We start from the raw sequence: 141,743 nt of genomic DNA on the forward strand, positions 1-141,743 counted from the left end.
CAGGAGGCTGATGATGCACAGAGAACAACGCTCCAATTATGATGTCTCCAGGGATGTGGGCTACAACTCGCCGTTCGCTTGACTGTGCCGAGTCCGTTTGCTCAAGAGCCGCCCAAACAAAGATGAGGAGTAGCCACACAATCATCTTGCTCTGTTTATTTATCCCAAAGTGAAATTCAAAAGTTGTTGTCACAGGTTACCAGTTGTCCTGCAAACAGTTTTCCTGGCCATAACAACTCATTCTTTTCTTCTGTCTTCAGATTTCAACGTGGGGCAGTCACCATAACAGAGAAAGGATCTGCAGTGCGACTTGAGAAATTTAGCAGAGAGTCTTGACTGCCTTTTAATAAATGGTCAAAGTCCAGAGGGAGAGCCAGCGTCCAAAGTAGGTTGCAGCAGACAGACATGTTCACATGAACCTGGAAGACAGAGGGGGGGGGTCAATCTTACACACTGCAGCTGCTACAGGACACCCACGAACACATGAAATCAATGCATAATATACATCTTTCGCTTAATGAGGCTCTGTGGCAAATTATGTTAGGGGCGTCAAAACTAATTGATTAGTTGAAAACAAAACGATTATCACATTAATGGCCTCGTATTTTAATAATCGAGTAATCATTTAGAGACACTTTATTTTCTGAAGATCCAAATCTTCTCTACTCCTTCGTGAAAGCAAATTGTTTTATCTTTTGTGTTTAATCGAAATAAGGCACTTGCAAACGCATGCTTTTACTTTGGAAAACAATGACCAACAATCTCGTGAAAAATTGCTTAACTATTGCTTAGTTGTTCTTTAATCACTAAATAATTTTAAATATGGGCGGCTCGGTGGCGCACTGGGTAGCACGTCCGCCTCACAGTTAGGAGGGAGTGGGTTCAATTCCACCTCCGGCCCTCCCTGTGTGGAGTTTACATGTTCTCCCTGTGTCCGTGTGGGTTTTCTCTGGGCACTCCGGCTTCCTCCCATATCCCAAAAACATGCTCGGTAGGCCGACTGAAGACTCTAAATTGTCCCTTGGGGACAAAGCGGTTCAGAAAAGGATAATTTCAAATAAAGAAAACGAATTGCTTAATAAACAATAATGAGGGGAAAATAACACTTGTTTCCAATTAATTGATGGAAAACATTGATTCTAAAAATGTTCGATAGTGACTCCCTAATTTGTGTTATTATTGTGCATCAAGGTGGGCACGTTTTATTTTGAAAGTTGATCAAATGGAAAGCCAAACAAAGAATGTTTGCCGATATTGTATACTGCCATTAAACAGTCAGAGAGACTAGCGAGACTTTTGTTTTCTCAAGTAAAGCTAATAAACAATCATGAGGCTGTTCTCTACCAGATGATCTGACAAATGATTTACTGCACAGCATCCGCTCCTCAAGGCAAGTTGGGTGAAGGTCATGGCACAGGTGTTTGGGCTTTGCTGACTACAGGGAGGTGACAGAGAGTAGAGGAGTGGAATTAAATTATCAACATTTTAATATAATAAAGGGGAGAATAGCAGGTAAAAATTTGTATTCAGAAACTAAGTATGAGTGAGCTGCAACCTATCCCAAAGAGTACAGCGAGGACCCCAGATTCAAACCCCCAACCTCAGAATTGTAAAGTGGACGTGCTAACCAGTTACTCGACATGCTGCCACTGTGCCACAGAACTGCATTTATGAAAAAGTGAAGCACATGACAAAGAGAAAAAAAAAAAAGCAGCAAGGGACACTCTGGCTAATTGTAATTAAATTCACAGTGTCAGGAAGTCAGCCTGACTAACCACTGCTCTAGTAATGAACATGTCAAAGAGAACATATTTTCTTTCACACACTTCCACACAAACCCACTCACTCACGGAAAACAAACTAGTAGTGTTTCATTCCAAGACTTTCACACACTCAGTTATACATGCTCGGGTCTCTCAATCACATGCCCCCCCCCCCCCTTGTGCATCTGTCTCGTTGTGGAGGCCTCGCCTCTGTTGAACGCAAAAGAAAATCCAATCCACAATCCCTCCTCAGAAGAATTTCCCACACCATAATGCATTTATAAATATATTGAAACTCAGCACAAAGATATCACAGAAGCTTCTAAATGCAATTTGGAAATATAAACATACATCAATAAAAACTTTTACTTTCCTTGTCCCCATTCATTGATGCATGTTTCACCATTGCAATCAATTATTTTGCAGTTCAACTGAAAATACAAGATAATCTTTGTGTCTTGACACACAGCCTGAGTGACTGAGTCACTGAGTGAATGCTGCTTGTGCTACTTCAAAACATGCAGCTGTGCGAGGGGACCGTGTTTATGCAATGCACGACTCCTTGGGGGGGCAGGAGGGACCTTCGGGTTACGAGGTTAAATCCTAATACAACAATTGCTCACAATAAACACAATCAAGTTGCTCTAATTTGATCACTTTAACAGTTAGCCTATTAAAGTAGGGGGAGCTAGGAATTGTTGGGATGCACATCGACATATGTAACATGTTCTATTGTTATCACATTTTGATATTCTATACATGTAAATGAATGTCATGTATCATTAACAGTACAAGTAAAATGTGTACGACAACAAACATATGAAGAACATTTATCCATCCATCCATCCATTTTCTGAACCGCTTTGTCCCCACGGGGGTCGCGGGCGTGCTGGACCCCATCCCTGCCGTCATCGGGCAGTAGGCGGGGGACACCCTGAACCAGTTGCCAGCCAGTCGCAGGGCACACAGAGACAAACAACCATCCGTGCTCGCACTCATACCTAGGGACAATTTAGAGTCTTCAGTCAGCCTACCGAGCACGTTTTTGGGAGGAAACCGGAGTGCCCGGAGAAAACCCAGGCAGACACGGGGAGAACATGCAAACTCCACACAGGAAGGGCCAGAGGTGGAATCGAACCCGCACCCTCTTAACTGTGAGGTGGACGTGCTACCCGGTGCGCCACCAAGCCGCCTGGTGAACATTTAGCAAAATGTAATACTTTTAATAGTCTGAGGGAAATATGGGCACTGACAATTTTTATGTAATAATATTTTGCACATAAACACTATCAGCGACACCACAGCTAGGTGTAATAAATAATCTACATTTTTTTCTAATTATTCAACAAGTTGCTGAAGGTGTGGAATAATAGCATCCATCCATCTACAGTAGAAACAGCTCAATATCCAAATCCAGATTTTTTCTTCTGTTCACAATAATTTTTGGTCACTGAATTGATTCGTCATTGTATCTTGATAGAAAAACATTACGTCACAATCCAAACAATGAAACCCACCTAAATGTCACCAATACTTACCCATTCTCAAATTGTATGGAGTCATAAATTGCCCTACTCTGCTACATCTTTGAACTCCAACTTGAGTCTAAAAGAGGTTTTGCAAAATATGATAATGAATGGCCTGTTCAAAGAGAAAAGGGCACCATCCGTTTCTCTGCACACCATACAGAGCCCAAGTCAATAACCAAGAATTATGTCACTATAAAAGATACAGCAGGGTACTACAAACACACTGGCAAGTGCCCCCATGGGAAGATAAGGAAGACAAGGTGCGGGCATTGTCTCCAATCAAGTCCCAAAGCCGAGTGGACTTGAACTGCTGACACTGCAGTAGCAAGATCAGACAAGGTGGGTACGAGTACACCTGACTACATCGGATCCAGAAACCACTTCATTTAGAAATGTTTGACAGCCAAGCAAAACACGTATTTGCACCCGCGTAGCCACGAAGTATTTGAGTCGTACGTTTAACGGCGATGAATAACTCATCACGATGCGTCTTCTGCGTGCATGAGACAATAATGATGAAGACGCCTGGTGCAGCGCTGCGCCCGCCAGCCGCATTGGCAGAGGAGCTCTTTGGAATCCCGCATACACACTTCGGTGAGACTTCGGTCCGCAACATGAAAGAGTGAAAGCTGCACACGAATGCAAACATTGCCCATGTTTCGACTGAGTCTCCAGTTGCACTATAGGATTTCCTTCACACCACATGCAAGCAACCGCCTGAAATGCACTCCAATGCGTTTGTGTCTCCATTCAGATTTTGCAAAGATGACGACAAACTACGCTAAATTTAGTCAGGGCAAAAGGGAGAAAAGCAAGACTCCACGTGAATATGAAACGGATTCCAATTCACGTTGCTATTTCTGCCAGAGCTGAAGTCTTACCTTTCTCATAATAATTAGGTCGCGATTTGGCGATCTCAAGGGGAAAAGATCGCAGCGATGGCGCTCAATTCAATGTCAAAGCCACCAGCAGCTTTGCCTCATTTGCCACCGCTTCCTCCGTTTTCCAGTCACGCACACCTGAGCCTCTCTCCAAAACACCTCTCCTTCAAACACACGCACACACCTTGCCACACTTGTCAACAAATGCCACGACGCTGGCTGCTTATATTCCCAATTCCAATACAAAACACTCACGGTAAAGTTCGAAGGCAAAAGTGCCTTCTCCTGTCTGATTTGCTGTTTGGAAAGTTGCCGCTCCATAACCACCTTAACAGGTGCGCCAGGTTTGCGGAAATAAAGCTCCATATAGGTCATATATTGATTCATACTATCGTGATACATATCAATAGTGTCCCATGAAACTCACGCAGTCATCATGAAAATGTAGCAAAATCATAAAACTCCAAGCTCTTATTATAAGATTTGCAATAAGTCTCTTAAAATGTGTTTTTTTTATTTCATGCCATTTTTTTTCAATGGGCGTTAGTGGTTTTGCATAAACAGCCCCGTGAATTCCAATCTGTTTAAAAAAAAAGAAATTTTCACACGTCATTTCAGTCATGCATGATCTATTTTCATAATCATCTCAAATAGTTTGCCTGTGACCCTGAATTTGTCCTCCCTGCTGGGGTCAAGCACGTCATAAATAAAATTAAACAATCTTGCTGAGCCTCTACATATAATGTATGCACATGTGAGCCACTTTGCATTCAGTGTCAGTGAACTGTTGTAAGACAGTCACAATCACGTTTGAAAAATTTTCCCATCTTTGTATTTTGACTTTATTGTCTTATCAATTAAATTCATAATCATCATGAAGCTTATAGTTAATATTTAACCAGATATATCATCTATGTGTTTCCCAACGTTTATTAATCCAGGCACCCATTTTTTACATTTACAAATCTCACTCAAACTAACTATCAATACTGACGTAACGATGACCTCATCTCAATTTTCTCACACAGTAATGTTTTATAACTAGCATGTTGCAGGATTGGCAACGGGTTTATTGTGCTCTTTGCCATCTAATGAAATAGCCTTTAGCTGCATCACTTGCATAGCTCCTCTTGATGAGCAATTTGCAATGAATAAATAATTACTTTCTGAGAAATGAAGTAGGATCGGATACTTTCTCGCAGCATCACTGATGATCTTCTCAGCACTGATCGGAAATCACTGCACTAAACTGTGACCATTTTATCTGTATCAAAGTCATGTTTTAACAACTTTATTATTCTGGATGTATTCTTTTTATTCTGAAGACCCTTATTTTCTTGGAATATGTATAGAGGAAAAAAAATCATTTTGTTCTTAGAATAGGATTATATCAAAATGCCTTTTTTATGGAGGAATGAGACATTTGTGTGATAGGCCAATAATATCACAGTTTTTAATTGGCCCAAAGCCAGAGGATTAGGTGATTTATGATTTATTGTATTTGTTTAATTGGCAACCGGTCCCCAGTTATGCAACTTTTTAGATTACACATAGTATTAATTTATTGGAAATAATTTCAAAATTTCTAAATTAATACAATTGAAAAACCTATACACTACAACTTGTTTAGAGAAACAATAGGGCTGCTGATAGAACCTCCCATGTTCATTTTAAAACAGATTGTAAACCGATTAATTTCGAATAGATTGATATGGTGCACTCTGTGCATGTTTATGCTTGCATGTGCACTTTTAAGCGACGAATAAAAGCGGACGTTGCATGCCTGTCCTCCGTCCTCTTTACGAGAGGGGACACTATAAGGTCCTAGAGATGGATCAAGTGTCAGCGCAATGGCCATCAACCAACACATGCAAAGCAATGTGATCCAAATGCACCCATAGATGTGCTTCTAACTTCAATGTGTGCTTGTTTTGCTTACTTTTCAGCATGCATGACTACATTCATTATATGCGTGTTGGAACACATGCTAACACATACGTGAATGGGGGGGGGGGGTGACCAAAATAAAAATATGTGGTCATAATAATGAGTTCAGGTTTTGGTCCAAATACATTTCCAGACAGTCTAATAAATAGATCTTCAATAAATGGGACGCATACCTCTACTTGCAGGACAGGTGTGCCGACTTGGAGAAGAGCAACATCCCTCACGCGTCCATCATGGCATTGCTGCTCGCTTTGGTTAATCTACTTTTTCACTATGGCAACAAATGAAGCCCCCTCCTCGCTCTCTCTCTTGCTCGCTCTCTCTATTTCTCAATGCTCCAATGAGGAGGCTTCTCTCAAATCACAGGCCACCCAACCTCTCTCCCGCTCCTACCGTCTCTCTCTCTCTCTCTCCCTCTCTCTCTCTCTCTCTCTCTCTCTCTCTCTCTCTCTCTCTCTCGCTCTCTCTCACACCTACCTCCACTATACCATCTGGAGATGGATACTGATAAAGAGTGAGAGGGAACCATGCGGGAGAGACAGGGATGGGGTAATATGGGATTGAAGGGATTTGAGAGCTTGGCTATGACAAGGCTTGGATTAATTTGCCAGCCAAATGCATTTGAGATTAGTGGACCATTAAAAGAGCATTGACATCTACATGAAGGCACACACACGAGCAGGCTGGCATGCTGTGATGAAGTGATAGCCTTACTAATTCTGACCTCTATCTCTCTCGTTCCCTCCCCTTTTAGTCGCTTTTGTCTCCCAGCTCTTTCTTTTAATCTTGTTTTGACACGAGCAAATAGGCTGTGATGAAAACCATATGAGTGCAATCACATAAACACAATGAAATATTTTAATTGTTAATCCCAGTACATACTGTTAGAGATGTTCCGACTCTAACTTACTGTGCAAGAACAACACAGGAGACAGTATGCCCTTTGAACACTTGCACGTGGAGAATTTGTTCGTCATTGTAGATACAACAATGTCCGAACAAATTCTGCAAGTGGAGAATTTGTTCGTTGCTGTTGACACAGCACTGTCCGAACAAAGTCTGCCGCTGCACCCATGCAAGAGAGTATTTATTGAGAAAAGAAGGGTGGGGGTGACAATTTACATGTGTGGTGGCCAAGGTGGGGGTGAAACACCTGGCCTCTGATCACATCATAGCGGGGGATGTTTTACGATGTTGAGTAGACAAAACAACTTTGATTGCGTCTTCTACAATTGGTCAATCGGTGCAAAGGATCTTAGCACTTTGTTCTACTCCTTTGTTAAGACAGGACAAGCTTAGGTCAATCACCACTGATTACATTCCAACATAATATGATCAACCTAATCTAGGTCAATCACCACTGATTACATTCCAACATAATATGATCAACCTAATCTATTCAACCCTAACACATACAGTCCTCTTTCTTTCTTTTTTGTTGACACTGATGTGTTGGTTTGTTGACATGCCCTCATAAATGCCAAAGCCTTCTTCAAGTTTTGTCACATACAACTCAAATGTATCTTCATCAGTCCTGCACTCTCAACCCACTTAATCATAGTTACAGTTAATCATCATGCCCTCAAAAATGCCAAAGCCTTCTTCAGGTTTTGTCACATACAACTCAAATGTATCTTCATCAGTCCTGCACTTTCAACTCACTTAATCCTAGTTAGTTAATCATCAGTACTTTGGTTACTTGCCAGATTTTGATGGAAAGAACGCCAATGACAAATGCCCCTCATCCGTCTTCGATACTGCATCCTGGTGGAAGTGCGGTTTGTTGTCACATCACATCTAATCTTCCAACTTGATCTGTTCAGAAACCAGAATGATTCCCGTTTCCGTAGCAACCTTTTACTATTGTAGTAAATAAAATCAGTTAACAGGCAATCAATCAGATCCACTTGTGCCGTTTCCGCTTACTTTTGTACACACACAGTGATGACACTCACTTAAAGAGACGCTTGAATCGTGGTTGATGTAAAACAGGGTCAATAAATGGTTTGCTGTTGAGATGAATGAAGACTAATGCGTGCTGGGAGAGAGCTCATGCTCATCCTCGGGGAACTGGATTAAGATACGTGATAGATGAACATTACCCAGTTACAATAGTGTGTCCATAATTTATGTTTATCCAATATATTAAATGCACTGAAGCTTCTCGGATTTAATCTCGGCTATTGAAGCAATATTTTAATATGGAAAAAATGAGGTTGACTTCAAGGCGGCTCGGTGGCCCACTGGTCAGCCTCACAGTTAGGAGGGTGCGGGTTCGATTCCACCTCCCACCCCCCCTGTGTGGAGTTTGCATGTCCTCCCCTAGCCCGCGTGGGTTTTCTCCGGGCATTCCGGTTTCCTCCCATATCCCGAAAACATGTTTGGTAGGCCGATTGAGCACTCCAAATTGCCCCTAGGTGCGAGTGCGGATGGTTGTTTGTCTCTGTGTGCCCTGCGATTGGCTGGCAACCAGTTCAGGGTGTCCCCCGCCTGCTGCCCGATGACGGCTGGGATAGGCTCCAAGCACGCCCGCGACCCCCGTGGGGACAAAGCAATTCAGAAAATGGATGGATGGATGGATGGATGGATGGATGGATGGATGGATGGATGGATGGATGGATGGATGGATGGATGGATGGATGGATGGATGGATGGATGGATGGATGGATGGATGGATGGATGGATGGATGGATGGATGGATGGATGGAGGTTGACTTCAAAATATTATTTTTCTAAGAATATAAATAGAGTGCAATACAGGCAGCACAGTGTACTAGTGGTTACAACACCTGCCTCACAGTTTCACATTTTTCATTTTTCTCTCAGTGTTTCCATGGATTTTCTTCTCCTCTCGCAAATGGATGAAATTGGACTCAATTCAAGGTTACCTTCATTTTGACTTCAAGGAAACAGTCAGCCCAGGCTGATTTAACAATAGCAATTCATTCATTTTCTATCGTATTTCATTGTGTTCGTCAATTTATTCGTGTGTGAGCTGGAGCCTGTCCCAGCTGCCCTGTGGGCGAAGGCGGAGTATACCAGCAGGGTACGCATAAACCACCATTCATAATCACCTCTGGACAATTTAGCCTTCAATGAACCTGTAGAAAATCCACGCTGCAAACTTTGCTTTAGGAATGCTGCATCTGAGATTCAAAGTGCAAATCACGCACACCCACAACAGCCAGTGTCACAGGTGACACATCAATTTGACAAGGTTGTTTCAAAATAATAGCAGTTACCATGGACACACTGCTGATTTACACCAACCAAGGATGTCTGGGAATACAATTTACCCTGAATGACAAGGAAATTCGTCAAGTATGTTTTGCGAGTGAAATGATTTCAGCAAGAATGTGTGACTGAAGGGTGGGCAGTCTGAGGTTTACCACACTCCTTGCCTCAAGTCAGCTGAAGCTTCACCGTCAAGACAAGCAGTAGAAAATAGATGATTTCAATAAGCCCTTGCAACAAAGATTCAATACATACTGCTTTCCTTTTCATTCTACGTTCGAGAGAGAGAGAGAAAGGGAGAGAGAGAAACCTGCAGAGTGACAGAGAGAGAGAGAGAGAGAGAGAGAGAGAGAGAGAGAGAGAGAGAGAATGAGAGAGTTTTTGCAAAAGAATGAAAGTTGACGTATTGGATGTAGCCAATTAGGCCAAGTCTTTGAACAAGCTGCAAAGAAATGCAAATCCAAAGCTGTTTAAAACAAGATTGTGTCTGAGCGTGCAACGTGCCGAGAGTAGGAGAAGAAAAGTTCACGACCTGTGTCATAACTTAACCCCATTGATTCTGAAACTGTATTTTCGTCGTATTTTCTTGGTGCTGGCCACTCAGTTTCAATATTGTTTGTCATCATGTGGTCATTGATGACCTGGAGCTAATGTGCCTGACAATGTTGCCCGTGTGGAGACATTTAAAAAATATTGATGGAACCTGTGTGAGCTTTGGGTCTTTCTGAATCCTTCATGTGTCCCCTCCAACACATTATAGGGATCACGCTGCCCTCTTGTGTTAGTTTGGAGGCAAAGAGAATCATAGGAAGTATTTATGTAACGTTTGATATTTGGGCGTGCGTCATGAGATCAAATTTTCCCGGGGTTGAAGTTGTTACTTTACAGAAGAATTCTTGGAAAAATTGAAAGCTCTGTCCTTGTCTCCACGCACACCCATGCGGAGCCTCGCGGTCAGATCTACCCTGTGATGCTCATTCCTGTGCGCTCTAGTGAGTTGCTGCCGCAGATAAGCCGCATCCCGTGCCTGGTATGCGGCAGCATGTGACCACTTGAAGGTCTCGAGTTCTGCGCAAACTTCTAGTTTGTGCCGGATTATAGTGGCCCACATGAGCCCAGAGGGAGGAGGGAGTATCAAGTGCAAAAGTGGAGAAAGCAGGTCTATTGCCGTATTGTGCAAGTGAGCGTCACGCTGAATCACGTGGTACAGATAATGAAGACACTCACGGAGACTTTTTTTGTACAGGACATTCATTTGTTGTATAAATTTATTTAATGGTGCCAGGACGGATTTAGCAATCAAAGTTTGCTGGCTAATAAAGAGTCCATAAAATTCTTCCACTCAGCTGTTGCCACCGAAAAAAATTGAAATTTATGAATGACCAAAAATCTTCTTTACAATAATATGTTGTATGTGCCCCCACTAATCTAAACGTGGCATTTTTATTAATATTGCATTTGACGAATATCAGTTAAGCAGCAAAATTCACCCATTTTTGTCCATTTCAGGGGGTGGCTATTTTCTTACTTGTTGTTGACTGAAAAAAAAACATAGTTGCCAGGTCTCAGATCACAACCAAAAGACTGGTGAGACCTATCAGTATCGGGGCCATTCCGTCCTTATTTGAGATTATTGAGCACTGAGGAGGCTGCCGATACCAGCCACCAATACTCAAGGCAAATTCCCAACATAGAGTAAGTCAACATAATGCTCATACATTTGACAGGCACAAACATGCTGATCACCCCACCTTCCTCCTGATTCAGATTAAGGACAATTTTATCAATACAAAAAATTTCCTAACCTCAATTGCAAAAAGTTGCCTTTTTCCACCATTTTAGCCACACATTGCCATTGTGAGTAAATGAACTCATGAGAAATGGTGGTACGCACGGCCAGTCACACACTTGTGCCTGAGGTATGGTGGAGGAGAGGTCAGCTGGTCTCAAGACAGAATGAAAGAATCTGAAATATTATCCTAAGCATGTGATGTTGAGTGAGGGCACACATAAAGTTGCGTGTGCGCAAGTGAGCGTGCGTGAGATCACACATTCTGTCTGAGGACGCCCCCCCAAATGAGCTAAATGAGAGCGGAGAGAACAGTAGACTGCTGGCAGGGTGAAGAAAGTGAGGGTGGAAGGAGGTTGGACGCTCAGAGGGGAACATTGGCGGGGCAACTCCTCAAACAGCGAAATAAGGTAGTTTAAATTGACGGATTTCTTTCTTCTTATTGCTGCAGGTGAAAATTAGTTTGCATTCTTTTCAACAGGTGTTCCAGTGACCACGACTGACTGCCAATATTTGACCATGAGGAGCTTTTTTCCAGCCGTGCTTGTTTTGCATCTTATCGGGAGCTGCTTTTGCCAATTCCCTCGCCCCTGCGCCAACGCAGAGGGCCTACGGACCAAAGAGTGCTGCCCAGTGTGGGAGGGAGACGGCTCGGCGTGCGGTGCCCTGTCAGGCCGCGGTTTCTGCACAGAGGTGGTGGTGTCAGACGAACCCCACGGCCCGCAGTACCCTCACAGCGGGATTGACGACAGGGAGCGCTGGCCTTTGGCCTTCTACAACCGAACGTGTCGCTGTGCGGGAAACTACGGTGGGTTTGACTGTGGGGAGTGCAGGTTTGGCTACTGGGGAGCAAATTGTGCAGAGTACAGGGAATCAGTGCGGCGAAACATCCTCACACTGTCTGCTGCTGACCAGCAAAAATTCATCTCCTACCTCAACCTGGCTAAGAACACCATCAGCCCTGACTATGTCATTGCCACGGCAACCAGAGCAGAGATGGGCGAAAATGGCGAGAATCCTATGTTTGCTGACATCAACTCCTACGATCTGTTCGTCTGGATGCACTACTACGTGTCACGGGACGCCTTCCTGGGGGGGCCAGGGAACGTATGGACGGACATCGACTTCGCCCATGAATCTGCAGCCTTTCTGCCGTGGCATCGAGTCTACCTGCTTCACTGGGAGAACGAGATTAGGAAGTTAACAGGAGATTTTAATTTTACTATCCCATACTGGGACTGGAGGGACGTCCAAACCTGTGAAGTGTGCACAGATAGTTTGATGGGAGGCCGCAGCCCCTTCAATCCCAACCTCATCAGCCCTGCGTCGGTCTTCTCATCATGGAAGGCAAGAATATTTTCATTAACTTCTCCTTAAAGTGAAAATCCCAAACTCTGGCTCAAAATAGAGCAAGTTCTTTTTCTTTGAGCCAGAAAATGCAAATTTTCCAATTATCTAACGATTTAAAATATCAGAAGCGATCCTTGTTTTGCACAATTTGCCCAAATATTTGAATTCAAAATGCTATTTTGAGGTCCTCAAATGAGTAAAATACATCATGTATTGATGTAAATTTGAGTTCAACATACAGTATACATTACATGTATACAACTACATGATACGCAGGTTTTTGTTCGATTTGGTCTTTATGAAACAATCTAAATACCACAAGATAATAGTTCTACTTTTTTATTGGACACCAATCTGGCACCATCTAGTGGCACCATCTTGGAACTGAGACCAGCGTTGTATGTTGGGGTGGGCCTTTACTTGTAGGAGAATAGAAGTAGTCATTAGAAGCAATTTGTCGCTGTATTTGCTTTTATCTCCACGTTTCAATCTACGTGCAGTTTTAACTAAAGTCCTCTCTATCAATGGTTGTCAAACTTTTTACACAAAGTACCCCCTAAAAATAAACACTTTTCTCGCAAAGCACCACCAAAATTAAAATATGGTGATTCCTTTGAGTACCACAAAAGGAAGCCAGTGTACCACTAGTGGTACTAACACCAGATTTAAAGACTTAGTGCTGAACAATAATAAATATACATTGTTATGATTGCATCAACAATGCTGAACAATTAAATGTTCACCTTCCTCGAGACTTCGGTCCTTCATCCTTGGTTAAGGTGAACAAAAACTCGTGTTTATATCATTTTCACTTTTGTGTATCGGTCTGCTTACATGTAGGTGATTTGCACTCAGCCTGAGGAATATAACAGACGTGAGGCATTGTGCAACGCTACAGGGGAAGGTCCGCTTCTGCGTAACCCTGGCAACCACGATACCAACCGAGTGCAGCGACTCCCAACATCGGCTGATGTCGACTTCACCGTGGGCCTCCGTGAGTACGAGACCGGATCCATGGACCGGTTCACCAACATGAGCTTCAGGAACGTTCTTGAGGGTAAGAACATTAGACACACACCCAAATGCATGCTATAGACACACCCCCAAATGCATGCTAATACGTTTGTATTACTTACTATACTCACATGCCTAACGAATGAATGGGAAGATAATCCTTGGGCTAATCTCTTTAATCTAGAGGTGGATTGTTGTCCCGTTTGCAAACTCACACGGGGATAGATTTTCATCATTGGGATAGTGTCCATATCCAGCAGTTTCCTACGGCAATTATATTGAGTGGGGTCACGAAAGGCAGTTAATCAGAAGTCATCCATCCATCCATCCATCCATCCATCCATCCATCTATCGACTAAATCATTTGCTCTGACAGCCACTCACGCAACAAGGATAAAGGGCAGGCAGTGATACCACACATTATATTATAGTATGCTTCCTTTCATTTTCCTTTAAAGTAATGTTCCAAACACAGTACTGAAATAGTTACTAATTATGGGGTACCATTGCTGTAGTTTCTGATTACTAGCTATCGGAAATAAATGTACAGGCCTGCAGTTAATATTAATGTCAATGGAAGGCACTGTTCAGTTTATGGTCCTCCATTTTTCATTTTCCAACATTGACTCCATCGAACTGTTCAAATTTTACCTACGAACCCACCTGTTTAGGCAGACATTTGTCTAATTTTATTACTCTGCTGCAGATGTTTTTTGCTTTTAGACTTCTTATCTTTTAATTGTGTCCATTTTATATGTGTGTTCGGCGACCTTGAGTGCCATGAAAGGCGACATACAAATAAAATGTATTATTGTTATTATTATTATTATTATTATTATTTCATAACAGCAAAATTTTCATCTATAATTAACCAAATTTGACGTAACATGACTGATATTAGAGAACGACTAAGTGTAGGAAATAAAAGGTATGAATTACTGAGAAAAATCCACATTTAAAAATAGCCACTCATGCATTTACAGTAATAAGACAGCGTCAGATGCAAATGTTTTACTTGCAGCCCAATGTTCACCAAGAATAGGGCCACCAGTTGAGGATCAATAATGTATCAATTTCACTGCCTATTGTGATGGAAAAACATCTCAATACTGATACATGATATAAAAAAGTGTACTCACTCTCACTTGCTCCCTCAGGTTTCGCTAGTCCAGCCACAGGCATGGCGGTTCAAGGTCAAAGCACCATGCACAATGCCTTGCATGTCTTCATGAATGGCTCCATGTCCTCTGTGCAAGGTTCCGCCAATGACCCCATATTCCTCCTGCACCATGCTTTCATAGACAGGTAGAGTAAATCACAAACACATTATTACGGTGCGCTCTCTTCACAATGACCCAATGCAATGATATTCTTTCGAGCAGCATATTTGAGCGCTGGCTCCGAACCCACCAGCCTGCACGGACCTTCTATCCATTTGCCAATGCTCCCATTGGTCATAATGATGGCTACTACATGGTTCCATTCCTGCCGCTTTATAGAAATGGAGACCATTTTCTCTCCACCAAGTCAATGGGATATGAATACGCCTATCTGCTGGATCCAGGTCAGTGCAGAACTTCATGAGTTTGAAACTTTCAACTTCACAGCCTTGCATATCTGAGCTAGTGTCATTTTGTCTGCCTCCACTTCAGGCCAGCGGTTTGTTCAAGAAATCTTGACACCTTACCTGCAGCAGGCCCAGGAGATCTGGCAATGGCTGCTGGGAGCCGGTATCATTGGCGCGTTGATTGCGGCAATTATTGCGGTTGCGGTTGTCCTAGCGAGAAGGAAGTGGAGAAGAAACCAGAGGAGGAAGAGGGCATCTATTTTTGGAGAGCGACAGCCGCTTCTTCAGAGCAGCTCAGAGGATGGTTCTGCTTCCTACCAGACTACTCTGTAACATACGTCGCACGGTACATGCTGGCCGCACACACATACCAGTTTAGGTAAAAAAAAAACATGACAGGTTCCCCGAATTCTTTAGTTGCAAGATCATATTTGATGACGAGGCAGTGCATCCAAATCACACATTGCTTCTCATAAAAAAAGTCTCAATTTTTACTATTTTGTGCACACCAAACCAAAGATTTAGTCCATGAAGTGAAATGTCCGTTAATGTCCTGTATGTAGGATACACTGCCTGCGTACACACACACACAAAAAAAATCTTACTCATAATCTTAGATGCTGTAACTTGGTGATTTGGGTGCACCAGCCATTCTGAAAATGTTAAACAGCAAGCTGAAATTCATACAGGAAGATGTCGACCATCTTTCAAACATTTAGCAGGATGAACTGAGGATAAATAATAGTAATACCCACACCTGCTACCCCCGTGGGGAAAAGCACTACAGATAATGGATGGATGGATGGATAATAATAATAATAATAATAATAATAATAATAATAATAATAATAATAAAAAGATTGACACGCTTAAGTTCAGTGAAATAGTTCACATTCAAAGGTTTTTGCTGATACTCATATTCAAGCTTTAATCACATATTCAGGCTTTAATCAAGATTAAATGTATCATTGTAATGTATCATTATGAATGATATTATGAAGAACCAATACAAAGTGAAAGTCATATTTTTTTAAAAAGTGCAATAATATGCTCTATACTCCTCCACTCATCTCAGCAGAGTATTCAAATAAAAATTGGATTGGTGGAACAAAAATGAAGCAGATAAATCCACGTGACCAAACCGAGAAAACAGACGGACACTGACATCAATTTTAGCTGACAGCAGGGGGCGGTGCTGCATAAAATCAGACTCCTTGGATAACTGAAACTGTGTGGATTTGTCTGCTTAATTCTTATTGTACCCACCCAATTAGAATCAACAGCAATGTTTGGAATAGTGGGGGCCCTACACACACATAATAAAAATATTTGTATTATTTGTACGAAAGGTATTTTTAAAGGCCTAATTGTACACAAGTGAATACACTGACCGAAGCACTGGTGCTAAAGGATCGTAATGCACGTGATCTTTCACAAGCTCATAAAATGTATGTGAGTTGCTGCATTAAAATCAGATCTGATCCAAATATTCTCTGTTGTCCTTCTATTTGAAAATAATTCCAACTCCACACACAGCAATTTAGATTCTTCAATTGACTTTGTATATTTTTAGAATGTCAGAGGAATTCAAAAAACGCCCGGATGGAGAGAACATCCAAACACCTGAGCTGAGATTCGCCCCTCAAAACTAAGATACGATAAAACAAAATAAATAATGTCAATGAAAACAAGAAGTAATTAGAACGACTGGTTTGTGATGTGCATAATTTTTTCGTACAATTTCTAAAACTCCTTCTTTCATTGTCATAAGAAATATTTTCCCCACTTGTGGATCTACAGTGGTGCCTTGAAATATGAATTTGAGGGACACCGCTTGTAATTGAAAACACTCGTATGTCACATCATCTTTAGCCCAATGGAATGAATGGTAATGCCGTTAATCCAGTCCAGTTTCCGATGATTTAATGCTTCAATTCAAATTCATACTGCTGATCCTTCTGACATTAGAGTCATACAAACAAAGAACTTGGCTCATAGTCACATTGTCACTTTTCTAAGCGATGCAACGATATTCGGTTTCCATCACTTAAAGATTTCAAAAACTGCACCTCTCTATTAATTAAATTAAACTGAGGTCTTTCTTTGGACAGTTTTTGGTTGTTTTAAATACACGTGTATTTATCTCTATATTTAGTTAATAGTAAACTCTTTTTTGAAGAATTCTTCACTGTTTGAGAAAGAGCTACTTATTGTAAAGTGAGTTGAATTGAGTTCACTGTCACCATAAAATGTATCTGTAACATGCGGCAACTTTGTGCTCGCAGGTCATCGCAAAGAAATTAGACAAACGGCGGCTTGGCTCTTAAAAAAACTCATAAAGTTAGATTACTCTTATCTCAAGGGACCAATGTGTAAAAGAGAAAATAAAAAATAAAAAATTTGTTGCCAGTCGATCCTTCCATAATCCAAATAAAGCGCTAAATCCATTAGCAACTTCCAAAATGAAACACATTCGGTTGTGAGAGGTGATGTTCACAATTCCCGATGAATTTTAGAGGCTGATCCCGTTCTGGGCTCCTCTGTAGAGCATCAGTTTTGGCTGAGACCATCTCACCAGGGATAAAAAGTAAAGGGCCAAGGTTCAAGCCCCTTTTCTGGCAGTCTCTTTTAGAGTGGCTATATTACATGTAGCCTATAACATTCCCAATGCTGAGTGACTGAATCCACTGTAGCTATTGCTTGCCTTGCTGAAGCCCAATCAGCTGAAGGACTCCTTGTTAAATTCAAAAATAGTTCCAGGAAATTGAGCCGAGTTACACAGTCTGTGAAGAGTCCTGGAGATGCCTTTGGGTCCACAACAGAACACCCCCACTCGCTTACTGTAAAGTCACACACAAAAAAAAAATGGACAAATGTTTTAACCTAGCTGAAAATAATCACTCACTGCTTATTGGTTCGTCCAATGTCATGTAACAGTAACTTCCACTTGGGTCGGCCCACCAGCAGCCGTGATGCAAGCGGACGGTATTTCTCCTCACTTAGGCACTTGAGAGGCAAAAACATTATGAATAGAATAAGTGAGTTTACCCTTCATATGAGCAAAGCACACACTGCATACATAATATTGTCCTCATACCGCCATAGGAACGAAACCCGAGAATCCCAGTCCCTACATGCCAGAAAGATAGCGTGGCTGTGTTTTGTGTTTACCTGCGGATCACATACCTGCAAGTTGTCGGACTGACTGACGTACAGTTTCAAGTTAAAGTAGTCAGGTCTGTTTTCGTGCCATAACTAGATGACAAAAAAAGAAAGTCAATGTTCATGTTAATCTGGCAAATGGCTTTAATTCTTTTACTATGTTAACTACCAACCACATGGTGACAGCACGACCATTTCTTTCAATACAGTACATGCTCACGTGAGGTATACTCAAATGGTAATTAGCGCCTTATGCATTGATGAAGAAGGTAGCGAGCCTTTAAAACCTGGGAAACTTTCAGTGACATTTTCGACAGATTTGGACAAGTGGCTAATCTCTCACTATTGGAACAGGCTGTCTTGAAGTCATTTGAAATAACATACAATCATTTTAATGCAAATAGTGGACCAAACATGTTTATAAAAAAGTGAGTGTGATCCAACCTTGTAGTGTAGGGCACACAGTAGCTCAGCGAACCAGTAAAAGGACTGGAGCTCCCTGCAGACCCACACAAAGTATAACCTCTTCAACCTGAGCCCCGTCCAGTTGTCACTGGAGCCACAATGAGGAGGAGAGACAGGCAGAACCGTTCTAATGACAGGTGAAACAGTCATGTGACGTACAGTGGGAAGCACTCACAGCAGAGCGTGCAGGACGCAGGCGAACGGCGTGACCCCTATTCCGCCCGCGACACAAAGGCTGACGTCATAGTTGAACACTTCCTCTGAAGGACTTCCAAACGGACCATCCACATAAAGCCTGAACATACACACGGACACAACATAGATGCACAGCACAAATTAAAGCACACACAGACACAATTAATTGGACTTCCTATTTAGGGTTAAATACACATACTCAGATAAACATCCTGCATTTGAAATCCCCTGTGTGTTTGTCTGTGTGTAAGCGGGTGCGTGTGTGTGTGGCGATGGATTTAGAAGAATGAATAAAATTGTCGTCAAAAAACACCAATGGCTACTGTATCAGAACTGTTCAACTGTACTGTCACAAGACAAGTCCCTTTCTATGTGCGCCTCTCACACACTCAGAATAGGAAGAGCACAGTGTCAGAGGGTCAGGACCTCTCACCCCACTGTGGTTTTAAACTTGCATGAGAATTCATCAGCCCAATCGGGGGGGGGTCTCGCCATCTCAATCTCTCTCCATGTCTTTCACATGCACACATACTTGGGGTATGTCCTTTGATGCACCACAGGGAGGATGTCCATGTCTCTCCTTATGTCAGGAAATAACAGCTGTGTGAAGCGTTCTGAAATTGAAAGGAATAGTTATTTTGGCCCCCAAATAAACAGCAAGATCTGATTGAAAACAAAGCTGTAATATTTGATTGAAGAAGCATAATGGGTTTTTTTGCACGTATCTTTACATTTCTAGTGTTATCATGCGTTACTGTCACGCGTCATCGTTGCCGATTCAATAGCCAAGGCAAACAAACTGACTTCCTCTCGTATTCTCAAAGCGAGTGTGTGTGGAAAAAAACAAGTTTGCATTTGTCACAGTCTCCCAAAGAAAACAGCCTCCTTCTGCTTGGATCTTGCCTCTTATGTACCGGATGTAAAAAGAACACATTTATCTACTTCAGACAATTAGCAGCCATAATACACACACATTCACACAAATATCTTTTTTTTTTTAATGGAGATATTGTAGATTCTTCACATAAACAAAAAAAAGCCATCTTCTCAAAAATGTTTACGTGTGTGAGCATATATTCACCAGTCCAGTCTCCCACGACCCGGAGATGAACAGCAAACGTTTCCTTGTTCTCTGTGGGACACTGCAAAAGTTACACAGCAGTGAATCACAAAGCAAAAAAACACACACACACACACACACACACACACACACACACACACACACACACACACACACACACACACACACACACACACACACACACACACACACACACACACACAGTGCAGACTGAGACAACTCCGTTGCTGGAGAGTACTCCATCCATCCATCCATTTTCCGAACCGCTTTGTCCCCACGGGGGTCGCGGGTGTGCTGGAGCCTATCCCAGCCGTCATCGGGCAGTAGGCGGGGGACACCCTGAACCGGTTGCCAGCCAATCGCAGGGCACACAAAGACGAACAACCATCTGCACTCACACTCATACCTAGGGACAATTTAGAGTCTTCAATCAGCCTACCAAGCATGTTTTTGGGATGTGGGAGGAAACCGGAGTGCCCGGAGAAAACCCACACGGACGCGGAGAGAACATTCAAACTCCACACAGGGAGGGCCGGAGGTGGAATCGAACCCACACCCTCCTAACTGTGAGGCGGACGTGCTACCCAGTGCTCCACCGAGCCGCCTGCTGGAGAGTACTATAAAAAACTAATAAAAAACATGTGCGATACCTTTCCACAGCAACATGTTTTTCCATTAATTCTGCTGAATTTTACACACACACACACACACACACACACACACACACACACACACACACACACACACACACACACACACACACAGAAACACACACACTAACACACACAAACACGTACACAATCCTCCTGCTGGCAGATGCTTGCCTCAGGGGTCAGTCTGCTCTCTGTCAGAGTGATTCTACACAGGTCATGCGCAGTGTGTGTGTGTGTGTGCGGGGGGGGGGGGGGGGGGTGCATGCGTGTGTGTTCCCAGGAAAAGGATGTGTGGCTAAATCACAAATCGCTGCTGTCAATCAAGTGAGTTCAAGTAGCAGAGAGGGCAAAGAGATACATGTTTTTCAAAATAAGACATGAATGATGACATAACTGAGAACATGGGTATGCACTTGTGTGTTTTGAATGTTAAATGTCTGGATTGTGTTAGACAAAACTGTAGTTGCATGCGCTCTCACCACCGTTAGCGTGAAGGGATGGTTTTCAAATGACGAGACGTTGGGACAGTTGAGAATGATATACTGTAAGGGAATGGAAGCAGGTTAAATTGAGGGACAAAAAAAAAGTTGCCATTAGATGAATACAAGATAATTAATCTGGGATGTAACCAAACATACAACTTACCTGCCCTGGACGAGCTTTAAAGTTCTTCTTAAGCATTCGTAACTCAATGACATCACAGGGATGCCTGATGACTGTCACTATGGTAACCGGATCACTACTTCGGATATAGCGGTACAGGCGCTCCGCACAGTAGAGACACAGAGGACCTGACACCCACAGCCATGTCTATTTGCACACACACGCACACACACATATGTTAATTAACCATAAAGCGTTTCATCATCTCATCTGTAACTGAAAATGGATGGACTTGTGTTACTGAGGGTCAATCTACTAGATAATATGTATCTTTGTATTTTATTAGAAAAACACTTCAAAAGGCAAAAAGGCTATGCAACTTTTTTTATTTTACATTCCGCCATTCACACAAGCATTCCTACACCAATGAGAGGCTGCTGTCATGGCACTACCAGGTCCCGTGGAGCAATTCAGAGTTTAGTGTCTCGCTCAAGGACACTTTGACATGGTCCCCAGGGTTGAGGATTGAATCAACAACCTTAGAGTTGAGAGACAACCACTCACTCTACCACAGACCCGCCACACCCATTACCATGTAACTTTAAAAAGCCCTATCACTCTTGAGATGTGAAGATACAGTATTGTGTGACCAAACACATTATGATTTTCTGAGTTGTGTTGGTTGGAATTAGAATTGCAGATTGTTGTGACCAATCCAGACACTGTCTATATACACCCAGTCCCAATGGCAACATGGATGGATGACATAGTATGTTTAAACAATGTGTGTGCTGTTACCTACGTATTCTCTTTTGGCGTGTACCTGTTGCAGCTTAATTGCTCACAGCTCAAAAGCCTGAGGAAGGTTTCAGGGGGGGTTTATGGTGCTGCCTTGTAGCTTAACGACCATGTGCAAACACAATAATCACACACAAGAGGAAGTACATTCACAAGCACAGAGCTTGATGTGAAAGAAAGGATGACTGCACCTCTCTAAAAGCACCACACCTCTAATAAAAAGGACCCACTCCCTCAACACTTACTGGACAAAATTCAATTCACACGCTCACTGTGACATACGTAAATGCCCATGCGCACCACATGGTAGCATCACACACACACACACGCACACACACAGACACACACATACACACTTAAACACACACCTGTGGGCAGTGTGACTGGAAGTGAGCCTCTGCCTTGCATCGCATTTCCTCTTCCTCACGTTTATCCAGATCCTCCCCTTGTTGCTCGGCGCTGCTGTGGTTGGCTCGTAAGCACCCGGGGGGATGGGCCTCGATGTTAGTCTGATATTTTAGTGCTCCTCTTTTGAAGATGGAAATAATTGATGATCAATTCATGTCGGTTTCTGCACTTTGAGTGTGAAAACAAAGATATGCAGGTCCTGGTTTCCAAGTCAGGAGCGCATGCACAAGTCAGCAGCACACGCTGATGACTTGCATGTATGAAAAGCTAAGAACGGCAAACTTGGTAAAGATTGTAAGATTTATCTGATATAATGTTCATTAACAGTCATAACTTTCTTTGAGTAAGAAACTGAACAGAGCCCAACCAATACGTACCCGACCATGTGCACCATGAGAATGATATAGAATATGATGAAGAGGTTGTGTGTATACCAGAAGATCTCATAGTTGTATATTCTGGGAAAAAAAAAGGTCAACATATTAGTCGTGTATTTACAAGTAAATCTTTGAAATATGAGGGGTGTATTGAAAGATAGCTGTTTTTTCTGCGGGGAACAAAAGGGAGAATGAGGGATAAAGAAGCAAAAAGAGCAAAGACAACAAAAGAAGAAAGCGAGATGAGTTTGTTTCCCGAGTAGACTCCCAGCTCAGAGCCTGACTAAGCAAGACATCAGAGGACAATATTAGAGGGGTCATTACACACAACGACCCCCACGGACCCCCATAAACACCACACACAATGGACATTGCCAACTCTCCAGTCAACACTTTGAAATTGACTTCTTTAGAAGAGTGGACCCCTGGTTGTTTATTAAAATGGGCTACAACAAACACCCGTTGTGTCTCACTCTAGGTCAGCATTTCAAAAGTATTTCTTTTTTTACTGGATTGAGCATTTTAAATTTGTAATCATATTTCTATCAAGTACGAAAAATAAAATACACGAAAGACAAATGGTGTCTATATGCAGTATACAAAAGGGTTGTGTGGCATCATCCCACAAATCGGTTCACCTCTCAAAACTCTTATCTCTATCCTTGAGGCGTCTGGGAATTCCTCTTAAGCTCTCTTCATTTTCTAAAGGCATAAAAGAGCAGACAAGCAGAGCAAGTGACCCACTGTGACCTGAGTAATGACAGCACTATGAGTGAAACACTTAGTAGTGATTTGCTCTGTAACAGAACTCTGTTCTGTTTTGAACACGCAGCCGCAGCATGAGTCATCAGAGACAGCGCAACAGAGACAGAGTAGAGACAGACCAGCAAGCACAGACACACTGTTAAGATTGGATTTGGAAAGTTTTACGTACAAAAATGGCTGTAATGATCACCTACCGTACGCAGTGGGAGGAGGACGTGAACATCAAGAAAAGGATGACGACCAACAGAACACCAGTGATTCCCGGAACTGAAAGTTAATCGGACAGCCAATCAGTGCCAACGATCCCCGTTAATACACAATTAATGCGTATGAATAAAATATTGTGTTGTCTTACCTGTGGTCAGAATGATTAGCGTTGGATCCTAGGCAGACAGCAACAGTCAAAATATGAACTTGTCATTAAATTCTGCCTCATTTGCCGACAGTTCTTGACAACAAATATGTTCTTTGAGAAATTATTGAATTCTACAATCACCAAAACAATACCACACTTAGAGTAAAACACAACGGTGGGAGCGACTGGTTCAGTTGAACAAGTGCAACATCTGAAATTTATTTAGGGTTAATCTGAGCCATTTTAAATGGTGGCAGGTGTGTGCTGATGAGCGTTTGAATGTGACTCCTTTATTCTGAACACAGCTAGCTCCCAGATACAGATAACAGGCTGTGCATGCTTGCTCAACCAAATTATTTTACTTGTTCATTTTTCATTTTGCGCGTGTAAAAATATTGGAATAATAATAATCATTATTATTATTGTTATTACTATTATTATAATTATTATATTATATAATAATAATAATTATTATTATTATTATTATTATTATTATTATTATCCATTCATCCATTGTCCCCACAGGTGTCGCGGGCGTGCTGGAGCCTATCCCAGCAGTCATCGGGCAGTAGGCGGCGGACACCCTGGACCGGTTGCCAGCCAATCGCAGGGCACACAGAGACGAACAACCATTCGCACTCATAGGGGCAATTTGGAGTGCTCAATCAGCCTGCCAAGCATGTTTTTGGGGAGGAAACCCGAGTGCCCGGAGAAAACCCACACAGGCACGGGGAGAACATGCAAACTCCCCACAGGGAGGACTGGAGGTGGAATCGAACTTGCACCCTCCTAACATGCTAACCAGTGCGCCTTGTTATTATTATTATTTATTTATTTATTTGTTTATTTATTTATTTATTCCCCTCTGTGAGTCGTCACCTTATCGTGGTGGAGGGGTTTGCGTGCCCCTATGATCCTAGGAGCCATGTTGTCTGAGGCTTAATGCCCCTGGTAGGGTCACCCATGGTAAAAGGGTTAGGTGAGGGGCCAGACAAAGCACGGCTCAGAACACCTGTTATGATGAATGAAATATATGGACCTAGTTTTCCCTCGCCTGGACGGGGGTCACCGGGGCCCCCCTCTGGAGCCAGGCCTGGAGGTGGGGCTCGAAGGCGAGCCCAAAAATAAAACATGGGTCCCCTTCCCATGGGCTCACCACCTGTCAGAGGGGCCTAAGGGGTCGGGTGCAAAGCGAGCTGGGCGGTGGCCAAAGGTGGGGACCTTGGCGGTCCAATCCCCAGCTGCAGAAGCTGGCTCTTGGGGCATGGGGTGTCACCTCTCTGGCTGGAAAGGAGTCCGAGCTGGTGTGTAAGGCAGAAAAGTTCTGACTAGACATAGTCGGACTTGCCTCCACACATAGTTTGGGCTCTGGTACAAGCCCTCTCGAGAGGGGCTGGACTCTCCTCCACTCTGGAGTTGCCCACGGTGACATGCGTCGAGCAGGTGTGGGCATACTTATTGCCCCCCGGCTGGGCGCCTGCACATTGGGGTTCGGGTGGGGGGACGGATGCTGACTGTTGTTTGTGCCTATGCACCGAACAGCAGCTCAGAGTACCCACCCTTTTTGGGGTCCATAGAAGAAGTGCTGGAGAGCACTCCTTCTGGGGACTCTATTGTTCTGCTGGGTGACTTCAATGCTCATGTGGGCAATGACAGTGAGACCTGGATGGGCGTGATTGGGAGAAACGGCCCCTCGATCTGAACCCGAGTAGTGTCCTATTGTTGGACTTCTATGCTCGACACAGATTGTCAATATTGAACACCATGTTCAAACATAAGGGTGTCCATGTGTGCACTTGGCACCAGGACACCCTAGGCCGCAGTTTGATGATTGACTTCGTAGTCGTGTCATCGGATTTGTGGCTGCATGTTTTGGACACTTGGGTGAAGAGAGGGGCGGAGCTGTCAACTGATCACCACCGGGTGGTGGGTTGGCTCCGATGGTGGGGGAAGATGTCAGTCCGACCTGGCAGACCCAAACGCACTGTGAGCGTCTGCTGGGAACGTCTGACAGAATCCCCTGTCAGGAAGAGCTTCAACTCCCACCTCCGGCAGAGCTTTTCCCACGTCCCAGAGGAGGCGAAGGGACATTGAGTCTGAGTGGACCATGTTTCGTGCCTCCATTGTTGAGGCAGCTGACCGGAGCTGTGGCCGTAAGGGATGCCGTCAAGGTGAAAAGGGAGTCTTATTGGGCCGTTTGGGGCTGTAAGGACTCCGGAGGCAGCCAACAGATACCGGATGGCCAAGCGGAACGTGCCTTCAGCAGTTGCTGAAGCAAAAACCCGGGCGTGGGAGGAGTTTGGCGAGGCCATGGAGAATGACTTCCGGACGGCTTAGAGGAAATTCTGGTCCACCATCCGGCGTCTCAGGAGGGGGAAGCACCGTCAACACTATTTACAGTGGAGATGGCGTGCTCTTGACCGAACTCAGGACGTTGTGAGTCGGTGGGGAGAATACTTCGAAGACCTCCTCAATTCCACCGACACGCCTTCCATTGTGGTAGCAGGGCCTGGAAATTCTGAGGTGGACTCTCCAATCTCTGGGATCAAAGTCACTGAGGCAGTTAAAAAAACTCTTCGGGGGCAAGGCCCCAGGGGTGGATGAGATCCGCCCGGAGTTCTTAAAGGCTCTGGATGTTGTGGGGCTGTCCTGGCTGACATGCCTCTGCAACATTGCGTGGACATCGGGGACGGTTCCTCTGGATTGGGAGACTGGGGTGGTCGTTCCCCTCTTTAAGAAGCGGGACCGGAGGGTGTTCCAACTACAGAGGAATCACACTCCTCAGCCTCCCTGGTAAGGTCTATTCAAGGGTGCTGGAGAGGAGGGTCTGTCGGGAGATTGAACCTTGGATTAAGGAGGAGCAGTGTGGGTTTCGTCCTGGCCGTAGAACAGTGGACCAGCTCTACACCCTCGGCACAATCCTCGAGGGGGCATGAGAGTTTGCTCAACCAGTCCACATGTGTTTTGTGGACTTGGAGAAGGCATTCGACCGTGTTCCTCGGGAAGTTCTGTGGAGGGTGCTTCGGGAGTACAGGATGGCGAGCCAACTGATAAGGGCAGTTCGGTCCCTGTATCACCGATGCCAGAGTTTGGTCCACATTTCCGGCAGTAAGTCGGATCCGTTCCCAGTGAGGGTTGGACTCCACCAAGGGTGCCCTTTGTCACCGATTCTGTTCATAACTTTTATGGACAGAATTTCTAGGCGCAGCCGAGGCGTTGAGGGTGTCCGGTTTGGGGACCTCAGCATTGCGTCTCTTCTTTGTGCAGGCGACGTGTTGCTGTTGGTTTCTTCAAGCCGTGATCTCCAGCTCTCACTGGAGTGGTTCGCAGCCGAGTGTGAAGCGGTCGGGATGAGGGTCAGCACCTCCAAATCCGAGTCCATGGTCCTCGGTCGGAAAAGGGTGGAATGCCCTCTCCGGATCGGGGATGAAATCCTGCCCCAAGTGGAGGAGATCAAGTACTTCACGAGTGAGGGCAGGATGGAGGGCGAGATCGACAGGCGAATCGGTGCAGTGTCGGGAGTAATGCGGAGTCTGTACCAGTCCGTCGTGGTGAAGAGAGAGCTGAGTCAAAAGGCAAAGGTCTCAATTTACCAGTCGATTTACGCTCCTACCCTCACCTATGGTCACGAGCTATGGGTCGTGACCGAAAGAATGAGATCCCGGATACAAGCGGCCAAAATGAGTTTCCTCCGCAGGGTGTCCGGGCTCTCCCTTAGAGATAGGGTGAGAAGCTTGGTCATCCGAGAGGAGCCTCCTGGACGTCTCCCTGGGGAGGTGTTCTAGACATGCCCCACCCGTAGGACACCCCGTGGACGACCCAGGACACGCCGGAGAGACTATGTCTCTCAGCTGGCCTGGGAACGCCTTGGGATCCCCCGGGAAGAGCTGGATGAAGTGGCTGGGGAGAGGGAAGTCTGGGAGTCCCTCCTAAAACTGCTGCCCCCGCGACCCGACCCCGGATAAGTGGAAGAAGATGGATGGATGGATGGATGGATGGATGGATGGATGGATGTTTATTTATTTATTTATTTATTTATTTATTTATTTATTTATTTATTTATATTATTATTTTGTTCAATTTGCAGGTCAGGTTGATTGTGGGAAAATAATTTAAATGATTCATGTTGGTCTGTAGGGCGGCTCGGTGGCGCACTGGGTAGCACGTCCGCCTCACAGTTAGGAGGGTGTGGGTTCAATTGCACCTCCGGCCCTCCCTGTGTGGAGTTTGCATGTTCTCCCTGTGTCCGCGTGGGTTTTCTCAGGGCACTCCGATTTCCTCCCACATCCCAAAAACATGCTTGGTAGGCTGATTGAAGACTCTGAATTGTCCCTCGGTGCGAGTGCGAATGGTTGTTCGTCTCTGTGTGCCCTGCGATTGGCTGGCAACCGGTTCAGGGTGTCCCCCGCCTACTGCCCGATGACGGCTGGGATAGGCTCCAGCACGCCCCCGACCCTCGTGGGGACAGAGCGCTTCGGAAAAGGGATGGATGGATGGATGGATGGATGGATGGATGTTGGTCTGTCTATTTTTATATCACAAAATGTTCATTCTCACCTCTCCTTTGTAGCGGGCAAAATTAAGAGCTGGAAAGTCTTCTGAGTAGCTGCGACTGAAGTTGACAACGTTCACGAGGTGAGCAGAGACGTGAACAACTAGAACAAGAAAATTATGCAATCATGTTTGAGAAAGTATAAGCCAAAAACATATACACACATCTGAAGGTCCGAGTGAAGTGAAAACACACACACATTTCTTTGTCCATTCAGCAGAAAGTCAGCAGAATGTCTTCCTGACTCAATCCCAAACAGACACACACATTCCTTGACATCATAGGCTAGCCACGCAGGCATTTAACAGCTGATGGTGTTAGAGGGCGTAATCATGAGACACAAGGGTCCTTTTTCTCAAACACATCCTCTCCCACTCCCACGCCCCCCCCCCCCCAACACTGTTTTCTTTCCTCAATGTGCGGCTCCTCACTCAGATTTTAACACCCCCCTACCTCTCTCATTGTCTTTTGTCTCACAACTCTGGAATTCCTCTATTAGAACGCAAGAACTTTGCCTTGGGGAGATTGTGTGTGTGTGTTAATAGGCGTGCACGTGTGTGTGTCATGAATGAAGTGTAAAGAAAGGTGACAGAAAGAGATGATGTCATGCTGAATCGCAGATGTCTGCCCTTGCAGCTTCTTCTTTTGTGTCTATTGTTTCAAAATGATAGTCTTCCAAGACACAAATTATGGCTCCTTCACCTTGAGGAAAAACCTTGTTCACAATGTCATGAGCATCCAACAGTTCCCGGCTGAAAAGGACATTTGCATGCTGGAACAACCTCTCTACTCATCCGACTTGGCTTGTACTACAGTTGCGTCCCTGGTTTTGCCAGTGAAAAGACTGAAAAGTGATTAAAAAAAAAAAGAGTAATGAAAACTAGTCAATGGTGTTTAGGTGAAAGCAACCAATAAAACTACGAGGAGCTCTGGTGATGTCATGGAAGAAGACTCCCAAGAACACACAGACTGAAAAGTGAGAACACACGCCCCACCAGCTGGAGGGACAGACAGCTGGTACTGCAGGAATGCTGATCCGGCATGGATCCACTTATGTACTCACACATACAGAATAAGAGTTTTAATAGCTTTGCTTTTGTATTTTACCAGAGAAGATGCAGATGGCAACTCCGCAGGCCACATGGAAGGTTTTGCTCTTGTCCAGTAGTCGTCGGGTCTTTCTGCTTGATACCTTGAAGAAAGCAAAATATTCCCAAATTTTGAAAGCGGACTCTTATGAAAGTGCGTGACATACAGTAAGACACTTCCTACCATGTGTGTTCCTCGGACAAAGGTAAGAAGTGTGCGACACATGGGCAACAACACCAAGCTGCAGTTTAGGTTCAGCACGGAAGCAGAGGCCCTGCTGATGCAAAGTCCGAGCTGAAGGAAAACACACACACATATTTTTTTATACTGTATGCTTGTGGATCCATTGAGAAGTTTGTTACTCTTGCTTAGCCGTCTTCAAGATCACAGCTGAGCTGAAACTTATCGCATCGCACTTTGGCAAGAGAGGTGTACCCTGGATAGGTTGCCCTAAATTTTAGGGTACGTTTTAGGGCCTAAAACGTTGTACTTATTTGTGGAACGGTGGATTAAAAAGTTCTTAGAGAAAACACAAGCAGCGGGAGAACATGCAAAGGGTTCACACAAAAACATCAAGGCCTAGTTTTGAACCCAGAATCTTTGATAGTGAGATAAATATTCTTGAGGGAAAAGAAATACAAAACCCCACTGTATAGCTGTCAGTTTTGTAGAGTGGCAACATGCCTAATACATGAAATTGAAGTTTTAAACTCAGTAAGCGTGACCCTCTGCTAAGACCTAACTTTTTGTGATTTACAATGTCAAAATAATTACCGTGTGACAGATGAATACAACAGCAAAGCTAGTGCTGCCTAAAGAATGTTTCACATTTGTGATTTGTGACTGATTTTTATTGCCGTCTTTGTATTTATTGCAACGATACATCCGATGCTGGTTGGCTGTGCTACGGCCTCATGGTGAGTTGTCAGACATGGCCATTACATAAGAAAGGCCTAGAAAATAGTTGATGGTGTTTTCTTTCAAAGGGAAGTCACAATGGCCCTGAAAGATTGGTTGTCTGTCTCAAACTCTAGCACAACCGTGAATATTTGCTGGATCAAATAGAAAGTTTAGCACCAATCAGTGTCCGCACCACATGGATTGTGTGAAGCGGAGCAGGGTGAAAGCTGTGCTGTTTGCCTCAAGTGGCACGTGAGGGTTGTCATCTGTGTAATCTCATCCAGCCCCTGATCGGTAATTAGGGCTGTTTGATGTGCTTTGGCATCCGTTTTGAGTCAGCCTGCACGTTTAATGCTATTCTCAGAGCACTGCTGGTGCCGTCTTTTCTAATTAGAGCCGTCAGATGACAAAACGATTGAAGTGGATCGTGCAGGTAGGCAGATCTGAAAAATAAAGAAAAGTTCATTTTGCAATGAACAGCTTGGAAAAAGAGTGAAGATAACCCTGAGTTTATACTGCTGAGTTATCGTGCTTTTTTTTCATGCTTTTTAGACCTCTTGCAAAGGGAGAAAAACAGCTGATGAAAAAACCAAAGGAGACATGGTAAGGACTCACACACACACACACACACACACACACACACACACACACACTCACACGCGCACACACATTAACACACACGTACAAACACACAGCATGCCGGTAAATCAGAAAAGTGATTATGAAGTTATAACTCAACTTCTTTCTATGTTGTTAGCGCATTGAATCTCTGGTTTGTGCGCACACACACACACATACACACACACACACACACACACACACACACACACACACACACACACACACACACACACAGAAGCTTAAGCCCTCTGTCAAGGCATTCAGGCAAAGCCAGCAGCATGCCCACACTTGCCCCTCACTCCCCCATGCTTCCCACCGGTCAGGCTGCACATGAATAGTTCACACATGCTGCTTGCTTCCATATCTTACTTTTCCACCGTAAAAAAAAAAAATCCCGTATGGATTTCCATTTGAATTTCAATTGTTGTTTTTCTTTTCCCTCTTTCCACTGACCTGACCTGATCTGACATTGTCACTGGTAATTTGGCGTATGCAACAAAAACAGATAGACACACTGTCAGGAACTTGTGACAACAATTACAAAAATTGTTTCACATGGCCCTTGCAAGCATCAAATTTCTACCTCAGTTTGTATGTGTGTGTCCACTGTGCAAGGTAACTGCCACTTTGGTTCATACTCACACACAAACGCTCATGGATTCATTCGAGCTGCAAGCGTGACACGCAACAAACCACCACAAATGATCCCCCAAAATGTGAATGTAAAATTATAATTAAATGTTAACAGTGTGTGGGCAGTGTTACTTCTTAATATGAATATTCTAAGTTATCTTAGAAACATGGAAAATTGATGACCGAGGTAGATGAGGTCAAGGGTGCGTGCGGGCTGCTTACCCCAAGCATCTTGTACAGGTAGTGATACTGCTGTCCACTGGAGTACATCAGGAAGGTTTTGACAAAGAGCCAACTGTTAGCTCCCAACCACATCATCTACACGCACACAAATGCAATCCAATGTTTAACGATAGTCACTACATTGAAAAAGTTGACAAAGCCGCCCCTACCAGGACCAAGTGTTTTCCTCCCTCGTTGGCGAGCCAGCTCCGCGCTGACACAACCATGATGTCTCCGACCTTCTCGTCAAAGTGCCCGTAACAGTGTGTATGTATGTGTGTGCGTGCGTGCGTGCGTGCGTGTGTGTGGCTAAGAGCGCTCCAGCCAGCCATCCAGCCAGCGAGCTCTTTCTCTCGACCTAAGTTGACGAGTATCTATGTACTACTTGAGAGTGAGAGAGGGAGAGACAGGAAAACGCCGACCATCATTAGTGTCACTCCTTGATGGCCACAAGAGGGCGCCGCCCACCCGCTCAAGTCAATATTCTACAAGGACTAGTGCAGTGGATCTCAAATAGGGGTCAAATTGGGTACTTGTGTTCCTGGGGGTATTTGATGAAACCTCGGGTGGTACTTGGGGTTTTAAACATATATTTAAGAAATGCTTGAATCAATGCTTAATCACAGTAGTTGGCTCCAACAATGACCAACATCCTCAGTGAAGCACAAGACATTCAATAAGTGAGGGTACAATATTTACATACAAATCAGGTGACCTGTGTACGAATGACTTTATATATATATATATATATATCAAAAGATATTCAGGATTATCAGTAAACAATTACCTAACAGTATCAATAAATTGAAAATGAAATACAGTATCATCGTGGTGACAGGTTGAAAGAGAGGGGTCACTCAATAGTTATGCAGTATATAAACAACACATTGAGGAATGAGAGTTACTGCCCCGCATTCCTGCAAGCACACAGAGCCCCCTCTCCCTTTCACGGTCCAGTCCATGACATAAAAGACCACCTCACAGCTGGGGTGGCTCAAGCGTGTTATTCGGGTCTGGAAGAAACACAACTTCAATAATAGTATACATTACAGAGAAGTTGTGATTCACGTCTACTACTGTTGAATGGGCACCTTTTGTCAATTTAGATTCAAAGTTAACAGAGCTGTTTGGAATTATTGTGACTGCATACATTTGCAATTACTTTGGTGAGATGTTACACGAACGTCCCACCAGCTGATGAACCAACGGCCCTGCAACTGGCTGTTGAGCAAAAAAAGTTGATGTCAAGCCTTGGTTGTGCGTAGAACACCTTCTTCACCTTCATCTTCTTCCGCTTATCCGGGGTCGGGTCGCGGGGGCAGCAGCTTTAGGAGGGACTCCCAGACCTCCCTCTCCCCAGCCACTTCCTCCAGCTCATCCCGGGGGATCCCAAGGCGTTCCCAAGCCAGCCGAGAGACGTAGTCTCTCCAGCGTGTCCTGGGTCGTCCCCGGGGTCTCCTACCGGTGGGACATGCCCGGAACACCTCCCCGGGGAGGCGTCCAGGAGGCATCCTGATGAGATGCCCGAGCCACCTCATCTGGCTCCTCTCAACGTGGAGGAGCAGCGGCTCTACTCCGAGTCTCTCCCGGATGACCGAGCTTCTCACCCTATCTCTAAGGGAGAGCCCGGACATCCTGCGGAGGAAACTCATTTCAGCCGCTTGTATCCTGGACCTCGTTCTTTCGGTCACGACCCATAGCTCGTGACCATAGGTGAGGGTAGGAGCGTAGATCGACCGGTAAATCGAGAGCTTTGCCATTTGGCTCAGCTCTCTCTTCACCACGACGGACCGGTACAGAGTCCGCATTACTGCCGACGCTGCACCGATCCACCTGTCGATCTCACGCTACATCCTGCCTTCACTCGTGAACAAGACCCCAAGATACTTGAACTCCTCCACTTGGGGCAGGATCTCATCCCCGATCCGGACAGGGCATTCCACCCTTTTCCGACCGAGGACCATGGACTCGGATTTGGAGGTGCTGACCCTCATCCCGACCGCTTCACACTCGGCTGCGAACCGCTCCAGTGAGAGCTGGAGATCACGGACTAAAGAAGCCAACAGCACCACGTCATCTGCAAAAAGCAGTGACGCGATGCTGAGGTCCCCAAACCGGACCCCCTCAACGCCTCGGCTGCGCCTACAAATTCTGTCCATAAAAATTATGAACAGAATTGGTGACAAAGGGCAGCCTTGGCGGAGTCCAACCCTCACTGGGAATGAATCCAACTTACTGCCGGAAATGCGGACCAAACTCTGGCATTGGTGATACAGGGACCGAACCGCCCTTATCAGTTGGCTCGGCACCCCGTACTCCCGAAGTACCCTCCAGAGAACCTCCCGAGGGACACGGTCGAACGCCTTCTCCAAGTCCACAAAGCACATGTGGACTGGTTGGGCGAACTACCATGCACCCTCGAGGATCCTGCCGAGGGTGTAGAGCTGGTCCACTGTTCCACGGCCAGGACGAAAGCCACACTGCTCCTCCTGAATCCGAGGTTTGACCTCCCGACGGATCCTCCTCTCCAGCACACCTGAATAGACCTTACCAGGGAGGCTGAGGAGTGTGATTCCCCTGTAATTGGAACACACCCTCCGGTCCCCCTTCTTAAAGAGGGGAACCACCACCCCAGTCTGCCAATCCAGAGGCACCGTCCCCGATGTCCACGCAATGCTGTAGAGGCGTGTCAGCCAAGACAGCCCCACAACATCCAGAGCCTTTAAGAACTCCGGGCGGATCTCATCCACCCCGGGGCCTTGCCACCAAGGAGTTTTTTAACTACCTCAGTGACTTCGACCTCCGAGATTGGAGAGTCCGCCTCAGAGTCCTCAGGCCCTGCTTCCACAAAGGAAGGCGTGTTGGTGGAATTAAGGAGGTCTTCGAAGTATTCCCCCCACCGACTCACAACATCCCGAGTCGAGGTCAGCAGCAACCATCTCCACTGTAAACAGTGTTGACCGTGCACTGCTTCCCCCTCCTGAGACGCCGGATGGTGGACCAGAATTTCCTCGAAGCCGTCCGGAAGTCATTCTCCATGGCCTCGCCAAACTCCTCCCACGCCCGAGTTTTTGCCTCAGCAACCACCGAAGCCGCGTTCCGCTTGGCCATCCGGTACCTGTCAGCTGCCTCCGGAGTCCCGCAGGCCAAAAAGGCCCTATAGGACTCCTTCTTCAGCTTGACGGCATCCCTTACCGCCGGTGTCCACCAGCGGGTTCGGGGATTGCCGCCACGACAGGCACCAACAACCTTACGGCCACAGCTCCGGTCGGCTGCCTCAACAATGGAGGCGCGGAACAAGGTCCACTCGGACTCAATGTCCCCCGCCTCCCCCGGGACGTGGGAAAAGCTCTGCCGGAGGTGGGAGTTGAAGTTCTTCCTGACAGGGGATTCTGACAGACATTCCCAGCAGACCCTCACAGAGCGTTTGGGTCTGCCCGGTCGGACCGGCATCTTCCCCCACCATCGGAGCCAACCCACCACCAGGTGGTGATCAGTTGACAGCTCCGCCCCTCTCTTTACCCGAGTGTCCAAAACATGCGGCCGCAAATCCGATGATACGACTACAAGGTCGATCAACGAACTGCGGCCTAGAGTGTCCTGGTGCCAAGTGCACACATGGACACCCTTATGCTTGAACATGGTGTTCATTATAGAAAATCCGTGTCGAGCACAGAAGTCCAATAATAGAACACCGCTCGGGTTCAGATCGGGGGGGCCGTTCCTCCCAATCACGCCCTTCCAGGTCTCACTGTCATTGCCCACGTGAGCATTGAAGTCACCCAGTAGAACGATGGAGTCCCCAGAAGGAGCGCTCTCCAGCACTTCCTCCAGGGACTCTAAGAAGGGTGGGTACTCTGAGCTGCCGTTCGGTGCATAGACACAAACAACAGTCAGGACCCGTCCCCCCACCTGAAGGCGGAGGGAGGCTACCCTCTCGCTCACCGGGGTGAACCCCAATGTGCCGGGGGGCAATAAGTATGCCAACACCTGCTCGACGCCTCTCACCGTGGGCAACTCCGGAGTGGAAGAGAGTCCAGCCCCTCTCGAGAGGGCTTGTACCAGAGCCCAAACTATGTGTGGAGGCAAGTCCGACTATGTCTAGTCGGAACCTTTCTGCCTCACACACCAGCTCGGGCTCCTTTCCAGCCAGAGAGGTGACATTCCATGTCCCTAGAGACAGCCTCTGCAGCCGGGGATTGGACCGCCAAGGTCCCCGCCTTTGGCCGCCGTCCAGCTCACTGTGCACCCGACCCCTTTGGCCCCTCCTATAGGTGGTGAGCCCATTGGAAGGGGGACCCACGTCTTCTTTTCTATGCCCGACCGGACCCCATGAGCGAAGGCCCGGCCACCAGGCGCTCGCCTTGAAGCCCCCCTTCCAGGCCTGGCTCCAGAGAGGGGCCCCGATGACCCGCGTCCGGGCGAGGGAAAACGACATCCATATATCTTTTTCATCATAAGGGGTCTTCTGAGCCGTGCTTTGTCTGGCCCCTCACCTAGGACCCTTTTGCCTTGGGTGACCCTACCAGGGGCATGAAGCCCCAGACAACATGGCTCCTAGGATAATAGGGCCACGCAAACCCCTCCACCACGATAAGGTGACGACTCACGGAGGGGGCGTAGAACAACAATTTTTTTTTTTTTTTTTTTGCGTAGAACAATTTTTTTTAAATATTTTTATGCCAATGCTGACTCAAGTCTCTATAATTTATTGAAACAACCACGAACAATGCTGGAAAAGCCTTTAGGAGCCCCCCCTCCTAATGCGCGTTGGCATTGTTCATGGGATTTTCTGTATGTGACGAAAAACTGGACTGTCATCGCCACACCTCCTCTTCATTTGGAATTCGAGCATTGACCACGGTTGCATGAGGCGCTTGTCTGGATTGTCGGAAGCTTGCGCACGGTGCAGCGTGGGACAACACTGACAAAACTTAGTAGATCCATTCGCTGTATCTGGTGGATTTCGGCCGTGGCAGCTTAGTTTTGTTTGGGTTTTATCGTAGGTGAGTCACGCCAACATAGTGCACACGCTATGCGCAAGCAATTTAGAACTTTTATTGTAAGGGGCGCGCTTGCTATTGAGACCTTTTATGGACAAAACGGGACATTTTTGCATATGTGGATGGATATTGAATCACTACTCGAAATTGCAGGGGAAGAGAGGAGCGTGTACGATATGTTTCACAATTGTGGCGTAGACATTTGTACAGAATCTCATCAGTCTGATGTATGAGTTTGAGTCATTTATGCGGCACAGTTTAATTTGACGCCTTCAGACACTCATATTGAAATTTTTAACTCATGTTAAACTAGGTGTTTATCCATGTGGCACATATCAAAGCTCGCTATGGTCTAAAAAAAAAAATCCCAATGTTTAATCCTGAGGCAACATAATGGTGCTCGGCTACTGCATTGCAAGGAAGACTTTCACGACACTTCTCAGAAGCTTTAGAGTTAATGAATTTGTTCTCAAGGCATTTGCGAGACTTTGAATTAGTGTACGTATTTACCAATGCCATGTATTGTTATGTATACGCTGCAGGCAGGTTAGCAAAACCCACCCATCCAAACTAGGCAGGCAGTGCCTCCAGTCAATATATGAGGGAGTTTCTGGATGAAATGCATCCTAGCAAGATCAGAGAGCACCTCAGGTAAGATCCTGTCGGTGATGATTCCAAGACAAATGTGATTAAGCACGTTTTCCCCTTTTCAAGGAAATTTACACGTCTCCCCCACCTGTCAGGCACAGAGCAGAACCTGAAATATATAGAGTAGCCTACTAATTCTAAACGTTTTTTGTTACTATTATTTTTGTTATACCAAGTCACATTTTACCTGATTCGATCTGTTTTAAAGGTTTTCAACACTTCCTTGGCTGAGCCCAGTCCTGGGAGTTATAAAAACGTCACCAACATTGTGCCTCCCTACAGTGCCTTCTCTGCTAAAGGACAGCCTGAGGTGCAAACAAACTAACAAAAATATATCATTTACGTTATCATGCTAATACAACAAACACTTCCACTTATTCTGCCCAGGGGGGATTGGTGTATGTCAACTACGGCCGCACCGAAGACTTTTCCCAGTTGGAGAGGCAGATGGGAATTAATGTGACTGGCAAGATTGTCATTGTCAGATACGGAAAGATATTCCGGGGCAATAAAGTAGGAAATACATACACTCTGCACTTCACTTTTATACAGGCTGTTGTGCAGGTCAGACTTCGAAATAGTTCATTTATCACTTAAAAGTATTAAGAAATACATTTCAGCTTTTGGGATTGTGATGAAAGCACTCGTTGAAAACTTGTAAAGCGTGTGTGTGCGTGTGCGTCCGTGTGCATGCGTGCATGCGTCTGTGTCACACCTGGATATCCTGCAAAAGGTGTGTGTGTGTGTATTCACATATATGTTTTGTGTTTGTTTTGTAACAGTCAAGCCTGAAATTTTTACTGCTGTTTAATCTCCTGCAGAATATACCTACAGATCCCGTCCTGAAGATGGAGTGGGACTTCCCAGCATCCTTGTGCATCCCATTGGCTACCATGATGCATTTCACCTTCTCAAGTAAGTTATTTCACTCATTTGCTTCGAAGTTAATGATGCACATTGATGAAATTAATTGATGATCCACCGAACAGGAATATGGGGGGACACATTTCTCCAAACAACTGGAAAGGAGCTTTAAATGACAGACAGAATCGGCCCAGGATTTACAGATGACTTCAAGAGCCAATAAATTCTTGTATGTATGGTTTGTGTCCATTTATTCACAGGGACGTCCTGTTGTCTCACTCTGCTCTTTGGGTTTTTCCCTTTGTTGCTGTTTTTGTTTGGATTCTGGCTAAGGAGCTAATGGCATGTTGCCAAATACAGCACAAAGGATGTCTTGTTTGGAAGAAGCATCCATTCTCACGTGGTTGTTAGACCACTAGCAGGAAATAATGTGTACTAAATTGAATTGAGAAGTGAAAAGCTCGTGATCTATTTTTTTTTTTCTTCTGGTAAAATCACATTCTTCTCGTAATTATGCTTGTTCTAGGTTCGTGCACATGAACATCTACACTAATAATCAGGTGACAAGGATCTACAATGTCATTGGAAGGATAAGAGGAGCTCTAGAGCCAGGTACAAAAACACCAACCCCATGTGCACCATGAATAATTTTTACAGAACTTTACAATTATTTGCACACCCCGAAGAAAAATGAGTTTGGATGAACGAAAGCTTGCTGCAATACACTTGAACACACTCTTGCTGTTGATGTGGAATTATTAACTGGATTATTATTAAATTATTCCACACACTGGCTTTGGTCCGTTGCCTTTGGGTATTTCGGACATTGCACATGACATTTTTGAGGAAAACGCCACAAAATTGACCACATCTATACAAGTTGCATTGTATTTAATGTGTGCGTGTGTGTGTGTATAGAAAATCGAGCGATACAGCAATTATCCCGTCGATCACACGGTTTATGAAACATTCGAGCTTGTGGAGAAGTTTTATGACCCTTCCTTCACGAGGCTTCGGGCTGTGGCTCAAGTGAGAGACGGGCTCGTCTTCCTCCTGGCGGATTCCCAAATCATCCCTCTGGATGCCAACCAGTATGCCATCTCCTTCGACAAGTACGCACACAGCATTGGGGAGATCGCACAAACACACCTCAAGGAGATGCAGACATACGAGGTGTCTTCTGATAAGCCATAAATCAGTAAAAAGTGCTCCAAATCAAATTTTTGTTATGATGAGGTTGTTTTCCCCGCAGACTCCTTGTTTTCAGCAGTTGAAACTTTTACCATTGAAGCAAGGGAGTTCCACGAGCGCCTACAACACATCAACAGAACAGAGTAAGAAGGCATTTTGTTCATCATAATGTTGACTAAAATGTCAGTGAGACCACTTGAGAAAGTTGGGCTCTTAATTTTTGTAAAGGTCCAACACAATTTTCATTTACACTCAGATGTATGTTTTTATCAGTCCTCTGCAGATACGTAGAATGAACGATCAGCTCATGTATCTGGAGATAGCCTTAATAGACCCCCTGGGTTTACCTGGAAGACCATTCTACAGGTATTACACTCAAACTCAACTGCCTGCCCTTCACGTTCACTCATTGACGATCTGTATTTTGCTGCTCGCTAATCCCACCTGTTTTCCAGGCATGTGGTATTTCCTCCAAGCAGTTCATAATAAATATGCAGGAGAGTCTTTCCCCGGGATCTACGACGCATTGTTTGACATTGAGCGCTCAGGGAACCAAGAGAAGGCTTGGAATGAAGTTAAACGACAAATTAGCATAGCAGCATTCACAGTCCATGCTGATGCCGTGATACTTGAACCACCTGGATGATGCACACATGAGATAAGATGAGCCAGCGACTTTTTCAAATTTGACTTGACTAAAAGCTTGACTTAATAAAGGATGGGACTTACTGGAAATGTAATCAACGGATGCATTTGTAATGTTTAAAAGCTTTACATTGAGAATTTTATTGCACAAGTAATAAGACAATAAATACAGAAAGAACAATTACAAGAACGTAGTGGTATAAAAATTAAAAGTGCATAGAATAAAAAAATCAACTGAACACTTGTGAGTTTTTCATCAGTTCAACATCCTCCTCTTCACCTGTAGGATAAAAAAAATAAAAAAAGATTAGAACACAGAAAAAAATATTAGCACAAAATTTAAATAGCACGATCATGCAAGAAGCATCTACACCCAGTAACTTGATCACCAGAGTTTGTTATTGTGAGCCAACCACCAGATGCCAGAAGAAACTAAAAGCAGCAAGCAAATCAATTTCATTGATCATAGACCTTGTCATTCTCCCAGGAAGATTTTTGTAATTGATGGACTCATTCCTGAAAAAAGGATAAGGATTCACCATGAACACCAAAAACACTTCCAGGATTTGAATGTAAACGGTTCCAGATAAAATCACTGAGCAGCTAGGAATTTCTTTATCCATCTCTACCTCAAAGAGCATGTTCTTACCTTACGAGCGCTTTCCATCAACCGTGGAGACTTGCCAAAGGTTTGCGATGTCTTCTTGTTTTCTTTGTAGACCACATGGGGTGACTTGAAGCTTCCAACTCGGCCCGCTCGACTCGCTGCAGCACGAGGAGTGGCGGCCTGTTTATATTCTTTGTGCGCGGTCTTCGCGGGAGATTTCTTGGAGGTTTTGCCTGGTGACTTGCGGGTGGAGCTACGAAGTTTATTAAGGCCTCTTTTGAGGTAGTTGCTGCTGTTCTTAGGGGTGTTGTCGATGGTGAACATCATGGACTGCCTGCGGTCAACCTGAGAAGATAAAAGGAGAAGTTTTATTAGCTGACCGTTTCCTGTTTGAAACCTTTCAGTCACATTTTGAAATGTGTTTCACAAAGAAAGTGAGTACATTTGTATGAGTAATTTCTGCTGGTGGAATTTACTGTAATTGTTGTTTCACAAAGGATTAATTTCTTATGACGTAAGGAGTTTTTCAAACTCACCGAGCTAAGGGCGGGGTGAAGGTTTGAGTTGGTGGATCCGCTGTTCTTGTTTTTAGGAGTGAGGGGACGGGGGAAGCAGGTGGCTTTCATTTTTTTCTGGCAAATGTTTTAGAAAGTAAAATTATTTATTATGGTTAAAAAGGAACGGGAAAATAATAAAACTTAAAAAATAAAGGCATTTTTCCTGGCAAATAAGTTTTAGGAGATAAAATAATTGATTGTGGTTGAAAAGGAAAAAATAAAAGCATCTTAAATCCAAACAGTATTTGATTTGCCAATATGAAAAACAGACCAACCTCGGGTGAAGTCTGAGTAACAGACAACGTGGACGCAGTTCTTGAGCATCTTGGGCTTTTCAGCTGAGATGAGCTGACCGATTTAGATGGTGGGTAGCCTGCCATCATGGCCAGACGGTGAGAGTGGACGCCGGATGTGCTACTTGAGTGTGGCGTTGCAAGGGAGAGGCAATGGGAAGCGACGGATTCTTGCAGCTGGCCCGGCATGAAGGATGCTCGACGAATGGTCTCCGTTGGGTCACCAGTGCGGACATCTTCGTCAGTGAGAGTTAGCGCGGTCTTGAAGCCAGTCTATAGGGAGAGAAGGGTTCTAATTGGTAACATAAACTGGCATTGCAACTTGGGTTGTTTAAAATGTATTATTTTTTATGTAAACTGGTTTCCAGAGTCTGAATTGTCTTAATGAAAGAAAATCCTTACAGTAATGAGAAAAAATGTTGAACTGATAAAAGTAATAGAGGTAAAAACAATAAACTGGCAATTAAAATTTGTGGTAGAACATTTCTCTCTCAAATAACATAACGACTCCTAGTGTTACAAGAGTTGAGAATCTCCCAACCTCAAACTCGACAGGATAGCTGCTCTTGAGATGAGGAAGGCAGGCTTTGTTCCTGGCCTGGAGCTCAGCAATCCTCATCCAATCATCAGGCGCACCTTCTGGCTCGTTCTCTGCCCCGACGCAAAATGTACTTGTGGCTGAACACATTGGAAGGACTTCAAATATTTTTTGGGTAAATTTCTGCTGTGGCACTGCTCGGTTCAAACTTACTCTGCGAAAGGATCGTGCTCCGCCGATAACCAGGAAGACTGCTGAGCTGGTCGCTGACAGCTCCGGTCATTTTTGCTGGCGTGTCGGGGAGGTCTATGAACGCAGGGCGTGCGCCACGGGCACCGGAGAGGTTGGGCTGCGATTGAGCCGAAGCCAGGCTATAGAACGTCTCATCATGTCCAACGCCACCTGGAGTTTTCTGCAGAGGAGTCCAATAGGAGTTTACCATACAATGCTTCAAGGAGAAAGTTTTCACACCCTTGATAGGAGTAACATGCGGTTGAAGAAATGCCGGTTGGTCAAATATGAACAAAGTTCTGAATCATGTCAACAAGTTTCACTTACCTGTGTCGTCCGCTGTCTTTTGACAGACGACGATGGGTTTAAGCACGGGAGATCCATTTCTGTTTTGATTTCCGCAGTTGCTCTAGAGGAGAATATCGATACTGAGCCGTCTTTGTTTGTTTACATCATCACCAGGCAAGTAGCAGACCGAGGTAAAACTGAAAATCTGTATTGGCTGCCGTTTAGTACCTGTGGACGTGTCTTGTATTTATTGGTGTAAAATAAAGAGTTTCCAGTGACTCTGCCTTCAGACCACGACGTTTGGCTGCCAGTCTTTCAGAACTACGGAAAAGCGGCGTGCTCGATTCACCAGGCCCCAAAAGCTTCCTATCAAATTGAAGGACAAATCACACCAATTAAATTTAGCTTCACATAATTGCTGTCACAGATGATTTTGTCAATTTTTTCCCTTTGATGAATTTTAGTTCACTTTATACATCGCAAAAAAATTAACCTTGTGCTGTTCAGCGAGTCTTCGAGGGAGCTTTGGTCCAGACTGTCTGAGCTCATCATTCTCTTTGGCTCCATTTTGTGAACATTTGAGTGCAAGTCTGGAAGTTCCAGGTAACACATCTCCGATGTTTCTCCTTGACGGTCGGGGATTTGATTGTGTGAGTGCAGGTTGAGGTCAGAAAATGCCACCTGAGCACAAGCACAAGTGAGAAAAGGAGAACTTGAAACATGCTTCATTTTGTTTTGTTTACAGCAAAGGCGCTCATTTCAGAGATCAGAGAGGTCACTGACACAACTAAATGTGCACTCTGGTCACACACAGCTTTGTAACAGAGACACATTCAGTGACATGGCCATCGTAATGGTGTAATGAAGCCAAACTGGTTTTGGAAGTAATCAAATGAAGCAATGGCACTGACATCAATCCTGAAGTAGGTCAATGTGAAAATGAGAAAAGCGACAGTTCCTGCAGCATGCCACATAACCTTAATGAGGACACTGCATTCGCACTACCATTTGGGGAAAATAGTGATTTTTTTTTTCCCTTCTCAACATTGCAATTGTGATTCAAACTACCATTTTCTTTCTTTAATGTCAAAACCAACCTGTGACTCCAAACGGGCCAGCTTGCTCAGCATGTCCTTTTCCTTGCTTTGAGCCTTTTCCAATTGCAGCTGGAGCAATTTGAGTTCCGTACCACTGGCGTTCACTTCCCGCTCTTTTACTTCCAGGGTGTGCTTCAGCTTGGCCACTTCCTCTTGGCTCTCCTCGAGAAGCTGCTTCTTGTCATTGTAATGACTCACAGCCTTTTCCATCTACGACATTTGAGGTTTACGTTATAGTCGCCAAACAGAAAAGTACCAATGAATGCATGTCGACCAGAGTTCATACCTACCTGAGCTTTGTAGTGTTTCACAGCCTCCGTTTTCGCCACAAGTCGCTCCTGCAAATCCTTCTTGATCCACTTGGTCTCCTGTTTTTTTTTCAATTCTTTTAAGAGCAGAGCTTTTTCCATCTTCAACGATTCAAGCTCTTCCTTGAGCGCTTGCTCCATTTTAAGTGAGGCCAAGTTCTCCCTTTCTGTGGCCTGCATGGTCTGAACGAGTCTGTCCTTCTCCAACATCAGCATAGCCACTTCTTTCTCCAGAGCTTTCTGTGTAACAATATGATCTATTGTTAGTCAACTGGGAACTGTTGAGGGAACGGGAATCTTTTAACGGAAGGACACTTCCAGTTACAGGGTTGACCGCATAAGTGTACCTGGAGACGGCAATAAAAGTTACAACCACGTTGGGTTGAATTGAGACCAGAGTGTGTGCCTTGTTACTGAAAACACGAGCGAAGGAGGACTCCGTCTGAGCTCGCACGTAATTTTTCCAGGTGTAGGACCGTTACTGGATGCTGCCGAGTAACGACATGTGCTTGGGTTCCAGTAACCTCTCTAAAACGTGGAAGACTTGGAGGGACAAGTTTGTACTTTATGTGGATCTAGCGATGGAGGAGGCTGATGACAGACAGAAGGTAAGTAAAGCTCTTCAGTTATTTTGTCGGCGAGAGCGGCAGAGAGTTCTTGGATACCCTGATGGGAGATGTGTCAAAGGATACATTGAAATTAGAAGACATCATTACAAAGTTTGATGATCACTGTAACACCGTTGTGAATGAGATTGTGGAACGGTACCATTTCTTCACTAGAAATCAAGGCATTGGCAAAAATATTATCTCACGCTACTGAGACTGTTGGCAAAAACATGCAACTTCAGGATGTTGAGACACTCCCTCATTCTGGGTAGGATTGTTTGTGGTGGCAACAGTGCAGGGATGATGGAGAGACTGTTGCGGGAGAAAAACCTCACCATCGACATATGTTTGCAAGTGTGCAGAGCTGCGGAGCTCTCAAAGGAGAACGTTAAGACCATTACCGGTCCGTTGGGGGAGGAGGTACACGCTGTTCAAGAAGCACGGTACAAGAGGAAAGTTGACAACCCGATGGATTGTACATTCTGTGGGAAAACACATGAGAAAAGTACATTGAAATGCCCGGCATTTGGGGAAAAAGTGCACCAAGTGTGGGAAAGAGAACCATTTTGTGGCGAAATGCAGGGCTAGAACGGACCAAACGTGCAAGCAGAACGTGAGGACCGTAGTAACAAAAGATGTGAGCGATGGATTTAAAGATGTATCACATAAAACTGAGACAGTGCGTAGAGTGGAGACAGGTTCAGGCACGGCTGTAGTATTGGCAAGAGCACAGTGTAATGAGATAAACACAGCTAAGAGTAACACTTCTTCTCTTTGCTGGCATGCTATTAGGGAACGACCTGGTCAAATTTCAAATAAACTGTGGGGTCACATGCAACGTTATTCCAATTAACCCGTTGAACCCTGACATTAAGCTGGAGCATACTACAACGGTGATCGTTATGTACAACAAAGGTAAGGTGAGGCCATTGGGGAAAATGTAAAATCAAAATTAGAAATCCACGAAATGACAAACAATATCGCTTGGACTTTCAAGTGGTAAATACAGTGGGTGCAGTGCCATTGCTGGGCAGGAGAGCCAGTGAGGCAATGACGTTGATCAAAGTGCACCATGAGAATATCATGGCTATAGATGATAGTCACGGGAAAATCGCAACAGAAGAGTGGACAATGGAACAAATTAAAACAAGTTAAACCCCCTACCGAGTGCACCGGAAAGACTGCAGGGCATGACGTTGCGCATTCAGAAACATGATGTGGACGTTGTGTACGTGCCGGGGAGGGACATGCTATTGGCTGACACACTCAGCAGAGCCTATCTTCCAGAAAGCATCCCCGTGGAGGATGAATTGGAGACTGTCAATATGGTACAACAGGTGCATCGGACAGACTGCAGAACATAAGATCAGCCATGGCCAAGGACAAGACCTTGCAACTGCTCATACAAACAATGAGCCAGAAATGGCCCACAGATAAGTCTCAGGTATCAAATGAAATTAGGCCATTTTACACGTTTCAAGATGAACTGAGCCACCAGGGTGGAATAGTCTTTCGGGGGGAGCGGGCTGTCATTGCGGACACGCCGAGATCGGACATCACTGGGCGATTGCACTCATCTTGGCGTTGAAGGATGGCTACGCAGAGCTAGAGAAAGCGTCTACTGGTTCTGTGTTTTCAGTGTGTTTGCAGTGTTTTCAATGCAGCCATCTAGTGTAGATTATTTTCATCAGCTACTTAGATAATGAAGTGAGCAGTTTTGCACAAATGTTTAGGATTTATGTCAGTACGGTATTTGGTCATTGGATAAAGAAAACATTTTGGGGAATTAAGAACTCATAACATTGTCCTAGTTTCAATTGTAAAAACATGAACTTCTTCATTCATCATCAATCATCATCATCATCGGTTTAAAGTCCGCTTTCCAGGCGGCGCTGGGTTGGACTGGATTCTCGATATGGCTTTCTTCCACCGGGAACGGTCCCTGGCCATCTCGTGGTTGATGCCGAGTGCCTTCATGTCGGCTGCCACGGTCGTCTGCCAGGTCTTTTTAGGCCGACCACTGGGTCTTGTTCCCTCTATGTTATACGACATGACTTTCTTCACCCAGTCATTCTCATCCTTCCTCACTAGATGTCCATACCATCGCAGTCTGCCTCTCCTCACCACATCCACTATGGCCTCCACTCCCATCTTCTTTCTCAGCTCTGCACTGGTCTTTTCCTCCCTCATTGACACACCACACATCCATCTGATCATCCTCATTTCTGCTCTGTTTAGTTTGTTTTCCTCTTCTGTTTTCAGGGCCCATGCCTCACTTCCATACGTCATAGCACTTCTGGCGCAGGCGGAGTACACTTGGCCTCTCATCTTCAGGGATGGGGCCTTGGATGTTAAGAAGGGCATGAGTTCCCTAAATTTCTTCCACCCGCTTCACACCCTTGTGGTCACTGCTAAGTCCACCCCCCCATCAGCGTTGAGCATATCTCCAAGGTAGCAGAAGCTGTCCACCACCTCGTACATCTCCCCATCTACTACGAGCCCCTCTTGCTCAGCTGGGTCTGCTTGGGTGACCTCTCCCCTGCACCGCTTGCATTGGAAAGTCTTACTTGCAGCTAGTCATTGAGAATGTTAATTTGATTATCTAGCTCTTCAAACTTGGTTTTGAGCTCTTTCACTTTTTGTTTGGTCTGATCAAGGAGCTCTTCCTTTTCTCGACTAGTTTCCCTAAGGGTGTCCAGTTCTTGCTGTAAAGCAGCAATAACCTTCTGTAGCTCACTAACCTGCTGGACTTTCTGCTGCTCCGCTTGCTTGAGCTGAAATTTAAGATGATCAATCTCTTTCTGAAGCGCTGCTCTCAGCTCAGAGATTTCCTTTTGCTGCTCCATCAAGATCCAATCTTTGCGCTGAACAATATCTTTAATGTGCAGTTTTCGTTGCTCCAGTTGTTGGGCAATCTTTTTGCTCAAAATCTGAAAGCTACTACTCGTTGGCATCGTCCTTCTTCAAGCACCAAAATGAGCTGTCATTCTTTAAGCCGGTTCTGGGCAAAATACAACCCGCGGGGTACATCCGGCCCTTTGTATGTCTCCGTCCGGCCCGCATGAGGCCAATTATAAATTACATTTGATGACAACTTAATTTAAAGAAAAAAATTAATGTCGCGCGTGCAATACAACTGTGCTGCTTTTATTTTGAAAGGCATCGCACTGCCATGTAGCATATGGGTATGTGAGCTGTGCGTGAAGGTGAACATTGTGAAGTAATTTTGCCCTCAAAATGTGTGCCGATGCTAAGAAAAGAAATGTTAACAAGGAGTGCCGTGTTTTTAACAAGACATGGACTGCCAAGTATTTCTTTACAGAAATGAAAGGTAAAGCCGTGTGCCTGATTTGTGGTACACAGGTCGCTGTGTTTAAAGAATATAATTTGAATTGCCGCTTCACGATTAAGCATGAGGAACATTACAGAAATCTGTCTGATAAAGAGCACGCAACAGAGGCTGATTCCTTGCAAGCAAAACTGCAAGACCAACAGACTGGATTATTCTCACTGAATTGGTCAAATCAAGTGGAAAACATTAAAACAGTTTTTGTTGTATAAGTGTGTTTCTATAAATGTGTTATAATTCACAGTTTGAGTAAAAGTAAATGAAGTTAAAAATAAACTTCCTCTGACATTTTAAAAAGATTTAATCAAATAATTTTACAAAATAAACATAATGCACAAAACATTAATTCCATAACACTTTACCTCAATAACTGGCCCCATGTTTTCGCCTACATCTTGCTTTGTGGCTGCTCTAATTTCTTCTTCCAAGTATGAAATCTTTCCCTGGAGTATCTGAATTTGTTCAGTCAGGAGCTCCTGTAATGAAAAAGGAATTAAGATAAAAATTGTACCACACAGACTAGATAAGGGGCTCTTCTATAAAGACTTCAGGGCAAAGATACATTAAGTCAAAGCTTATGCAATTGTGATTGGGTGCTGAACGTTTTTTGGAAAGGAATCTACCCGTAATTATAAATTATTCACTAAATATTGTGATTGCAATTAACTATGCGAACTGTGACGGATTCTCACAAAAAGAATATTTCGGCATTTACTAATCATGGTATGAAACACCCCTACCTTTTGTGCAGTGGCTTGACTGAGTTCAGAGTTTAAGTAGTCCTCTTTGGTTCTCCACTCCTCTTGAAGAGACGCTTGGCTTTCTGTCACCCTGACAACTTCATCTTGACACACAGACAGCTGCGCACGCACTGTACGCATCTGAAGAAATGCATTCCAATGTGACCAATGGCCATGTGTATTTTATACATACATGGACATTTTACAAAATGACCACAAAAAATGTAGTCGAGAACAGAGTGCCTCTCACTAGCTTTGAGCAAGTGTTCATACCTGTGACGAGAGGACGCAGTTTTCCTCTTCAAGTTCATTCACTTTTCGTTCCATCAGCGAAAAGGAAGTTTTACCTTCTTTGTTTTCTTTTAGGAGCTCGTTGAGTCGCTGCTGTAACCTGAAAGAAAGAAATGTGGAAATGGTGATTGACAATTGATTGATTAATGGTGTGTGTGTGTGTGTGTGGGGGGGGGGGGGGGGGGGGAATATCAAAGTTTGCTTTATTGTCAACTTCTTCACATGTCAGGACACACAAAGAGATCGAAGAGATTTGATATTGATAGAAAGGAGAGTTGGTCTTACAAGTTATTCTTAGTCTCAAGTTCATTGATTTGTTCCATGGTGCTGAGCTCATTAGCTGTTTGTTCCCTTTTCATCTTGTCCAGATGATACCGCAACTGGTTAATGTGAGATTCTTAAGAAAACGTAAAAAGAAGAAAACAAAACCATTAAAGGCAAGGCATGCAATATAATCTGTGTGAACTTTTTATTTTCTATATCATTTGTCAATCATCATAAATACAACACAAAAACATATGTAAATTGAGTACCGCTTTGTGCAATGAGGCTAATTGAGAAGGAAACAAAAACATTAAAGGCAAGGCATGCAATATAATCTGCGTGCACTTTCTATTTTCTATATCAAAGTCCGCTTTATTGTCAATTTCTTCACATGTTAAGACACACAAAGAGATCGAAATTACGTTTCCCACCGTCCCACGGTGACTAGACACAGTACACAACACATACAATCAAATAGCACAAAGAGTAAAATTTGTCATTTGTCAATCATCATAAATACAACACAAAAACATAAATTGAGTACCGCTTTGTGCAATGAGGCTAATTTTCCCAGCGAGCTCCTTCTCCAGTCCATCCCTATAATCTCGCTCTCTGATCAACTCCCGCTGAATCTTCCTCAACTGGAATTTGGGAGTGTTCATTATATCTTGAAGAGGAGATTTGCTGTCGAAATAAATATTCAAGCAAAATGAATAAATACTTAACAATGCTTTAAATCTAATTAACTCACATAGGTGTCAATGTCTTTTTTTTTGGTACAGTTAAGTATTTGAGTCAAACTCATGAGATGTTTCTTAAAAAGTTCAAAAGATTGACCAAAAGCAGGACCAATGCCAGCAATATACAATTAACATGAGTCAATGATACCCGGAAGAAGATGATGCCACAGTGTGCATATCGACAAAGGCAATTTTCTTTGTGCGATGGAACACCGGGGAGTCTTCATCTGAGAGTGTCGATAAACTGGAAGTAGAGGTGCTTGTCGTTCGAGCGAATATTTCAGGAGTCACAGGCAAATCTGAAGGATGAAGTCAAACATTTTAATCAGCATTCAAACGCCTGAAAGCAGACACACGAGTCAAATGCAAGAATGGATACGAGACTCACATTGCCTTGCCAAGTAGGCATCAAGACCACTATTCAGATAAACTCTGCCCTCACTCTCCATCACATAAGAAACGGTCATATTTGCAATCTCCCCCTGACAAGCAGGAATGAAAATATTGTTACAATGGCACAGAAAGAAAATAAAACATTAAAACAGCAAAATATTTTCATAGTTTCAGCAAAAACAATTGTGCCCACTTACCTCCACGTCACAGTCCAAGGTTTTAAGGGTGCACCGTTCACTCATCATGTCATGGTAAACCAGCAACAACAGCACCTAAAAAGAGCAGGTCAGACCTTTCACATTACCTTGTGTAGAAAACAATAGAAGCATGTCATTATTCTTGACCAGTATGTTCAGGAGACAGTTTATTCCAACACCGACTAAAAACAATGGAAGATGGCAATATTATTGTGGCAGAAGCACATTTTTAATCTCTGACTGCCAACCAGTGAGTCATAACACAAGTGACAATGGACAAAGACAATACCGGCCTGCCACAATATAACTTATGTACATAGGATGCAAAACAGCTTTGTCAACATGTGTGTACCTTCGCTATTTCCAAAGTCAAGTTGATTCCATTATTTATGTTCTCCCAGGATAATGAACAACTTTGGGTCGCGCTGAATCTGCAAACCTCTGTCCAACCACAAAACATTAAGTTGAAATATTGTTTTTCACATATGAGATAAGACATTGAAATATAGTGTTCTGTCAGAAGGTGCAAATGAAAAAGAAACTGTGAAGAATGAATCTGAACGTAGCTTTACAATGGTGTTTCTTGTACACTAATGTTCAAGACTAAACATTTCTTTCAAGCAGTTCAACCCCGCACAAAGTGCATCATTGGAATGTACTGAATAGAACAATACGTATTGCGAGGGGGGAATACAAGACCAGACATATGTCAGAAACTCACTCTCCACAAATTCTGCAATGAATTTAAAACGTTCTCTCGGTGATGTTATTGAAGGAGGTTGTTCCTTTTTCCTGTAGTGGAAAAAAAGATAGCAAGATAAAAGTAAATAGTGGGGAGAAAAAGAGTAAACAACCGAGGCTCTCTTGAATAAACGTCATTGTTAATGGACAGTCCTCACATTTGATAAACAACATGAAGCAGCAACTCCCCATTCTCTAACTCTTTGATGTTTTTTATCTCTCGGTGGGGCAACGTGAGATTACTTATCTGCAAACACAGCATGGACGAAGTTAGGTCAAAACTTAAAATACTACAAGCCACGGTAGCGTTAACTTACCCAACCAAGTAGAGCCTTAACGCCCAGATTCATGAGTGCCATTTCGATTGAGCCTTTCAACCCAGCTGGGAGGAAAACGCAATATTTACACTTGGTGTCTTGAAAGAAATCGCACAGTCAGAAATCCACGACAGACGTGTGAGCAATGATGAACGTAAAAATCTCCGTTCAACAGTACTGTACGTGCCGAAGAAACGCTGACGTCAAAGCCAAGTTACCGCAAGCTTGACTCAGCATAGACTAATTCTGACTACATGTACTGGTGTGAGATCAACAGTTTTAAAACACTCACATCAAAATTTAATCAACCAATCATTTTTTGCATGGGAAAAGCGTCTCAATATAAAGAACATTGATTGGATAGAAGGCCGGAGGTGAATGAATGTCGCGCTTGTTTTTCAACGGAGACAGCCAGCCTTAAAAACGTGAGGCGGGGAACGTCTGGTGGTGTATTCTTAAACATTAAGAATCAAACCAACCTTGTGCTCACTGAAAAAAGTAATGAAAATCTCCCTTTATACATCAAATAGAGATACATTTCCATTATTTTCTTCCCACTATCAATTAGTTAGTTCGTTTAAGAAGGGGGACCGGAGGGTGTGTTCCAATTACAGGGGAATCACACTCCTCAGCCTCCCTTGTAAGGTCTATTCAGGGGTGCTGGAGAGGAGGGTACCTGCGTGAAACTGGCCCCCCACCCCACGCAAAATTTAAGGAAAATAGTCTGTTTCGTTTGTGCTGGTTTGTGCCGTAAAAATGTTCGTTTGTGCAGCAACAATTTTTGAGTTATAAAATATTACTTTGTAGGTCATCCAGAGTTCACCCAGCCCCCCATTTTCCATTTTCCTCCAAATGGACCCAAAACGGTACCGTTCGTTTGTGCTGCAAAAAATCCGTTGTGCTGCTCCGGTTTCGTAGATATTAGACATTTATTTTATCGCGATGACGTCACACAGCCCCCCATTTTCCTCCAAATGGACCCAAAATGGTACCGTTCGTTTGTGCTCCGTTTGTGCTGGTTTGTGCAGCAAAAAGTTTCGTTTGTGCTACTATGGTTTTTTTAGTTATTACACATTTAATTTATAGCGATGACGTCACCCGCCCCCCCCCCCCCCCCATTTTTCTCCAAATGAACCCAAAATGGTACCGTTCGTTTGTGCTTCGTTTGTGCTGGAAGCCAACAGCACCACGTCGTCTGCAAAAAGCAGAGACGCAATGCTGAGGTCCCCAAACCGGCCCCCTCAGCGCCGCGGCTGCGCTTAGAAATTCTTTCCATAAAAGTTATGAGCAGAATCGGTGACAAAGGGCAGCCTTGGCAGAGTCCAACCCTCACTGAGAACGAATCCGACTTACTGCCGGAAATGCAGACCAAACTCTGGCATCGGTGATACAGGGACCGAACCGCCCTTATCAGTTGGCTCGGCACCCCGTACTCCCGTAGCACCCTTCACAGAACTTCCCGAGGAACACGGTCGAACGCCTTCTCCAAGTCCACAAAACATGTGGACTGGTTGAGCGAACTCCCATGCCCCCTCGAGGATTGTGCCGAGGGTGTAGAGCTGGTCCACTGTTCCACGGCCAAGACGAAAGCCACACTGCTCCTCCTGAATCCAAGGTTCGACCTCCCAATGGATTCTCCTCTCCAGCACCCCTGAATAGACCTTACCAGGGAGGCTGAGGAGTGTGATTCCCCTGTAATTGGAACACACACGCCGGTCCCCTTTCTGAAAGAAGGGAACCACCACCACAGTCTGCTAATCCAGAGGCACCGTCCCCGATGTCCACGCAATGCTGTAGAGGCGTGTCAGCCATGACAGCCCCACAACATCCAGGGCCTTTAAAAACTCTGGGCGGATCTCATCCACCCCTGGGGCCTTGCCCCGGAGGAGTGTTTTAACTACCTCAGTGACTTCGACCCCAGAGATTGGAGAGTTCGCCTCAGAGTCTCCGGGCCCTGCTTCTACAATGGAAGGCGTGTCGATGGAATTGAGGAGGTCTTCAAAGTATTCTCCCCACCGATTCACAACGTCCCGAGTCGAGGTCAGCAGCACGCCATCTCCACTGTAAACAGTGTTGACGGTGCAGTGCTTCCCCCTCCTGAGACGCCGGATGGTGGACCAGAATTTCCTCGAAGCCGTCCGGAGGTCATTCTCCATGGCCTCACCAAACACAAACCTCACCCCAGGTTTTTGCCTCAGCAACCGCCGAAGGCACGTTCCGCTTGGCCATCCGGTACCTGTCAGCTGCCTCCAGAGTCCGTCCCGGATTGCCGCCACGACAGGCACCGATCACCTTTCGGCCACAGCTCCGGTTGGCTGCCTCAACAATGGAGTCACGGAACATGGTCCACTTGCACTCAATGTCCCCCGCCTCCTCCGGGACGTGGGAAAAGCTCTGTCAGAGGTGGGAGTTGACGCTCTTCCCGACAGGGGATTCTTCCAGACGTTCCCAGCAGACACTCACAGTACGTTTGGGTCTGCCAGGTCGGACCGGCATCTTCCCCCACCATCCGAGCCAACCCACCACCAGGTGGTGATCAGTTGACAGTTCCGCCCCTCTCTTCACCCGAGTGTCCAAAACATGCGGCCGCAAGTCCGATGACATGACTACAAAGTCAATCATTGAACTGCGGCCTAGGGTGTCCTGGTGTCAAGTGCACATATGGACACCCTTATGTTTGAACATGGTGTTCATTATTGACAATCCGTGTCGAGCACAGAAGTCCAATAATAGAACACCGCTCGGCTTCAGTTAGGGGGGGGGGGGCGTTCCTCCCAATAATGCCCATCCAGGTCTCACTGTCATTGCCGACGTGAGCATTGATGGAGTCCCCAAAAGGAGCGCTCTCCAGCACTTCTTCCAAGGACTCCAAAAAGAGTGGGTACTCTGAGCTGCTGTTTGGTGCATAGACACAAACAACAGTCAGGACCCATCCCCCCACCCGAAGGTGGAGGGAGGCTACGCTCTCGTTCACGGGGTGAACCCCAATGTGCAGGCGCCCAGTCGGGGGGCAATAAGTATACCCACCCCTGCTTCCATGTCCCAAGAGCCAGCTTCTGCAGCCGGGGATCGGACCGCCAGGGTCCCTGCCTTTGGCCGCCGCCCAGCTTACACTGCACCCGAACCCTTTGGCCCCTCCCACAGGTGGTGAACCATTGGGAAGGGGGACCCACGTTTCCTTTTCGGGGTGTTCCCGGCCGGCCCCCGTGGGCAAATGATGCCCCAGACGCTCGAGCCCCACCTCCAGGCCTGACTCCAGGCGAGGGAAAACAAAGTCTAATTTTTTAATTGTCATAAGGGGTTTTATGAGCCATGCTTTGTCTGGACCCTCATCTAGGACCCTTTTGCCATAGGTGACCCTACCAGGGGCATGAAGCCCCAGACAACATGGCTCCTAGGATCATTGGGGCACGCAAACCCCTCCATCACAATAAAGTGACGACGCACGGACTCAATGAACAGCTTGGAAAAAAAGTGAAGATGATCCTAACTTTATACTGCTGAGCTATCATGCTTTTTTCATGCTTTTTAGACCTCTTGCAAAGGGAGAGAAACAGCTGATGAAAAAAAACTCAAAGGAGATATGGTAAGGACTCACACACACACACACACACACACACACACACACACACACACACACACACACACACACACATTAACCCACACACACAAACACACACCTTGCAAGTAAATCAGAAAAGTGATTATGAAGTTATAACTCAACTTCTTTCTATGTTGTTAGCGCATTGAATTTCTGGTTTGTGTGCACGCATACGCACACACACACACACACACACACACACACACACACACACACACACACACACACACACACACACACATTGTTATTCGGGTCTGGAAGAAACACAACTTCAATAATATTATACATTACAGAGAAGTTGTGATTCACGTCTACTACTGTTGAATGGGCACCTTTTGTCAATTTAGATTCAAAGTTAAGAGCTGTTTGAAATTATTGTGACTGCATACATTTGCAATTACTTTAGTGAGATGTTACACGAACGTCCCACCAGATGATGATCCAACGGCCCTGGAACTGGCTGTGTAGCAAAAAAGAAAGTTGATGTCAAGCCTTGGTTGTGCGTAGAACAAAAATGTTTTATATTTTTATGCCTATGCTGACTCAAGTCTCTGTAATTTATTGATTGAAACGACCACGAACAATGCTGGCAAAGCCTTTAGGAGGGGAGGGGGACGCGTTCGCAGTGTTCATGGGATTTTCTGTATGTGACGAAAAACTGGACTGTCATCGCCACACCTCCTCTTCATTTGGAATTCGAGCATTGACCACGGTTGCATGAGGCGCTTGTCTGGATTGTCGGAAGCTTGCGCACGGTGCAGCGTGGGACAACATGACAAAACGTAGTAGATCCATTCGCTGTATCTGGTGGATTTCGGCCGTGGCAGCTTTGTTTTGTTTGGGTTTTATCGTAGGTGAGTCACGCCAACATAGATGAAAAAAAATCAGATGTGCACACGCTGTGCGCAAGCAATTTAGAACTTTTATTGTAAGGGGCGCGCGTGCTATTGAGACCTTTTATGGACAAAACGGGACATTTTTGCATATGTGGGTGCATATTGAATCACTACTCGAAATTGCAGGGGAAGAGAGGAGCGTGTACGCGCTTTGACCTCTTCGATACATTTCACAATTGCTGCGTAGACATTTATATAGAATCTTAGTCTGATGTATGAGTTTGAGTCATTTATGCGGCACGGTTTAATTTGACGCCTTCAGACACTCCTATTGGATTTTTTTTAACTCATGTTGGGTTTGCCGCCCATGTGGCACATCAAAGCTCGCCATGGTCAAAAAGAATTGACAATGTTCAATCTTTAGGCAACATAATGGTGCTGGTTACTGCGTTGCAAGGAAGACTTTCATGACACTTCTCAGAAGCTTGAGAGTTAATGAATTTGTTCTCAAGGCATTTGCGAGACTTTGAATTAGTGTACGTATTTACCAATTGCCATGTATTGTTATGTATACGCTGCAGGCTGGTTAGCAAAACCCATCCATCCAAACTATGCAGGGAGTGCCTCAAATCAATATATGAGGGAGTTTCTGGATGAAATGCATCCTAGCAAGATCAGAGAGCACCTCAGGTAAGATCCTGTCATCCTGTCGGTGATGATTCCAAGACAAATATGATTAAGTACGTTTTTCCCTTTTCAAGGAAATTTACACGTCTCCCCCACCTGTCAGGCACAGAGCAGAACCTGGAATATGCGGAACAGATTCAAACAGAGTGGCAGGAATTTGGCTTGGACTCAGTAGAGATGGTGCCGTATGACGTCCTGCTGTCCTACCCAAATGTATCACAGCCCAATTACATTGCAATAGTTGATGGACAAGGCAATGAGGTAATATGCAATTGTGTAGACACTCGTTTTCAATTCCCAACCATCTAAGAAAAATGTGTTCAAAAAAAGTTTTTTGTTACTATTATTTTTTGTTATACCAAGTCACATTTCACCTGATTCGATCTGTTTTAAAGGTTTTCAACACTTCCTTGGCTGAGCCCAGTCCTGAGAGTTATAAAAACGTCACCAACATTGTGCCTCCCTACAGTGCCTTCTCTGCTAAAGGACAGCCTGAGGTGCAAACAAACGAACAAAAATATATCATTAACGTTATCATGCTAATACAACAAACACTTCCACTTATTCTGCCCAGGGGGGATTGGTGTATGTCAACTACGGCCGCACCGAAGACTTTTCCCAGTTGGAGAGGCAGATGGGAATTAATGTGACTGGCAAGATTGTCATTGTCAGATACGGAAAGATATTCCGGGGCAATAAAGTAAGAAAAACATACACTCTGCACTTCACTTTTATACAGGCTGTTGTGCAGGTCAGATTTCGAAAAAGTTCATTTATCACTTAAAAGTACTATGAAATACATTTCAGCTTTTGGGATTGTGATGAAAGCACTCATTGAAAACTTGTAAAGTGTGTGTGTGTGTGTGTGTGTGTGTGTGTGTGTGTGTGTGTGTGTGTGTGTGTGCGTGCGTGTGCCTGCGTACGTCTGTGTGCGCGCTTGTGTGTGTGTCTGCTGCCTCCATCAGGTGAAGAATGCGATGCTGGCAGGTGCAAAGGGACTTATTTTGTACTCTGATCCAGCTGATTACAGTGCAGATGGAGTCAAGGTAATTTGCACAAGTCAATGCAGTGCAGTCGATGGTCCAAATCGGTATGAACACTTTCCGGTGAATATTTTAGTGTCTCAAAGTGGATGTATGTACAATTTATTTTATTATTTGCTTGTGTATAAATCCTTAAGTATAAGGGGGGAAATTACAACCAAGTGTCTTTGTTAGTTGACACCATATCTGTCATCATATTGGTGCATTAGCTAATAGCTAGCTTCTAATAACTGACATTCGTTCCTGTTATAAATAAATGTTACTAGTAAATATTAAAGTGGTGACTGGGTGTATTAATGTTTCCCAGTGTGCATGCACCATATTCATGGTTTGGCGACTTGGAGGTAAAGTCATTCCTCCATGAGTGAAAATACATTTTGACTTTATAGGTGCTAACTTTGCTTTTCAGGCTCTGGGCTGCATTAAAAACATTGAACAAAACATTGAGCAAAATATTCTGCTTTGAATGTGCATTATATGAACTCCTTCAATCTTTGCTTTGGGTATATGAACTCCTTCATTCTTTGCTTTGGGTAGCCATATCCTGAAGGCTGGAACCTTCCGGGTGGTGGAGCTCAGAGAGGAAACGTTATGAACCTGAATGGAGCAGGAGATTCTCTCACACCCGGATATCCTGCTAAAGGTGTGTGTGTATTTATATGTTTTGTTTTTGTTCCGTAACAGTCAAGCCTGAAACTGTTCATACTGCTGTCTAATCTACTGCAGAATATACCTACAGATCCCGTCCTGAAGATGGAGTGGGACTTCCCAGCATCCCTGTGCATCCCATTGGCTACCATGATGCATTTCACCTTCTCAAGTAAGTTATTTCACTCGTTTGCCTCTTAGTTAATGATGCACATTGATGAAATTAATTGATGACCCATCTAACAGGAATATGGGGGGACAAATTTCTCCAAACGACTGGAAAGGAGCTTTAAATGTCTCCTACAGAATCGGCCCAGGTTTTACAGAGGACTTCAAGAGCCAGTAAGTTCTTGTGTGTATGGTATGTGTCCATTTATTCACAGGGACATCTTGTTGTCTCACTCCGACTATGCATGTTTTGCTCCTTGGGTTTTTCTTTTGTTGCTGTTTTTGTTTGGATTTTGGTGAAAAAGCTAGTGGCATGTTGCCAAATACAGCACAAAGGAGCTCTTGTTTGGAAGAAGAATCCATTCTCACGTGGTTGTGAGACCACTAGCAGGAAATAATGTGTACTAAATTGAATTGAGAAGTGAAAAGCTCGTGATCTATTTTTTTTTTCTTCTGGTAAAATCACATTCTTCTCGTAATTATGCTTGTTCTAGGTTCGTGCGCATGAACATCTACACTAATAATCAGGTGACAAGGATCTACAATGTCATTGGAAGGATAAGAGGAGCTCTAGAGCCAGGTACAAAAACACCAACCCCATGTGCACCATGAATAATTTTTACAGAACTTTACAATTATTTGCACACCCCGAAGAAAAATGAGTTTGGATAAACGAAAGCTTGCTGCAATACACTTGAACATACTCTTGCTGTTGATGTGGAATTATTAATGGACAGTAGGGCATAGCTACACATTCACTGGTACACAGTGGAATTTTGGTAAGTGTTGGGAAGGAACCATATGTAACTTGGACTTAAAATCAAATTGTACCCGCTGTTTTAGTCACTTCGGTTTTTAAAAAGTCTATATTTTGATCAAAGCATCCTCTGATAATATTTGTGGCATGTGTTGGACTAGACAGATATGTGATTCTGGGCGGACACCGGGACGCTTGGGTTTTTGGAGGAATCGATCCCATGTCGGGAGCTGCTTTGGTCCATGAAACTGTCCGCAGCGCTGGCAAGCTTCTCAGAAAGGGTACTTACAGTTGCCGTTGCGTCAAGCGTTCTGCCAGTGATCAATCAAGATGAAAATGTTTGCGTGCAGGGTGGAGGCCTAGACGAACAATAATATTTGCCAGCTGGGATGCTGAAGAATTTGGACTGCTGGGCTCCACAGAATGGGCAGAGGTAGAATTTCTTATTACTGTTCACAATGAGCAGCACAGCTCTGCTCACAATATAATCGATATAAGTGTCTACTCCATATTTGTTATTAGGACAATGCTAAACTACTTCAGGAGAGAGCCGTGGCCTACATCAATGCCGACTCTGGCATAGAGGGTGAGTGCAAATAAAGGTTTCAATCAGTGTACAGAGTGCGACTCTGGCATAGAGTGTGAGTGCAAATAAAGGTTTCAATCAGTGTACAGACTGCTTTGAAGGTGACTTGTGCATTTGTCTTTTCAAGGTATGTACACGCTCAGGGTTGACTGTACACCATCTATGCACACGCTAGTGTATGACCTCACAAAGCAGGTAAATGTAAACACACAAATGTTTGGTAGCAGTCTTTCACTTTGCTATTTATATGTGCAGATAGCCAGTCCAGAGAAAGGAGAGGAAGGAGTTTCCCTGTATGAAAGTTGGCATAAGAGAGACAACTGGACAAATAACTGTGATGCGCCCCGGTAGGTTATGAATGCTTCACAGGTGACAAGTTTGGTTTATTAAATTTATCCATGTCATCTTTGTCATTGTTCTCATCAATCAAAACAATGAAAGGTACCTATTGGTCCACTCTTGTGTAGGATCAGCAAGCTGGGCTCGGGAAGTGATTTCGAAGCCTATTATGTTCGTCTGGGAATTGCAGCGGGCAGAGCAAGATACACCAAGAACAGGGTAAAATTCTCTTGACTGGAATTTACTTTGTAAATTCAGGAGTATTTTCCATATAATACTTACACACTGAAAAGAAATTTTTCCACACACTGGCTTTGGTCCGTTGCCTTTGGGTATTTCGGACATTGCACATGACATTTTTGAGGAAAACGCCACAAAATTGACCACATCTATACAAGTTGCATTGTATTTAATGTGTGCGTGTGTGTGTGTGTGTGTGTAGAAAATCGAGCGATACAGCAATTATCCAGTCTATCACACGGTTTATGAAACATTCGAGCTTGTGGAGAAGTTTTATGACCCTTCCTTCACGAGGCTTCGGGCTGTGGCTCAAGTGAGAGGCGGGCTCGTCTTCCTCCTGGCGGATTCCCAAATCATCCCTCTTGATGCCAACCAGTATGCAATCTCCCTCGACAAGTACGCACACAGCATTGCGGAGATCGCACAAACACATCTCAAGGAGATGCATACATACGAGGTGTCTTTTGGTAAGCCATAAATCAGTAAAAAGTGCTCCAAATCATATTTTTGTTATGATCAGCTTGTTTTCCTTATTTTTCCCGCAGACTCCTTGTTTTCAGCGGTTGAAAATTTTACCATTGCAGCAAGGAAGTTCCACGAGCGCCTACAACACATCAGCAGAGCAGAGTAAGAAGACAATTTGTTTGTCCTAACGTTGACTAAAATGTTCGTAAGAACACTTGAGAAAGTTGGGCTCTCAAGTGAGTAAAGGTCCGACACAACTTTCATTTACACTCAGATGTATATTTTTCTCAGTCCTCTACAGATACGAAAAATGAACGATCAGCTCATGTATCTGGAGAGAGCCTTTATAGACCCCCTGGGTTTACCTGGAAGACCATTCTACAGGTATTACACTCAAACTCAACTGCCTGCCCTTCACGCTCACTCATTGACAATCTGTATTTTGATGCTCGCTAATCCCACCTGTTTTCCAGGCATGTGGTATTTGCTCCAAGCAGCCATAATAAATATGCAGGAGAGTCTTTCCCCGGGATCTATGACGCATTGTTTGACATTGATCGCTCAGGGAACCAAGAAAAGGCTTGGAATGAAGTTAAACGACAAATTAGCATAGCAGCATTCACAGTCCATGCTGCTGCCATGACACTTGAACCGCCTGGATGATGCACACATGAGATAAGATGAGCTAGCGACTTTTTCAAACAATGTGCCTTGACTTAATAAAGGATGGGACTCACTGAAAATGTAATCAACGGATGCATTTGTAATGTTTAAAAGCTTTACGTAAAGAATTATACTGTACAAGTAATACGACAATACAGTAAGAACCATTACAAGAAGGTAGTGGTCAAAAATTAAAAGTGCATAGAATAAAAATTCAACTGAACACTTGTGAGTTTTTCATCAATTCAACATCCTCCTCTTCACCTGTAGGATAAAAAAATAAAAAAAGATTAGAACGCAGAAAAAAATATTAGCACAAAATTTAATTAGCACGATCATGTAAGAAGCATCTACACCCAATAACTTGATAACCAGAGTTTCTTATTGTGAGCCAACCACCAGATGCCACAAACAAATACAAGAAACTAAAAGCAGCAAGTAAATCATTTTCATTGATCATAGACCTTGTCATTCTTCCAGGAAGATTTTTGTAATTGACAGATTCATTCCCGAAAAGAGGATTAGGATTCACCATAAACACCAAAAACACTTCCAGGATTTGAATGTAAATGGTGAGCCAGATAAAATCACTGAGTAGCTAGGAATTTCTTTATCCATCTCTACATCAAAGAGCATGTTCTTACCTTATGAGCGCTTTCCGTCAACCGTGAAGACTTGCCAAAAGTTTGAGAGTTCTTCTTGTTTTCTTTGGAGACGACTTGGGGTGACTTGAAGCTTCCAACTCGGCCCGCTCGACTCGCTGCAGCACGAGGAGTGGCGGCCTGTTTATTTTCTTTGTGCGCGGTCTTCGCGGGAGATTTCTTGGAGGTTTTGCCTGGTGACTTGCGGGTGGAGCTACGAAGTTTATTAAGGCCTCTTTTGAGGTAGTTGCTGCTGTTCTTAGGGGTGTTGTCGATGGTGAACATCATGGACTGCCTGCGGTCAACCTGAGAAGATAAAAGAAGAAGTCTGATTAGCTGACAGTTTCCTGTTTGAAACCTTTCTGTCACATTTTGAAATGTGTTTCACAAGGAAAGTGAGTAAATTCGTACGAGTAATTTCTGATGGTGGAATCTTCCGTAATTGCTGCTTACAAAGGATTAATTTCTTATGACATAAGGAGTTTTTCAAACTCACCGGGCTAAGGGTGGGCTGAAGGTTTGAGTTGGTGGATCTGCTGTCCATATTCTTGTTTTTAGGAGTGAGGGGACGGGGGAAACAGGTGGCTTTCATTTTTTTCTGGCAAATAAATGTTTTAGAAAGTAATAAATAATTTATTAAGGTTAAAAAGCAAAAGGTCAAAAAAATAAAGTGATTTAAAAAATAAAGGCATTTTTCCTGGAAAATAAAGGTTTTAGAAAATAAAATCATTAATTATGGTTGAAAAGAAAAGGAAAAAAATAAAAGCATCTTAAATCCAAACAATCTTTGATTCGCCAATATGACAAACAGACCAACCTTGGGTGAAGTCTGAGTAACAGACAACGTGGACGCAGACCTCTTTGAGAATCTCGGGCTTTTCAGCTGAGATGAGCTAATCGATTTCGATGATGGGTTGCCCGCCATCAAGGACAGACGGTGAGAGCGGACGCTGGATGTGCTACTTGAGTGTGGCGCTGCAAGGGAGAGGCGATGGGAAGCGACGGATTCTTGCAGCTGGCCCGGCATGACGGATGCTCGACGAATGGTCTCTGTTGGGTCACCAGTGCGGACATCTTCGTCGGTGAACATTAGCGCGGTCTTAAAGCCAGTCTAAAGGGAGCAAAGGGTTCCAATTGGTAACATAAACTGGCATTGCAACTTGAGTTGTTTAAAATTCAGTATTTTTATGGAAACTGGTTTCCAGAGTAGGCAGCTCGGTGGCGCGCTGGGTAGCACGTCCGCCTCACAGTTAGGAGGGTGCGGGTTGGAGTCCACCTCCGGCCCTCCTTGTGTGGAGTTTGCATGTTCTCCCCGTGTCCGCGTGGGTTTTCTCAGGGCACTCCGGTTTCCTCCCACATCCCAAAAACATGCTTGGTAGGCCGATTGAAGACTAAATTGTCCCTAGGTATGCGAGTGCGGATGGTTGTTCGTCTCTGTGTGCCCTGCGATTGGCTGGCAACCGGTTCAGGGTGTCCCCCGCCTACTGCCCGATGACGGCTGGGATAGGCTCCAGCACGCCCGTGACCCCGTGCGGACAAACCGGTTCAGAAGATGGATGGTTTCCAGAGTCAAAATTGTCTTATTGATAGAAAATCCTCAGTCATCAGAAAAGATGTTGAACTGATAAAAGTAATAAAGATGTAAAAAAAATAAAATAAACTGGCAATTCAAAATTTGGGTAGAACATTTCACTCTCAAATAACATAACGACAAAAGTTGAGAATCTCCCAACCTCAAACTCGACAGGATAGCTGCTCTTGAGATGAGGAAGGCAGGCTTTGTTCCTGGCCTGGAGCTCAGCAATCCTCATCCAATCATCAGGCGCACCTTCTGGCTCGTTCTCTGCCCCGACGCAAAACGTACTTGTGGCTGAACACATCAAATACTTCAAATATTTTTGGGGTAAATTTCTGCTGTGGCACTGCTCGGTTCAAACTTACTCTGCGAAAGGATCGTGCTCCGCCGATAACCAGGAAGACTGCTGAGCTGGTCGCTGACAGCTCCGGTCATTTTTGCTGGCGTGTCGGGGAGGTCTATGAACGCAGGGCGTGCGCCACAGGCACCGGAGAGGTTGGGCTGCGATTGAGCTGAAGCCAGGCTATAGAACGTCTCATCATGTCCAACGCCACCTGGAGTTTTCTGCAGAGGAGTCCAATAGGAGTTTACCATACAATGCTTCAAGAAGAAAGTTTTCACACCCTTGATAGGAGTAACATGCGGTTGAAGAAATGCCGGTTGGTCAAATATAAACAAAGTTCTGAATCATGTCAACAAGTTTCACTTACCTTTGTCATGGTTATGTTTATAACCTGTGTCGTCCGCCGTCTTTTGACAGACGACGATGGGTTTAAGCAGGGGAGATCCATTTCTGTTTTGATTTCCGTTGTTGCTCTAGTGGAGAATATCGATACTTAGTCGTCTTTGTTTGTTTACATCACCAGGCAAGTAGCAGACCGAGGTAAAACTGAAAATCTGTATTGGCTGCCGTTTAGTACCTGTGGACGTGTCTTGTATTTATTGGTGTAAAATAAAGAGTTTCCAGTGACTCTGCCTTCAGACCACGACGTTTGGCTGCCAGTCTTTCCGAACTACGGAAAAGCGGCGTGCTCGATTCACCAGGCCCCAAAAGCTTCCTATCAAATTGAAGGACAAATCACACCAATTAAATTTAGCTTCACATAATTGCTGTCACAGATGATTTTGTCAATTTTTTCCCTTTGATGAATTTTAGTTCACTTTATACATCGCAAAAAATTTAACCTTGTGCTGTTCAGCGAGTCTTCGAGGGAGCTTTGGTCCAGACTGTCTGAGCTCATCATTCTCTTTGGCTCCATTTTGTGAACATTTGAGTGCAAGTCTGGAAGTTCCAGGTAACACATCTCCGATGTTTCTCCTTGACGGTCGGGGATTTGATTGTGTGAGTGCAGGTTGAGGTCAGAAAATGCCACCTGAGCACAAGCACAAGTGAGAAAAGGAGAACTTGAAACATGCTTCATTTTGTTTTGTTTACAGCAAAGGCGCTCATTTCAGAGATCAGAGAGGTCACTGACACAACTAAATGTGCACTCTGGTCACACACAGCTTTGTAACAGAGACACATTCAGTGACATGGCCATCGTAATGGTGTAATGAAGCCAAGCTGGTTTTGTAAGTAATCAAATGAAGCAATGGCACTGACATCAATCCTGAAGTAGGTCAGTGAAAATGAGAAAAGCGACAGTTCCTGCAGCATGCCACATAACCTTAATGAGGACACTGCATTCGCACTACCATTTGGGGAAAATAATCGAAAAGTGATTTTTTTTCCCCTTCTCAACATTGCAATTGTGATTCAAACTACCATTATCTTTCTTTAATGTCAAAACCAACCTGTGCCTCCAAACGGGCCAGCTTGCTCAGCATGTCCTTTTCCTTGCTTTGAGCCTTTTCCAATTGCAGCTGGATCAATTTGATTTCCGTACCACTGGCGTTCACTTCCCGCTCTTTTACTTCCAGGGCGTGCTTCAGCTTGGCCACTTCCTCTTGGCTCTTCTGGAGAAGCTGCTTCTTGTCATTGTAATGACTCACAGCCTTTTCCATCTACGACATTTGAGGTTATGTTATAGTCGCCGAACAGAAAAGTACCAATGAATGCATGTCGACCAGACTTCACACCTACCTGAGCTTTGTAGTGTTCCACAGCCTCTGTTTTCGCCACAAGTTGCTCCTGCAAATCCTTCTTGATCCACTGTTTTCTTTCCATTTCTTTTAACAGCAGAGCTTTTTCCATTTTCATCGATTCAAGCTCTTCCTTGAGCACTCTCTCTATTTTAAGTGAGGCCAAGTTGTCTCTTTCTGTGGCCTGCTTGGTCTGAACAAGTCTCTCCTTCTCCAAGATCAGCATAGCCACTTCTTTCTCCAGAGTTTTCTGGTCTTTATCCTTTTCGGCCGTTATGGTTTTCATGGCAACCAACTCAGCCTGGAGCACGTCAAGTTTCTTTTCAGCCCGATTGAGGAGTTCCTGCTTCTCATCATTACGTGCTTTGAGGTTCACAATTTCCTCTTCAAACGAAATTTGTTTTTGTAGGAGCTCGTCCTTCTGTAGGGTTCTGTCAGCTTCTTCCTGCTGTTGATCACTCTTAAATTGAACATCCAAGTCCAACTGCGCAAACTTAGCGTCTTTCAATTGCATGACATATTCCTCTTGAGCTTGCATCTCCACCTTCATCTTGCTCACCTCTGCCTGTGATGCAGACAGCTGCATCTTCAGATTCTCTATCAGCACCGCAGATCCTTGATTGCTTTGAAGGAACTCTTGGCCTTTGTATTGAAGTTCTTTGGTAATAACTTCCAACTGTATCTTAAGGTTGTCTACCTCAAGCTTAAGTGCAATGTTTTGTTGGAATGCTTCTTCCTGGATCTTAACAAGCATGTTGGCATTGTCCTGAGCTTCTTGTTTTGATTTTTCAAGCAACTTCGCTTGGGCGGCAACCTCAGCGCTGAGGGTGTCGAGGATGTGGTCCTTCTCGTCCGATTGTGTTTTGACGGCAACCAACTCAGACTTGATTATGTCAAATTGCTCTTCAGCCTTGATGAGGAGTGTTTGCTTCTCATCGCAACATTCTTGGAGTTTAAGGACCTCTTTTTCAAAGGAGGAAATCTGTTTCTCTTGTAGCTCATCTTTTTGGTGCTTCTCCTGAAGATTTATGTCTATTTCTATCTTCTGCTGATTCAAGAATTCATTTTTAGATTGAACATCTTCTTCAGCCTTTCTGAGAAAAACCTCAAGAGACTGTACTTTTTCCTTTAAAGATTGCACTTCTTGACCAAGCAAGTCAGACTCCTCAGAGTTGGCATTCAATTGCATGATGCGTTCCTCTCCAACTTGGATCTCCGCCGTCATTTTTCTTATCTCAGCCTCTGACGCAGACTGCTGATTTTGCAGAAGCTCTTTCTGGTGAGCACATTCCTGCTCCTGTGCAGTTATCACAGCCAACTGGGCCTGAAGATGTTCTGTTAGCTTTTTTATTTGGTTCTTAAGAGCCTCAATCTCGTTCTTCAGCACCTCAGACTGCTCGCTGCTCTTGACCTTAAATAGGTCAAACTGGCTTTCTTTGGTTTGGAGTTCCTCCTTGAGTTGTTTGACCTCCTCCAAAAGCTCCATATTGTCCTTTTTGAGTGTCTCTGTGTGAAAAGAATTCTCTTTCTCCAGCTTGGCAATTAAATCTTGCTTGGCCTTCACTTGGTCCTTGGTCATTTGGAGAGAATCATTCACACTCTCCAGTTGTTTTTCCAGACCATTAATCTTCTTTTCAAGCAATTCAGATTGCTCAGAGCTCGTATTCACGAGCAGACTGAGCTGCTCCTCTTTGTCATGAAGTTGTGAAATCAGTCTGCTCACTTCTTGCTGAGAAGAAACCATCTGTGTCTGCAGTGCCTCGATTTGCAGGGTACTCTGTAAATGCTGCTCAGCAAAAAGAATCTCCTTGGATTTCAGATTCCCTTCAGCGTTCTTCAAGGATAAACTGAGGCTTTTTATCTGTTCCTCCAAACTTTGGATGTCTTGGTGAAGACGTTCCGAATTCTTTGAAAACTGCTGATTTAGTAAAGTGATATGGTCCTCCTTGGTCTGGATCTCCACCTGCATTGTCCTCACACTCTCTTCAGAAGCAATCAGTTGCTGCTGCATAAGGTCTTTTTGACCAGCACTTTCCAGCTCCTGCTTCACCAGAAGCTCCTGCAGAGATTTGACATTGTCTTCAGCCTTTGTCAAAGAGTTAGTGAGGCTTTCAACTTGACTTTTAAGATGATTCATCTGCTCATGGAGGATTTCAGACTGTTTGGAAGTGTCCTTCTGTAAGCTGACAAGTTGCTTCATTTTGTCATCGATCTCTGAGCGAAGCCTGCAAGTCACCTCCTCACTGGTTGCAATCTGTTGCTGAAGTACAGCCTTCTCCTTGATATACTCTTGTTTGGTTTGAGCCAAAAGATCACGTTTAAGTTGGACTTCCTGTTCAGCGCGTTGGACAGTCAAACCAAGGTTTTCAACTTTAACCGTCAAAGTCTGGATTTGATTCTGGAGAATGTATTGCTGGTTAGAACTCTCCAGATGTAGCTGGGACAGCAGTTGGTCTTTGGTTTCAATTTCAATTTTAGTTTTCATAGTTTCAATTGTAAAAACGTTAACTTCTTCCTTGAGAATGTTAATTTGATTATCTTTATCCACCAAGAGTGACGTTAGATCGTGAAACTTGGTTTCAAGCTCTTTCACTTTTTGTTTGGTCGGATCAAGGAGCTGTTCCTTTTCTCGACTAGATTCCCTAAAGGCGTCCAGTTCTTGTTGTAAAGCAGCAATAAGCTTCTGTAGCTCACTAATCTGCTGGGCTTTCTGCTCCTCCACTTGCTTGAGCTGAAATTTAAGATGATCAATCTCTTTCTGAAGGGCTGCTCTCTGCTCAGAGATTTCCTTTTGCAGCTCCATCAAGATCTGATCCTTGGCCTGAACAATATCTTTAATGTGCAGTTTTTGTTGCTCCAGTTGTTCTTTCTGTTGGGCGATTTTTTGCTCAAAGTCAGAAAGCTGCTGCGTTTTGGCCTCCACGTTGGCCTCGGCCTTCTTCAAGCAGCAAAATGTGCTGTCCAGCTCATTCTTTAAGCGGACAATTTCACAATCCAGCTCATCTCTCTGACAATTTAAAAAGAATTAAGCAAATAATTTTACAAAATAAACAATGTACAACACATTAACTTCATAATACTTTACCTCAATAACTGGCCCCATGTTTTCGCCTATATCTTGGTTTGTGGCTGCTCTAATTTCTTCTTCCAAACATGAAATCTTTCCCTGGAGTATCTGAATTTGTTCAGTCAGGAGCTCCTGTAATGAAAAAGGAATTAAGATAAAAATTGTACCGCACAGACTAGATAAGGGGTTCTTCTATAAAGACTTCAGGGCCAAGATACATTAATTCAAAGTTTATGCAATTGTGATTGGGTGCTGAACGTTTTTTGGAAACCAATCTACCTGTAATTGCAAATTATTCACTAAATATTGTGATTGTGATTAACTATGCGAACTGTGATGGATTCTCAAAAAAAAGAATATTTTGGCATGTGCTAATCATTGTATGAAACACCCCTCCCTACCTTTTGTGCTGTGGCTTGACTGAGTTCAGAGTTTAAGTAGTCCTCTTTGGTTCTCCACTCCTTTTGAAGAGACACTTGGCTTTCTGTCACCCTGACAACTTCAGCTTGACACACAGACAGCTGCGCACGCACTGTATGCATCTGAGGAAATGTATAAATGTGACCAATGGCCATGTATATTTTATACATACATGGACATTTTACAAAATGACCACGAAAAATGTAGTTGAGAACAGAGTGCCTCTCACAAGCTTTGAGCAAGTGTTTAATACCTGTGACAAAAGGACGCCGTTTTCCTCTTCAAGTTCATTCACTTTTCGTTCCATCAGCAAAAAGCAACTTTTACCCTCTTTGTTTTCTTTTAGGAGCTCGTTGAGTCGCTGCTGTAACCTGAAAGAAAGAAATGTGGAAATCTATCTAGTATTGGAGTGCTCGTGTGAATTGGTGGGTGGTGAAGAATGTGCAGGCACAGTACATGAGCTTGTTTTCTTCAAAGTGTTGTGGAACAGGCCCAGACAGGGAGTACCGGACAATAACACCTCAAGGTCGGTGAGAAACGATAACAAAGAACAACACCACGTCCAGGTGGTCGGGCTTCGAGAGGAAAAAACCCAACCGCCTGACCACAGCGATAACACCTCGACGGGGAGGAGATAGCCATCGACCAATCATCACACAATGTTTAGCATGTTTTAATATTCATATTGTGTTTCTTTAAAACTGGGCAACCCGGAAGAATGTGTCGTCTTTTGGTGGTCACAAAAACGCACGTGTTTTAGTGTGAGGGACCCGGGACCCAGGCCTGTATTAGTTCGCTTTGTCAGGAATAAACAATTGGTAAATTTGGTCTGATTGATCAACTGGTCTCTTTGGCAGAACGAACTCCCAAAATTGTTAGGTGCGCCAGTTGGGACTGGGACATAGCAACTTGTGTTAAGTGTTGATCGCAATTTGGAGTGAGATCAATTGCTAAAATCCGTAGCCTAACAATGTCAACTTCTTCACATGTCAAGACACACAAAGAGATCTGATATTGATACGAGTTGGTCTTACAAGTTATTCTTGGTTTCAAGTTCATTGATTTGTTCCCTGGTGCTGAGCTCATTAGCTGTTTGTTCGCTTTTCATCTTGTCCAGATGATAACGCAGCTGGTTAATGTGAGATTCTAAAGAAAACATAAAAAGAAGAAAACAAAAACATTAAAGGCAAGGCATGCAATATAATCTGTGTGAACCTTTTATTTTCTATATCATTTGTCAATCATCATAAATACAACACAAAAACATATGTAAATTGAGTACCGCTTTGTGCAATGAGGCTAATTTTCCCAGCGAGCTCCTTCTCCAGTCCATCCCTATAATCTCGCTCTCTGATCAACTCCCGCTGAATCTTCCTCAACTGGAATTTGGGAGTGTTCATTATATCTTGAAGAGGAGATTTGCTGGGGAAATAAATATTCAAGCAAAATGAATAAATATTTAACAATGCTTTAAATCTAATTAACTCACATAGGTGTCAAGGTCTTTTTTTTTGTACAGTTAAGTATTTGAGTCAAACCAATGAGATGTTTTGTAAACAACAAATGGCCAACCTCCGAGCATCTTAAAAACTTCTAAACATTGACCAAAAGCAGGACCAATGCCAGAAATATACAATTAATATTAGAAAATGATACCTGGAAGAAGATGATGCCACAGTGTGCATATCGACAAACACAATTTTCTTTGTGCGATGGAACACCGGGGAGTCTTCATCTGAGAGTGTCGATGCTGTCGATAAACTGGAAGAAGAGGTGCTTGTCGTTCGAGCGAATATTTCAGGAGTCACAGGCAAATCTGAAGGATGAAGTCAAACATTTCAATCAGCATTCAAAAGCCTGAAAGCAGATACATGAGTGAAATGCAGGATTGGATATGAGACTCACATTGCCTTGCCAAGTAGGCATCGAGACCACTACTCAGATAAACTCTGCCCTCACTCTCCATCACATAAGAAACAGTCAGATTTGCAATCTCCCTCTGACAAGCAGGAATGGAAATATTGTTACAATGGCACAGAATGAAAAAAAACATTAAAGCAGCATAGTATTTTCATAGTTTCAGCAAAAATAATTGTGCCCGCTTACCTCCACCTCACAGTCTAAGGTTTCAAGTGTGCACCGTTCACTCATCATGTCATGGTAAACCAGCAACAACAACACCTAAAAAGAGCAGGCCAGACATTTCCCATTACCTCGTGTAGAAAACAATAGAAGCATGTCATTGTTCTTGACCACTATGTTCAGGAGACAGTTTATTCCAACACAGACTAAAAACAATGGAAGATGGCAATATTATTGTGGCAGAAGCACATTTTTAATCTCTGACTGCCAACCAGTGAGTTATAAACACAAGTGACAATGGAAAAAGACAATACCGGCCTGCCACAATATAACTTATGTACATAGGATGCAAAACAACTTTGTCAACATGTGTGTACCTTCGCTATTTCCAAAGTCAAGTTGATTCCATTATTTATGCTGTCCCAGGATAATGAACAACTTTGGGTGGCGCTGAATCTGCAAACCTCTGTCCAACCACAAAACATTAAGTTGAAATATTGTTTTTCCACATGAGATAAGACATTGAAATATAGTGTTCTGTCAGAAGGTGCAAATGAAAAAGAAACTGTGAAGAATGAAACTGAACGTAGCTTTACGATGCTTTGCAATGGTGTTTCTTGTACACTAATGTTCAAGACTAAACATTTCATTCAAGCAGTTCAATCCCGCACAAAGTGCATCATTGGAATGTACTGAATAGAACAATACGTATCGTTAAAGTCCCAAAAGTTAAAGTCCCATTGATCATCGTCACACACACATCTGGGTGTGGTGAAATTTGTCCTCTGCATTTAACCCATCCTCATGTGATTTTGGTTCAACCACTGTGGGAGAGGGGAGCAGTGAGCAGGAGCGGTGCCGTGCCCGGGAATCATTTGGTGATCTAACCCCCCAATTCCAACCCTTAATGCTGAGTGCCAAGCAGGGAGGCAATGGATTCCATTTTTACAGTCTTTGGTATGACCCAGCCGGGGTTTGAACCCACAACCTTCCAGTCTCAGGGCGGACACTCTACTACTAGCCCACTGAGATGGTGGGGGGGGTGGGGGGGGGGGGGGGAGCCCAGTCGTAATGTAAAAACTCACTTTCTACAAATTCAACAATGGCTTTAAAACGTTCTCTCCTGCACCTTTCGATTTTTCATTTCAGACTCAAAGCCAAGTGCTTGCATATAAAGTATGATACAAAACTGATGAATGTTTGATAGCCATTTTTGAACAATTGATTCTTACGCATGCGCAGATTGGATGTGCGAGTGGCTTATTAAGGGTTGGGCAACACCCAAAGTAATGGGACACACTTTACCGACCTGCCTATTTCTTTCGGTCTGTCTCCCGATTCTGATCAAAGTATGTACTGAATAGAACAATACATATCCGAGGGAGAAAAAAAAAAACAAGCCCACAGATATTTACGTCAGAAACTCACTCTCCACAAATTCTGCGATGGCTTTAAAACGTTCTCTCGTTGATGTTATTGAAGGAGGTTGTTCCTTTTTCCTGTGGTGGAAAAAAGCAGGGAGTGGGGAAAAGTAGGGAAAACAAGAGTAATCATTCGAGGCTGTCTTGAATAAACGTCATTGTTAATGTTCAGCCCTCACATTTGATAAACAACATGAAGCAGCAACTCTCCATTCTGTAACTCTTCGATGTTTTTTATCTCTCGGTGGGGCAATGTGAGATTACTTATCTGCAAACACAGCATGGACGAAGTTAGGTCAACATTTAAAATACTACAAGCCACGGTAGCGTTTACTTACCCAGCCAAGTAGAGCCTTAACGCCCAGATTCATGAGTGCCATTTCGATTGAGCCTTTCAACCCAGCTGGGAGGAAAACACAATATTTACACTTGGTGTCTTGAAAGAAATCGCACAGGCATAAATCCACGACAGAAGTGTTAGAAATGATAAACGTAAAAATCTCCGTTCAACAGTACCGTACGTGCAGGAGAAAAGCTGTTGTTACGCCCGATTTACCGCAATCATCAAATTGTTAAATCGTTGACGACTAATTCTGACAACATGTACTGGTCTGAGATCAACGGTCTTATGACCTCGTCGAACATTTCAAAACACGCACATCTAGATTAAACCAACCAATCATTTTTCGCATGGGCGAAGCGTCTCAAAATAAAGGACATTTATTGGATAGAAGGCCGGAAGTTGAATGAACGTCGCGCTTGTTTTTTAACAGGGACAGCCAGCCTTAAAAACGCGGGGCGGGGAGGGGAATGTTTTGCGAACAATTAAGACAATAACATTAAGAATGAAACCAACCTTATTCTCACTGAAAAAATGTAATAAAAACCTCCACTCGATACATGAAATAGAGATACATTTTCATTATTTTATTTCCACTAACATCAGTCAATCCAGTTAGTGTGCACATATTTTGCAACGCGACTCTTATTGCGGGGACTGAATGCAGAAAACTTGACTGTCTACACAGGTTACCATGAAAACAGACTGTTGACTACTTCAGGTAAACGTCGGTCTTCCACACTTAAAGCAAGAAAATACATTCATTTTTATAATGATACAATATTTTTGTACGCATATGTTAATTCAAAGGCGCTATACAGATAAAATGTATTATTATTATTATTTTTATTGTTATTATAATTATTATAATTATTATAATAAAAGTCAAACAACTGCAGTGCTCATATCGTTTTCTAAGAGGATAAAGTTTTTAAACTACTATTTTGATAACCATGTTGTGACTCTTATCACAGATGAGAGATGATGTATGGAGCTCCAGTGGATTTATCTTTTAAAGCCATTAGCACCTTGGAAGGTAGAATATTTAATTATCGTCTTTTTATCATCAAGCATCATCTTTTTATGTTTGCATGTTACCACCGAATTTTCCAAAAGTTACTCTAGGCTCCAATACTTTATTTTTTAAATGACTGACGAAAGCAAAAACTATCAGCATTGTCTGAAAATCGTTATCTACATTTCAGATACACAGTCAGAAGAACCAACCAAAGGTCTGCGGCCTTTAAAGAAAAATTCAATGGGGAAATTCCAAAGTGTCTCCCTTCGACTTAATAACAATAATATTACAAACCTTTATGCCCTTCACAAAACCATGAACCATTTCTTGGCTGAACCTTCACTGCTCGCCTGGCTGGACCTTTCATTCAACCAGATCACAAATATAGACAAAGTGAGAGGAGGATTATTTTTTGTTATATGTTCACATACACGTTCCTTCATATTTTCGACATGTGTGTGTTGTAGGTTTTGTGTGAGCTGCTTCAACTAAGGGTGCTGTATCTTCACGGCAACCGTATTTTTACTCTGTCAGAGGTAGACAAGCTACAAAGTCTTCCACATCTACACACCATCACCCTTCATGGAAACGTCATTGAAACAAACAAGGCCTACAGGTTCAAAATCAAGAAAGAAATCAATATTCCTGTTCATTTGAGACCAAATAGGACAAATTATTCAAGTGATTTAAGCTTCATTTGTTAATTTATGTGAAGAAAAACTCTTGTCAACTCAATCTACTTCTATATAACAATTTATCTTTTTTCTGTTAAGGAATCACATGATATCTACTCTGCGTGGATTAAAGACGATGGACTTCAGTGTTGTGACCCCTCAAGAGCGAGCTTTGGCACAAATATGGCACCATAGCAACAACAATCCAGGTAAACGAAATAAGGAAACGCTTCAGTGACCGTTTGAAGTCTCAACTATTTAACTGTTTCACAAGAAGTGTACAATATAGGGAAAGATTTGTCTCGGAACTATTGACAGAAATACAACCTTGATTTTTACGTTTTTCATATCCCCAAAAACATCTGTGATTTTCCCATTTTTCACATCCACAAATGTAGCATATTTGCAATTTTCACATGAGACAGATCATAAAGTATTTCTTAAACTATATGTACAATTTTCAGTTATTTTTCTTTCCCTTGATTCGTGAATCCATGCAAAAAAGGAGGCAAGGCCAAACCAGTGTTGCCAAGCATGTTGAGTCACTGTTACGTTCGAAAATGGAGCAGGGCAACCAAATGCAGCTTGGACCAGGGTTTATTGAGGGAAAGGTGTGTTGGAAGAGAAGATGAGGGGAACAAATCAACAGGAACAGGCAAACTAACAAACTGCGGGGGTATAGTGACAGGGGGAACCGACAGACGAGCAGAAAAAGACTAACAGAAAGTAACAGAAAGTAACAACGTCAAAAAGACTAGACTACAGACGAGAACAATCTGACACGCAGACAGGACTTAAATACACGACAGGTAACGAGATGCAGGTGACTGTGATTACATACATTGTGGGTAGACACCGGAGGGGAGGGGCGAGTACAGAGAGATGCGAAGAGAAACCATGACAACATAGACACATAAGGGAACAACCGGAGACGAGTCGTGACAGTAACATTGCAAAGAGTTTCTAACTGCAGATCGAGCTCCCATTACACCCATGTATCCATAGTTGGGTCCACATCTTCAATATTCTTAGTCACCAGTCAGTGAACTTATTGTGTGTTTTTGGAGTGCCGGGTCGGTCAACCTGTTAATTCCACTTAGTTTGACATTACTTTTTGAGGGAGGGAGGGAGGGTTTCAGAATTCTTCATGAATTCTGCACAGTGTGGATTAAAGATGAACTTCAAGAGGAAGCCTTGGCACAAATATGGCAACAAAGTAGCAACCCAGGCAAAATAAATAAGTTAATACTTTTGTGATTGTGTTCCAATTTGCGAGCATTCAACTGTTTTACAAGACCTTTACTTAAAAGGTGTGTGCAGTACAATAGCAAACACATTTGGTGTCTTTTTAATATAAAACTCCAAACATGCCATTTGTAATACATCAATAATACATTGAAAACCCAATCACACACACACAACAGCTGTTTATAATGAATTAATGAACAAAACAAAAACGGGTTGTTGTTTTTTGGTACGAGCCCAAGATATTACAAATATATTTCAGGTAGTATTACTTATCCGAGAAACAAAGCAATAAGTGGAAAAAATGCCAAGAACCCATTACAGAAAGCTCAAATGTGCGGCTAAAACTATCACAGCCTTGCACGAGATCCCTTCAGAGCATCTCACTCTGCTCCCTTGCGTGTTTTCTGTATGTTTAAAAACACAAAATAAATAATCTCAAAAAGCTCTAGGATCCTTTGATCTGTTGTGATACAATGGATTGTTAACGTTCTCACCAAACTGCTCCAACGATTAGTTTTTTATTCATACAAACAAATCACTCATAGTACAATCGGTAGCCAGAAGCTTGGTTTAAAAGCCAACAAACAGCCCTCAAAGTGATATTGGTTTTCATAAAAATGGTTGTTATTGATCACAGCCAATTGCGAACTTTCCACACAAAAAACCCCACCCTCTACTTCCGTTTTAGAATTAGCCAGAGAAAAGGCCAAAAAAATAATACAAGTCTCTCCACACAAAAAAAACACCCTCTACTGCAGTATATATATATATATATATATATATATATATATATATATATATATATATATATATATATATATATATATATATATATATATATATACATACACACATACATAGAAAAATAATTTATGTTCAGTAAAAATTGATATTTTTTACATATATTTTATTCATAGTAATAATTGAAAAATCCACTCTAATCAGAATCAGCTTTATTGACCAAGTTTGTGCATGCCAAACAGGGAATTTGACTCCAGTTGATCTCAGCCTCTGTGCAAGTGACTGACAACATTCAGGTAACTAACAACATTTAAGTGGCGAGAGCAGGATGTTATTGCACAGTGATGTCTTTGAGTCTCTATGAGTTTGTCCCCCCTCCGGGGGCCCCCTAGTCAGTGGAGGCCCCAGGCAGTTGGCCGGTCTGGTAAAGCACGGCTCTGAGGAGGATCAGTGTTACGTCACTTTGCCCACAATGTTAAACTGTTAACTTGACTGTAAAATCAGGAGATTACCAGGAGGAATGACAGATCGGGGGCAGGCGGGAGTTCGCAAGTATGACATATACAGTGATCCCTCCTACTTCGCGGGGGTTACGTTCCAGACCCAACCGCGAAATGGGAATTTCCGCGAAATAGAAACTAGATTTTTTTGAGCTATTCTTGGAAGATATTCTATTTTTATCGCTGACATCAACCAGCTCGCTGCTAGGGGACTTTCATATCAATGGACTGTGCGCTCCGCATTCATGCCTTAGCGACGAGACTAACAGTGTATTGCTATGTCCAGATGAAGGCCACCGCCGGTGGAGAGTGTTATATCTTTACTATTTTCCAGGTTCTGATGTAGCAAGCATGGTTCGGACAACGACGTGATGGGTACTGCTTTATTCCTTTCATCACAGTCAGTTCACTGGCCGTACATCGCGACACTGAACGTCCCCGAAGCTCCCCCTCCCACATCCGGGGTTTTCCCACTACGGAACATGAGTTAGTCCAAAATATACAACAGCGAGAACGCCCTGAAGTCACATGTGACGATAAAGTATACTGTACTGACTCTTTAATTTATTCATTTCACTTTTAAACGTAAGCTATCATTATTAAAGGAAAATGAAGAAACTCAAGTGGCCGCGAAACCTCGTGAAATGATGAAATTTCTGCGATAAAATAATTCATTTCCGCATTTTTGAAAACCCGCGATATAGCGAAGCCGCGATAGTTGAAGCCGCGAAGTAGGAGGGATTACTGTATATACATAAATACCTAAATAGAAATCTCTGCGTTACGCGTACGCCCTCTTGTGGCCGTACGTCCAAAGCACCACTCGCCATACTTTTTTTTTCATCTACATTCGTATTGTAATGCCCCTCAGTGTTACGTCACTTTGCCCACAATGTTAAACCGTTAACTTGACTGTAAAATCAGGAGATTAGCAGGCGGAATGACAGATCGGGGGCAGGCGGGAGTTCGCAAGTATGACATACATATACATAAATACCTAAATAGAAATCTCTGCGTTACGCGTAGGCCCTCTTGTGGCCGTACGTCCAAAGCACCACTCGCCATTCTTTTTTTTTTTTTCATCTACATTCGTATTGTAATGCCCCTCAGTGCGTAAAGGATGTTCATACGGTTTGATCGCCGCACTTATTATAACAAAAGAAGGCAACAGAAAAAACACATCCATACTGGAGTTGCTGGTGGCCACAACTCACGCCCATGCGCTCCACACACCAACTGATTGCCAAGCTAATCAGCCCTCACAACCCGCACAATCCGCATGCATGACGTCACTTCACACGAACAACTACAATGAACAGATAATACAAGACATTACAGTATGGATCAAAATTCCCTCACGGAAAAAATGGTATTATTATACCTCTCGTATATAGAAGGCAGCTTCAAGTTTTTTTGTTACTGATCTATTTTATTTTGACTTGACAGACCATACAGACCATCATTTACAGACCGTGAGAACTTATTTGCTGCATCTAAAGGCGTGAGAGATGGTTAGTAGGGATGGGTCCGGCAACACCGATGCGTCGGCGCATGTGTCGAGCTCATGGAGCGAAGCCCCATGTCGGTGCGCGTATCGCTTTAAAAAAGCCACGTGACCGAACGAGCAGCGTTGTAGTGTTTCAAGGAAGCGCGCTTTAGCTCTGTTAAAGGAAGCGCATTGTCAACGGGATGGATCTGCTAAAACAATATCTGATCTTTTGCTGTTCATCCTCGAAGTTATCCAGAATTAGTCATTTTTTTCTTGGGCAAATCAAGTCACAGATTATGTCAAGTCAAGTCCTTAAATAGGTTAAGTCCAAGTCAAGTGACCTTATTATTGCAATTTTACCCCGTTAATTCTCCAATAAACACTTTTAGGTACGTAGAGAGGGCACGACTGATTGATTGACAGGGTAGTGATCCAATCATGACAACACCATTCTCAGCCTGCGCTCCTCCCGTGTTATCGATATTATTTTATTTAAATGTATTATTAATTTTATATTCAACTGAAAACATAAACTAAATAACACTGTAGTCATTCAAGTCATTGTGTATCAAGTCAAGTCCCGAGTCTTTAACTTCCAAGTCCAAGTCGAGTCTCAAGTTTTTTTATTTTTTGTCAAGTCACAAGTCATCAAAACAGCGACTCGAGTCGACTCGAGTCCAAGTCACAGTGAATCGAGTCCCCATCTCTGGTATATACTAGGTCAGGGGTCACCAACCTTTCTTAAACCGAGAGCTACTTCCTGGGTACTGATTAAAGCAAAGGGTTACCAGTTTGTCAGGGTGTCCCCCGCCTACTGCCCGATGACGGCTGGGATAGGCTCTTTTTGATGACTTCTGAAATAGCCAATTTGCTCAATTTAGCTTTCACCATGTGTTATTGTCATTTCCAGTTCACATGTAAGTGTGATTTTGACAAGAATAGCAAAAATACAGTCAAACCTCGGTTTTCGACCACAATCCGTTCGAGAAGCTAATCGGTCGAATTCTGAATCCTTTTTTCCCATTACAAATCCATCCATCCATTTTCTGAACCGCTTAGTCCACACGGGGGGTCGCGGGCGTGCTGGAGCCTATCCCAGCCGTCATCGGGCAGTAGGCGGGGGACACCCTGACAATCGCAGGGCACACAGAGACGAACAACCATTCGCACTCGCACTCACACCTAGGGACAATTTGGAGTGCTCAATTGGCCTATCAAGCATGTTTTTGGGATGTGGGAGGAAACCGGAGTGCCCGGAGAAAACCCACGCGGACACGGGGAGAACATGCAAACTCCACACAGGGAGGTGGAATCGAACCCGCACCCTCCTAACTGTGAGGCGGACGTGCTACCCAGTGCCCCACCGAGCCGCCCTTCCCATTACAAATAATGGAAAAAAAATTGTGTCCGTTCCAAGACTAAAAAAAACGCCTTTATTTAAAAGCATTTTTTCATTTGCGCATTTTTGTCCGATTGCGCAACTGCAGCGCGTCGCCGACCGCGCAACTGCACGGCGCTGGTCGCATTATTGTGATAGAGCCGTCGCTGAAATTTAGAAAATATTTTTTAAGTCCTGATGTACTTTCCAGAATTTAAGTGGACCAAAGTGCGCAGGGAGCTTAATTTTGTCCGTTCGCGCAACTGCAGCGCACCGCTGAACGCGCAACCGTAGCGCGTAGCCGACCGCGCAACTGCACCGCGCTGGTCGCATTATTGTGACAGAGCCGTCGCTGAAATTTAGAAAATATTTTTAAAGTTCTGATGTACTTTCCAAAATTTAAGTGGACCTCAGTGCGCAGGGAGCTTAATTTGGTCCGGTCGCGCAACCGCAGCGCGCCGAGCGCTCACTGTCGCATTGCTCTAAGAGCGTCTTTGTGTTTTAGGATGGCTTTACTGCTCCCACTTGCTTTCTTTGGAGGCATGATTAGGGGTTAATACAATCCTCAAAGTAACAAAAATACAATGACTACGGAGTCAGTCGGCATCCGGGCCGCGCGGTCAGGTTTTCTCGGGTCCCCCCAGCTCATCTCGCGAGGTTAGCCCTCCGAATTTTGTTCAACAACCGAGGCAAAATAAATCTCGATTTTTTTTTTCAAAATCTGATCTGTTTGAGAACCGGGACATTCGGAAACCGAGGTTTGACTGTAAAATAAATAGATGCAGCTCACTGACAAGTGCCGCTATTTGAGCTAATTCTAGAACAGTCCTGAGGGCGACTCATGCGGTCCTCACGGGCGACCTGGTGCCCCCGGGCGACCTGGGTTGGTGACCCCTGCTGTAGAGCGAATACTCCTTGCGCACACTCTTACAGTGATACTGCCACTCCCACCGACTGCAGTGGATGTCTAATTACCCTTTAATCTAGTACAGCTAAAAGAAATGCATGTTCCCTGGTGTCACACACGCCCCCCTTGGTATCGCACCGAACGGTGATACAGCTTCAGGCCGGCCAGTCGTCTCGTATTCATTCCCTGCCATGCACAGTGCCGACTGAAACCTACTGGAATGCAGGATATCACTGCGTGTATGGAAGAGTGCACTCCAAAATGCCAGTTTCCTTGTGATGAAACAGTTTTTTAACTGTGTTGTCTGCTAATGGAGGATAATGAATGGCACGCTCCACCAGATCCATTGCATGCAAGTGACTCGTATCTTATGTTGAGAGAGGAATTACTGAAGATTGTTTGACAAGCGTATTGATGAAATGAACATACAAACTCCACAGAAAATAATTTTTCTGGATTTTTTTTATCTGTAGTCTATATACTCAGTTACTATGTTTTTTAGTCTTATAATGAATGCTTTCTTGACCTTTAAATATTCCTTAATGACCGCAATTTTCCAGAATAATTCATTGCAAAATTGCAATTTTTTTTTAACTATGCTCCCCTGATCTGTGGTTATTCTTTTCCATTTGTGACTAACAAAAACAAAGATGTTACATTTTGCTTGAAATGTCCTGAAATTGACTGCTTAAATATGTGTTAAGTATTAATGTATTACTTGTATATTAAAATTTGTGTCTTTTCAGAGAAGCCATCTGTACAACATTATAATACTTTATTTTTATATACCAACATTCAGTACATTCAGGTGCTGTCAGTAAATACATAGCTATCAAGATTCTAGATTCTCGTGGACCAAATTCAGGATGAGGGAACTGCAGCGGATTACCCTCCTCCTTTTTGATTTCCATATTATGTATTTTATGTGCCCTCTTTGCATCCATTGCAGCCTGGTGATCCTGAAAGGGGGATCCTTCCATCTGTGGTCGCTTCTCAAGGTTTCTCATTTTTCCCCATGTAGTGTTTTTTTGAGTTTTTCCTTGCCCTTTTGGGAGCTCAAGATCCGGGGATGCTTTAAGAATAATTGTCAATTGTTTGTCTATGTGAAGCCCTTTGAGACTGCTTGTGATTTAGGGCTATACAAATAAACTTGACTTGACATAGTGGATGAAGAGTGAGTTTATTGAATGCAATAAAATATTACTACTCTTCATTACAGAAGCATTCAGTTAATACTATGTAGCTGCTGAAAACAACCATTCAATGGTTATGCATAACATCTTGGGTCGTTTTAATAAAGCCCTGGAACTTTTATATAACTGGAACATAATACCAAATGCAAGCTGTTTCTATAAAATTCTAAAAATAGTGAAGGAACGAATACAAAGTTTGTTTCTATTTGACCTATAAGAACAGTGAACAAAATATGTTGTGTTGATGCAACTTACAATGGATAATTAAGGGAGTTATGCTTATTGACAGAATTAAACAACATCCATGACCCAGATATTGCTTTCGAGAACGGCATTGAATTCTGATTGGAAGTCTGGGAAATTTTCATAGCTGTCAACAATGTACAAAACCTTTCCACACATGTGCCCCAATGGTCTTCTACTAAACTCTGTCATTTGTTGAAACTCCACAAGGATGGTGTCGGTGACAATAAGATCAGATCCAGTGCAAAACCGGAGCAATTTCTGAAGCTTGAGTTCATCCAACTCTCTGATGAACCTTTTCAGATGTTTTACCACTTCCTTCTGCATTGAGGTTAAATCATTTGGAAATTTCAGCAGTTGGTAGACCTTTTTGGAAGTAGGTTGCAAGTCAGAACACAACTTGCTAAGTGCGTCAGGACTTATGAAGGTCATAGGTGAAAAGTAACCTCCCTCCGGCAGTCAATAACAAACATGGGCTTTTGGACAAGCTCTTCGTGCGCTATTTCCTGCAGTATTGTGGGAAAGGTTTCAGGTGTTGTTAGGGTTGAATAGATTAGGTTGATCATATTATGTTGGAATGTAATCAGTAATAATTAACCTAAGCTTGTCCTGTCTTAACAAAGTGCTAAGATCCTTTGCACTGATTGACCAATTGTAGAAGACGCAATCAAAGTTGTTCTGTCTACTCAACATCGTAAAACATCCCCCGCTATGATGTGATCAGAGGCCAGGTGTTTCACCCCCACCTTGGCCACCACACATGTAAATTGTCACCCCCACCCTTCTTCTCTCAATAAATACTGTCTTGCATGAATGCAACGGCAGACTTTGTTCGGACATTGCTGTGTCTACAGCAACGAACAAATTCTCCACTTGCAGAATTTGTTCGGACATTGTTGTATCTACAATGACGAACAAATTCTCCACGTGCAAGTGTTCAAAAGGGCATACTGTCTCGTGTGGTTCTTGCACAATAAGTTAGAGTCGGAACATCTCTAACATTTTGGTGCCGTGACCCGGATCCAACATACCCACTGCTGATCGACGGAGGACGACGTGCTGCATTGTCGACAAGCCAGCGTCCATTAGGAGGACCTGGTAAAGAAAAGACCTGGCAAGTAAATTCTTCGCTGGGCCAGCATCTAAGGTCTGCCTTCGTCGAACAACAGTGGATTGACGGAATCCGGCAGTGCAACGAACCAGGGGACAAGTAAGTTAAAGCCCTAAAAATTGTGTGATTGTGTTGTTGTGAAAGGGGTTGAAAGAAAAAAAAAAAAAAAAAAAAAAAAAGATACGGCTTTGGTTTGTCCGAGCTATGAGATACAGCTCTGGTTTGTCCGAGCTATGAGATACGGCTTTGGTTTGTCCGAGCTATGAGATACGGCTTTGGTTTGTCCGAGCTATGAAGTTTACGGCTTTGGTTTGTCCGAGCTATGAGATACGGCTCTGGTTTGTCCGAGCTATGAGATACGGCTTTGGTTTGTCCGAGCTATGAGATACGGCTTTGGTTTGTCCGAGCTATGAGATACGGCTTTGGTTTGTCCGAGCTATGAGATACGGCTTTGGTTTGTCCGAGCTATGAAGTTTACGGTTTGGTTTATCCGAGCTATGAGATACGGCTTTGGTTTGTCCGAGCTAAGAAACAGCTGGGGTTCTCGCCCCAGGGGAAGGAACAGGCTAAAAAAAACAAAAAACAGAGCTTTTTCTTAATTGAAGAAGGGCATAGATTCTTTTTTTGGTCTGTTTTTCCGAGCTGTTTGCATGAAAGTTGTGTGATTGAGAGTGTGAATGGTAGTATAAATTAAAAAAAAAAAAAAAAAGGTCAATTCACTACCTTTGGTTCAGATGCTTACTTAAAAAAAAAAAAAAAAAAAAAAAAGGTCAATTCACTACCTTTGGTTCAGATGCTTACTTAATTTTTTTTGTAAAGCATGTCCTGTTTGTGTAAAACATAATCCACAAGGAAACATGAGACCTAAGAGAGGCTCATTTCCAAAACCATCTTACCCATTCCAAATCATGCACATGGATTTTATTGGACTCACAGAAAAGAACCTGTGATCAAACTCTTTTGGATTAATGTCAACGCAACTGTTAAAGGACGAACGTTGCCGCAAGTGGCCTACACAGAGAGACCAGCTGAAGTGAACTATACATGTTACATCCAAGGAAACAAGACCCACAAATGCATCAACGACGACTGCTCTCCAGGAGGACACTGGATGGGAGCTTTGGATGTCACTGCTAAGTGTCAGGATGAGAGAGCCATTTCAAGTGGTTGTCCGATGCTGCCCGCCAACTGGACAAGTGTGTGCACCAGTGTGGGTGACAGACCACACCTACAGGATACAACATCATCAGCTGACGACAGCACGCAACTCTTCTGCACGTCGACGCAGGACTGTTGTGACCTTTGACTCTCATGATCCTGTCTGGGGATGGTTCTGGACTTGATGACTGCAACACGACGTATCTACAATGACGAACAAATTCTCCACGTGCAAGTGTTCAAAAGGGCATACTGTCTCGTGTGGTTCTTGCACAATAAGTTAGAGTCGGAACATCTCTAACAGGTGTGATTCTTTTTCTACACCCATAGCTGTCAAGAACTTTCGCAAGATCATCTTGGTCCACTTCTGAAAAGTCCTTCATTGCGTCCATCAAAACTTCACGCTCCTGGCTGCTCACAAACTGCAGAAAGTGGTCCCTTGGATCACTATAGACAGTTTAAAAGCACTTGCTCGAGGAAAGGAAACGCAAGTTTGTTTGGGAAATAGCAACAATCTTGGTACCCTTTTATAAGTATTCTCCCAACTGCTTTCCACTTTTCTGCAGAAAGATCATGAGGGATAAATGGCACTTTAATTGATGTACCAAGGGTGCATCGGTCATAGAATTCCTGCCAGAAACAGGTGAGAACATCTCTCAGTACTCCAGAGCCAACACCTGCTTCTTCTCTATCATCTGGGAGTATGTGTTTCACACTGAGTGGTTTGTTCAATATTTCGTCTTGACAGAATGCTCATATCATATCATTCAATGTGTCAGTGGAGTGGACAGTTATAGTCAACACATCTTGTGGATCAGGTGGATTGAGGGGCTTTTACCGACGCTTTGTAACATTGCCGTGACGTGTATGTATATTTATAATCGTGCATTACGTCATCGGTTTAATGAAACTGACTACTGAATGAACAAAAATATGCATAATGCTTCTTTACGGGTAAATGCGGCGCATCCCGTCAAGAGCTATCAATTAGCAACGGAGCTACATGCTACACGGAGCCAGTTCTATACGCAACAGTCACCAAAATGAACACAATGCTTTATTTACTCACCACCTGCTTCTCGAAGAGTGAAATGATGTCCTCCGGCAATCCTCTGGCACGCAAAAAGTCACTCGTTGACGACATAATGAACTTTAAAGTCTGACTTTAAAGTCAGAATTCAGAATTCTGACTTTAAAGTCTGACTTTAAAGTCAGAATTCAGAATTCTGAATTTAAAATACTCCCAGATGATAGAGAAGAAGCAGGTGTTGAGTCTGGAGTACTGAGAGATGTTCTCACCTGTTTCTGGCAGGAATTCTAGTTGGTATATAAAAATAAAGTATTATAATGTTGTACAGAATTCAGAATTCTGACTTTAAAGTTAGACTTTAAAGTTCATTATGTCGTCAACGAGTGACTTTTTGCGTGAATACTATAATATTCTGATCAACAATCCTGCAAAATGTATCAACAATGACAAATAGCTCAAGACAAGCAGAGGGCTTGGTCTGGGTTCAACTCGAAGGCCATAAACTAAATGGACTTGTCATGCATGAGTGATGTAAGTAAAATGCTTAAATTTTTATTTTGAAGTGTTTTTTACGGCAAAGCTGAGAGACTTAGTGTAAAGGACAGGAACAAGTACATATTTTTTGTTGGAAGAGGGTGGCAATAAACGTTTGACAAATATGAAGCATCTCAAATTCAACATTAAAATATAACAACATAGCACATATCAGATGGATTAAATATCAAAAGGTAGTCAAGATTTAAGAATTTTATGGGCCATGTTTGAGCATGCCAAACAAGGAATTTGCCTCTGTACTACATTTAGCTGACTAACACTCAGGACATGGGCGAACATTGACAAATATTCTGAAACATGCCCTGATCTTAAACTCCCAGGAGGGCAAGGAAAAACTAAAAACTCCTACTAGAGGAAATGAGAAACCTTGAGAAGAGACGACAGAGGGGAGGATCCCTCTTCTAGGATGACGAGGCTGCAATGGATGCAGTGGGCACTTCGTACACATAATACAGTGGAGCCTCGGTCTTCGAACGTCCCGGTTCTCAAACAAATCGGTATTCGAACAAAAAATTCGAGATTTTTTTTGCTTCGGATGTCGGATGAAATTCGGTTGTCGAACCTCGCGAGATGAGACGAGAGGACCCGCATGCCAACTGACTCCGTTCATTATTACATTCTCGTTACTCTGAGGATTGCATCAACTCTAATCATGCCTCCAAAGGCAGCAAGTGGGAGCAGTAAAGCCATCCTAAAACACAAAGACGCTTCTTAAGCAATGAGACAGTGAGCGCCCGGCGCGCTGCGGGCGGTTGCGCGATCGGACCAAATTAAACTCCCTGCGCACTGAGGTCCACTTAAAATCCATTGCTACTAGGATGGCAGAGACACCGAGACATCCCCTCGCCTAGCGGAGTGGGGATCGATGGATTCTTCACCAACATTTAGACGCCCCACCCTAAACTATGAGGCCCATTTGTAGTCGGTCTTCCCCACCACTCCGAATTAGGGGTCCAGCACTCTCTGCAATTTGCAGCGGCCGAGGTGAATCCAACTGGGCCGTTCAGCAATCTTTACTACGGTGGGGGTGGTCAGCAAGACATGGAATGGTCCCTCCCACCGTGGGCTGGCCCAGTTCTTTCTTTTGATGACTTTGATGTAGACCCAGTCTCCTGGCTTGATGGGGTTCTCACCCTGTGGGGAAGAAAGATCAGGCGGCAGTAAATTTGCATTCGATACTTCTTTTAGTTTGAGCGTCCTGATCATGTAATCTGCCAAGGACTGTTCTTCATCTGCTTTTTGCAAATCCACAGGGAACACAGGTAGTCTATATGGTCTCCCATGGATGATTTCAAAAGGTGTTAGCCCTTCTGAAGCGGGGGTGAGTCTCATACAGAGTTTCACCAAGTCTAGGCACTCTGACCAGGCTCTGTTGATTGTTGTCCCCACGGGGGTCGCAGGCGTGGTGGAGCCTATCCCAGCTGTCATCGGGCAGCAGGCAGGGGACACCCTGAACTAGTTGCCAGCCAATCGCAGGGCACACAGAGACGAACAACCATCCGCACTCGCACCTAGGGGCAATTTGGAGTGCTCGGTTGGCCTACCAAGCATGTTTTTGGGATGTGGGAGGAAACCGGAGTACCCGGAGAAAACCCATGCGGACACGGGGAGAACATGCAAACTCCACACAGGGAGGGCCGGAGGTGGAATCGAACCCGCACCCTCCTAACCGTGCGCCACCAAGCCACCATATATATATATATATATATATATATATATATATATACATACACACACACACACACACACACACACACACACACACACACACACACACTGTTCATAAAAATTAAAGGAACAGTTTTTTATCAGGGTATGGCATGAATTCCAGGCACATGGCAGAGGGGGTTGCTAATCACTTTCAGTTGCATTGGTGTTGATGGAATTAACAACAGGTACACTAGAGGGGCAACAACGGGATGGTCCCCAAAACAGGACTGGTTTTGCAGGTGGAGGCCATTTCAAGATCCTCCCTCTTGATCTTTTTAACTCTTTTTCCACAAGTGTTGGCTTTAGCAAGAGTCATTATCACGACTGGAAGCATGAGGCGATTTCTTAACCCTCCTGAAGTTTTCTCCAGGATGACAAATCCATGCGTGCTGTTGCAAAAAGATTTGATGTGTCTCCCAGTACAATCTCCAGAGCATGGAGGACATTCCAGGAGACAGGCAGTTACTCTAGGAGAGCTGCACGGGGCCGTAGACGGTCCTCATCCCATCAGCAGGACCAATATCCACTGCTTTGTGCAAGGAGGAACAGGTTGAACACTGCCCAAGCCCTACAGAATGACCTTCAGCAGGCTACTGGTGTGAATGTTTTTGCTCAAACAGTCAGAAACAGATTTCACGAGGGTCGCCTCAGGGCACGACGTCCTGTAGTGTGCCCTATGCTCACTACTCAGCACCGTGGAGCTCGATTGGCATTGGCCATAGAACACCAGAATTGGCAAGTCCGCCCCTGGCGCCCTGTGCTTTTCACAGATGAGAGCAGATTTACCCTGAGCACCTGTGACAGATGTTAGGGTTTATGAACTATCTTGATCGTATGATTATGTTGAGATGTAGACTAGAATGATGAACTTTGTTTGAACCTTTTACCCTTCCTTGACTCTGAAAGGTTTAACCATTCAGTTGTTGACACTTTCCAAATGGTGTGTTGTTTAGTTAGTCATCTGGAAGGCTCCACTAGGTTTTATTTCCACGACCTCGTAAAACAATAAACTGGGACCCTCTGAAGTGGTTAACCATTTGCTGAGGTGACCACCACACGTCAAATGTCACCCCCACCTTGGCCACTCTCACCCCCACCCTTCTTCTCTCAATAAATACTCTCTTGCATGAATCCAACGGCAGACTTTGTTCGGACATTGCTGTATCTACAGTAACGAACAAACTCTCCACTTGCAAGTGTTCAAAGGGCATACTGTCTCCCGTGTGGTTCTTGCAAAATAAGTTAGAGTCAGAACATCCCTAACATTTTGGTGCCGTGACCCGGATTCCAACATACCCACTGCTGATCGACGGAGGACGACGTGCTGCATTGTCGACAAGCCAGCGTCCATTAGGAGGACCTGGTAAAGAAAAGACCTGGCAAGAAAATTCTTCGCTGGGCCAGCATCTTACGTCTGCCTTCGTCTGACAACAGTGGATTGACGGGATCCGGCAGTGCAACGAACCAGGGGACAAGTAAGTTAAAGCCCTAAAATTGTGTTGTTGTGAAACGCGTAAAAAGTTAAAGGTGCACAAGATATACGGCTTTGGTTTGTCCGGGCTATGAGATATACGGCTTTGGTTTGTCCGAGCTATGAGGTTTACGGTTTGGTTTGTCCAGGCTAAGAAACAGCTGGGGTTCTAGTCCCAGTGGAAGGAACAGGCTACGAAAAAACAGAGCTTCTTTTTCTTAATTGAAGAAGGGCGTAGATTCTTTTTTTGGTCCGTTTTTCCAAGCTGTTCGCATGAAAGTTGTGTGGTTGAGAGTGTGACTGGTAGGATAAATTGACAAAAAAAAACCAGTACTACCAAAAACCAACGGTTTGCGAGAGTGTGTCGATATGCAAAACAAGACCAATCAAAGGGTGGAGGAAGGGGCAGAGGAAAAGCCAAATTTTCAAAATGACGGGCTTCCTCTCCTTTGACCTCTCATGGTCCTACTTTTGGTTTAGAACATTTTATAGGTTATTAGAACTCCTGTACATACAAGACGTATGACAATGCTGATTGTATGCCCAACGACAAATGACAAGGGGTCAAGTTATGTGTGCACACTGAAGTTAAAATTTGCAAACCAAGTGGTAAAGAAATACAACTTGTTTCTAAAAGATAAATAGAAAAATTAGAATGTGCTGTCCTCGCGTGCGTGGGTGGGACCAGCTTCATGATCGACCGCAAGAAATGGCCAGCTTGTGACAAATCATTGATGCCAGGTCCCCTCCCCTCGCACAGAGAGCTGTGCATGTGTGTGCATATTTGTTAAACTGATAAAATTGGCTAAACCTGTGTACAAAAGAAATTTGTTAGACTGAGGTCTATCCAATTTGCACCGCAAAACAGAAACAATTTTGAAGAATAAAAATAAAAAAAATACAAAAGAGAGGAAAAGAAAGAAATCTGTTTGTAGGCAGAAACTGGTTTACACTAGTGCTCATTAGTGTCTCATCCTGATGACAAATTCGAAAGACAGAGAAAACATGTTTTCTGGAATTGGATGAAGCAAAATTGTGGATTTCACACACTGCAAAACTAAATTTGAGAAAAATAATTGATTAGTTGTGTTGTAAGAGTCTACAAACTTCTATATTTTAGTTAAATCTGAGAGATTGAGTTGGTTAATTTAAAAACAAAAAAAATCTGATTAATTCGCAAGCTGTTTTTTTTGTGTGTTGAGTTTTTTTTCGGATTGGTGAATTGTTCTATCGGGAACATTAGGAATAATTACGAAAGGGATTGTGTTGAGAATGGTATATGAATGTTGTGTGGAGGACTTGGATAACTTGAGACCAATGTGATGAAAAGACTCCTCTTTGGTGACTGTGTGTGAGATGCAAATGAGCAGGGACGAATGATTTCCTGAAAGAAAGGAGAATATAGGTTGAATGGTTGAAGTTGTTGGAGACTACTATGGGAAATTGGTAGAGCAACTTTGATGAAAGAGTGATTTTGTGCAAGTTAAATGCTAAGAAAACAAAAACCCCAAAGAAAATGTTGTTTTTGGATTGCTAATTACTAACGAAGCTATGAGGAAGTGGTGTGGGTGCTTATGCGCTTCCCTGGCTAATCAACATTTGTTTGACTGATCAAAGGAACCATTTGTTACAGGATTTAACATCCAAATCCAACCGGGATCAGAGAATCTCCTTTAAACCAGGAGGCAATAAATGGGATAGCCCCTGTCATAAATGGTCTTTTGTCAGGAGGAATCCTTAGGAAGTGCTTGGATTCTTCTTGTGAGACTCCTGTTTTTCCAGTCCAAAGGACCAATAAAATTGATTGGCGAATCTGCACCTAATGTGCCTGACCCACGCACGCTTCTAAACACTTTTTAAGGCAGCAGCAATTGCGACACATGGGCCTTGCCATGTGTCGACAGGAGGGATGAGGTCAATTCACTACCTTTGGTTTAGATGCTTACTTATTTTTTGTAAAGCATGTCCTGTTTGTGTGAAACATAATCCACAAGGGAACATGAGACCTAAGAGAGGCTCATTTCCAAAACCGTCTTACCCATTCCAAATCATGCACATGGATTTTATTGAACTCACACAAAGTGGACCTCACAAACACTGCCTAGTGATGATTGATGCATTTTCCAAATGGGTTGAAATAGTTCCATCTAAACGGGCAGATGCTTTAACAGTGGCAAAAGCCATTTGCAAAACCGTCATACCGGTTCATGGCATCCCGCAGATCATTTACAGTGACAACGGTCCACACTTTGTGAACCAAGTTGTACAAAACATGGCTGTACACTTTGGTATAAAGTTAAAAAACCACTGTGCTTGGCACCCATCCAGTGCAGGCCTGGTTGAACGAGCAAACACTACTATCAAAAGCAGGTTGAAAAAATGCATGGAATCAACAGGCAGAGCCCGGCCGGAGTGCCTAGACTTGGTGAAACTCTATATGAGAATCACCCCCAATTCAGAAGGGCTATCACCTTTTGAAATCATCCATGAGAGACCATATAGACTACCCGTGTTCACTCCAGATTTGCAAAAAGCAGATGAACAGTCCTTGGCAGATTACATGATCAGAACGCTCAAAATGAAAGATGTGTTAAATGCAAATTTACTGCCGCTTGATTTTTATTCCCCACAGGTCAACAACCGCTCTAAGCCAGGAGACTGGGTTGACATAAAGGTCATCAAAAGAAAAAACTAGGCCAACCATGGTGGGAGGGACCATTCCAAGTCTTGCTGACCACCCCCACTGCAGAAAAGATTGCTAAACGGCCCAGCTGGAGTGAACTACACATGTTACATCCGAGGATGGTTCTGGACTTGATGACTGCAACACGAGGGTTCCAGCAAAGAAGCAGATCCACCATCGACAGCGTCCCCGCCCCCAGTTCAAATAGAGGCAGAATAATCCTCTTCCCCCTTGGTGGCCAGGTAGTCTACCCTGGCCACTGAAGACTGAAGACGACAACCGCGCGGCAGACATTTTCAGGTTCTCCCCCGACGAAGCAGTGCTGCAAAGGGGGTGAGAATTGTGCTCACCCTCCAACAGTGGGCGTGCCAAGCCCCCGACGGCTGAACAATCACGAGCAATTTTTGTCTTGACTGTTGTTATTGGTAACATTATGGTCGCCTAAGGCAGAGGGACCGTGTGAGACTTTTCCTGCATTATAACATCTTGCCGCAGGTTTTTCACTCACACACTAAAATTCATCTATGTAGATTGCGATGATGCTGTTTAGCCATACGTGTCTTACAGGTACTTAATGGTTTGGCCATCGAAAATGCTTCGCAAGTGATGGGTACAATGATGTGCTGTTTCTGTGTTCTGATTTTATTGTTGTTTTTCTTTCTTCATTATATTTTCTTACTTATGTTTGATTGATCGGGGTGGGCATAATCATATGATAAACAGGAGGGATATGTTAGGGTTTATTAACTATCTTGATCGTATGATTATGTTGAGATGTAGACTAGAATGATGAACTTTGTTTGAACCTTTTACCCTTCCTTGACTCTGAAAAGTTTAACCATTCAGTTGCTGACACTTTCCAAATGGTGTGTTGTTTAGTTAGTCATCTGGAAGGCTCCACTAGGTTTTATTTCCACGACCTCGTAAAACAATAAACTGGGACCCTCTGAAGTGGTTAACCATTTGCTGAGGTGACCACCACACATGTCAAATGTCACCCCCACCTTGGCCACTCTCACCCCCACCCTTCTTCTCTCAATAAATACTCTCTTGCATGAATCCAACGGCAGACTTTGTTCGGACATTGCTGTATCTACAGTAACGAACAAACTCTCCACTTGCAAGTGTTCAAAGGGCATACTGTCTCCCGTGTGGTTCTTGCAAAATAAGTTAGAGTCAGGGGCAGGGCAGGCGAGAGTTTGCAAGTATGACATACATACATACATACATACATATACCTAAATAGAGTTCTCTGCTTTACCCGTAGGCCTTCTTGTGGCCGTACGTCCAAAGCACCACTCGCCATTATTATTATTTTTATCTACATTCGTATTGAAATGCCCCTCACATCAAGGATGTGCACACGGTTTGATCGCCACTTTTATTAAAACAAAAGAAAGCAACAGAAAAACACATGCATACAGGAGTTGCTGGAGACCATAACTCACGCCAATGCACAGACCTTCTGATTGCCAAGCTAACCAGCCAGCATAACCCACATACATGACGTCACTTCTGACTCCTGGCCCCGCCCTCATACACGCAACTACAATGAACAGACATTACAGTATGAATCAAAATCCCCTCACGGAAAACAGTATTGTACGTTCCGCTTCCGCATTTTCACTCTTTTTTCCGAGTGGGCTGTGGGAGGACTGATACCCGTTCTTAAGTCAGACTCACTTGTTTTTTCCCGCTTTAACAATCGAAGCGGCACCCGGGCAAGCTGCGCCAGTCATTGTCGGCGATGTGTGAGCAGGGGCGGAGTTTGATTTAGCAGGCTGTGTGAGGAGCTATACCTCATTTGTTTGATCCCGCTTTAACAATCGCAGAGACACGGGGGCAACCTGCGCCAGTCATTGACGGTATGGGGAAAGTTTCATCACTTGACAGTGTATTCTGTAAAATACTATATACTAAGTATATCATACTGATACTATATAATATATATACTAAGTTAGCAGATTTCGCAATCAGAGGCACCTCTCAGCTTCGCTGAGCGAGAGAGGCACTTGTCTCGGGTGCCCTTCCTGCACTGTGTTGCTGTGTGATATTCTCACAACATGAATCATGATACGCTGTATCAAATTAAAATGTCCATTGTGCCGTGTAACAATGTATCTTTTACAAAATTATTTTGACATGTGGGCTCAACGTATGTGTAACAGTGACGGCGACTTTGCCAGCCACACCTGCTGGCTTCGAATACGCACCATCACCAGGTCGCGCATGTACGGAAAAGGATTAGGCCCTATGGAGGTCAGAATCCTGACCCCGCTCCCCCCCACACACACACACACCTTTTTTTCTTCTTCACTGGCCCTAATCCTCTTGAATTCTGAGAATAAAGTTAGAATTCTGACTTTAAAGTCAGAATTCTGACTTTAAAGTGGGAATTCTCACTTTAAAGTCAAAATTCTGAGAGAAAAAAAGTCAGCATCCTGTCACCTCCTTTTTCTTTTTTTCACTAGCCCTAATCTTCTTCCGTGTGTACGAATGCAAGATGGCCTCGTTCACATTTGTGTACCTCAGTTGCGAACGGAGCAGGAAAGAAGATGCTGGGTATTTCATCCGGCAAGACCAATCGATTTACTAAAAACGTTTGGTTATTCTTGATGTGCCCATTGTCACAAGGTAAAACGTTAGGGGGAAACACAACATATAAACATATTTTTCAGAAGTGCCTTTTCAGTCCAAGAGCATGTTCTAGCCTTGCTGCCCCACGCAAGTTTTCTTAAACATAATTGTTTAGTCAATTAGATAGTCAATAGATTGCTATTGCGATGACACATTATCAGTAGGGTAAAACTAACCTGTCTCACGACGGTCTAATCCCAGCTCACGTTCCCTATTAGTGGGTAGAAAGAAAAATGTATATATAAAAAATATAGATATATTTAAAAAAAAGTATGTATAATAAAAAACATACCCACAAAAAGAGCTGGTGTGCAAAAAAAACAATAAGCTAGTCTGCTGTGTTTGTGAGTAGACATTTTGGAATCAACATTAAGTGCTGTCTGTGTCCAAAAAGACTGAAAATCCAAAAGCACCATCACAAAAAAGATGGACATTAGAGTAAAATGTGAATTTTGAACAGGCCAGTGACAGCAACAGCAAAAGTGTCAAAATCACAAATGTCATCAAGTGTCATAAGGGTTTCTGTGTCTAGTGGTCACCAGCAGGATTCCGCATTCACAATGCTTTGAAGAAAAAAGGATTGGACACAGTCATGATTTTTTTTTTCTCATGTTTTTATTGAAGCTATAATTTTGACTTTGACTTTTGAATTTTAGACCAGCTCAGTGGCCTAGTAGTAGAGTGTCCGCCCTGAGACTGGAAGGTTGTGGGTTCAAACCCCGGCCGGGTCATACCAAAGACTATAAAAATGGAACCCATTGCCTCCCTGCTTGGCACTCATCATTAAGGGTTGGAATTGGGGGGTTAGATCACCAAAAATGATTCCCGAGCGCGGCGCCGCTGCTGCTCACTGCTCCCCTCTCCCCCAGGGGATGGATCAAAATCACATGGGGATGGGTTAAATGCAGAGGACAGAGCCCTTTGAGACTGCTTGTGATTTAGGGCTATATAAACTTGACTTGATTGACTTGATTGGTTTATAAAACGTTTAATAGTGATTTGTTCAAATTTATTTTTTATTTATTTTACATTTATATTGTACATATATATATATATATATATATATATATATATATGTACAATATAAATGTACAATGTATATATATAAAAGTTATAGTTTTATTTTTTCAAAACAAAAAAAGAACACATAAGAATAACTTTAAGGCACTGGACCAATAAGATAAGTAGTATCGGGTAAGATGGACAAAGTGCTCTGTGCCTGGGATGGAATGCCCACCCACGTCTGGCCTTTTCAAATTCGTTTGTTAAACTCACTTTGGTATCTCATCTATTTAATATTCTTATTAGATTGAATTTCAAAATTCAATATTTTTCAGCCTCTGTTAAACCGGAAGTGATGGTACCTCTTTTTGTCTTATTACAGTCAAAGGTAGCCCGTTGGTTTGAGACCACTGCCTCTAAAGGAAAGTGTGTCGAGATTTCTTTTCACAAGCTTACCACCAATATCTTCAGCAGAGGTGCAAGTAAAATGGCATGCGGTAAACCATGCCAAAACCAAAGAGCGGTTGTATGTACAAAAATACACTGATTCTTTTTGCTTCACAAGAATTCAGTTGGTTTAAAGCACACGAAGGGCAATCATTTTCCTATCCCTAGTCAGTTTACTTCGCTTACTGTTTATTTCTATAAAATGATACATTCTGTAATACAAACGGTTCTTCCAAAAGTCATTCACATAGACCGAGCACTTGTTTGTACCCTTTAAAGGGAAATGTGCTTTCAGCAGTTAGCAAACATATTTTTCTAGGTTGTGTTAAACATATAATCATATCAATATAATATCTAGTATTGGGGGGAGGCTCGGTTGCAGTTTCCGCCAGTTCTGAGTTCCTCCCCCACGTGCTCCTCCTTTTGATGTCTTGGATGCCCTGGCTACAGAGGCGTTGCTACACTAAAGGAAGGAAGATAGTGGCTGTAGTAACGCTGATTAGAAAAGGAATGTAGTGTAGTGTGAATTGATCTTCTCGACCCCCACATTGGGAGTGCAGAGTCTGCTTTCTTCCCCAACCAGTTGTCCTCTCCACAGGTGGCCGACTCCTGCTAAGTTTAACTTCTTAGTAAACTAACACATAATAATAATAATAATAATATCTAACCTTACTTAAACCTTTCAGCACATATTAAGTAAATGTAAGGTAACTGATAAACAGTTCCTTAAACGAACATTGAGTAAATATGGGATAACTTTAATGTGACTTCTTCAAACTGTATATAACCAATTTTGATCATCTACAATCTATGAATCAAAGCTACAGTTAACTAAAAGGAATGAAGTCCCTTTAAACTGACAAAGAACATTTCGCCTATGCAAAGAAGCTCTGCTCATTGTCATTGAAGACTTCTTACAAAACAAACACAAAAGTAACATAAGGACAGGAAGGAAACATAAGGCTGACGGGGATCAAAAGACATTCCTTGAACCAAATAGAAAGCATTTAGTTTAAAGGAGAGTCGTAAACTCATAAAAATAAGGCCTCCTGATCTGGCAGGCCAAGGCTTCCCCCGAGATTATTCCAACAGATAACACCTCGAGGTCGGTGATCAAAGAACAATACCACGTCCAGGTGGTTGGGCTTCGAGAGGAAAACCCCCAGCTCCTGACCACAGTGATGACACCTCGACGGGGAGGAGATGACCATCGACCAATCATCACACAATATTTTGCATGCTTTAATATTCATATTGTGTTTCTTTAAAACTGGGCAACCCGGAAGAATGTGTCGTCTTTTGGTGGTCACAGAAACGCACGAGTTTTAGTGTGAGGGACCCGGGACCCAGGCCTGTATTAGAGCACTTTGTTAGGAATAAACATTTGGTAAATTTGGTCTGATTGATCTACTGGTCTTCTCTTTGACAGAACGAACTCGCAAAATTGTTAGGTGCGCCAGTGTGTGGATTAGGACATAGAAACTTGTGTTAAGTGTTGATCGTAATTTGGAGTCAGATCAATAGCTAAAATCCGTATCCTAACAATTTCTTGGTGACCCCGACGTGATGTCAAGAGAAGGGTAATTGACAACTCGTGGTCTGTATCCAGGACACCGGACAGCGTCCGGGACGCTGTCTCTCGGTCGGCGAACCGTTTGGAATAAGTAAGGTGCACAACGTTGAGCTGGTACAACGTCTCCTCAACCCTGAGCGCTCATCACTGATAAGGTAAGCAGAATACCTGTTACTATAAGTCGAAATTCTGCAAATTGAAAAAGGAAATTTAAGAGGAGACTGTTGTTCAGATCAAATAAAGTGTGCAAGAGATACATACGGCAAATAAGTTTGGAACTTACGTGTGTGACGTGTACGGTAAAGTCAGGGACTTACGCGTATTACGAATAGGTCCGGGACCTAGCCTAGTCGTGGCGGACAAGGGTACGTTGACGAGCGTATTCAAATAGCCAGGTTTTTTTGAGATCCTGGGAGGTGTGAGGCTCTCCCGAAAACATCCGGTGGTAACAGTTCCTTCTGTGAGAGATCAGACCGCTAAAACATCCAAAATGCCCCAAATTGATAGGAGTGTGTGTGAGATAGTGTGTGTGATGAGAGGAGTGCGTGTGCTGAGAGGAATGAATGGAGTGAGATAGTGTGTGTGATGAGAGGTGTGTGTGCGTTGAGAGTGTGAATGGTAGGATAAATCGACAGTAAAAAACAGTACTAGCAAAAACCAACCGTAATACACAGGCTAGTAATTTTGTTGAAGGGTAAATTTAATCCTGCATTGAGGATCCTCAAAGTAAAAAAAAAAGTAAAAAAAAAAAAAAAGTAAAACAAACAATTGGAAAAATCTAAAAATACCAAGTTAAGATAGGAAATAAAAAACGGTAAATCTCTGACTCTTGAAGGTGATGAGAAGTACATGGCAAGTAGATTTCTTAATTGTATGCGATACATGCCAAAGTGGAAGAGAAAGCGGTGGAAATAGATAAGAAAGGAGTTGAATACAAGGGCATTTATCCATCTTTGCATGATGTAACACCCCCGAGTGCCCCCACACTCGGAGTGACTGCTGTTGGACCGCCGCCGTACGGCAACCCCGGAGTGATGGCTCCAGTGGTGACGTTGGGTGGCCGACTGGTGGTGGATGTCGAGGGCGAAGGTGAAAGGGCGGATCAAAGTATTGTACAACTGATTGAACAAGCAGTAAATAGAGAGAGGCGACGGATCAGGGAGGAGGAGGCGTCCCGCGTGGACACTTCCACCCCCGCTCCGAGCCCTCAAACGTCCAACATAACGAAAGGAGTAGGTGGGCATAGACTAAGTGCCGAGAACGAGGAGCTAAAGAAGAAACTTGATCAAGTTGATGAGCAGCGTAGACAGGAAGCGCAGATGTTGAAATGGGTAACTGAGAAAATAAGACAAGACGCGAAGAGCGAGTGGAGACAGAAGGAGCATTCACAGCGGGACAGTAGCGGTGAGGAGGAAGATGATGTTGTGATGCAACAGAGGAAAATGTTGGAGTACGCGAATCTGAATGGTAGAAAAAAGGGCGGACAGGGAGAGAGCCAGACACGGAGAGAATATAATTTGCGGAGTACTCGTGGACAGATGATACAAGCAGAGGTTCAGAAAAATGAGTTGATGTGTCCCCTAGTGGCAACAGCGGATGGTCAGCGTTACGAGCCCATGGTGCTCCGTGATGTAACTGCGATGATGGAAAAGATGCCCCCACTACACAGAGGAGGCAAGGTGTGGCTGAACAAGTTTTTGGCTCTAATGAGTGGACAGAGTTGTACACTTGGTGACATGCGACAGATGTTGGCAGGAGCATGCTCCCTAGTGCAATTGCAGGCGATTGAGGAAGCAGCAGGCACAGCGAGACTGGGGAGGGAGGTGCCCTTGCCACAAGTAGCAGCGCCCCTGTTTGAAAACATTAAAATGACTTTCCCACAACCCACCGATTTGGCCCCCACTATGTTTCCTTATGATGTGAAAATGTCACCTGCCCAACATTATGTAACATGTGTGGAGAGTTGGATTGAAACCACAGGTCGCCATCCGGCTCTCACGCACGAGGCAGAGGTGCTCTTCCGGACGGCGCTGGTGGATGGACTTCCGCCAGATGTGAAGAAGCAGTTAATGTCAGACCCTGACATTCTGGTTTGTGCCGAGGAACGATTTAAACGTCATCTTTTGCATCACTGCAGAATGTTTACTGAGTCACAAGCTAAAGTTGATAACGAGACAGACGCATTATCCAAACAGTTGTTGAAATTACAGTTGGCAAAAATGCATGGTGAAGCTAGACAGTCTAAATCACAGAAAAAGGAAATGCAAATGTCACAGGCTCCTCAGGTGGTGGGACGCGGAAGGGGCCAGTTCCGGGGCGGATACAGAGGCCGGGGAGGGAGTGCACCTGCTTACCCGGGGAGGGCGACATACAAAAACCATTCGCCCAACGCATGCTACATCTGCGGCGAAACCGATCACTGGGCAAGAGAGTGCCCGTAGTATCGACCGCACGGAGCCGGCCGTCCAGCCGGAGGCCCGCCACATCAACCCGAGGAGCCGATACAACAAACACGAACAGCTCCCTCGAGTGGACGACCCTGGCAACAGCCACAAGCACACAGAGGTCAGTACTATCAACATGATGATCTCTGGTGTGGACAATTCGAATAGGGATGCCCGGGGAGCCAGAGAAGCAGCGGCCCGGCGGAGCCAATGCTTCATGTGACAGTGGAGGGAAAACCTGTGCAGATGCTGGTGGACACAGGCGCAACATATTCATCAATAAACACTGCCCTTCCTGTATCCTCACTGTCAAAGAAAACAACAACTTTGGTCGGCTTCTCGGGAAAACCACAAACTCTGCCTTTTACCAAACCACTTGAGACTGTGATCACCCGGACGGGGTGTAGACTCTGGCACAAATACATCCATTCCACGGACACCCCAATCAATTTGATGGGGAGGGACTTGTTGTCAGCCGTTGAAGCCAGAATTCTGTGCGGGCCAGAGGGAGTGATTATTCAGTTTCCAGATGGCATCAGCATCCAGTGCTCACAACAAATACAACAACATGGTCAGTGGCTGATGGCGCCCCTACCAACAGAAGCAGAAACGGCAACCATCTACTGGGCCAGGCTGGAGCCAGAGACCCCTGCTGGTGGTGGTGTGTTCTCGACCTACCAACTGTGGAAACCCTGGATCTGCTCACTGACGCCATACCACCCACCTGTTGATCCGATCCTTTGCATTGCACTCTATATTATGACCGAAAAAGTGATGATGTATATCGGGATTTGTTTGAAGAAATTGAAGGGCACATGTGGGATTTAATTTCATCATGCATTTTGATTGGTAAAGAGGGAGTTGCAGCGGTAACTGAGCTGACACATGAACAAATGCAGTGGTTCAAAATGACAGAAAAAGGGGTGCCACACATTTCCCTAGCTCTTGCCCCAGGACACGAGGCTAGACAATTGGGTTCAATGGTCAAGCAGTTGTTGCAACAGACCGATTGGCGGGAAACTCACATTCCTAATTTGTACTGGTTTGAGTCTCAGAATGCATACCAAATTAAACAACCCATGGCAGACAGGATTGCTGGAGATGATGTTGGTGTTCCGCGGTCCAGTAATCTGGACGGGGAACACCCAGACTCCTGTTTGCGTTCTACGTTGAAGCCTAAGCCCGGCCTGTTTCAGCCGGCCCCGTGGCCGGGGGCCGAGGTGATCATTGATTTCACCGACATGAATACAAGAGTGAATGGTAAACGCTTTTTGCTTGTGTTGGTTGACGCTTACTCAGGCTGGCCCGAGGCGTATCCGTGCTCGAAGGAAGATTCTACTGCTGTGATCAAGGCTTTGATCACCCATTACATCCCCACGCATGGTTTTCCAGCCCTGATCCGCTCTGACAATGGTACACACTTTAACAACAAAGCCTTGGCCAAGGTGGAATCAATTCTGGGTTTGAAGCATCGATTCGGCTGTGTCTACCATCCTCAGAGCCAGGGCAAAGTTGAACGAATGAACCGGACGTTGAAGGAAAAACTGGCCAAAATTATGGCTCAAACAAAAATGAATTGGCTCCAAGCTCTTCCGCTTGCCTTGTTGTCTGTGCGCCAATCCGTTAACAGGCACACTGGATTTGCACCGTTTGAATTGATGACAGGTCGTCTAATGCCGGGACCAGCGACAATGCTCGTCCCGCCGGAGGATGTTACGGTACCAAATTTGTCTCATGCAGCATATTGGTCCTATTTGTCTGCTTTGGTGTCCAGTGTTTCTGCACAGATTGGAGAGAAAACCGCTGCAGCTGTGGCGGAGGGAGACGTGTCGGTGGATAATCAGCTCACACCATACGTGTACGTCCGAGTCGTCTCCAGAAAGTGGACGGAGCCCAGGTGGAAGGGCCCCTTTCGTGTCTTGGCCAGGACGTCTCACGCGGCCCAGCTCGACTTCAAAGGACGCCGGTGGTATCACTACACACACCTACGTCCGGCCCCAGAGTTTGTTCCGTCAGGATGAAGGTATTCTTGTTTGGCCGTGTCCCGGACCCGGCCAAAAGGGGGGTGACAGAAGGAGAAGGAGCAGCAATACGGAAAAGTAAAGGAGAGGGCTCGAAAGGATTTTCGGATTTTTCAGAATTAATTTTAGTAGTGCTATTTTTAGTAAGTTGTCTTTTTGTGTGGACATTGATGACAATTGATGAGACTATCCAGCAGAAAACGTCCCAGATTCAAATTTTACCCACTTATAAACAATACCGATGCAAAGGAGAAGTAGTTTTTGTGAACACAACAGAAGAGCTCTCACGAGAAGAACAGGAAGGTTTGAGACAGAGATGTGACAGCGGGAATTGGCAAATGCATGTCACATTGTCTAATTGGACAGAGACAAACCAAACGTTACAGGACAAATTGGAAAAGTACCAGAGAAGGGTGTGGAGGAAGCAAATTGAAAAGGTAAGGGAAATATTGGATTTAGCCCCACCAGACAGAGAAGGGACATGTATTCACCAATGTAAAGGGGATGGACGGTTTGTAGTTGCTTCATGTCATGGAAAAGGTAAATTAACATACGGAGAAATGTGGTTGTTTTATTCTCAATGCTTAGGGGGTGAGTTTAGTTTGTCTTTGGTTGAGAGGGCATTGGAGAGTCACGGCATACAATTATTCACTAAAAAAGAAAGCCCGTTTTTGACAACCATGTGACTCAACAAAATATGACATGTTTAAAGTTAAAGGGGACCGGCATAAGTATTGGGACAATAGATTCCACATGGTGGAAATTCAATTTCAAATTCAAAAATTTGTCACTGACTGTAACCTCTCCTCTCTCTCGTGCAGACATCTGGTTGTGGTGTGGTGATGACAAATTATATGATCGCTTGCCAAAGAATGCATCAGGTATCTGTGCCCTCGTGTCTTTGATAATGCCTGTGGTGGTTGTCCCCATTGAAATACAGAATCTCAATTGGGACCTGGAGTCCCCATTGGCGGAGCTCCTGAAGCGAGCCAAAAGAGACGTTTTGCCCCGTGGTTGAGCGACGACGATCCAACATATATTGACGCTATAGGAGTGCCCCGGGGTGTACCAGATGAGTATAAACTCGTTAATCAAGTGGCCTCGGGATTCGAAAGTATCTTCCTATGGATCACCCCCAATAAAAATGTAGACCGTATTAATTACGTTCATTACAATGTCCAACGACTGGATAATTATACAGCTGAATCATTTGCCGCAGTTCATGAACAATTGGCCGCAACGTCATTAATGGCGTTCCAAAATAGAATTGCGTTGGACATGCTATTGGCTAAGGAACATGGTGTGTGTGGAATGTTTGGTGATGCATGTTGTACTTTCATCCCAAACAACACGGCACCAGGGGGACGACTGACCAAGGCGTTGGAAGGACTAAGGACACTGAATAAAAAGATGAAAGATCATTCAGGTGTACACACCGATATTTGGTTTGATTGGATGAAAACGTTTGGAAACTGGAAAGGGCTCATCATGTCTGTGCTTGTTGCTGTGGCTATTTTTACTACAATTATGATGTTATGCGGTTGTTGTTGTGTTCCATGTATTAGATCACTCACTGTCCGGTTGATCGAGAAAACCGTTGGCCCGTTGCCACCGATGGGCCAATATACCCTGGTGGCTCAACATGAGCCGCGGGAGGAAGAAAGGACCGATAGCGCACTGGTAGATATTTGCTAGAGTCGCGGGTGATGACCTCATAAATGAGGTCATGAGAGGGAATAAAGGGAAATGTGCTTTCAGCAGTTAGCAAACATATTTTTCTAGGTTGTGTTAAACATATAATCATATCAATATAATATCTAGTATTGGGGGGAGGCTCGGTTGCAGTTTCCGCCAGTTCTGAGTTCCTCCCCCACGTGCTCCTCCTTTTGATGTCTTGGATGCCCTGGCTACAGAGGCGTTGCTACACTAAAGGAAGGAAGATAGTGGCTGTAGTAACGCTGATTAGAAAAGGAATGTAGTGTAGTGTGAATTGATCTTCTCGACCCCCACATTGGGAGTGCAGAGTCTGCTTTCTTCCCCAACCAGTTGTCCTCTCCACAGGTGGCCGACTCCTGCTAAGTTTAACTTCTTAGTAAACTAACACATAATAATAATAATAATAATATCTAACCTTACTTAAACCTTTCAGCACATATTAAGTAAATGTAAGGTAACTGATAAACAGTTCCTTAAACGAACATTGAGTAAATATGGGATAACTTTAATGTGACTTCTTCAAACTGTATATAACCAATTTTGATCATCTACAATCTATGAATCAAAGCTACAGTTAACTAAAAGGAATGAAGTCCCTTTAAACTGACAAAGAACATTTCGCCTATGCAAAGAAGCTCTGCTCATTGTCATTGAAGACTTCTTACAAAACAAACACAAAAGTAACATAAGGACAGGAAGGAAACATAAGGCTGACGGGGATCAAAAGACATTCCTTGAACCAAATAGAAAGCATTTAGTTTAAAGGAGAGTCGTAAACTCATAAAAATAAGGCCTCCTGATCTGGCAGGCCAAGGCTTCCCCCGAGATTATTCCAACAGATAACACCTCGAGGTCGGTGATCAAAGAACAATACCACGTCCAGGTGGTTGGGCTTCGAGAGGAAAACCCCCAGCTCCTGACCACAGTGATGACACCTCGACGGGGAGGAGATGACCATCGACCAATCATCACACAATATTTTGCATGCTTTAATATTCATATTGTGTTTCTTTAAAACTGGGCAACCCGGAAGAATGTGTCGTCTTTTGGTGGTCACAGAAACGCACGAGTTTTAGTGTGAGGGACCCGGGACCCAGGCCTGTATTAGAGCACTTTGTTAGGAATAAACATTTGGTAAATTTGGTCTGATTGATCTACTGGTCTTCTCTTTGACAGAACGAACTCGCAAAATTGTTAGGTGCGCCAGTGTGTGGATTAGGACATAGAAACTTGTGTTAAGTGTTGATCGTAATTTGGAGTCAGATCAATAGCTAAAATCCGTATCCTAACACCTTACATGCAAAAAAAAAATGGTTTGCCTGTTTGCACCACTTGTTTAACTTTTCTAACCATAAACAGAATTTAAACTTCAATTGTGAATCTTATGACATCACGAATATGTGTACTTTAGACAACATAAACAGACCCCTACGGCGCCCATTTTTTTCTGAAAGTGTATGGTATAAGTTAGAAAGCAATGCGCTTCCTGTTCTTAAAAAAATAAAAAAATAAAAATCAACTACATGTTTGTTCTCACAGTAGAGCCCAGATTTGAACCCACAACGTTTTAACTGTGAGGCAGATGTTCTAACCATGCAGTCGTCCACCATAGTGCTTGCTTGAATCAAACCTATTACAATTCACAGAGATTATATAAACTAATATAAGCTAAAAATAAACTCCCAGAAAACATTAAAAATCTGTTTCAGAATAAGGGAGGGAATTACAGTGGAGCCTCGGTTTTCGATCACAATCCGTTCCAGAAGGCTGTTCGAGAAGTGAATTGTTCGAATTACGAGTTATGTTTTCCCATTACAAATAATGGAAAAGTTTTTAATCTGTTCCAAGCAACAACAACAAAAAACCCGCCTTTTTAAAGCATTTTTTCATTTGCACATTTTTGTCCGATTGCGCATTTGCAGCGTAATGCAACTGCACGGCGCTGGTCGCATTATTGTGATAGAGCCGTCGCTGAAATTTAGAAAATATTTTTTAAGTCCTGATGTACTTTCCAGAATTTAAGTGGACCGAAGTGCGCAGGGAGCTTAATTTTGTCCGTTTGCGCAACTGCAGCGCACGGCTGAACGCGCAACCGTAGCGCGTTGCCGACCGTGCAACTGCACCGCGCTGGTCGCAGTATTGTGACAGAGCGGTCGCTAAAGTTTAGAAAATTTTTTGAAAGTACTGATGTACTTTCCAAAATTTTAGTGGACTTCAGTGCGTAGGGAGCTTAATTTGGTCCGATCGCACAAGCGCAGCGCGCCGGGTGCTCACTGTCGCATTGCTTTAGGAGCGTCTTTGTGTTTTAGGATTGCCTTACTGCTCCTAATTGCTTCCTTTGGGGGCATGATTAGAGTTGATGCAATCCTCAGTAACGAGAATGTAATAATGAACGGAGTCAGTTGGCATGCGGGTCCTCTCGACTCATCTCGCAAGGTTCGACAACCGAATTTCGTCCGACATCCGAGGCAAAAAATCTCGAATTCTTTGTTCAAATACCGATTTGTTCGAGAACCAGAACTTTCGAAAGCCTATTTGTGTCACGTCTCGTACCCAGCCGTTCCACCATGTGTCCGTTGTCATGGTTTCGGTCTGTGTGCTCGCCCCTCCCCTCCTGTGTGCCCTTGCTTAGTTTGATTATTCTCACCTGCTTCTTGTTACCTGTCATGTATATAAGTCCTGTCTGCCCCTCATGCCCCGTCGGATCATTGTCGTTTTGTTGCGGTTGCTGTTGTTTTGTTATCGTGTCGTCTTCATGTCTTTTTGGTCCCTGTCGTTTTCAAGTCTGTTTTTGGTTAGTCATGTTATCGTTTTGTTAAGTCATGTCAGTTTGCAGAGCCTGTGTTTTGTTCCTCCAATAAACCCTGGTCCAAGCTGCACTTGGCCGCCCTGCCCCATTCCAACCGTGACAATTTGAGGTGTCATCAGAACTTCAAAATATGAAATTATACACAACCAGGAAAAGTTTGTAGTTTGACAATCTGTAACAATGAGAAAGGAATTAAAAGAATATCCAAAACCAATTGAAACAAAAGTATGCATGAATAAATATAAATTAAATAAAACTTTTTTTTTCACAACAGATCAACATGATGTCTACCAATGGTATACCCGCTAAGTTTCTTGGTGTTGATAACAACTGTTTCTATTTTCAAGGTCAGTTCAATTCTTTATTGCTTGTAAGTATTCAGGTGTACTGTCACGACCAACAAACGCTAATTCCATTGCATTTGCTACTGTTACGCCTCAGCTGGGGTGGTGAGCCAAAAGTGCCGAGGACCCAGGAGACAAGACACAGAGACTGAGGTTTCAGGGCAAAAATAATATTTACTTCTCTCACGAAAAGGTGATCCAAGGTGGATTGGAGGGAGGAGACACTGGTTTGACGTGGAGTTGAGCACTGACCACGGAAGGTTAACGTCGAAGCGTCGAGCACTGTCTCTCAGGGGGTTTTGTAGACAGCCTCTGACGAGATGATCTGGAACAGCTTGGTTGATTGAGATGAGCCACACCTGTGCTGGGCTGACTGGGGATGTGGCACAACAGTACCCCCCCCCCCCCCCTGAGGGGAGGCACCGGACGACCGTTCCGGGGCACCTGGATTGTCCCGGTAGAGGTCATCCAACAACGAAGGGTCAGCAAGGTAAGACCTGGGCACCCAGCTACGGTCTTCAGGGCCGAAGCCCTCCCAGTCTACCAAGAACTGGAAGCCTCTTCCCCGGCGACGGACGGCTAGTAGTTTACAAACCGACCAAACAGGATCACCATCAGCCAGTACTTGAGGTAGCGGGGGAGCAGAAACCGCCGGTGTCAGGGGACTGGTGGCGACTGGCTTCAGCTGGGACACATGGAAAACTGGGTGCACTTTGAGAGCAGGAGGGAGATTCAGCCGCACTGCGGAAGGGCCGATGATGCGGTCCACGGTGTAGGGACCGACAAACAGAGGGTTCAACTTGCGGGTAGACGTCTGAGAGGTTTGGAGGGGCAAGTCCCGGGCCAATAGCCAAACTTTCTGGCCAGGCTGGTAAACCGGGGCATTCCTCCTCCGCCGGTTAGCACCACGCTGAGATCGTACTGAGGCACGGAGTAGCGCAGCCCGAGCAGTCCTCCAGATGTGTCGACACCAGTGGAAGTGGGCCCTGGTGGATGGAACTGCCACCTCCAGTTCCTGCTGTGGAAACAAGGGAGGCTGGTAACCCAGAGAGCATTGAAATGGTGACATTCCGGTGGCAGAGCTCTCCAATGTGTTGAGGGAATACTCAACCCAGGCTAGGTACTTAGCCCAGGAAGAGGGGTTGCTGGAGGCAACGCAGCAAAGGGTCTCTTCAACTGCCTGGTTGGCACGTTCAGTCTGCCCATTGGACTGAGGATGGTACCCGGAGGAAAGGCTGACAGTGGCTCCAATTCCCTTGCAAAAAGCCTGCCACACCTTGGAGATGAATTGGGGACCACGATCCGACACAATGTCTGCGGGAATACCATGGAGGCGTACGACATGGAGGGTGAGGAGGTCAGCCGTTTCAGCAGCAGAAGGAAGCTTGGGGAGGGGAATGAAGTGGACGGCCTTAGAGAACCGGTCGACCACAGTCAGGATGGTGTCATAACCCTGGGACATGGGAAGTCCAGTGACAAAGTCCATGCCAATGTGAGACCACGGCCGACTCGGAATTGGAAGGGGTTGTAGGAGGCCTGCTGGAGGGCGATGGGAAGCCTTACTACGGGCACAGATGGTGCAGGCAGCGACATACTCCTTGACATCCTTCTTAAGGGTGGGCCACCAGAATCTCGAGGACGGGCAGCATATGGAACAAACTGCCTGTTCGTAGGGGTCCATTTCCAGGGTCAGATTGGGCTTGCAGGGCCTCCATTACAACAGAATCTATGGGCCAGGAGATTGCCCCAACCACACGGGCAGGAAGAAGGATGGTGTCGGATATCTCCGGGACAGCAGGGCCCTCATCAGGGAACTGACGGGAAAGGGCGTCAGCTCTGACGTTTTTTGACCCTGGGCGGTATGTGAGAGTGAAATCAAACCGGCTTAAGAACAGAGCCCAGCGGGCCTGCCTGGAGTTGAGCCTTTTTGCTGTTCTTAAGTAGGTCAGGTTCTTGTGATCTGACCACACGACAAAAGGCAGCTTTGCTCCCTCCAACCAGTGTCTCCACTCCCTCAGGGCATCATGGACCGCCAGCAGCTCCTTGTTTCCCACATCATAGTTCCTCTCCGCTGGGTCGTAACTTCTAGAGAAATAAGCGCACGGATGCACCTTCTGATCCTCCTCCGACCGCTGGGAGAGGACTGCCCCAACGCCCGTATCAGAAGCATCCACTTCCACAATGAATTGTCTCTCAGGGTCAGGGTGTACGAGCACTGGAGCTGAAGAGAACAGACCCTTGAGTCTGGTGAAGGCCGTCTCGGCTTCGGGCGTCCAGGAAAAAGGGTGTGTGATGGAGGTCAGGGCATTGAGAGGGGCAGCGATTTGACTATATCCCTTGATGAAGCGGCGTATGAAGCCTGCGAAACCCAGGAAGCGTCTGAGCTGAGTCCGGTTGGTAGGACGCGGCCACTCCTCCACAGCCTTGACTTTGGAGGGATCGACACTCATCCGTCCAGCCTCCACTATGTTTCCCAGGTACGTTACAGAGTCAGAGTGGAAGACACACTTCTCGGCTTTAATGAACAGGCAATTCTCCAACAGCCGCTGGAGAACCAAACGCACATGCTGGTGGTGTTCCTTCAATGACCTGGAGAAGATGAGGATGTCGTCTAGGTACACCACCACAAAGATGTTCAACATGTCTCTTAACACATCATTTACAAGGCATTGGAAAACCGCTGGTGCGTTGGACAAGCCAAAAGGCATCACAAGGTACTCAAAATGGCCGAGATGGGTGTTGAAAGCTGTCTTCCATTCGTCGCCCTCTCTGATCCGGACTAAGTGGTAGGCGTTGCGGAGATCTAGCTTGGTGAACACCCGGGCATGAGTAAGAGGCTCAAAAGTGGAACTAATAAGGGGCAAAGGGTACTTGTTTTTCACTGTGATGTCATTAAGACCACGGTAGTCAATGCAAGGTCTCAGGCCGCCATCCTTCCTGGCCACAAAAAAAAAACCTGCCCCTAAGGGAGATGATGATGGTCTTATGAAACCTGAGAGCAGGGACTCTGCAACATAATTGCGCATCGCCTCCTTCTCTGGAAGGGAGATGTTGTAGAGCCGCCCCTTAGGATAGGGCGCCCCGGGAAGGAGGTCGATCGCTCAGTCGTATGGCCGGTGAGGGGGAAGTAAAAGGGCTTTATCCTTACTAAATACTGAGGCAAGGTCATGGTAAATACTTGGAACTCCAGAGATATCAGGGGTTACGGGCATGGGTCTGGGACTACTTGGAGGTGAAAGGGCAGAGCGTAGACAGGTCGCATGACAGGCTGTGCTCCATCCCAAAATCCGACCAGAGGCCCAGGAGATGTGAGGTTCATGCCTCTCCAACCAAGGTCTCCCCAATATCAAGGGAGCAGTAGGGGCATGAAGGACAAAAAACGGATGGGCTCAGTATGATTCCCTGAGAGCGTGAGCATAAGAGGTTCAGTGGAGAAGGAAATGGTTCCTAATGAGTGACCATCGATGGCTCTGGGAGACAGGGAGTGATCTAAGGGAACCAAAGGAATTCCCGCCTGGCGTGCTAAGGAAATGTCCATAAGGCTCTCGTCCGCACCAGAATCAATAAGTGCACTAACGGACAATGTTTCTTTGCCCCAGGCCAGGGTTGCGGGGAAAAGACGGTTGGAACAAACCTTGGGCTGGGGAATGGTAGTGTTGCTCACCAGTATAGCCCCTACTGGCGAGCTGGGCCTTTTGGGCGGGTTGGGCAGGACCGGACGAAATGTCCTGATACTCCACAGTAGAAACATTGATCATTGCTCAGCCTCAGCTGCCTTTCTGCTGGCGAGATCCGTGATCGGCCAACCTCCATGGGCTCCCCAGACCCTGAAGTAGATAGGAACGGGGGAAGCATGGGGTCCTGAGTATGAGGAGTTGGCCTGGAAGGTGAGGTGGGGAACACAGAAGCAAAACGACGGGGAACAGACTGTAGGGGGCTACGGTGGGCTCGGTCTGTACGGCGCTCCTGAAGTCGTGCGTCCATCTTGAGAGCCAGGGATATTAGCTCGTTAAGAGTCTCCGGGCTGTCACGGACAATGAGGTCCTTAATAGAATCACTCAGCCCCTTGCGAAAGACACTGAGTAGGGCTTGGTCATTCCAACGGCTCTCTGCAGCAAGGATCCGAAATTCCAGCGTATATTGAGCCACTGAACGTGACCCCTGGCGGATAACCAGCAGGCGGCTAGAAGCATCTTGACCATCTGCAGGGTGATCAAACAGCCCGAAACTCACTCTTGAACTGTGAGTAGTCGGTAAAAAAAACTGGGTTGTTCTCAACTGCTGCGATAGCCCAGCGGAGGGCGTCCTCGACCAGAAGGGACATGACAAAAGCAATTTTAGACCCGTCAGAGGAATATTTAGAGGGCTGATGGGTAAAAAGTAACTCACATTGTGCCAAAAAACCTCTGCTCAGATTGAAGTCACCGTTGAAAGGCCTAGGGCTGACTAAGCCAGGCTCGGACTAAGACTGCTGTGGGTTGGGAAGGACAGGGCTGGGTTGTTGGTTGGAAGCAGAGGCAGGGCCATGAATGGGAGCGGGATTTCCTTCGGCCGAGGCACGGGCTGTAAGTGCATCCAGGGACCGTTGAATGCCCGATAGAGCTCCTGCAATAGACTGCACTTGGTTGGAAAGTGTTGCCACAGAACCGACTGTGGTTTGAGACGTCCTCTCCAGAGCAGTGATTTGAGACAGGACGGTCGGGAAAGCCTTATTTAATTCTTGCTGCAGTGAGGAGATCTCTTTAACTTGACCAAAAACCAACTCACGTAAATCGGATGATCTTGGCTGCCCGGCCCCCGGGGTCCCGGCTTGGCTCATGATGGCTTCGACGTTCTGTTACGCTCAGCTGGGGTGGTGAGCCAAAAGTGCCGAGGACCCAGGAGACAAGACACAGAGACTGAGGTTTTAGGGCTAAAATAATATATTTACTTCTCTCACGAAAAGGTGATCCAAGGTGGATTGGAGGGAAGAGACACTGGTTTGACGTGGAGTTGAGCGCTGACCACGGAATGTTAACGTCGAAGCGTCGAGCACTTCTTCTTCTTCTTCTTCTTCTTCTTCGTTGGGGTTTAACGGCAGCTTGCATCCTATTAGTTGCATTGCCGCCCCTACTTTTTTTTTTTTTCACATTACAACTCTAAATTCTCCTCACCAGACCAGTGCTTTTTAAGAACTCAAAAAACCAGCGCTTACCCCTCCCACTTGACCCTACTTCCAGAATGGTTTTCCCCGATATTCCCTCAAGCCCTTCTGTCCGCAGCTTCTCCACCAACACAACCCTTTGCCCATAATATTTCCTACAGGAAAGCAGCGCATGTTGCACCGTCTCCTCCTCCTGACACTCAGAGCACATCCCATCCCGGTGTTTCCCCAGAAGGTGGAGAGTGCTGTTAAGAAAAGTATGTCCTATCCTCAGTCTGGCAATAATGACTTCATCCTTCCTTTTCCACCCTCCTCTCCCACACTCATGAACTGACTCAGCCACTCTACTACACACTGAGAACAGGTGCCTCCCTCTGCTCTCCTGCTCCCACCGCTGTTGCCACTGCAGCATCACTTCCCTCCACACAATACTTTTACCCTCAGACTTAGACAGTGCAATGTTGATCTCCACTCGCTCTTTTTTCACTGCCTCTTTTGCCAGTTTGTCAGCCCTCTCATTCGCCAGGATACCCACATGTGCTGGAACCCACATCAGTGCTACCTTAACCCCCCTCGCTGCGACATCCCTAACAGCCAAAAGAATTTCCTGAATAAGGTCCTGTCGGCTCAGGGAACTGCCCCTCCCAATACTTTTAACTGCAGACACAGAGTCACTACATACCAAGAAATTACAATTTACAAGTTGCTCCGCCCATTGCACTGCCATCAGGATAGCAGCCAATTCCACAGTGAACACACTTAGATTGTCTGATGTTCTCTTACATGACTGTACATTTAATTTATTTATGTAAAATGCTGCCCCTGTAGCCCCAGTTTCCTGGTCCTTTGAACCATCCGTAAAGGCTAGTATATGGTCAGTGTAGGTCTCCACCACCCGGCACTGAAACTCATGCACCAGATTTGCCTCTTTGTCCCTTAACTTGACTTCAAGCAGCTTTAGATCAACCTCTGGGGCCCTCAGCTGCCACAGAGGAGTCACTGGCCACAATACCACTGGGCAGAAATTCATGCCGTAAACAGCCACCTCTTGCGCCACTGTCTCCCCAGTCCACCCAAAGCTTTCCCCTCTCCCTGCTCGCCTGAAATGCCGACCTAACTGGATGGTCATCCCCTTGGCACCTCAGGCTAACCCAGTAATTAGCCTGGAGCTGCTTCCTTCTAAAACTGAGTGGCATTTCTCCTACCTCCACTTGCAATGAGCACACTGGAGAAGACCTCACAGCCCCTGTGCACACCCTCAATGCTGCCGCTTGAACCACATCCAGCCTAGCTAACTGGGACTTTGACGCAGACCCATAAACCACACTCCCATACTCTATTCTGGACCTTATCAAGGATACATATATCTGCCTCAAAGATGACTTACTTGCTCCCCACTCTGTTCCAGCCAGACATCTCATTACATTTAAAACTTTCTTAGATTTATCAATCACGTATGTAATGTGGTCCCTCCACGTGATCCTTACATCAAAAAACACTCCCAGAAACTTAAAACACTTCACCTTCTCCAGGCTCTTTCCATACAGCTGCACCTGCATACTCTCCTCAACCTTCCTTCTAGTAAAAAACATACATTTAGTCTTATCTACAGAGAATCTAAAACCCCATTTCCTTCCCCAATTCTCTACCTGCGTTACAGCTTCCTGTACTTTCTTCACAATATGTTTCATATTTTTTCCCCTCTTCCACAAACCCACATCGTCTGCAAACAATGACTTGCCTACTCCTGGGTGCAGGTCTGTAAAAACATCATTAATCATTACATTGAACAATAATGGGCTTATCACACTTCCCTGCGGGATCCCATTTTTAACAAAGCACCTCCTGGAGATTTCTAGGCCTATCTTAACCTGAATACTTCTGTTACTTAAAAACTCTATTACCCAATTAAACATACTTCCACCCACCCCCAGTAAGTGCAACTTTATCAAAAGACCGTCCACCCACAGCATATCATACGCTTTCTCTACATCAATCAATCAATCAATCAATCAATCAATCAATCAAGTCAAGTTTATATAGCCCTAAATCACAAGCAGTCTCAAAGGGCTCTGTCCTCTGCATTTAACCCATCCCCATGTGATTTTGATCCATCCCCTGGGGGAGAGGGGAGCAGTGAGCAGCAGCGGCGCCGCGCTCGGGAATCATTTTGGTGATCTAACCCCCCAATTCCAACCCTTAATGCTGAGTGCCAAGCAGGGAGGCAATGGGTTCCATTTTTATAGTCTTTGGTATGACCCGGCCGGGGTTTGAACCCACAACCTTCCAGTCTCAGGGCGGACACTCTACTACTAGGCCACTGAGCTGGTCTACATCTAAAAACACTGCCGCAACCGTCTCTTTCCTTACCTGAGCTGTCCTGATTTCATGCTCCAAGCATACCAGTGAATCATTAGTACTTCTCCCTTTTCTAAATCCACTCTGACAACTGGCCATCAGTCCTCTTTCCTCCATAAAATGCATCAGTCTCCCATTCACCAGTCTCTCCATTAATTTACCCATATGTGATGTTAAGGCTATAGGCCTATAATTTGCCGGATTGCTTGCATCTTTCCCTGGCTTTCTAATGGGTATAATAACCGCTTCTTTCCACCCTGATGGGATCTTCCCCTCCTCCCAGACTTTATTATACAAGTTCAACAACTTCCGCAATCTCACATCCCTTAAATGCCTTAACATGATATAACAAACACCATCTTTACCCGGAGCCGAGTTCTTACATTTAGCCAGTGCCCTCCTCAATTCCCCTACTGTGAATGGGACATTATACTTATCTTCCAATAACCCTTTCTTGTGAAAAGCCCCTGCATATACACCTTTAGTTTCCTCTCTGTCCCTACTCTCTTCCTCTGCCAGGTTATTGGGACTATGTACTTTGCTCAGAGTGTTCACCATCATTTCTGCCTTTTCCACATTTGTTACAGCTATCTGGCCCCCATCCAAGAGGATTGGGTAACCCCACTCCCTCCTATTACCTCCCATTTTTCCAATCATCCCCCACACTTCACCTATTGTGGTTGTGCTCCCAATAGAACTACAGTACCCCCTCCAATACGCCCTTTTCGTTTCTCTGATAGTCCTCCTGACCGATACTCAATCAGATGTTGGCAATTATGAGTCCTCTTCAATACTCTCAAAGACCTATTTCTGTTCTTAACTACCTCTCCACACTTATCATTCCACCATGGAACTGCTTTCCTCTTATTCCTGCCTGTACTTTTGGGTATTGTAGTGTCTGCCGCCAGAAGAATAAACTGCCGCACCTCTAATTCATATTCCTCCACATCACTAGTTTCTCGCCCTGCACTGAGAAGTCCATCACTCACTACCCCAAATGTTTCCCAGTCGGCCTTACTGAACACCCACCGTCCACTCCTATCCTCTACATTCAACGCCACACTAACGTCCATTTTACACAGAATGGGATAGTGATCACTCCCTATGGTCCCTCCTTCATATACCTCCCATTCACACCTCGGCGCCAGTCTACCAGACACTAAAGTAAGATCTAATACGGATTCCCTTCCAGTTCTTACATCTATCCTAGTCTTTCTACCATCGTTAACACACACTAAGTTTCTACCATTCAACATATCTTCGATTACCTGCCCATTATTATCTGTTTTTTCCCCTCCCCATAATGTATTATGAGCGTTAAAATCCCCGCACCATATAACACTATCACCATCCTGTCCCTCTACCTTCTCCAACTCATTCAACTTCAGCTGCTTACTTGGATTATAATAGTTTATTATCCCTACTTTCCTCCTGCCCGCCCAAACTTCCACCACCACATACTCCTGCTCTGTTCCTCGACCCACTACCCTGTACGGCCCTTCCTTACAAATGTTGCACACCCCCCTCCATTACCGTGATCCCTATCCCTCCTGAAGACAACATAGTCACTCAAAACGAAATCCAGGTTAGGTCTTAACCATGTCTCCTGTACACATATAATATCTGGCTTCACACTCCTGCTGTCAATAAATTTCTTAAAATCTTGGCCATTTGCCACCAAACTCCTAGCATTCCATTGTAAGAGTAACATAATCAGTAGATTATACTACACTACCTGCTTCCTGGTTTGGCTGTCCATTCAGCCCCTCCCTTATCTCCTCCCACTTTAATCCTACCAAGCCTAGATGTTGAATAGCAGCCTTCGTGATGATTTGAATCCTCTCAGTCTTGGACTTAACCTCAGCTGTAGCATTAATTACCCCTGCAATGAATATAACCAGCTCCTTCTTCTCTCCCTGTGCCCTGGACTCCTTTTCCCTGCTTGTTTCCTGCCTCTGGCTCCCAGCATTCCCTGAGCCGACCTCCACTCCGACCTTCCCTCCACCATTCCTCTCCGTTCCCCCCACCCGTCTGGCTGCCTCAGCATAGGATACTTTGTCCTTCACCTTCACATTCTGAATCTCTGCCTCCCTTCTCATCACTTCACATCCCCAGTACGCCGCGCTGTGCTTCCCACCACAATTGCAGCATTTTGGACTCACTCCCTCACCACACTCCCCATACTCATGGTCTCCCCCACACTTAGCACATCTATTGACCCCTCTACAGAACTTTGCCACATGTCCAAACTTCTGACACTTAAAACACCTCATTGGCTTCTGCACATACTCTCTCACTCTGTACCTCATGAATCCGAGATACACCTCCTCAGGTATCTCCTTCGAACTGAATAGCACTAGCACAGACTCAGTGACACTCTTCTCAACCGCCCTAGTCAACCGCTGCGCACCCTGCACCACATCACACTTCATCTTGAGGCTCCTCACAATCTCCTTCACATCCATAGACACTGGAATCCCATATATCACACCTTTACTTCCTTCTCCTCCCACCCTCGCCACCTTTTCCACCACACTCTTCCCAACTACCTGCAGCCTTTGAGCTTTTGCAACCTGCTCCTCAGAGGTACACACAAGCAACAGATTGCCGTCATTCAACACTTTCGCAAACTCCACCTCTCCAACCTGTTTTCCAATTACTTTGGTCAATTTAACTGGATCCATACCCTTCACTCCACCCTCTCCTTCAAACCTCACTACAACCCTCCATGTCTCCTCTTTCCGCTGCCTTTCTGCAACTTCCCTGAGACGCTTCACTCCCCTACTCCCCACCATTTCCCAACTCCCACTCCCCTCCTCTTCCTTATCCCCCTCATCCATACCCCAACTACCACCTTCCTGTGACCCAGCCATGGCCAGAGAAGAGAATAATAGCAGGCGTAATGTGTTATGGCGCAATTTTTTTTTTTTTTCCTTTCCCCCTCAGCCCAGCGCCGCCATAACTGGCTCGCTACCTTCGAAATATTGAAATCCTAGGTTCTTTTTGAAGAATTTCCATACAAGTTTTGTGCAGTTCCAAGCAAACGCTCCTCGAATACGTGTCAGTGCGAGTGCTCTTCCGCCTTCCCCCAACTTCGCCAGCGTCGAGCACTGTCTCTCAGGGGGTGTTGTAGACAGCCTCTGACGAGATGATCTGGAACAGCTTGGTTGATTGAGATGAGCCACACCTGTGCTGGGCTGACTGGGGATGAGTGGCACAACAGCTACATTGTTTAAAATGTAGAACAATACAGAATACAATTGTTTGCAAACCATTTTGAACCGATATTTAACTGAATACATTACAAATACAAGATTGATGAACGTTATTATTAATTCACATGGCAAAAAAAAAAAAAAAAGTCACAAAATACTTAGCAGAACAATGCACATGAAATTGGATATACAGTTCAAAAAAGTACCGTCTGTCATCCAGTGGAAGAGTGTTAGATTTTGTTTGCCTGTGGGTTGGCACAGGTAAACACTCCAAAAATGTTTTTTATTTTTTTGTATAATTTTTTTGAATAATTTCCATTTGGATAGTTTCCTGCAGATTTCTCACGGCAGAGTGGTTGAGAATCAACTTTCCCAGCCATGTGTCCCTGTCTCAGCTTCTTAAGAATGTGTTGCAGACATCAAATTCAAAATGACTCCATCGTAAGATGCATTCCATGTGCAATATATGTAGTATTTGGTTAACAAATTATGTAATGACACCTGTATTTTAAGAAGCCCAAACACAGATATTATAATGTTTTGCATTTGTGCTTAAAACCTGATTGTGGCTATTAACACAAAAATATACTGGGTCTATTGTCAATTACTTTTGTTCTGTAATGTTAATTTTTTTTTTTTTTTTTTAAACAAAAAGTCTGAATTCTTGTCCTTGTCTGTCTTGCAGCTCTAGTTGACATGGATGAGCCAGGGAAAGAAAGTGATAGAACAATACACGGATGACTATTGTCTACATACTGTCTTAGCAGTACTTATGCAAGCGGACGCCGTATTCCTTCCATTATAATTTTTAGTGATATTTCTTTTTTTTTTTTTTACAGATGGGTCTACTGAGGACACTTTGAGGAAGTCTGAACAGTCCTTTATTAGTGTGGTTAGAAATAAGGACAGCAAATATCTGGTTTTAGTGGATGGCAGGCAATATGAAGTCCAAAACTTAACTAAACACCAGAAATACAATTCTGGTAAGAAGTCACATTCTGCTGTTGCGTCGTGGCCTTCTGGTATTTTGATTTAAAGCAGAAAACAATTCATTCTGTGACTTTTACTTTCATTTATTTTACTTCTAAAACACATTACAGGTATTCCAAATGAATCAATGGAAATTAAAATAACTAAAATATTGATGTATGGATAATACCGTAATTTTCGGACTATAAATCGCTCCGGAGTATAAGTCGCACTAGCCATAAAATGCACAATAAAGTGAAAAAAAAAACATACCGTAATTTTCGGACTATAAGTCGCGGTTTTTGTCATAGTTTGGGTTGGGGGGCGACTTATACTCAGGAGCGACTTATATGTAATTTTTTTGCACAAATTTTCAAAAATCCGCGATGTAGTGAAACCGCATTAAACGAACCGCGATGTAGCAAGGGATTACTGTCATTTGAACTGCAAGTGACGTCACCTGTGCCGCGCGGCGGTTGTTTACATAAAGAGCAAAGGATTTGATCACGGGAAGATGAAGGTGACGAAGGGCCCCACATCATTAGCGGCTTTGTTTGTAAGTGACACGGAGGATGAAGAGTTTGAAGAATTTAATGATTTGGAGTAACACAGAAGATTTGAAAAACTATTATGGCTTTTACGCACGCCCGGTCCTTCTCGACGGGAGCTCTCTTTCACCTCTGTGGATGGAAGTTGGGGGCTGTCCATGGACGGTGGATGGGGCTCGGACATGGCTTTTACGCACGCCCGCTCCTATTGTATGGAGCTCGCTTCCACCTCCGTGGCTGGAAGTTCAGTAGTTGTTGGCTCGTTGAACTCTTGTTTTGTTAAATAAAGAGCCTTTTACCAAACCCACGTCTTTACTGGTACTTTGTTAACGCTACAATATCGTTATATACTAGATCTTTGCAGCGCACGCGCGGCGTTGTTGACATAAAGAACGAGGAATTTGATCGATGGATTTAATGATTTGGAGTGACACAGATGGTTTGATAATTCATTTCATTCATTCATTTTCTGAACCGCTTTGTCCCCACGGGGGTCGCGGGCGTGCTGGAGCCTATCCCAGCCGTCATCGGGCAGTAGGCAGGGGACACCCTGAACCGGTTGCCAGCCAATCGCAGGGCACACAGAGACGAACAACCATCCACACTCGCACTCACACCTAGGGACAATTTGGAGTCTTCAATCAGCCTACCAAGCATGTTTTTGGGATGTGGGAGGAAACCGGAGTACCCGGAGAAAACCCACGCGGGCTCGGGGAGAACATGCAAACTCCACACAGGGAGGGCCGGAGGTGGAATCGAACCCGCACCCTCCTAACTGTGAGGCGGACGTGCTACCCACTGCCCCACCGAGCTGCCTACTCTGGAAACCAGTTTCCATAAAAATACTGAATTTTAAACAACCCAAGTTGCAATGCCAGTTTGTTACCAATTGGAACCCTTTGCTCCCTTTAGACTGGCTTTAAGACCGCGCTAATGTTCACCGACGAAGATGTCCGCACTGGTGATAATATTGTTTTAATATGATAGTTATTTGAAATATACTTTATATATCATTATATGGGTCTGTGGAATAATTAGAAATGCAACTTACAATGGGTCCGACGTCAGCATATACGGCGCGTATTGTTTACATAAAGCACAATCGATGGATTTAATGAATTGGAGTGACACAGATGGTTTGATAAACGTGTTATTTATGTAATACTTACTTGAATAACTCTGAATGTTAAGTCAGGCCCGTTCTCAGCTCCTCGTTTGTGTATATGTCACGTTAGCATTCCGTATCGTTTAGCCTGTTGTTGCTGGTTCATGTCTGTTTTTGGTGTTGGATTTTGACAAATAAATTTCCCCCAAAAGTGCGACTTATACTCCGGTGCGACTTATATATGGGTTTTTTTTCACTTTATTGTGCATTTTATGGCTGTGCGATTTATAGTCCGAAAATTACAGTACATAGATTGGGAGTTGACACAGGGAGGGAGGGGTGAGCACACAGACACTGACTGTTTTTCATTATTTAGATTTGTTTCAAGACTACAGTTCCAGTTAGACTTCACTTTGATGGTTAATGCAGTTATTGCCATTCATTTACAAATGTAATTGCACTTTAGTATACATAGTTAAATGTTCAGATATTAAGATGTGATGGACTTTTTTTGCATGATTTGAATCAGGCAAAATAACACGCTTTTTCTCTCGAATATATTGTTATAATCATTTATTTCAGATGTAATCATTTTCTGTATAAAAATTAAAATTGGTGTTCAAAAAATCTTTTTTCAAACTTGAGTCTTGAAAAAGAGGGGATCGTCTTATAATTGGGGCCGTCTTGTTTAAGGGCCATTATGGTAATACCAAGACACAAGCCCGTCGCCACGGAAACGAGGGCTAATTCCAGGCGGCATTCGTGTGTCACGTGACGTCACCGGGTCGCTCCGTAAATGACGTAATGTACTCTGAAAAGCGACCGAAAAAACACCCTTCTGAGGACGCAGCGTGCGAATATGGACACAGCTCGGGTGTTCATCGGAGCGATCTTTGTTCTAATTGGTGAACAATGTTTATTTGGCCCGCCTGGGATGGGAGGCGATTGGGTTAGAAGGTGATTGATTGGGTGATTTGACTGGCCTCCGATTCGACATCACGCTTCCGCACCTCCAGTCAGTTTCTTAGATTTATTTTTTATTTTTTTATTTTTGGTGGAGAGCGAATCTGCAGGCCAAAACCCACATCTTTGGAGACTGTCGCAGCAATCTACTGACTACGGTAGTCCACTCGTTGATATCATACAATGCATTATAAATCGTTATTGCTCTTTTTCCAGGAGTCCTCTCAAAGGCATTATTTTCTCATGTTAACAAGATTTATTTCGTAAATAGATTGATAATAGTCTCCCCAGACAAGGAGTTGTGATTTCTCCTCGAAAATAATTACTGTCAACATGATTGTAGTACCATAGAAAATTAGGTGTCCTCTTAATTAATCATATATCCTATTTGTAATTTCAGTCAAATGTCAAGCTTGGTGCGTTTCATTTGCTCATAGCTGGATAGCTCGTGGCGATATGTAGCTTCAATTCCAATTCCAGCGTTGCGCAAGCCGTCGGTCCGTGTGATTGCAGAGTAAACTAAATGATTACGAACTGTATTATTGACGAGCTTAAGAAACATGAATACAAAGAACAAACACCGACTACAGTAACTAAATCAGAACAATTATGTATCTATGTGTGTGTGTGTGTGTGTGTGTGTGTGTGTGTGTATATATATATATATATATATATATATATATATATATATATATATATATATATATACACACACACACACACAAAAGAACAAACACCGACTACAGTAACTAAATCAGAACAATTATGTGTGTGTGTGTGTGTGTGTGTGTGTGTGTGTGTGTGTGTGTGTGTATGTATGTATATGTATATATACATATATATGTTGTTGGTCATATACATACACATACACACATATATACATATACATTTACATATATATACATATATTTACATATATATACACGTACATATATATTTACATATATATACACACACATATATATATATATATACACACACACATATATATATATATATATATATATATATATATATATATATATATTTTACATATATATATATATATATATATATATATATATATATATATATATTTTACATATATATACACATACATATATATTTTTACATATATATACACACACATATACACACACACATATATACACACACACACACACACACACACACACACACACACACACACACACACACACACACACACACACACACACACACACACACACACATATATATATGTATGTATGTATGTATGTATGTATGTATGTGTGTGTGTGTGTGTGTATATATATGTAAATATATATGTATGTGTATATATATGTCAATATATATGTATGTGTATATATATGTCAATATATATGTATATATGTGTGTATGTGTATGTATATGACCAACAACAAAATATTTGTATAGTACTTATGTACATCAATCAATAGAGCGATAAACAACAGTAGTGGCTTCCTAAACAAAATCAAAATACAAATAAGGATTTCCTAAGCCACAATATCCAACTGTATAGTGCATGAAAAAGAAATTAAAGAGATCAGATGACTTTGCGTGTGTGCACTGCACAATGGTGTGTACTCTGTCAGAGAAAAACGCAAGTGCTGGACAAAAACTAGCTAGTGACAGAACTGATGTACATTATTGTTATTTGTAAATTTGTCACAAGTGTGACCTGCACATAAATGCTTATTAACACACGCATACTGTGGAATATATCTTACTCACCTGAATTGAGAACGGCATTGCACTCAGTGAGAGCAGTGATTCTCACTTTCAAACTTTCGCTTCTTTGGTTGTACCATGTTTTATATCTTGGGGTCCAAATCCATCCATCCTTCCATCAATCTTCTTCCGCTTATCCGGGGTGGGGTCACGGGGGCAGCAGCTTTAGGAGGGACTCCCAGACTTCCCTCTCCCCAGCCACTTCATCCAGCTCATCCCGGGGGATCCCAAGGCGTTCCTAGGGCAGCTGAGAAACATAGTCTATCCAGCGCGTCCTGGGTCATCCCCGGGATCTCCTACCGGTGGGACATGCCCGGAATACTTCCCAGGGGAGGCGTCCAGGAGGGATCCTGCTGAGATGCCCGAGCCACCTCATCAGGCTCCTCTCAACGTGTAGGAGCAGCAGCTCGACTCCGAGTCTCTCCCGGATGACCGAGCTTCTCACCCTATCTATAAGGGAGAGCCCGGACACCCTGCGGAGTAAACTCATTTTGGCCGCTTGTATCCTGGATCTCGTTCTTTCGGTCACGACCCACAGCTCGTGACCATAGGTGAGGGTAGGAGCATAGATCGACCGGTAAACCGAAAGCTTTGCCTTTTGGCTCAGCTCTCTCTTCATCACGACGGACCGGTACAGAGTCCGCATTACTGCTGACGCTGCACTGATCCGCCTGTCGATCTCGCGCTCCCTCCTGCCCTTACTCGTGAACAAGACCCCAAAATACTTGAACTCCTCCACTTCCCCGATCCAGAGAGGGAATTCCACGCTTTTCCGACCAAGGACCATGGACTCTGATTTGGAGGTGCTGACCCTCATCTCGACCACTTCACACTCTGCTGCGAACCGCTCCAGTGACAGCTGGAGATCACGGCCTGAATAAGACAACAGCACCACGTCATCTGCAAAAAGCAGAGACGCGATGCTGAGGTCCCCAAACAGGACCCCCTCAACTCCTCGGCTGCGCCTAGAAATTCTGTCCATAAAAATTATGAACAGAATCGGTGACAAAGGACATCCAACTTACTGCCGGAAGTCCGGACCAAACTCTGGCAACGGTGATACAGGGACCGAACCGCCCTTATCAGTTGGCTCGGCACCCTGTACTAGGCTAAGGTCTTCTCTCACCTCTTGCAGCTGAACAGATGGATGCTTGCTTCTTAAGTAGCGAAGAAGATTGGCTGTGGATCCACTTTTTGTTGAAAGTTTTGCTTTGGAAATTTTGTATTCTGCAGCTTTATCACAAATGTAATTAAATTGCATCATCACAACACTTCTTGACTCGCTCATCTTGTCATTCACTCACAGTCTTTTCTTATACTAACTTTGGCAACAGAAAAACCTTACGACAACAACAAAATACAGTACTTGAAGTAGAACACACCAACATATTGTCTGGTAAGCAGTTTGAAAGGCTTGTGCTAATGGGAAATAACTCATTCTTTACTAAAACACAAGAGTGATCTTTAGGACCTTGCTTAGGGCAAGGTAGAGATAACTAAAACAACCTGGAGTTTGAACATATCTCCCTAATGTGGTTGTAGTCTGAAACATAATATTTCATGTTTAATTTAATATTGTTATTATCTAAGAATGTATCTGTGACAGGAATGATTGTTTGAATTTTGAATGAAGAAATTGAAAAGTGTTGTGTACAGAACCGAACAGCCAAGTCCAGCGTGAGAGACTCTTGTTAGGGATGGGGGGAACGAGTGCTGGAGCAGTGGTTTGACTGGAGTGGCGGCGCTGCCAGAGCGGGATCGGTGAACAAAAATGACAGCGTCGCTCCTGTTTGTTTTCCTCGGGGTGATTGGGTGGCGGATGGCTGGCACCCACTAGGGGAAAAGGATAGCAAAGCAAGCGCACAGCGCAGCAGAGGGTAAGGGCAGGTCGTGGTTGGGGACAAGCAAGTGATTGGCGGTGAGCAGGACGTGGTCAGAAACAAGCAAGTGGTCAGGGCAGGCGGCAGACAGGACAAAGTCATAGAGACTGCTGCGTTATATATATTTTATCTTATATAGGCTATAGGCGCGTTGTTTATTTTTCATTTTTTTATTTATTTAATTAGTTTACCACACACAAAATAACACAAATGTCATATGAAGAAAAAACTTCATAAAAACTTAGAAAATAAAGACATGCGCAAGGAAGACTAGAAACCCTGACGGGCTTATAAGGTGTCTCCCTCGGATTTCACGTGAAAATTAGAGAAAGTTTTATAAAAAATATATACTCAATCATTTAATCTACCTTTTTAAGTAGGATTGAAATCAATGTAATTACAAAGGGATGGCAATAATCTATCCATCCATCCTCTTCTGCTTATCCGGGGTCAGGTCTCAGGGGCAGCAGCTTTAGGAGGGACTCCCAGACTTCCCTCTCCCCAGCCACTTCATCCAGCTCATCCCGGGGGATCCCAAGGCGTTCCCAAGCCAACCGAGAGACATAGTCTCTCCAGCGCGTCCTGGGTCATCCACGAGGTCTCCTACAGGTGGGACATGCCCGGAACACCTCCCCAGGGAGACGTCCAGGAGGCATCCTGATGAGATGCCCGAGCCACCTCATCTTGAGCAGCTACTCTACTCTGAGTCCCTCCCGGATGACCGAGCTTCTCACCTTATCTCTTAGGGAGAGCCCGGACACCCTGCGGAGGAAACTCATTTCGGCCGCTTGTATCCGGGATCTCATTCTTTCGGTCACAATCCATAGCTCGTGACCATAGGTGAGGGTAGAGCGTAGATCGACCAGTAAATTAAGAGCTTTGCCTTTTGGCTCAGATCTCTCTTCACCACGACGGACCGGTACAGAGTCCGCATTACTGCTGACGCTGCACCGATCCGCCTGTCGATGTCGCGCTCCATCCTGCCCTTACTCGTTAACAAGACCCCAAGATACTTGAACACCTCCACTTCGGGCAGGATCTCATCCCTGATCCGGGGAGGGCATTCCACCCTTTTCCGACCAAGGACCATGGCCTCGGATTCGGAAATGTGGACCAAACTCTGGCATTGGTGATACAAGGACCGAACTGCCCTAATAAGTTGGCTCTGCATCCCGTATTCCCGAAGCCCCCTCCACAGAACCTCCCGAGGGACATGGTCGAACGCCTTCTCCAAGTCCACAAAACACATGTGGACTGGTTGGGCGAACTCCCATGCACCCTCGAGGATCCTGCCAATGGTGTAGAGCTGGTCCATGTTCCACGGCCAGGATGAAAGCCACATTGCTCCTCCTGAATCCGAGGTTGCTAACCCTAACCCTCCTCTCCAGCACCCCTGAATAGGCCTTACCAGGGAGGCTGAGGAGTGTGATTTTCCCTGTAATTGGAACACACCCTCCGGTCCCCTTCTTAAACAGGGGAACCACCACCCCAGTCTGCTAATCCAGAGGCACCGTCCCCAATGTCCATGCAATGCTGTAGAGGCGTGTCAGCCATGACAGCCCCACAACATCCAGAGCCTTTAAGAACTCCGGGCGGATCTCATCCACCCCCGGGGCCCTGCCACCGAGGAGATTTTTAACTACCTCAGTGACTTCGACCCCAGAGATTGGAGAGTCCGCCCAAGAGCAATGTTCCCTCTAATTTTTCACGTGTCTGGGCATACACACAAGATCCCTGAGCACACTGAGAACCACTGTGAGCAACATCAGATGTGCACGCTGTGGCCACACACCAGTATCACACCTGTTCAAAACCTTGGATCATAGCAAGTTACATGGCTTATTAAAAGAATCAAATTACAGCAGCAATTTTCATTAGTTTACTTTTACTATAAGTGATTTTTCCCACTTAAAATGAAAAAAAAAGACACAAATCTTGTCTCATTGGCCATAGGAAGAGTCCTGCTTTGGCCATAGGAAGAGTCCTGCTTTGGCCATAGGAAGAGTTCTGCTCTGGCCTGGGTGAAGTCCAGTTGTGGCCTGGCTGAGGGTCCTGTTCTGGAAGAAATGATACATATACACCTTTCAGACATAACATTTGGTTCACATTAAAACATTCATATTTTGCACAATGACATGTGCTGTAGCTTGTGATACAGTGTAAATTCCTGTAACATTTTGTCTGTAAAATATCTAATTACTCAGTTTTTTATTAGCATTTGTACTACCCATAAATTATCTAGTAGTAAACAGCATTTAATGATTAATATCCATAAATAAAAAATCTTAATAAATGTCACTAGAATATGCAAATCTGACTTAAATTTTACCTTGTTTTTCACATCTGTCCTTCTCACTTCTCCAATGGTTGTACACTTTGTCCAGGTTGATGGCTTCGTCTGCTTCTTGCTTTGACTTTATGCGCATCAGCTGGTCCAAATGTGCCACTTCAAGACGATTTCTGGATGCTGTTTTGATATGATTCATTAAACTAAATCCTCTTTCACAATCTGCACTGGAAGCTTGAAATGCAGCACAAATATCCACAAGCTGCGAGATTTCCTTTAGCTCCTCACATCTAAGTGCTGCAGCAACCATATCTGAGAATGTGCTGATTGACCCTTGTTTAAGTTTTTGCTTCATCATGTACTTGAATTCAGCATATTGGCTATTAATGGCCTCCATAGACTGTGGGTGGTGGAGAATGGCCTCATACTTCTTTGCCAGTGTGGCAATGTCTGCTGATCCATAGTCAAAACTGATGTCTGAGCTCAATGCTTCAATGTCAAATGCAGACCACTCATTTAATTCATTCTCTGGAAAACGAGCATCCATGTGATCACAGAGTTTACTAATGAAAAGAGTAAGCTCACCAGTATTTCTGCCATCAGCTGATGAGGTCCCCATTGCCTCTTTGACACGGTCACTCCACTGTACATCCTTCTCCTTCAAGTATTGGGAACGCAACTTCTCAATCTTTGCTCTAGCAAAGCAGTGTCCTTCCATCACAGTCAGGTTGCGTCTTTGTAAAGTGAGGCAGAGTTGTGCTAGCTCACCCAAAACATCTCCCAGAGCAGTGACAGTAACCTTGAACTTTAAATCACTCAGCTTTTTGAAGCAGTACTTTGCCACTGGATCTCTATTATCAGTGAATTCTCTTTTGCAGAATTCTTGAAGCACAGTGTAGTTCCTCAGAACAGCATTGACAGCATGGTGCCGTGACAGCCATCGCACTTCATTCAGAGGCCTGAATGACAGTGTATCTTCATCAAGAATCTTTGCCAGGTCCTCCATTTTGCCCCTCTTCACAGTGGACCGAGAGAAAGTGGAATACACAGTTCTAAGAAGAGTTTCCACATGTCGCATCAAAGGTGCATTTTTCCAGGCATCATCAATGCCCAAGTCCTCTCTGTGGGCCACACAATGCTGTTCAGTTAGGTGTGGTATTTGGCGCTTTAACAAAGCCGCAACTCCGTTGTGTTTTCCTAGTATTACTGAGGCACCATCGGAGGTCAGCATCACCATTCTCTGCATGTCCAGTCAATGTTTGGAGTAAAACTGAGTTATTGCCTGCACAATATCCTGAGCAGTGCATGATGTCAGCTGGATGATGCCACCAAATATGTTTATAGTTAACATCATTTTCCTCCCTATATTTAATATATAGGACTAGAATTTTGTGTACTGATATGTCTGTGCTCTCATCTACTATCAGGGTATGCCAGGGGTGCATTTTTAAAACTGCACATAGTCTCATTCTGCACTATCTCATTGATGGAGTTCACAAATTCAAAGGCATAGTTTTTGCTTCGCCAGCTTTCTGGTATACTCACATACTTTGCCATGTGATCGTGCATTTGTTGAACTGACAGCATTGATGCATTCATTTTGATGGCAAGTAAAATATTGTCAATGAGAACTTGAACTTGCTCGGGGTCAGATTTTGTTTTGTGTGACAGCTCCTTCCTTTTCTCTCTGTCTTTTGCGCTCTCCCGCAATAATGTACCAAGGTATATATGTCCCATCTTGAGTCTTCGTATAATTCCAACAGTTTTCAAATGACTTTTCTGCTGAATGTGACGCTTGAGGTAGTCCAACTTCCATTCAGTCCACATTTTTCCCTCCGAAAGCTCACATGCTACATTGGCTTCGCTGCATGTTTTACAGAGTAGACCTTCCTCACTCGAAAAAGAAAAAATCTCACCCAGTTTCACCGCTTGTTTTTCTATTTGCACATACTTGGACAGCCATTCCATCTTAAAAGAACCACATTTCTTTTTTACTTTGGCTTGGTGAGTGGATGTGTCGCTGCCCGTTTGTTTCGCCATGGTAAGGGTTGTTGTTAGCTAGCTAGCCTGCACGGCGTGTATGGGCAGGGCAGAGGGCACATAGGCAAGCACTGTCAAGGCTATGATTGGCTGCGTAGCGTAGGCTATGATTGGCTGCGTAGCGTAAGTGAACTGTATCGTATCATTGGCTGGACACCTGTCACTCACTGAGTTACGTTGCAAAATGGTACAGAAAACAATATTATTGGTCTAATTCATTAGATTAGATTAGGTCTAATATTAGATATTAATTAATACGTTTATGTTGAATTTTATTTTATGCGCTGCATAGATTTTCTTGTGCGCTGAGAATGTGCAAGCAGTGCGCGATTGCGCAAGCGCGCAGCTTAGAGGGAACATTGCCCAAGAGTCTCCAGGCCCTGCTTCCACAATGGAAGGCGTGTCGGTGGAATTGAGGAGGTCTTCGAAGTATTCTCCTCACTGACTCACGACGTCCCGAGTCGAGGTCAGCAGCATGCCATCTCCACTGTAAACCGTGTCAATTGTGCACTGCTTCCCCCTTCTGGGATGTCGGATGGTGGACCAGAATTTCCTCGAAGCCGTCCGGAGGTCATTCTCCACGGCCAAGTCTAGTAAAGTTAAGTGACTTGACTTGATTCTCCATGGCCTCACCAAACTCCTCCCACGCCCGGATTTTTGCCTTAGCAACTGCCGAAGCCGCATTCCGCTTGGCCATCCGGTACCTGTCAGCTGCCTCTGGAATCCTCCAGGCTAAAACGGCCCGATAGGACTCCTTCTTCAGCTTGAAAGCATCCCTTACCGCTGGTGTCCACCAGCGGGTTTGGGGATTGCCGCCACGACAGGCACCAACGACCTTACGGCCACAGCTCCTGTCGGCTGCGTCAACAATGGAGGCGCGGAACATGGTCCACTCGGACTCAATGTCTCCCGCCTCCCCCTGCCAGACGTTCCTAGCAGACCCTCACAGTACATTTGGGTCTGCCGGGTCGGACCGGCATCTTCCCCTACCATCGTAGCCAACCCACCACCAGGTGGTAAATTGACAGCTCCGCCCCTCTCTTCACCAGAGTGTCCAAAACATGCGGCCGCAAATCCGATGACACGACTACAAAGTCGATCATCAAACTGCGGCCGAGGGTGTCCTGGTTCCAAGTGCACACATGGACACCCTTATGTTTGAACATGGTGTTCATTATAGAAAATCCGTGTCGAGCACAGAAGTCCAACAATAGAATACCGCTCGGGTTCAGGTCAGGGGGGGGCATTCCTCCCAATCACGCCCTTCCAGGTCTCACTGTCATTGCCGACGTGAGCATTGAAGTTACCCAGTAGAACGATGGAGTTCCCAGAAGGAGCGCTCTCCAGCACTTCTTCCAGGGACTCCAAGAAGGGTGGGTACTCTGAGCTGCTGTTTGGTGCATAGACACAAACAACAGTCAGGACCCCCCCCACCCCCACCCGAAGGCGGAGGGAGGCTACCCTGTCGTTCACAGGGGTGAACCCCAATGTGCAGGCGCCCAGCCGGCAGGCAATAAGTATGCCCACACCTGCTCGACGCCTCTCACTGTAGGCAACTCCACAGTGGAAGAGACTCCCGGGGGACAGCCAGGGATCGGACCGCCAAGGTCCCCGCCTTTGCCCGCCGCCCAGCTCACTTTGCACCCGACCCCTTTGGCCCCTCCCACAAGTGGTAAGCCCATGGAAAGGGGGCCCACGTTTTCTGTTTGGGCTATGCCCGGCCGGGCCCCATGGGCGAAGGCCCGGCCACCAGGCGCTCGCCTTCGAGCCCCACCTCCAGGCCTGGCTCCAGAGGGGGTCCCCGGTGACCGGCATCCGGGCGAGGGGAAACTGGGTCCATGTATTTTATTCATCATAACGGGTCTTCTGAGCCGTGCTTTGTCTGGCCCCTCACCTAGGACCTTTTTGCCATGGGTGACCCTACCAGGGGCATGAAGCCACAGACAACATGGCCCTAGGATCATAGGGGCACGCAAACCCCTCCACCACGATAAGGTGACGACTCACGGAGGGGACACATCGTACACATAATATAGACAATTCAAAATAAAGCGTCGAGAGCAGGATGCTATTGCACAGCAATGTCTCTGAGACTCTAGGAGTGGTGTGAATTCATCAGAGCAACAGCCTGGGGGTATAAGCTGTCTCTGTGTCTGCTTGTTTTGGCGTACAGTGCTCTGTAACGCCGTCCGGAGGGGAGTAGTTTGAACAGACTGCAACCTGGGTGAGAAGGGTCTGTAGCGATATTCATTGCGTGTTTTCTGGTCCTGGAAAGGTACAAGTCCTGGATTAATGGGAGGTTGATTCCAATTATCTTTTCTGCAGTCCTGATTGTCCGTTGCAGTCTGTGCTTGTCTTGTTTGGTGGCCGATTCAAGCCAGACAGCGATAGAGGTGCACAGGATTGACTGGATGATGGCAGTGTATAAGGTCTTCAGCAGCTTCTGTGGCAGGTTGAACTTCCTGAGCTGTCTCAGAAAGTACAGCCTCTGCTGGGCCTTCTTCTGGACAGAGTCTATGTGGCTGGTTCATTTCAGGTCCCGAGAGATTGTGGATCCCAGGAACTTGAAGATATCTGTGGAGAGAATAGTATTACTGCGGATAGTGAGGGGTGAAAGTGGTGAAGGGTCTCGTCTGAAGTCCACTGTCATATCCACGGTCTTGAGCGGGTTCACCTCCAGGTGGTTTTGGCTGCACCAGTGGACCAGCCGCTCCACCTCCTGTCTGTACACAGTCTCGTCACCGTCCCAGATCAGTCCGATGAGAGTGGTGTCGTCTGCATACTTCAGGAGCTTCACAGGAGAGTCACCTGAGGAGCAATTGTTGGTGTGAATGGGATGGCAGAATTTAGGGTACTTTCATATTGTTGGAAACTTGAATAGTGTTCAGCAAATTAATTGTTTTTCTTAAGCCAAAATTAAAATTACAAGTTTTTGCTTTGATTTGATTGTCCAGCCCTAGTCTGAGATGAGCTTTCCATTATAATTTACAATCAATTAGATAGATCAATAAATGAGAACTTGTTCTCATTTATGTTAATAAATGTGATCAATAAATGAGAACTTGTACTAATTTTTCATAAATGAGAACTTGTTCTCATTTATGTTAATAAATGTGATTACCATTAATGATTATTGACGGCTGATGGTTTTTTTAAGTGCCAAGCGTTGTTACACAAGTTACAATAAAACACATTCTTCACATCGACAGACACTGATACAGATTCTATATCACTGCAGACGATGCACTGATCTGTCTGTCGATCTCATGCTCCATCCTACCCTCAGTCGTAAACGAGACCTCAAATTTTTGTCACAACCACTTCACACCGGCAGTGAGAGTTGGAGATCACGGCTTTAGGAAGCCAACAGCACCACATCATCAGCAAAAACCAGGAATGCAATACTAAGGTTATCAAATCTGACTCCTTCAATGCCGAGGCTGCCTCTAGGAATTCTGTCCGTAATGGTTATGAACAAAATCTGTGAAAAAGGGCAGCCTTCGTGGGATGAAACCTTCACCAGAAAGAAATCCGACAGTGCAGACTTGGGTTAGGAAAATTCCCAAGCGCAGGTTTTCATGACACTGTGCACTGGGGAAAGGTTGTTGACTTCATGCAAAACACTACTGCTTTTTGTCCATAGGCGCCACCATAATCAACAAAAACTGAATCCTTCGTGGTGCTACTTTAATATTTGTCAAGTGTAGGCATGTGAAGCCCTTTGAGACCTTTCTGTGACGAAGGGCTGTATAAATACATTTTATTTGACTGGGTGATTAATTGTATTAACAAGAAAATACCAACACTGTGTTTTTCTGATCTAGTGCATCAGTTATTTCTTCAGTTGGTTTAATAAGTGCCATTGAAGTAGTTTACACTCTTAAACTATATTGACTTTGATTTATTGTTAGGTGTTTTTGAAGGTAGTTTTTTAGATCAAGAGCCAGGGCATTAGAGAAAGTGGCCTATAATTTGTGAAATACCTTTTTTCTGATCCAGTCTATTAGTGATTTCTTCAGTTGCTTCAATACTAAGTACTCTTGAACCATATTGACTTTGATTTATTATTTGGTGCTTTTCAAGGTAATTTCTTAAATCGTGAGCTGAGGCAACTGAGAAATTGGCATGTAATTTGTGAAACTGTGTTCACTGACATTTTTCTATAGTGGAATTGGGAATTTCCATTTTGTTTGGTAAACAAACAGATTGAATTCATATATATTTCAATATCTATTTTATTTCCTTGCAATTGCAATTGACATTTTGTGCAATGGCCCAAATACTGTTGCGTAAGCCAGTTTGAATGGCATCTTGCTGGCTTCAACACTGTTAAGCTAACATTTTGTTTTCTTCCAGAAGACGGATACAATGGCTTCAGACTCTCCTCGCAGACTGAGTCGCTGTGCCGGAGGGGCAGTAGTGCAAGCACAAGCTGCAACGTAAGGACTTGCTTGCACCAGAATTTTGTGTTTCGATATCATATTTCTGTTTTATCTACAAGACTGCGTTTATCATTTTATCATAGACATAAAACATCTTATGTAACAGTTAACGTAAAGTTTTGTAGTATTTTAGTAATAATGGATGGACGAAGGGCGGCACAGTGGCGCGCTGGTTAGCATGTTGATCTCACAGTTCAGAGGTGCAGGATTGGAGTTGCAGTTTGCATGTTCTCGCTGTGCCTGTGTGGGTTTCCTCCTACATTCCAAAAACTTGCATGGCAGGCTAATTGTCGTAGTTGTGATTGTTAGCATGAATTGTTGTCCATCTGTATGTTCATCTGTATCTGCTAAAAGGTCATCAGTTATCTTTGACTAAAACTGGAAAAAAATTTGATCAGTTTTTGTCACCTAAAACTAGACTATCAGACTAACTAACAGTCACGGACAACTTTGACTAAAATGAGAATGAGATTAAAATGCTCAAATCTAAAACTCAATTTAAAAGAGTATGACAGGGATGAGAATTTTCTGCGGATTCGCGGATTTCCGTTTTTTTTTCCTTCCAAAGTATCATTTTCGTGAATCATGTAAATTTGTTGAGAAGTTCTCTTTATATATAGGGGCGAGTATGGAGTATATATGCCGCGACGGCATCTTTTGGCACATCTCAAGGCAAAATTTGTTAAATTGTGAGTACGGAAATCGGCTTGCCTCTGTAAACCTAACTCACTGACAGCAGTGATGCGACATCTGCCTTATATTTGGCAGCATTTTGGTTCTACTTTCGTCACATCATTCCCACTTGTTAACTTAACTTACGCGGAGAACTAGTGTTTTTACACCGCCACAATGTAAATTTGCGATTGGGTTTTCATCACTTGTAGACGAGTTATGTAGTTAGATAGATCTAGGGCAGGGGTCGGGAACCTCTGGCTCGCGAAGCAGATATGGCTCTTTTGGTGAGTGCGTCTGGCTCGCGGTCAAATCTGACATTTGTTTACACAATTGAAGTTATAAATAATTTTGTTATATTATCAAGGTAAAAAATAGACCTACTGAAATCAAAATGTTAAATTAGCTTTCAAAATATAAAATATGATCACGTTTGCAATCCATCCCATCTGTTTTCTACCGCTGAAATCCACGGTTGCATCATATCAGCCAATCCCAGCTGCCCTTCGGTGTACAGAAGGGTGACACCAGGTCGGACAAAAAAAGCGAAATTTTTATTGGACAATACGGTGCCTACGGGGTCGTGAGAGGTAAAATTCCATCCGCTTAATTTAAAATTTCAGCTAGCTAGCTGGCGTGTGCCAGGCAAGCAAGAATGATGGCGAAGAGAAAAAAAGATGACTATTACCGAACATTTCAGAGTGAGTGGACCGAAGAATTTGCATTTGTAAAGAGAGGAGGCTCTGCTACGTGCCTCATATGCAATGACAAAATTGCATCATAGTGGCGCTTGATATTGGAACTCCACTTTGAGATACGACATGCTACATTTGCAACCAAATACCCAGCTCGGGACAGCAGAAAGAGAGCGTGTGAAGAGCTCCAGAGGAAGGTCCAAGCTAGTCAACAGCAACCAGACAAGGTGACTTTAATTCAGCTAGTTTTACTGGTTCATTAGCAATTGGGAGGAACGGAAAGCCATTCACTGATAGCGAGTATTTCAACATTTATGCTTGATGTTGCTAATGAACTTTTTGACGACTTCACGGTTAAGGAAAAGATACTCAAACGGATAAAAGACATGCCTTTGTCAACAAAAACTGTTCAGGATTGGGCCATTATGACTGATGAAAGCCGAATGAAGCTCAACCTCACCACATATCAACCGGACTACAAAGCCATCAGCAAACCCAGCAAAGGTTTTTGCCAGCATGAGGATCGTGCCAGGGAAATAGACAAGCTGAACGGGATCAAGAACAGCGTCAGATGGGCATGGCTTGAGCGCAGCGTCATTGTACAGCTCGGAACACGTAACCACGTGCCTGACGGAACATATTCGTAAAGTAGTAATCATTTTATGTGGCCCGCGAAGACAAATTGTGCATCCAATTCGTCTGTCATTACTAGAATTGCAAATTGTCTTCACTTTTAATAATATATATTTTAAAATATTTGACCGGTTTTTACTCGTCTGATTTGAAAAAGAGTTATTTGTCAGTTTGTAGCTTTTAGTGTATATAATATGAGGTGCTCATACAGGCTGTAGAACCTTTTTTTCGTTGCCTCCGTAAGGACTCTTTTCAAAGCAGTTTTGTTCATCTAAAGAAACATAACGTTACAGACAGATGACAAAAACACTAGATATTATATACACCAGCTTAAATATGTAAATTAGTTGATATAGCCACAGTATTTGAACACTTAAACAGCGACATAGAGACAGACAGCTGTTCAGTTTAACTCCATAGCCTCTCAGCATAGACGGCCATGTGATTACTCAATCCTCAGAGGAGGCAAGGCAGGAAGTTGGCTCCTCCGAGCGAATCGTCTTTGGTTTTAAATTAAATTCAATGATTTTGGTTAAAAATGATACAAAACTACTGAAATTAAAAAGAAAATGACTATCATAAAAACAATTGAATTTGCACGTCTCACACACACACACACACACACACACACACACACACACACACACACACACACACACACACACACACACACACACACACACACACACACACACACCATCGGCGGTCACTCAAGACGAGTATGACAGTCTTCTTCTCAGGGTTGTCTACTTGTGGGTCCGCAGGTGGGCGTAGTGCCCGATCCGGGATCCACATATTTTTGTGCAGTATGGGCAGGAGAAAGTGGTGATGGGTTGTGGGTGTGCTGGAGCCTGTTTTTGTCTTTCCTTACGGAGTTGTCGTTTGGTTTCTGCGACACGGCGGAGTTCCTTTTCGTGATGTGCTGCACCTTCTTGCACCGCTGCCCTCCAGAGGTTCCTGTTCAAGGCGATGCGCTCCCAGTCCTGAGATGTTATTCGGAATTTCTTGAGATTGGTCTTGAGGTTGTCCTTGAAACGTTTCTTTTGCCCACCCGGGCCTCGCGGACCTCTCTCCAGCTGGGAGTAGAACATCTGTTTGGGGAGGCGGGTGTCAGCCATGCGGATGAGATGTCCTGTCCATCGGAGTTGGTGCTGCATTATTAAGGTGGTGATGCTCGGTATCCTGGCTTCCTCCAGAATTTCTGATGTTTGTGCGTCTGTCCTCCCATTTGATCCTGAGTATTTTCCTCAAGGTTCTCTGGTGGTGTTGCTCAAGAGCTCTTAGGTGCCTGCTGTAGGTTGTCCATGATTCTGCCCCATAAAGTTAGGTGGGGAGAACCACAGCTTTGTAAACCAGGAGCTTGGTGTCAACCCGGAGGTCTCTGTCTTCAAAGACTCTTTTCCGGAGTCTGGCATACGCTCCACTGGCATAGCTCAGGCAATGGTTGACCTCAGAGTCAATGTCCGCCTTGGAGGAGAGAAGGCTGCCGAGGTAGGGGAAGTGGTGGACATATTCAAGTGCAGTGTTGTCCACATTTATGATGGGCAAAGTAGATGGCTGGTTGGGTGGGGGTTGATGTAGCACCTGGGTTCTTGGTGTGCACGGTCAGACCCAGGGCTCTGTGTGCCTTAGCAAAGGAGTTCAGGATGCCCTGGAGGTCTTCTGCAGAGTGTGCTACAATGGCATTATCATCTGCATACTGGAGCTCCATGACCGTGGTGGTTCTGATCTCGGTTTTGGCTTTGAACCTGTTAAGGTTGAAGAGCCTGCCATCAGTTCTGTACCAAATTGGGATTCCGTGTGGTAGTTCTTTGTCAATGAGATGGAGTATGGTGGCAATGAAGATAGAGAACAGGGTGGGCGCAATGATGCATCCCTGTTTGACCCCTGTCTCTACAGTGAAAGGCTCAGTCAAAGAGCTGTTGTTGAGCACTGTGGCTGTCATTCCGTCATGTAATAATCGCAGTATTCTGACGTATTTATCTGAGCAACCATACCTCAGAAGGATGCTCCAGAGGGCCTGGCGATCCACCGTGTCAAAGGCCTTTGTCAGGTCTATAAAAGCCATGAACAAAGGCTGTTTATGTTCACGGCATTTCTCCTGGAGTTGGCGTGCTGTAAAGATCATGTCTGCAGTGCCTCTAGATGGGCGAAAACCGCACTGCGATTCTGGGAGAACTTCCTCAGACAATGGCAGTAGGCGATTGGCAAGAACACGAGCAAGTACTTTGCCAACTGTTGAAAGGAGCGAGATGCCCCTATAGTTCCCACAATCCGCTTTGTCCCCTTTCTTGAAAATGGGCACTATCAGAGCGTCCCTGTGCTCTGAGGGGAGTACTTCTTTTTCCCAGACCTTCAAAAAGAGGGAATGGAGGTGGCGCTGGAGCTCTGGTCCACCTTCCTTTAGGACCTCGGCTGGGATCCCATCTGGCCCAGAGGCCTTGTTGTTCTTCAGGCTCCTGATGGCGTCTTGGACCTCTGCTAATGTGGGAGGTTCACCCATGTCTTCCCTGATGGGACTCTGAGGGATATGACTAAGAAGATCTGACTGAATTGTGCTGTCACGGTTGAGGAGTTCCTGAAAGTGCTCTCTCCACCGGTTGTTTATGGACTCATTGCCCTTCAACAGCTCCTGCCCGTCTTTAGAGCGTAGGGGGTTTTGGCCGCGATGGCTTGGCCCGTAGACAGCCTTAGTAGCGCTGAAAAAGCCTCTGGTGTCACCAGAGTCTGCCAAACTCTGGATTTCCAGTGCCCTTTCAGTCCACCAAGAGTTTTTAATCTGTCTCACCCGGCTCTGGACGTCAGCTTTGGCTCTGGAGTGAGCCTGTCTCTTTGCTTTGCAGGTGATGTCATTTTGCCAGACACGAAAGGTTTCCCTTTTCTTGGAGATGAGCTGTTCTATCTCTGTGTCATTCTCATCAAACCAGTCCTGATGCTTTCTGGACTTGTGCCCGAGAGTGGCACTGCAGGTATCAAGGATGGAAGACTTGAGCAGGCTCCAGTGTTCTTCAATGTCGTCAGGGTATTCCTGATTGAGGCTTTCTCCAAGAGAGGTCTGAAACAGCTGCAGGGCGGAAGTTTTGTTCAGGGTCTCAAGGTTTAGTCTCGGCCGGCTCAACTTCTTTTGCAGTCTCCTCTTCCTCTTGAGTCTGATGGACATTGTGGATCGTATCAGGCGGTGATCTGTCCAGCAGGCCTCTGAATCGATCATGGCTTTTGTGATGCTCACGTCGCGCTGATCCCTGGCTCTGACAATGACATAGTCAATAAGATGCCATTGTTTAGAGCGAGGGTGTCTCCATGAGCCCTTGAGTTTGTTCTTCTGGCGAAAGATGGTATTGGTGATGGTAAGGTCGTATTGAGCACATTTGCTAAGAAGCAAAACCCCGTTGGAGTTGATGTTTCCAATGCCTTCCTTTCCAATGGTGCCCTTCCAGAGGTGGTGGTCACGGCCCACTCTGGCATTGAAATCTCCCAATATAATAATCTTGTCCTCCTTGGGGATTTTTGACAATACCTCATCCAGACAGGCATAGAAGGCCTCTTTTTCTTCCTCATCGGAAACGAGGGTAGGTGCATACGCACTAAGAACTGTTGCCGTCTGGTTGTTAGCCAGCACCAGACGGAGGGTCATCAGGCGCTCACTGATTCCCACCGGGAGTTCAGAGAGATGACTGATCAGTTGGTTCTTGATGGCAAAGCCAACCCCATGGATCCTAGGCTCATCTGTGGCCTCTCCTTTCCAGAAGAAAGTGTATCCACCCTTTTCTTCCTTCAGATGACCTTCCTCTGCACATCGGGTTTCTGAAAGAGCAGCTATGTCAATCCGGCATCTTCTCAGTTCCATGGCAATGATGGCAGTTCTCCTCTCCGGCCTGTCTCTGGTTACACTGTCCATTAGTGTGCGCACGTTCCATGCTCCAAAATTCATGTTTCTGTGTTTTTGACCGCATATTGGTGATCCCTCTGAACGCGGTAATCCAGTCGGGAGGTTTGAGGCAGGCTATGTTTAGGGCACCTTTTCTAGCCCCTTCCCCGTCAGGGGTGAGCAGAGTGGATCCTAAAAAGGGCTGCTCAGTCGTGGATGCAGCTACCCAAGAGCTCTTTCTGCCTCGGTCCAAGAGCCCAACGATCATCTAACATCCACCGCCTGATGTGCCAGCTTGTGACTAGGGGCTTCCAGACTTCACAATCCTGCCCCCGTTGCCACTTACTGGTCGCCACAGGACTTTAAACTGGGATGTAAAATGGATTCCCTGAAAAAGACGCCTGTGCGTGACTTTGTTTAACGTGGGGAGACTGGTGCACAGACAGTCACCACACTGTCCTTGACAGATTGGGGTCAGAATCCAGTGGCAAGGAGACCAAGACGACTGGTGACCATTTTCTGCTGTAGCCTTCATCCGCCTTCCCAGCCGTTGTGACGCCTCCCCTTAGGTCAGCCATCATCCTCCGCCTGGTCCGCCGTTGAGGTCTTCACTATTTACCCAAAGCTGGGGCTGTTTACCCACAGCAGGGACAGTGGCTGATGGGCAGTAGGGCGTGTCCACACACCGGTGGGCCGACATGCCACATCTCTGGGGCCCACTGCTGCTCCGAGATCCTGCACAACTTAGCCTGGGACCGCAAGGTGCCAGTTACCGTGTGTGGCCACAAGGAGGCGTGTGCAAGTCTTGGCAATGGAGAGGCTGTGTACCGGCGGAGGAGGCTTATGCACTCGGCTCCTCTTTTCACCCCCGGAAACAGAGGGCTAGCCGGTGGCGGTAGCTGAAAGCAGAAAAGTGGCAAGCAGAAGCAGCATACAGCATGCACAAACTACAGGCACTACTACTCCAACACTACTGCACTAACGCATCACATGCCCTGTGTACGATACACACACACACACACACACACACACACACACACACACACACACACACACATATATATATATATATATATATATATATATATATATATATATATTTGGATATGTATATGTCTGTATATATGTGTGTGTGTATATATATATGGCTACTTTTCAATGTTTTTTCACATTTGCCAATCTCCTCCCTGGTATGAATATGACTAAAATAAAGATGACTAAAGTAATTTAAAGAAAAGGCAGCTTGACATAAAGACTAGACTAAAACTAAGACAGGCCGTCAAAAACAACACTATCCATAAGAGACAAAAAATAAAAACAGAAGGGCTAGTGCAGGCGTGTCAATCTCATTCTTATCGTGGGCCGCAGAGTAGTCATTGTTTTCTTCGGAGGGCCATTATGACTCTCAGCGTCTTCTACATACAGTATAGGCTACACAACAAACTGATGAATAACTTGTTTTGGAATCAGAGACGGTATCATCCATCCATCTTTTGTCTCTACGGTAGTCGCGGGCGTGGTGGAGCCTATCCCAGCTGTCATCAGGTAATAGGCGGGGGACACCCTG

At 44.4% G+C, this 141,743-nt stretch overlaps 9 protein-coding genes and 2 long non-coding RNA genes across 32 annotated transcripts in view; 6 read left to right on the forward strand and 5 right to left on the reverse strand.

Moving 5' to 3' along the window:
- Nucleotides 1-145, reverse strand: part of grm5b (glutamate receptor, metabotropic 5b) — a 27,207-nt gene extending 27,062 nt beyond the window's left edge. Inside the window, exon 1 of the mRNA XM_085916417.1 lies at nt 1-145. This exon is cut by the window's left edge and continues 8 nt beyond it. Coding sequence (XP_085772543.1) covers nt 1-145 — 145 coding nt within the window.
- An 11,294-nt stretch (nt 146-11,439) lies between these two features.
- Nucleotides 11,440-15,407, forward strand: tyr (tyrosinase). Its single transcript, XM_085915966.1, has 6 exons — nt 11,440-11,553; nt 11,625-12,490; nt 13,334-13,550; nt 14,665-14,812; nt 14,890-15,071; nt 15,160-15,407. Exons 2-6 carry the CDS (start codon nt 11,663-11,665, stop codon nt 15,405-15,407), a joined length of 1,623 nt encoding a protein of 540 aa, XP_085772092.1. The 5' UTR covers nt 11,440-11,553; nt 11,625-11,662.
- A 605-nt stretch (nt 15,408-16,012) lies between these two features.
- On the reverse strand, nt 16,013-32,324 carry nox4 (NADPH oxidase 4). Of its 2 annotated transcripts, XM_085916138.1 has the most exons (18): nt 32,124-32,324; nt 31,954-32,049; nt 29,761-29,871; nt 29,596-29,680; nt 28,494-28,591; nt 23,937-23,964; nt 23,776-23,848; nt 22,817-22,897; nt 22,400-22,559; nt 21,276-21,440; nt 21,110-21,172; nt 19,978-20,038; nt 19,429-19,510; nt 18,877-18,996; nt 18,681-18,789; nt 18,261-18,329; nt 17,980-18,080; nt 16,013-17,914 (listed from the first exon to the last, which is right to left on the reverse strand). In XM_085916138.1, exons 1-18 carry the CDS (start codon nt 32,283-32,285, stop codon nt 17,794-17,796), a joined length of 1,785 nt encoding a protein of 594 aa, XP_085772264.1. In that variant the 5' UTR covers nt 32,286-32,324; the 3' UTR covers nt 16,013-17,793. The 2 variants fall into 2 exon arrangements, with proteins under 2 accessions (XP_085772264.1, XP_085772266.1); XM_085916140.1 differs by lacking the exon at nt 17,980-18,080 and having other exon boundaries at nt 17,774-17,914.
- Nucleotides 32,325-36,743: 4,419 nt separating this feature from the next.
- Nucleotides 36,744-40,514, forward strand: LOC147054788 (uncharacterized). Of its 4 annotated transcripts, none has more exons than XR_015066615.1 (11): nt 36,744-36,959; nt 37,499-37,607; nt 37,813-37,914; nt 37,992-38,117; nt 38,426-38,519; nt 38,594-38,697; nt 38,995-39,080; nt 39,387-39,641; nt 39,721-39,802; nt 39,933-40,025; nt 40,115-40,514. It is a non-coding gene; the product is annotated as an uncharacterized LOC147054788 (long non-coding RNA). The 4 variants fall into 4 exon arrangements; XR_015066618.1 differs by having other exon boundaries at nt 39,387-39,580; XR_015066617.1 differs by having other exon boundaries at nt 39,479-39,641.
- On the reverse strand, nt 40,412-52,373 carry LOC147054789 (uncharacterized). 3 transcript variants are annotated; one of them, XM_085915669.1, is made up of 24 exons: nt 51,864-52,373; nt 51,705-51,793; nt 51,527-51,597; nt 51,158-51,246; nt 50,806-50,880; nt 50,604-50,697; nt 50,364-50,514; nt 50,020-50,159; nt 49,497-49,608; nt 49,194-49,311; nt 48,921-49,061; nt 48,543-48,656; nt 44,206-44,463; nt 43,916-44,125; nt 43,312-43,499; nt 43,047-43,184; nt 42,858-42,939; nt 42,513-42,711; nt 42,303-42,457; nt 41,744-42,034; nt 41,448-41,543; nt 40,954-41,256; nt 40,776-40,820; nt 40,412-40,584 (listed from the first exon to the last, which is right to left on the reverse strand). In XM_085915669.1, exons 1-23 carry the CDS (start codon nt 51,903-51,905, stop codon nt 40,815-40,817), a joined length of 3,162 nt encoding a protein of 1,053 aa, XP_085771795.1. In that variant the 5' UTR covers nt 51,906-52,373; the 3' UTR covers nt 40,412-40,584; nt 40,776-40,814. The 3 variants fall into 3 exon arrangements, with proteins under 3 accessions (XP_085771795.1, XP_085771797.1, XP_085771796.1); XM_085915671.1 differs by having other exon boundaries at nt 42,303-42,412; nt 51,864-52,372; XM_085915670.1 differs by having other exon boundaries at nt 42,303-42,439; nt 51,864-52,371.
- A 3,791-nt stretch (nt 52,374-56,164) lies between these two features.
- Nucleotides 56,165-62,186, forward strand: naalad2 (N-acetylated alpha-linked acidic dipeptidase 2). 3 transcript variants are annotated; one of them, XM_085915673.1, is made up of 20 exons: nt 56,165-56,318; nt 56,882-56,990; nt 57,062-57,248; nt 57,383-57,484; nt 57,562-57,687; nt 57,953-58,033; nt 58,568-58,673; nt 58,757-58,850; nt 58,925-59,020; nt 59,341-59,426; nt 59,765-59,884; nt 59,954-60,036; nt 60,126-60,189; nt 60,317-60,384; nt 60,445-60,536; nt 60,657-60,747; nt 60,971-61,235; nt 61,314-61,395; nt 61,525-61,617; nt 61,707-62,186. In XM_085915673.1, exons 1-20 carry the CDS (start codon nt 56,237-56,239, stop codon nt 61,894-61,896), a joined length of 2,217 nt encoding a protein of 738 aa, XP_085771799.1. In that variant the 5' UTR covers nt 56,165-56,236; the 3' UTR covers nt 61,897-62,186. The 3 variants fall into 3 exon arrangements, with proteins under 3 accessions (XP_085771799.1, XP_085771798.1, XP_085771800.1); XM_085915672.1 differs by having other exon boundaries at nt 61,525-62,186; XM_085915674.1 differs by having other exon boundaries at nt 56,213-56,318; nt 57,091-57,248; nt 61,525-62,186.
- numa1 (nuclear mitotic apparatus protein 1) lies at nt 60,572-73,864 on the reverse strand. 3 transcript variants are annotated; one of them, XM_085915668.1, is made up of 24 exons: nt 73,702-73,864; nt 73,524-73,588; nt 73,365-73,453; nt 73,193-73,263; nt 72,142-72,230; nt 71,789-71,863; nt 71,588-71,681; nt 71,339-71,498; nt 70,965-71,104; nt 70,717-70,828; nt 69,936-70,053; nt 69,664-69,804; nt 69,281-69,394; nt 66,197-69,202; nt 65,908-66,117; nt 65,299-65,486; nt 65,034-65,171; nt 64,824-64,929; nt 64,479-64,677; nt 64,271-64,380; nt 63,355-63,648; nt 63,034-63,135; nt 62,541-62,843; nt 60,572-62,160 (listed from the first exon to the last, which is right to left on the reverse strand). In XM_085915668.1, the coding sequence occupies exons 2-24, from the start codon at nt 73,563-73,565 to the stop codon at nt 62,137-62,139; spliced, it is 5,925 nt and encodes a 1,974-aa protein (XP_085771794.1). In that variant the 5' UTR covers nt 73,566-73,588; nt 73,702-73,864; the 3' UTR covers nt 60,572-62,136. The 3 variants fall into 3 exon arrangements, with proteins under 3 accessions (XP_085771794.1, XP_085771792.1, XP_085771793.1); XM_085915666.1 differs by having other exon boundaries at nt 64,271-64,407; XM_085915667.1 differs by having other exon boundaries at nt 64,271-64,407; nt 73,524-73,864.
- A 183-nt stretch (nt 73,865-74,047) lies between these two features.
- Nucleotides 74,048-82,503, forward strand: lrrc51 (leucine rich repeat containing 51). Of its 2 annotated transcripts, XM_085916671.1 has the most exons (6): nt 74,048-74,246; nt 74,500-74,561; nt 74,731-74,936; nt 75,011-75,159; nt 75,317-75,426; nt 82,430-82,503. In XM_085916671.1, exons 2-6 carry the CDS (start codon nt 74,507-74,509, stop codon nt 82,435-82,437), a joined length of 528 nt encoding a protein of 175 aa, XP_085772797.1. In that variant the 5' UTR covers nt 74,048-74,246; nt 74,500-74,506; the 3' UTR covers nt 82,438-82,503. The 2 variants fall into 2 exon arrangements, with proteins under 2 accessions (XP_085772797.1, XP_085772796.1); XM_085916670.1 differs by lacking the exon at nt 82,430-82,503 and having other exon boundaries at nt 75,317-76,237.
- Nucleotides 82,504-82,864: 361 nt separating this feature from the next.
- On the reverse strand, nt 82,865-86,039 carry LOC147054793 (uncharacterized). Its single transcript, XM_085916419.1, has 4 exons — nt 86,024-86,039; nt 85,654-85,880; nt 85,510-85,607; nt 82,865-83,319 (listed from the first exon to the last, which is right to left on the reverse strand). The coding sequence occupies exons 1-4, from the start codon at nt 86,037-86,039 to the stop codon at nt 82,965-82,967; spliced, it is 696 nt and encodes a 231-aa protein (XP_085772545.1). The 3' UTR covers nt 82,865-82,964.
- A 12,294-nt stretch (nt 86,040-98,333) lies between these two features.
- On the forward strand, nt 98,334-105,616 carry LOC147054794 (uncharacterized). Its single transcript, XR_015066627.1, has 2 exons — nt 98,334-98,448; nt 102,512-105,616. It is a non-coding gene; the product is annotated as an uncharacterized LOC147054794 (long non-coding RNA).
- A 16,169-nt stretch (nt 105,617-121,785) lies between these two features.
- Nucleotides 121,786-141,743, forward strand: part of bcas3 (BCAS3 microtubule associated cell migration factor) — a 211,359-nt gene continuing 191,401 nt past the window's right edge. For all 11 annotated transcript variants that reach the window (XR_015066690.1, XR_015066691.1, XR_015066692.1 and 8 more), the window contains exons 1-2: nt 121,786-122,086; nt 134,223-134,305. Coding sequence is in view for 7 of the 11 variants with exons in the window: in XM_085916434.1 (XP_085772560.1) it covers nt 134,235-134,305 (71 nt within the window). In the remaining 4 variants the exon portion in view is untranslated. The remainder of the gene's footprint in view (nt 122,087-134,222; nt 134,306-141,743) is intronic.

This window comes from Syngnathus leptorhynchus, chromosome 7, assembly GCF_054491065.1.
Source record: "Syngnathus leptorhynchus isolate UIUO chromosome 7, UIUO_Slep, whole genome shotgun sequence".
In the NCBI taxonomy this organism is placed as follows: domain Eukaryota; kingdom Metazoa; phylum Chordata; class Actinopteri; order Syngnathiformes; family Syngnathidae; genus Syngnathus; species Syngnathus leptorhynchus.

Bases quoted from the DNA above. Each gene is read 5' to 3' on its own strand.
- numa1 (XM_085915666.1), bottom strand. From the start codon at position 73,565: ATGGCACTCATGAATCTGGGCGTTAAGGCTCTACTTGGCTGG. The intron at 71,864-72,141 runs GTACACACATGT...TGCTCTTTTTAG, and splicing joins TGACTTTGGAAATAGCGAAG to GTGTTGTTGTTGCTGGTTTA. The intron at 71,499-71,587 runs GTGAGTCTCATA...TTCATCCTTCAG, and splicing joins TGCCTACTTGGCAAGGCAAT to ATTTGCCTGTGACTCCTGAA.
- lrrc51 (XM_085916670.1), top strand. From the start codon at position 74,507: ATGATGTATGGAGCTCCAGTGGATTTATCTTTTAAAGCCATTAGCACC. The intron at 74,937-75,010 runs GTGAGAGGAGGA...TGTGTGTTGTAG, and splicing joins AGATCACAAATATAGACAAA to GTTTTGTGTGAGCTGCTTCA. The intron at 75,160-75,316 runs GTTCAAAATCAA...TTTTCTGTTAAG, and splicing joins GAAACAAACAAGGCCTACAG to GAATCACATGATATCTACTC.
- nox4 (XM_085916138.1), bottom strand. From the start codon at position 32,285: ATGGCTGGCTGGAGCGCTCTTAGCCACACACACGCACGCACGCACGCA. The intron at 23,965-28,493 runs GTGAGAATGAAC...CTGTCTGCCTAG, and splicing joins TTGCCCGCTACAAAGGAGAG to GATCCAACGCTAATCATTCT. The intron at 18,081-18,260 runs GTATGTGATCCG...TTGCCTCTCAAG, and splicing joins GTCAGTCCGACAACTTGCAG to TGCCTAAGTGAGGAGAAATA.
- LOC147054789 (XM_085915669.1), bottom strand. From the start codon at position 51,905: ATGGCACTCATGAATCTGGGCGTTAAGGCTCTACTTGGTTGG. The intron at 49,609-50,019 runs GTACTCAATTTA...CGTTTTCTTAAG, and splicing joins TAGCCTCATTGCACAAAGCG to AATCTCACATTAACCAGTTG. The intron at 49,062-49,193 runs GTATGAACACTT...GCATTTCTTCAG, and splicing joins ACTGCGTCCTCTCGTCACAG to ATGCGTACAGTGCGTGCGCA.
- LOC147054793 (XM_085916419.1), bottom strand. The intron at 85,608-85,653 runs GTGCTTTTAAAC...CACTTTCTGCAG, and splicing joins CGTTTCCTTTCCTCGAGCAA to TTTGTGAGCAGCCAGGAGCG. The intron at 83,320-85,509 runs GTGTAGAAAAAG...TGACGCACTTAG, and splicing joins AAAGTTCTTGACAGCTATGG to CAAGTTGTGTTCTGACTTGC.
- tyr (XM_085915966.1), top strand. From the start codon at position 11,663: ATGAGGAGCTTTTTTCCAGCCGTGCTTGTTTTGCATCTTATCGGGAGC. The intron at 12,491-13,333 runs GCAAGAATATTT...GCTTACATGTAG, and splicing joins CGGTCTTCTCATCATGGAAG to GTGATTTGCACTCAGCCTGA. The intron at 14,813-14,889 runs GTAGAGTAAATC...TCTTTCGAGCAG, and splicing joins CACCATGCTTTCATAGACAG to CATATTTGAGCGCTGGCTCC.
- naalad2 (XM_085915672.1), top strand. From the start codon at position 56,237: ATGACAAAACGTAGTAGATCCATTCGCTGTATCTGGTGGATTTCGGCC. The intron at 59,427-59,764 runs GTACAAAAACAC...GTGTTGGACTAG, and splicing joins AAGAGGAGCTCTAGAGCCAG to ACAGATATGTGATTCTGGGC. The intron at 60,385-60,444 runs GTAAATGTAAAC...TTATATGTGCAG, and splicing joins TGTATGACCTCACAAAGCAG to ATAGCCAGTCCAGAGAAAGG.